Source organism: Suncus etruscus, chromosome 15 (genome assembly GCF_024139225.1).
Source record: "Suncus etruscus isolate mSunEtr1 chromosome 15, mSunEtr1.pri.cur, whole genome shotgun sequence".
Classification (NCBI taxonomy): domain Eukaryota; kingdom Metazoa; phylum Chordata; class Mammalia; order Eulipotyphla; family Soricidae; genus Suncus; species Suncus etruscus.
The window spans coordinates 33,396,722-33,540,377 of record NC_064862.1 but is presented as its reverse complement, the minus strand read 5'-3'; the positions used below and the strand labels follow the sequence as shown (position 1 = coordinate 33,540,377).

The window sequence follows — 143,656 nt, the reverse complement described above, 5'->3', positions numbered from 1 at the left end:
AAATGCTTTACCTCCATGCTATCTCTCCGGCCCCTAAAGTGATTTTTTTAAAATTGTTTTTGGACCACATCTGGTGGGCTTCGGGGACCATATGGAGTACCAGGGATCGAACTCAGGTTGGCTGCATGCTAAGCAGATGTTCTACCCATTGTACTATTGCTCCTGCCCCCCAAAGTAATCATTTAATTTTTTAATATTATATTTTATTGTTCAAAAACACTTTATTAAAATTTTTTTCATGGGGCCGGAGAGATAGCATGGAGGTAAGGCATTTGCCTTTCGTGCAGGAGGTCATCGGTTCGAATCCTGGCGTCCCATATGGTCCCCCGTGCCTGCCAGGAACAATTTCTGAGCCTGGATCCAGGAATAATCCCTGAGCACTGCCGGGTGTGACCCAAAAACCACAAAAAAAAAAAAAAAAAAAAAAATTTTTCATGGGGCCGGGCAGTGGCGCTAAAGGTAAGGTGCCTGCCTTGCCAGCGCTAGCCTTGGACGGACCGCGGTTCGATCCCCCGGTGTCCCATATGGTCCCCCAAGCCAGGAGCAACTTCTGAGCGCATAGCCAGGAGTAACCCCTGAGCGTTACTGGGTGTGGCCCAAAAACCAAAAAAAAAAAAAAAAAAAATTTTTTTCTTGGGGCCAGAGTGATAGCACAGTGGTAGGGTGTTTGCCTTGCATGCAGCTGACCTGGGACGAACCCTGGTTCAATTTCCAGCATCACATATGGATCCCCAAACCTGCCAGGAGTGATTTCTGAGCGCAGTTAGGAGTAACCCCTGAACACCACTGGGTTTGGCCAAAAAACAAAAACAAAATAAATAAACATATTATTTTTCAAACTCTGTGCTTGTGTCTTCCGAACTTTCACAAAGATTTTCTTCTCAATAAGGAAGATCTTGATTCTGTCTCAAACACAATAAGGGGGCTGAGCGAAAGCACAGTGAATATGGTGTTTGCCTTGCACAAAGCTGACTTGGGTTCAATCCGTGGCAATCCATATGGTACCCCATGCCTGCCAGAAGTAACTTTTGGCCTTGTACAGGGCTTACTACTATTTTTGCTTCTGTTTTGGAGCCACACCAAGTGGTGTATAAAAGAACAGAGACACTATGGCCCCTGGTCAGTAGTAAGAGGGCCTAGTCTCTTTAAGGGTTAAATGTCAGTTTGGAGGGGACAGTTGGCCATCAGGTGCTGAAGTGCAGGGGTGCTGCCTCTACTGGATTGCTCCTGCTGCATGGTCACTGCTGAATTACTGTTTTTCGGACTCTGCTTCTGTTGTCTTTTGCCTCTTCTGCTGCCTTTTCTCTGGTCCTCTTCCTGGCTGACTCCTTTGTCCTGGTCCCAACCTTGGCCCCTCTCTCCCTCTCTTGGCCTAGGGAGTTGACTATAAGACCCCTGGCCTCCCTGCTTTGCCTCTCTCTTTTTTTGGGGGGGAGGGGGGTTGGGCCACACCCAGCGGTGCTCAAGGGTTACTCCTGGCTGTCTGCTCAGAAATAGCTCCTGGCAGGCACGGGGGACCATATGGGACACCGGGATTCGAACCAACCACCTTTGGTTCTGGATAGGCTGCTTGCAAGGCAAATGCCACTGTGCTATCTCTCTGGGCCCCTTTGCCTCTCTCTTGATTAAAACTAGTTTTTAACTCACTCTTGTTGTGATTTTGTTTGGCCCTGATAGTGCTTAGGGTTTGCTCCTGGATATGCTTTCAGAAATTATTCCTGTTGAGTTCAGGGGACCATATGGGATGAGGGTCAACCTGGTTAGCTGTGTGTAAGGCCCTACTTCCTGTACTTTCACTCCAGCCCTATAGGGCTTACTCCTGGATGTGCCCTCAGGGATCACTCCAGTCTTCTCTAGCTCAAGAGCTAAAGTTCTTAAGAGGCTATATAAAGCAAGATAAAAAGGGGTAGGCCTGGAGCAATAGTATAGCAGGTAGGGAGGGCACTTGCTTTGCACACAGTCAACCCTGGTTCAATCCCCAGCATCTTGTTTGATACCCTGAGTCATACCAGGAATGATCCCTGAAAGCAAAGCCAGGAGTAAGCCCTGAGCACTGCCAGGTGTGACCCCAAAACAAAACAAAACAAAACAGAACTTCAGGTCTCATGGTACAAAATTCTCAGTCAGGCCGGGTACATACCACATGCAGTTTCTGACGCCTTCTCAACTTTTTTGTTTGTTTGTTTGTTTTTGGGTCACACCGGTGGCGCTCAGAAGTTACTCCTGGCTCTGCATTCCTTGGCAGGTTTGGGGGACCATATGGGATGCTGGGAATTGAACTGAGTCCATCCCATGTGCAAGGCAAATGCCCAACCGCTGGGCTATTGTTCTGGCCCCTCAACCTTTCCTGTATAAAAATAAACAGTTCTGGGGCCGGAGAGATAGCATGGAGGTAAGGCGTTTGCCTTTCATGCAGGAGGTCATCGGTTCGAATCCCGGCGCCCCATATGGTCCCCTGTGCCTGCCAGGAGCAATTTCTGAGCCTGGAGCCAGGAATAACCCCTGAAGCACTGCCAGGTGTGACCCAAAAACCAAAAAAAAAAAAATAAATAAACAGTTCTGGGGCTGGAGAGATAGCATAGAGGCAGGGTGTTTGCCTTGCATGCTGAAGGACAATGTTTGGAATCCTGGCATCCCATATGGTCCCCAAGCCTGCCAGAAGTGATTTCTGAGCCAGGAGTAACCCCTGAGCGCTGCCAGGTGTGACCCAAAAACAAATAAACAAACAAACAAAAAAAAAACAAAAAAAAGAAGATAAACAGTTCTAATTCTCAGGTATTGAGACAGCCTACTGAGGTCATTTTTGTTATTTAATTAACTTTCTCTATTTATTTTATTTTTTTTGTTTTTTGTTTTGTTTTGTTTTGTTTTGGGTCACACCCGGAGGAGCTCAGGGGTTAATCCTGGCTGTCTGCTCAGAACTAGCTCCTGGCAGGCACAGGGGACCATATGGGACACCGGGATTCGAACCAACCACCTTTGGTCCTGGGTTGGCTGCTTGCAAGGCAAACGCCGCTGTGCTATCTCTCCGGGCCCAACTTTCTCTATTTATTATCTATTTGTTTTTCTTTTTCTTTTTTTAGAAAAAATTCCTTTTGGGCCCGGAGAGATAGCACAGCGGCGTTTGCCTTGCAAGCAACCGATGCAGGACCAAAGGCGGTTGGTTTGAAGCCCGGTGTTCCATATGGTCCCCCGTGCCTGCCAGGAGCTATTTCTGAGCAGACAGCCAGGAGTAACCCCTGAGCACTACCGGGTGTGACCCAAAAAACCAAAAAAAAAAAAAAAGAAAGAAAGAATTCCTTTCTATTTTTATTTTATTTTATTTATTTATGTATTTATTTATTTTTGGTTTTGGGGTCACACCTGGCAGCGCTCAGGGGTTATTCCTGGCACTATGCTCAGAAATAGCTCCTGACAGACTCTGGGGACCATATGGGATGCCGGGATTCGAACCACTGACCTTCTGCATGCAAGGCAAATGCCCTACCTCCATGCTACATCTCTCCGGCCCCTTTTGTTTGTTTGTTTGTTTTTTAGTCACACCCATCAGTGCTAAGGGGTTACTCCTGGCTCTGTACTCAGAAATTGCTCCTGGCAGGCTCAGAGGACCATATGGGATGCCGGGAATCGAACCAGGTCTGTCCTGAGTTGGCCTCGTGCAAGGCAAATGCTCTACCGCTGTGTTATCTCTCTGGCCTCTAAATTTCTTTACGTTTGATTGTGGTTTAGAGGCGCTAGTTTTGTGCTCAGGAGTGACCTCTGGTGGTGCTTTGGGGACCAAATGATGGTTGGTACTATGCAAAGCAACCACCTTACAGCCAGTGTACCCATTCGGCCCAACTTGCCCAATTTCAGTACTGAAAGCCCCCTATCCTAGGAAGCTTGGAAAATTTGCATCACTGTGTCTCTATTTCTCTTTCCCTGCCACCTATTCGTTCCTTTCCACAATTTTCTCTTTGTCTGACTCATTTCATTTGCCTTGTTTTGAAGAAGCAGTGCACGGCCGGAGTGATAACACAGCAGGTAGGGCATTTTCCTTGCATGCAGCCCACCCAGGTTCAATTCCTGGCATTCCATATGGTCCCTCAAGCCTGCCAGGAGTAATATCTGAAATGCAAAGCCAGGAGTAACCTATGAACGCCACTGTGGTGTGGCCCTAAAACAAACAAACAAAAAAAATTAATAAAGAAGCAGTGCAAGAGGCTCTCACTCTGTGACTCTCTGTCATATTCTGTGACTTGTGGTTCTAGAAACACAAACCCCTACTAGAAATGGGCCCCCATCCCATGGGCCATGCATTCTGGGCAGCAAACCAGGGAGTTGTTGGACAACAATTCCACAAAGACAGAATTATGTCATTTCCAATTATTTTTCAATTACTGGGAAATAAATCACCCCAAAATTTAGCAGTCTGAAACACTAAACATTTATTATCTCCCACTGTTTCTGATTGGCCATGAATTGAGAAGTGAGTGGTTAGCTGGACTAGGGCTAGCTCAGTGTCTCCCATGATGTTTCTTGGGGACTCAAGAAGGTCATTCAAGTAATATGGCTCATGCCTGGCTTGTATGAGGCCCTGAGTTTGATCTCCACTACTGCAGAGTCTCCAGAGGACTCCTGGATGAAGCCCCAGCAATTCCCAGGCATTACTCTGGGTGTGAGCACCACTGGGCCTGAGTCCTGCCAGGAGCAATCATTATGTCAACTTGACTGAAAAAAGACAAGATTCTGGCTATAGAAATGAGGTTATGAAGTGGGAGGGAAAGGAGAGAGGTTCAGTGGACTGTAGAGAAGGCATATTGATGATGGCTGCAGGGAGAAAACATATATGTATATTTTTTTTGGTTTTTGGATCACAACCAGCAGTCTCAGGGGTTACTCCTGGCTGAGCTCAGAAATTGCTCCTGGCAGGCAAGGGGGACCAGATAGAATGCCAGGAGTTGAACCACTTTCCGTCCTGGATTGGCTGTGTGCAGGGCAAATGCCCTACCATTGTGTTATCTCTCCGGCCCAGAAAACATATATTTTTGTTTGTTTGTTTGTTTTTGGGTCACACCCGGCAGTGCTCAGGGGTTACTCCTGGCTCTATGCTCAGAAATCGCCTCTGGCAGGCACAGGGGACCATATGGGATGCCGGGATTTAAACCACCATCCTTCTGCATGAAAGGCAAACACCTTACCTCCATGCTATCTCTCCGACCCCAGAAAACATATATTTTGAAGCTATAACTTTCAAACATATACAGTCTTGGGGATGGAGATATAGTACAGAGGTAAAGGTACTTTTGTGTAACTTGCTGATACTGGTTTTAATCCCCTGACACCACGTATGGTCCCCAAGCACTGTCAACAGCCATAGCTGAACCGGGAACCAGAAATAACCCCTGAGCACAGCTGGGTGTGGCAAAAAAAAAAAAAAAAAAAAAGCAAGATGAACTATATGTTTTGTTTGTTTTTGGAGGTGTTCCTGGGACTATCCCTGGCATAGTGCTAAGAACACCACCATGAACATTCACCCCTGTCCTTGAAAGAAGTGCACTCATCTCCCCTACCTTATTAACATGAAACATAAGTTCGGTTTTTTGTTTCTTTGTTTTGTTTTTTTAGTTTTTGGGTCACACCCAGCAGCGCTCAGGAGTTACTCCTGGCTCTACACTCAGAAATTGCTCCTGGCAGGCATGGGGGACCATATGGGATGCCGGGATTTGAACCAATGACCTTCTGCATGAAAGGCAAACACCTTACCTCCATGCTATCTTTCTGGCCCCAAGTTTGGGGTTTTTTGATTGGATTTTTTCCAGGGGTTAGGTTGGTCTTTGGGATCTATGATATTCCAGAGTTAATCTTTTTTTTTTTTTTTTTTTTTTTGGTTTTTGGGTCACACCCGGCAGTGCTCAGGGGCCACTCCTGGCTCCATGCTCAGAAATTGCTCCCGGCAGGCACGGGGGACCATATGGGATGCCGGGATTCGAACCGATGACCTTCTGCATGAAAGGCAAACGCCTTACCTCCATGCTATCTCTCCGGCCCCCCAGAGTTAATCTTAGTTGCTGCTGGGGGTTGCTCTAAATAGTAAATAGTGCTCCAGGAACCATGAAGGGGCTGGGATCAAACTCTAACTTCCAGTGTGCAAAGCATGTGCTCTTGCCATGAGATCTTCCCCAGTCCCCTAATAAATTAGGTACATTAGGCTCAACTGAGTGATTGGGTTTTGGCTCAATTCTTCAAGCTGTGTGTAATCAGGATCTCTCCCTTCTCTTCCTCTCAAAGCTCCCTTCCTGCCCACTATTGTGTCTGTGATATCTCTTTCTTCTGTCCAGCCCCCGACACTGTGCAGAGATCTGACCCACCCTCTTTCCTTCCTTCCTCCCTTCCCAAAACTACCCTCACAGAATGCAACTGCATAATTCTTTGCCAAGGCCTGCTGCCCAACCTGTGAAATAAAATGAGAGTAGCCAGGTACAATGACAGATGGGCAGAGCTGGGAGGAGAGAAGCAGACAGGTTCATAAGTGTAAAATATGGACAAACCTGCCATCATCTATTCCCTGGGACAAATAGATCATCACCAAATGGGCTGCAGAAGCACAGAGACAAATTACCCAGCCGGAGCAGTGTCACCTACGCCTTTATTGATGGGTTTTTATGTTCAGGTCCAACTGCTCTCTGAGAATTGCATTCTCCAGCTTCTTATGAGACCCCAAACAAGAGTGACAGGAACAAGGAAGAGCTTAGGATTCTGTCAGGGCAGAAAATTTACTGTCCAGTCCTGCTCTCTCTGTAATATGCATCATATGTAGATATGACTTATGGCACATTGGCACAGTGCCACATGAAAATATTGTAGGCAGAGAGGTAGGGGGCCCTAGAGAGGTACCTTTGGGAAATAGTAAACTTTTTTTTTTTTTTGGTTTTTGGGCCATACCCGTTTGACGCTCAGAGGTTACTCCTGGCTATGCGCTCAGAAATCGCCCCTGGCTTGGGGGGACCATATGGGACACCGGGGGATCAAACCGCAGTCCATCCTACGCTAGCGCTTGCAAGACAGACACCTTACCTCTAGCGCCACCTTCCCAGCCCCGGGAAATAGTAAAATTTAAGAAGAAACTCCTTAACCCTGAAGTAGCCCAAAGGCATGAAGACTACACCCCCTTTGAAATGCAAATTGACATATTTGCATAGGAGAAACTGAGGCACTACCCAGCTACAGAAATCTAGGACCCCACCCAAAAAAAGATAGACTCCCTCAGAAAAGCAGAAGTTAGAGAAGAATTTATAAGATTATGAAGTGGTTATCAACAGTGGATAAGATTATGAAAAGACTGGCCCGGAGAAATAGCATAGCAGGCATTTGCCTTGCAAGCAGCCGATCCAGGACCAAAGGTGGTTGGTTCGAATCCTGGTGTCCCATATGGTCCCCCGTGCCTGCCAGGAGCTATTTCTGAGCAGACAGCCAGGAGTGACCCCTGAGCACTGCCGGGTGTGGCCCAAAAAAAACCAAAAAAACAAAAAACAAAAAAAAAGATTATGAAAAGACTAGACTATTGGCCCGGAGAGATGGCACAGCTGCGTTTGCTTTGCAAGCAGCCGATCCAGGACCAAAGGTGGTTGGTTCGAATCCCAGTGTCCCATATGGTCCCCCGAGCCTGCCAGGAGCTATTTCTGAGCAGACAGCCAGGAGTAAGCCCTGAGCACCACCGGGTGTGGCCCAAAAACCCCAAAAAACAAACAAAAAAAACAATGCAACATTAAGATCAACTTTTTTTTTTTTTTTGGTTTTTGGGCCACACCCGGCGGTGCTCAGGGCTTACTCCTGGCTGTCTGCTCAGAAATAGCTCCTGGCAGGCACGGGGGACCATATGGGACACCGGGATTCGAACCAACCACCTTTGGTCCTGGATCGGCTGCTTGCAAGGCAAACACCGCTGTGCTATCTCTCCGGGCCCAACTTTTTTTTTTTAAGTAAGATTGGGTTTTTATTTAGGGATTCTGAAGTTTTCATTAGAAATTTTTGGGAATGGGGGAGAGAGAAAAAAAAGAGTGAAAGAGAAAACAAGGGCTTCTTGAGGCAGAGAACCCCAGTACACACCCCCATATTAAAATATGAAAGTACATAACTCAAGAGGGAGCCAGAATGATAGTACAGTGGGTAAAGTACTTGCATGCATTTGACCTAGCAATCTCCAGCATCCTGCTTGGTTCACCAAGCCCGCTAGGAGTGATTCCTGAGTACAGAGCCATTGGTAAGCTCTGAGCATCACCAGGTGTAGCCCATAAATAAATATACTTGGGCACCATATACCCAGACAAGACATACATGCAGCAATGACACACAGGCGCAGGGAGCACATGTGTATATCCAGATTAATTTCTATGTATGCAGAAAACGGCAGGAAAGAAAAAAAAGAACATAAAAAAAGAACATTTGAAGGAGACCAGAGCGATAGTATAGCAGCACTTACATTGCACACAGTCTACCTGGGTTCAATCCTTACTATTCTATAGGGTCCCCTGACAACCTCCAGAAGTAATTCCTGAGTTCAGAGCCAGGAATGAACCCTGAATATTGTCGAGTATGGTCCATAAACAAACAAACAGGGCCCGGAGAGATAGCACAGGGGTGCTTGCCTTGCAAGCAGCCCATCCAGAACCTAAGGTGGTTGGTTCAAATCCCAGTGTCCCATATGGTCCCCCGTGCCTGCCAGGAGCTATTTCTGAGCAGACAGCCAGGAATAACCCCTGAGCACTGCTGGGTGTGACCCAAAACAAAAAAAAAAAAACAAAACAAAGCAAACAAAAAAACATTTAGAGAAATTGTAGAAAAGCATCTCCCCAAAGTCTTAAGAGCTTGCTATTCATGTTCCTTTTTCTGAATACATATCTCACTTGTTGTCTCTATGTCAATTATTTTTTCTTTCTATGTCAATTTTCTTGCAGCTTTTTCCACTGTGGAGAAGCCTGTGTTTTCTCTTATTCTGCTCTCTCTCTCTTCTGTCTCTCTCTGTCTCTGTCTCTCTCTGTCTCTGTCTCTGTCTCTCTCTGTCTCTCTCTGTCTCTCTCTCTCTGTCTCTCTCTCTTTCTTTCTCTCTCTCTCTCTCACCCAGTGTCACTCAGGGGTTATTCCTGGCTATGTGCTCAGAAATCACTCCTGGCTTGGGGGATCATGTGGGATGCTAGGGGATCGAACTGCGGTCCGTCCTAGGCTATCACAGGCAAGGCAGATGCCTTACTGCTTGCATTACTGCTCTAGCCCCCTGAAATTCTTTTCTTTTTTTTCTCTTTCACACACACACACACACACACACACACACACACACACACACACACACACACACATCCCTATATCCTGAATAGCTCCTGGCAGGCACGGGGACCATATGGGACACCAGGATTCAAACCAACCACCTTTGGTCCTGGATTGGCTGTTTGCAAGGCAAACACTGCTGTGCTATCTCTCTGGGCCCCTGAAATTCTTTTCTAAGGGAGAGGCAACAGATGTGGAACACGTATGCCAAGATTAGGACTAACTTTCCTATAAAGAGCAATTCCTCACTGCTGTCAGAGGCCATGGCCCCTGTGTAATTGAGAGGCAGAGATGATCTTTCTCATTGAGCAGAACAAATGGACTTCAGGTACAGCTGTCTTATGAGGCTGACAGGATGTGAACATCAATGCTTAGTAGGTGCTTGTAGCAGACTTTAGTCCTAACAGAATGTATTTTTCTGAGTGTGAGTGGTTGAGCTAGGTTGAGTAGAGAGATGGGAACACCCTTTTCTCAATCTATCTCCCTTGTTCCCAATGATAGAGGATGAAATGTACTGCCAGGGAATAATTAATTAATGTGAGTGTCTTAACTTCTATCCTATCTCTCCAATTCTCTTTTCTTTCTCTCCGTGTGTGTGTGTGTGTGTGTGTGTGTGTGTGTGTGTGTGTGTGTGTGTATAGGGGCATACTGGGGATTAACCTCATGCATGAAGTCATGAGTTTTACCCTGGAGTCACATTTCCAGCCTTATGCTAGGATTTCTTCCACGTGTGTGTGTGTGTGTGTGTGTTGTGTTTTTGGCCCATATCTCAGTACTTACTGAGATGCCCAGTACTTACTCCTGGCTCTGCACTCAGAAGTCACTCCTGGTTGTTCTCAGGGGACCATATGGGATACCAGGGATCAAACCCAGGTGGGCATCGTGCAAGGCAAACACCTTATCCATTGTGCTATTTCTCCAGCCCAGGCTTCTTCCACTTGAGACCTCTTTTGGCCCAAGTTATGCCAGAAGCATTAGTGCTGCCAGAAAAATCTCAAATTTATATTGCATTTGACTTTGAATTAACTTTTGGTCATTTCATGGTCACGAACCTTTGACTATTGCCACATTATAAGGGTGAGAGAGAGAGAGAGAGAGAGAGAGAGAGAGAGAGAGAGAGAGAGAGAGAGAGAGAGAGAGAGAGAGAGAGAGAGAGCTTGTCAAAGAGAGAGTTTAGGCTTTGCATGCCGGAGGCTCAGGATCAATCCGACACCTTATGGGAGTAGCCACTAAGTACCACAAGATGTAACCTCCCACCCACCCCCCAAAAAAGAAGCTAAGGTTATGTTACTGACACAAAGCAGTACTGTGTCCAACAAACAAATGACCACAATCTATGTTGAACAAATCACTCTATTAGTAGGCTTGGAAATCTTCAGGCAGCTGCTTTTTGTTTCCATTTCTCTTTTGTGTGTGTACGTGTGCACGTGTGTGTGACTATAGAGCTGTCATTTTGCTATGCGCTGTCATGATCAGCCTCTTTAAAAAGCCATAACGATATCATTCAAGCATTCATGAAGTAGAGATGCTGGTGCTAAAAAAACCCGCTTCCCAATCAATCTATTAAGAGTGGATTTGAACATGATAAAACACCATCAATCTTGCACCAGTCCTTTGACAGGTAGTGTTAATTTAGTAGCGTGTGGAGGGATGAGAGAATGCCACAAAGATACAAAGTGGCATCCAAAGGGAAAATATGGCATGCAGATTGTAGATTTATGAGCTGCAAGAACACATTTCAAAATGAAATCATTGAATCTTTGGATGCAAAAATAATGTATTCCATTGCCTACTTTACACTCATTCTCATGGAAGGAAAACATCTTAGAGAGGGCTGGGAAGATAGTATAGCTTGTGTTTTGCACACAGCTGATAGTATTTTGATCCCAGGTACCATATAGGGTCCCCTGAACCCTGCTAGGAGTGATCCAGAGTGTAGGGCACAGCCCAGTGCGGCCCATTAGGCAGGAGAGATAGTACATCAGATAGCACATGCCTTGCAAGCTGTTGAATTGGATTTGACCCTTTTTATCCCTTATAGTCTTCCAAACTCACCAGGAGTGATACCTGAGTGCGGAGAGAACCAGGAGTAAGCCCAGAGCATTGTAGGATGTGAGGGAGACACTACACTGAATAGGACATTTGTCTTGCACAAGGTCAACCCAGGTCTGATACCCAAAATCCTATATGGCCCCCAAGCACGGCCAGGAGTAATTGTTTTTTGTTTGTTTGTTTGTTTTTGTTTTTTTATGTTTTGATTTTTTGGGTCATACCCGGCAGCAATAAGGGGTTACTCCTGGCTCTATGCTCAGAAGTCGTCCCTGGGAGGCACAAGGGACCATATGGGATGCCAGGATTCAATCCACCGTCATTCTGCATGAAAAGCAAATGCCTTACCCAGGCAGCCAGGAGTAATTCTTAAGTGCAGAACCAGAAGTGACCCCTGAGCAAACCCTGGGTTTAGCTTCAAAACAAACAAAAATAAGCAAGCAAGCAAATAAACAAACAAACAAAAAGAACCTTTAAGTACAGAAGTACAAGAAGAGGCAGCTTCTAATACTTACCTGGCAGGGGAGATACCATGATCACAAAGGTGGTTTCCCCAGGGCGAGGCTAATTCATTGCACTCCGGATGTGCTGACCCCTGCGATTTCACCAAATGTGGGAAACTCAACTGCATAATTTGTGGTAGTGGGGACTGCTTTTGCGCTCTCCCCTGGAAAAATAAAAAAGGAAGAGACCCCCCCCCAAAAAAAAAGGGAAGAGACAGTTTCTGTTGAACAGGAGGATCGGAGGACCTCCACTTCTCTACTTTAAGGGACACCTCATCTAAGACCCAGTCATAACTTTACTACAGCTATGCATCTTCTTTCCTCTTGTTTATGGTGTGCTTTGCTCTGAACCCATCTGCTTTCCAACTCTGAGTGCATCATTTTTCCTTTTCTCTAACCAGGGGTTATCTTTTGTTTCCTTTGTGTGTATGTGTGTGGGGTGCAATTGGGGTAAAAGTGGGAATTTTCAGAACTGAGCCTACAAAGAATAGGACAAATACAGGCATCTTACTGAGCATTCTAGATTCTCATCCACTGTTGTCTGCAGACTGTTTTCATTCAGACTCAGTGGCTCAGGGACCAGATAGTATAGCAAGGTAGTGCACTTACCTTGCATGTGGCCAACACGGGTTCAATCCCTGTTTTTCTTTTTTTCTTTTTTTTTTCTTTTCTTTTTTTTTTTTTTAGTTTTTGGGTCACACCCGGCGGTGCTCAGGGGTTACTCCTGGCTGTCTGCTCAGAAATAGCTCCTGGCAGGCACGGGGGACCATATGGGACACCGGGATTCAAACCAATCACCTTTGGTCCTGGATCGGCTGCTTGCAAGGCAAACGCCGCTGTGCTATCTCTCCGGGCCCTCAATCCCTGTTTTTCATATAGTCCCTGAGCACTGCCAGGAATAATTTCTGAGTACAGAGCTACAGGTAATGCCTGAGCACTGCTGTGTTTGACCCCCACCCCCCCCAAAAAAAAATTCAGTGGCTTAGGGTAGCACTTTGGGAAGCAGCCTAGCCATAGTCTTATTAATCTTAGATGTCAGGTTACTTGGGCCAGATAATTTGAAGGAGTGGATTTAATAATCCAAGAGGTGCTCCGAAGCTTCAGGGACTATAACCAATAATATATGTATATTTTTTGGGGGGTCACACCAAGCGGTGCTCAGGGGTTACTCCTGGCTCTGCACTCAGAAATCACTCCTGGCAGGCTCGGGGGATCATATGGGATGCCGGGATTCGAACCACTGTCTGTTCGGGTTTGGTCAAGTGCAAGGCAAACGCTGTGCTATCTCTCTGGCCCCTATGATCAATAATATTTTATCTGGCTGTGTGGAGTGTATGGTTCAATGTTCAATATAATGGTACTGGGGCTACTATTACTTGCAACAGTGATAGGGGACATATAGTACCAGGGATGGAACTCTGCATTGTTGCAAACCAAAAATGTGCTCCAGTTCTTTAGGCTACCTCCCTGACAGCCAGGCATATTCGAGTTTTGTTTGTTTGGTTGGTTTCAGTTTGGGGGCCACACTAAGCAGTGATTACGGGCCTATTCCTGGTTCTGATGCTTGGGGACCCAAGCAGTGCTTGTGCAGGCAAAGCACAGGTTTAGACTTTTTAAGATATTGCTCAAGTCCTCAAAGCCCTTTGTTATCTAATGAGAGAACTTGGAAAAAAAATAAATTAACAATAACAAAAGGACTTTAAGTAAGGAAGCATACTATGTAACAAAAAGCATAGTCCAACAAATAAGCAACAAGAGTTACTGGAAAATAAGAAATAAAGACAAGCAAGACAGTGCAAGATATTAGTTTAAGGGGCCGGGCGGTGGCGCTGGAGGTAAGGTGCCTGCCTTGCCTGCGCTAGCCTAGGACGGACCGCGGTTCGATCCCCCGGCGTCCCATATAGTCCCCCAAGAAGCCAGGAGCAACTTCTGAGCGCATAGCCAGGAGTAACCCCTGAGCGTCACAGGGTGTGGCCCAAAAACAAAACAAAACAAAACAAAACAAAGATATTAGTTTAATGCTACTGTGCAGTAAAAATAATTTTGAAAATAGTCTACAGGGCCCAGAGAGATAGCACAGCGGCGTTTGCCTTGCAAGCAGCCGATCCAGGACCAAAGGTGGTTGGTTCGAATCCCGGTGTCCCATATGGTCCCCCGTGCCTGTCAAGAGCTATTTCTGAGCAGACAGCCAGGAGTAACACCTGAGCATCGCCGGGTGTGGCCCAAAAACAAACAAAAAAAAAAAAAAAAAAAGAAAATGGTCTACAATAATAGAGTACAGGGCCGGAGAGATAGCACAGCGATAGGGCATTTGCCTTGCATGCGGCCGATCCAGGATGGACCTGGGTTCGATTCCCAGCATCCCATAAAGTCCCCCGAACCTGCCAGGAGAAATTTCTGAGTGCAGAGCCAGGAGTAACCTCTTAGTACCACCGGGTGTGGCCCCCCCCCCAAAAAAAAAAGAATAGAGTAGGGGCTGGTGTGATAGCACACAGGGTAGGATGTTTGCCTTGCACACAGCCACTCTGAGTTCAATCCCTGGCATCCCATATGGTCCCCTGAGCCTGACAGGGGACAATATTTTATTTTATCTCTAAAATAAAAATTTTAAAAATGTTAATAAAATAAAATAAATTACAGAGTCATCCCTAAGCACAGAGTCAAGAGATAGCTTGGAATAGTCATGAGCACAGACCAGTGTGTCCCAAAACAAAACCAAATTTAAGAATTTAGGGGCCAGAGTGATGGAACAACGGATAGGACGTTTGCCTTGCACACGGCTGACCCAGGACAGACCACAGTTTGATCCCCCAGCATCCCATATCCCACTCTGAGCCAGGAGTGATTTCTGAGTGTATAGCCAAGAATAACCTCTGAGCATCACTGGGTGTGCCCCAAAAACCAAAAAAAAGAAAAGAAAAGAAAAGAAAAAGAATTATTACTCTAGAGAAGGATTTTTTTTGGGGGTTGGTTTTGGGGTCACACCTTGGTGATGCTCGGGGGTTACTCCTGGCTATGTGCTCAGAAATGGCTCCTGGATCAGGGGACCATATGGGACGCCGGGGGTATCAAACCACAGTCTGTCCTAGGTTAGCGCATGCAAGGCAAACACCCTACCGCTTGTGCCACCACTTCTGCCCCAGAAATTTTTTTTTTTTTTTTGGGCCATACCAGGCAATGCTCAAGGGTTACTCTTGGCTTTTCACTCAGAAATCACTCCTGGTAGGCTCAGGAGACCATATGGGATGCCAGGAATCGAACCCAGGTTTGTCCCTGGTCGGCTGCTTGCAAGGCAAATGCCCTACCACTGTGCATTGCTCTGGCCCCTATAGAAGGATTTATTTATTTATTTTGGGTTTTGGGCCACACCCGGTGATGCTCAGGGGTTACTCCTGGCTATGCGCTCAGAAGTCACTCCTGACTTGGGGGACTATATGGGGATCAAACCGCGGTCCGTCCTAGGCTAGCGCAGGCAAGGCAGACACCTTACCTCTAGCGCCATCGCCCGGCCCCAGAAGGATTTTTTTTTATTTTTTTATTTTTTTTTTTGGTTTTTGGGTCACACCCGGCAGTGCTCAGGGGTTATTCCTGGCTCCAGGCTCAGAAATTGCTCCTGGCAGGCACGGGGGACCATATGGGACGCCGGGATTCGAACCGATGACCTCCTGCATGAAAGGCAAACGCCTTACCTCCATGCTATCTCTCCGGCCCCCAGAAGGATTTATTTTTATGTCTGTGCTATGGACACTAGGACTGAATTATTTGCTGCTGTGAGATAAGATTAAGAGCAATTTTTTTTGGGGGGGTCACACTTGCCAGTGCTCAGGGGTTATTCCTGGCTCCATGCTCAGAAATCTCCCCTGGCAGGCACAGGGGACCATATGGGATGCCGGATTCAAACCACCATCCTTCCGCATGAAAGGCAAATGCCTTACCTCCATGCTATCTCTCCAGCCCAAGATCAAGAGCTTTACTGGTCTTTTCCTCTGGAAGACAGAAGTCTTCTTATTTAGGCCAACCAAGTGAATAAAAACAAAACCACCACCAAACTAGCTTTTGTCAAATGTTCCATGGAGGAAAGGAACCTCATTCTGAGAATGACTGATCTGGAAGAACTGAAGAATGAAATGCAAATAATGTGACTTCTGGGTTCAAACAATCTGGAATGAGGGAGTGTTTCAGAGAGATAGTACAGTGGGTAATGCGCTTGTTGCCTTGCAAACAGTTGACCTGGGTTTGATTCCTAGCATCCCATGTGGTCCTCAGAGCACCACTGGGAATAATTCCTGAGCACAGCTGGATGTGGCCCCAAAATAAAACAGTCTTTGAAGGAAGGAGAGATGGTAGAGCACTTGCCCTGCATGCTACTAACCATTTGTTCCCCAGAAATACATATGAATCCCTGGTACCCCAGGAGTAATCCCAAAGCACAGAGCCAGGAAGAAGCCCTGAGCACAGTCTAGAGTGGTCGAGAAACAAAATCAGAACAAAATAGAACAAAGTCCTGCATGCAAATTAGAGCTCTTTCCTTGTTTGTAAAACTAGGGAGAGTATAAATACCTATCACCAGCTGTTTGTTTTGGGGGGCATGCCTGGCAGTGCTCATGGGTTACTCCTGGATCTATGCTCAGGAATCACTCATGGTGGTGCTTGGGGTCCATATAGGATGTGTGGCTAGGGTGTGGCTCTGTGTTAGAGCACCTGTCTTACATGTGTGAAGTACTTGTTTTGATCTCTGACACTGCATGGTCCCTTAACCCTGCCAGGACCATCTCTCTAGCACCACTGAGTATAGTACCAAAATTTAAGTATATAAATACAATTTTAAAAGATTTGGGGCCACATCCAGCCGTGTTCAGGGGTTACTCTTGGCTTTGACTCAGGATTTACTCCTGCTCAGGGGACCATATAAGATGCTGGTAATCAAACCTGGATCAGCTGTGTGCAAGGCAAGCTACCCTACTAGCTGTACTATAGCTCCAAGGTTTATTTATTTACTTTTGGTTACATACAGTAGTGTTCAGGACTTACTCCTGGTTCTTGGCTTAGAGATCACTCTTAGTAGGGCTCAGTGGACAATACGGTCTGCTATGCTGCTGATTATGTCCTGGTTGGCCTCATTCAAGGCAAGAAAGAAAGGAAGGTCCTGGGGCTGGGGGAGGAGGAGGAGGTTAAGCAAAGTACTTTATATCTGAGCCTGTTAACTCAATATAATTATCTATATTATACCAAGTCGAGTTCTTACTTTTTGTTTTTTGTTTTTGTTTTTCGGGCCACACCCATGTGATGCTCAGGGGTTACTCCTGGCTAAGCGCTCAGAAATTGCCCCTGGCTTGGGGGACCATATGGGACGCCGGGGGATCGAACCGTGGTCGTGATCTTTCCTTGGCTAGCGCTTGCATGGCAGACACCTTACCTCTAGCGCCACCTCGCCGGCCCCCAAGTTGAGTTCTTAGTATTACTGTATGTCCTTTACTTATTCATCCAACAGATTGGGAAAGGGAGGTAGGGTTTATTCCCATTTCTGCACTTAGGATAACTCCTGACAGACACTGGAATACTGGTGATCCAAATGACGTTAGCCCATATGCAAGGTAAGTAAGTGCCTTACCCACTGTACCATTTCTCAGGTCCCCTCATCCAACCGTTATTAACTAGAATTTCTGCGCCAACCTTTTATTTTCTTTTTCTATTTTGGACCATACCCAGGGAGGGCTCTCCAGGACTACTGGAGCAGCATGAAAGCTGCTCTCAGTGGCGCTGAGTGAGCCATGCAGTGACAGGGAAATAATTGTATGCAAGAGCTTTCTCGCCAGCCCATATGTGATGCCAGAGACAAAACAGGCAGCTGCATGCAAGGCAAGTGCCTCAATCTCTGTACTATCTCTCCAGCCCATAGTCCTAAAGTTTTCTGCGTGCTTAAATCCAACTCCACGAACTAAGTATAATTATTATTCCCCATCTCGATAGCAGTTTACATTTCTTCTAATGAGAAGCAAAAGTATCATGCTACATATGTGTATATTAATATCATAAAATATTGCAAAGGGGTGTTGGTTGACCAAGTAAGAGACTCCTACAAATGATTTAAAAGTTTAAGAAATATCAAGGCCAGTAAGTGTAATAATAAGCAGGAATAATCAATCATCCAGCCTCTAAAACCGGATCTCCTGCAAGATAGCCTCATCGGATGACCTCTTAACTCAGGGTCTAGCAAGGCCCGGAATGCCCAGAAAGCTGGGTGACAGCCCGTAGCCAATACGTGGCTTCCCGGGAAAGGGTCGAAGCGCAGCGCGTTCTCAACCAATCTTGCTGGAGAGGGCGGAGCCATAGAGGCAAAAGAGGTTTGAGGGACTCTTGTTGTAGCCATTCACAGCCGAGTTCATCACCCGCTTCTTTTGTACAGGACGTTCCATTGGTAGGATTTCTAAAAAAAAAAAAAAAAGGGCGGGACAATGCAGAAAGCCCGCCTCCCTTAAAGTTTTTTAGCCAACCGGAGCTTTCGAAAGGCGGAAACCCAAATGTATTAGGGTAGGTTGAACCGTATGAACGACTTGAAAAGCTGGAACTGGCTTGCTATAGTTGCTGGAAGTGGATGTTGCCCTTTGACCCGTGGAGTGGTAAACGACGCTCCAGTATGGATGCTCCAGGAATATAATAGACGACATGATGGGAAGCAGGAGATGGTCTTGTATTCGGGAAACCAGGGTTCAATTACTGGCCCTCAGAATACCCGGCCACTTTCCAAAGCTATCCTCCAGGATTATGATGGCAGGCAATAGTTCGGGGTGGGGTGGGGGCACACCCAAAAATGGTACCCTATGTTAGTCCCCAGAGGGTGCTGGGGTAAGGCTGCTCCTTCCTAGAATGGGGGATCAATACCAGGTTCCTGTCCTGCATGCATACAAAGCATGTATTCCAGGCCATTTAAGCATCTTCCCTACCTGGGTAAATTGGAGGTGGGGCACACCCAGTTGTGCTCAAAGCTTTTTTTTTTGGGGGGAGGGGGTTGGGGGGCACACTATTTTTGATGCTCAGGGGTTACATCTGGCTAAGCGCTCAGAAATTGCCCCTGGCTTGGGGTGACCATATGGGATGCCGGGGATTTAACTGTGGTCCTTCCTTGGCTAGCGCTTGCAAGGCCTCTAGCGCCACCTCACCCCCCCCCCTTTTTTTTTAATTCCTGGCTGTGTGCTCAGAAATCGCTTCTGGCAAGCTCAGGGGATCATATGGGATACCTGGGTACAAACCCGAGTCTGTCCCAGCTTGGCAGCCCATGCAAGGCAAACGTCCTACCACTGTGCTATCACTCTGGCCCAAAGCATATTCTTGATTCTGTGTTTAGGGATTAGAACTGACCGTCTTAGGTGACCAAATGGAGAGCTGGAGATTGAACAGCCTGCAAGACAAGCAGCTTATCCACTGTACTATCTTTCTGGCCCTGGGATCTCTTTCTTTAATGCAGTGTTTACTTGGTGCTAGCTGGTGGGCTGCTTAATCAATTGTACTAGTTTGTATGAATGTAGAATGTTGGAGACTCAGTCTGAGTCTAAGAGATTGGTACCTGGGGATTTTTGATATGAGAGGGTGAGGATGAGGGAAGGCCCTACCCTACCCTTGTTCAAAAGTCAAATGTCCTCTGTAAATTGAAACCATTGTAGTCATCAGGAATCTCAGCCTGGTCTAAGCAGTTTTTTTTTTTTTTTTTTTTTTTTTTTGGTTTTTGGGCCACACCCGGTAACGCTCAGGGGTTACTCCTGGCTATGCGCTCAGAAGTCGCTCCTGGCTTGGGGGACCATATGGGACGCCGGGGGATCGAACTGCGGTCCGTCTCCTAGGCTAGCGCAGGTAAGGCAGGCACCTTACCTCCAGCGCCACCGCCCGGCCCCGCAGTTTTGTTTTTTTTTGGTTTTTCAGGCCACACCCATTTGATGCTCAGGGGTTACTCCTGGCTAAGCGCTCAGAAATTGCCCCTGGTTTGGGGGGGACCATATGGGACGCCGGGGGATTGAACCACGGTCCTTCCTTGGCTAGCGCTTGCAAGGCAGACACCTTACCTCTAGCGCCACCTCACCAGATCCTGGTCTAAGCAGTTTTTAACCTAGCATCACCTGAGGAACTTTGAAAACCATGGCACTGCATATACCCCCTAGAGCTCCCACATATAATGGTTCTAAAGTGCACTTCAGGCCAAGGGTCTGTGAAGCTCATCAACAGAGGAAGTGCCTTGTGTGTGTAATGCCTGGGGTGTATTCCAGCACTGAAAAATTGCATAAAGTAGACTTGGATTGAAACTCACTGGACCATAGCTGGAGAGATAGTACAGTGATAGGACATTTGGATGTGGCTGACATGGGTTCAATCCTTGCCATCCCATAAGATCCTCTGAATACCACTAATGGGAAATTTCTGAGTACAGAGCTAGAAGGAACCCCTGAGCACACTGCTGGGTATGTCCCCTCACACACACACACACACACCCAAAGAAAAACCACTGAAATATTAGAAAGAAAGTAGAGATAAGGGACAGAACTAAGCCTCTCATTAGGTAAACATATATAATATATTTAGATCAGATAAACATAGTCCTTATTTTATCCATCATGAACGTAATATGAGTTAAGCATAAGTGACCCCATCTTTCTCTCCACACAATACATCTTATAAATTACTTCTTATAAAATACTCCAGAACTTTTCCAATCTGCCATCTGTGGTAGAGATCCTGCCAAGATGTAAATTTTTGTGAAAGACCTTATGGAGAAAAGACTATATCACTTTTGAAGTTGAGCCCTTGGATACAACAGAAAATGTAAAGGCCAGGATTTAGGCAGGATAAGAAATTTCTCCTCATGAGCAAACATCTTTGCTGTAAACAACTTGAAGATGGACATACCTTATCTGACTGAAAAATCCAAAAGGAGTTATTTTTCATCTTGTTTTGAGAATTCTATGGGGCTAAGAAAAGGAAGAAGTCACTTTCTAGAAGAATAAGCATAAGAGAAAGCAGGTTAACCTGGCTGTAATATTAGATGGATAAAAATGACAAAATCAAGGGCCAGAGAAATAGCCTGGAGGTAGGGATTTTGGCCTGCATGCAGAAGGATGGTGGTTTGAATCCTGGCATTCCATATGGTCCCCCGTGCTTGCCAGGAGTGATTTTTGAGCATAGAGCCAGGAGTAACCCCTGAATACTGCCGGGTGTGACCCAGAAAACCAAAAACAAACAGACAAACAAAATCACTTGCCTTCACCAAGAATTACCTTCAGATGAATGTGGTACTGGAGTTTTTATAGCCAGACACTTCAACAGGCATTATTATGGCAAATGTTGTCTGACCTATTGTTTCAACAAACCTGAAGACAAATAATTACCTATATTGAATAGGTTAGTTAATGAAGGGCCTGAACTCTAACATTGTTAAAAAGTGATTAAAAAGCGATTTTATCCTTGGCCCCAGAGTATAGCAAGAAGAGAGAAATTGAGTGAAAGAGGAAAAACATGAATATGAAAGGATGGGGACCAAGGGCCAAGTGGTTTCAGATTCATTGGTGGTGTTAAAAAAGGACAAAACTGGGGCCAGAGAGATAGCATGGAGGTAGCACGTTTGTCTTGCATGCAGAAGGACAGTGGTTCGAATCCCGGTATTCCATATGGTCCCCCGAGCCTGCCAGGGGCAATTTCTGAGCATAAAGCCAGGTGTAACCCCTGAGCACTGCCGGGTGTGACCCCCCCAAAAAAAAGGACAAAACTAAATAAGCCCAAGGCAACAACAGTGAAATTAAGAGATCCAAACTTTAGCAATCTAAACTTAAAATGGGCCTATTGTACTGGCAGGCTGGGGAGTGGTGGTAGTGGTTTGGGATACACTTGGGGAACATTGGTGGATGGGATGAACACTGGTAGTGGGATTGGTCCTGGTGCATTGTATATCTGAAACCCAACTACAAAGAACTTTGTAAATCATAATGGTTGCAATAAAAAATAAAATTAAAAATTGTGATTTTTAAAGCATTATAAAATAAAATAAAAACACTGCAGATCCTTCAGCAGGAAGGAAGCCTTGGATCCCAAGCAGTTCTGGCTGGGTCTCCTCCAGCGCTTGCTCTCCAGGCACCCTTGTCCCCTGTTGTCATGTCCAGGGAGCCCAGTACTCTAGTTCTTTGTTACCATGTCCTGCCCAGGACCCCACATTCATCAGCTGATGGTTCAGTCTCTGATTCTCTTGTTCAAAATTTTCTAAGAGTTTCACTCCCACATATAACTTCCTGCTTCAGCTGGTTGTCTTGTAAGGGACAGTGTCGTTTGCCCCATCTCAACATGAAAGCTCCCTAAAAGAAAATAACTACCCAAGTGATGTGCTACCAGGACAATGGACAAGACAGTAGGCCCAGGTCCCAGATTCTTCAAGACAGTGACCTATCAGCAGCTGGATAAGGGGACCCAGCAGAGATCCAGAAGAGCAATGAGTGGCTCCTGGTCCCACCCACAAGCAGCAGTTGGGACCCCCAGTTTTATCCAGGAACCAGGACCCAGCAGAGATCCAGAAGAACAATGAGTGGTTCCTGGTCCCACCCACAAGCAGCAGTTGGGACCCCCAGTTTTATCCAGGAACCCATCTCTGTTTCCACAGGCAAGCACTGAGTGTGCCATTTCCCAGGTGGTTCAGGTCCTACCTGGGGCAATGGACTCAGCTTTCTCATCTCTGTCTTGAAATGGTCACTGGCTGAGGGTGAAAGGCCTGAGCATAGTTCACCTTTTGTGCTCCGATTGTCCTAGCTGGTCCCTGAGTTTGGATTCTGGTTGCCCCCCCAATTTGAGCTCCTAATATAGGAGATATACTGTGGACTCCAGGCTCTGGGGCTTCTAGCTGTCCCCAGAAATTGTGCTCTGTCTGAACAATTTTTTATTTTTTGTTTTTTTTGGGCCACATCTGGTGATGCTCTGGGCTTATTCCAGACTCTGTGCTCAGGGATTATTCATGGCTGGCTTTGGGGGATCATATGCAGTGCAGGGGATTGAACTCCGCAGGCTGCATACAAGGCAAATGCCCGTCCTGCTGTACTATCTCCCTGGCACCCAAGTGGCTTTCTCTCAGACAGTTTTATCTCCTTTTGCATGGGAAGCAGAGTCTGGGTCTTGCCTGTCACAGGGTGGGGACCCCTGGGATCCAGAAGTTTGGCTGATTTCTGAATCTCAGCTCCTCAGCAGTGTCCGCACCTATTAGGTCCTGGGGTCCAGCAAAGCAGTGGGATGCATGATGATGGGGGGGGTCAGGTATTTCTCTTCCACCAGCTAGCTCTAGCTCTTCTAGGTCAGGGAGCAGTCCTGAGGGCCAAAGGTAGACTACGACCTGAGAGTAGGTGAACATATGGAAGCTATTGTGGAAAAGCCAGAGGCTGAACTGCTATGCAGAAGAACTTGCAGGAAAAGTAAGAGAGTCCCATGTGCTGCCCTTTGCTGCACAGAGGGACAGTGGTCAGAAGTGGCTCCAGAGTATGTGTGGTGGCTCAAGAGCTCCACAGTTCCCCAAGCAGTGAAAGTGACCCATTTAAAGTGCTGGTTGGTGGGGCTGGTGAGGTGGCGCTAGAGGTAAGGTGTCTGCCTTGCAAGCGCTAGCCAAGGAACGGACCGCGGTTCAATCCCCCCCCCCCCGTGTCCCATATGAATCCCCCAAGCCAGGGGCGATTTCTGAGTGCATAGCCAGGAGTAACCCCTGAGCATCAAATGGGTGTTGCCCCCCCCCAAAAAAAAAGTGCTGGTTGGAAAGCTACATTCTCCTGGCTTCAGATAGCCAGGTGGGGAGCTGGCCCTTACTGAGAAGGCACTGAAGTTCAAGGGGAATAGAAGAGGTTAGGAAAGGGGTTGAGCTCCAGTTAAAGTCAGTGACATGGGGGCCAGAGAAATAGCACAGTGGAAGGACATTTTTGCCTTGCACGGGGCCAACTCAGGACAGATGGTGGTTTGATTCCTGTCTTCCTATATGGCCCCCTGAGCCTGCCAGGAGTGATTTCTGAGTGCAGAGCGAGGAGTAACCCCTGAGCACAGTCGGTGTGACCCAAAAACCAAAACAAACAAAATAAAAATCCAGAGACAGGGGCCGGAGAAATAGCATGGAAGTAAGGCATTTGCCTTGCATGCAGAAGGACAGTGGTTTGAATCCGGACATCCCATCTGGTCCCCCGAGCCTGCCAGGAGCGATTTCTGAGCGTAGAGCCAGGAGTAACCCCTGAGCACCGCTGGGTGTGACCCAAAAACCAAAAAAAAAAAAAAAAAAAATTCAGAGACAGAGACTGGATTGATAGTACAGCAGAGAGTGTTTGCCTTGCACATAGCCAACCTGGGTTTGATCCCTGGAATACAATATGGACCCCTTAGCACTGCTTGGAGTACTTTCTGGGTACACTACCATGTGTGGCAAAACAAACAAACAAAAAAACCAGAGGTGGCTGACAGGGTGGCAGTAGGTCACAGGCAGGTCCCCTGTGCGGTGGAGTTGCACTCACAGCAAAGAGAGTGAGTCTTATGGCTGGAGTGAGAGTTCAATGGGTAGAGTGCTTGCTTGCCTTGCATGTGGCCCACTGGGATTCCATCCTCAGCATCCCATTTGGTCCCCTGATCAAGGCAAGGATTAATTTCTTGTTTTTTTGTTTGTTTGTTTCATTTTGGGGCCACACCAGGTGATATTCAGGGGTTACTTCTGGCTATGTGCTCAGAAATCACTCTTGGGACCATATGGGACGCCGGAGATCAAATCCAGGTCTGTCCTGGGTCAGCCGCGTGCAAGGCAAACGCCCTACCGCTATACTATCTCTCCAGTCCCCAATTGTGAGTCAAGCTCATGCTGCCAATCACCAGGTACTTTGGCTGGCCTGTCACCAGCCTGCTTTCAAAACATTAGTTTGTCATCAAGCAGGTCCCTTCTTGGTCCACAGTATCAGCTCAATGGAAGCTCCCACCTCCCCCCTTTTCCAACGGGAATTTCAGACCCTTACTTCGCTCTTTGCTGCAGGCCCAAGTGATGGCTGGATTTCAAGGAGAAGGGTAAGGGTGCCTCTGAGAATGTGAAGGTTTCATCCTAGTAAGTACCTCCTTCCCTGCTTCTTCTCTATCCTGTCCTGTCTAGCCCCTGGAAAGATCTCACTCCATATATGGTCCTCCCGTGCCTGCCAGGAGCAATTTCTGAGCCTGGAGCCAGGAATAACCCCTGAGCACTGCCGGGTGTGACCCAAAAACCACAAAAAAAAAAAAAAAAAGAAGTAAGATTTGTGGGCCGGTGAAATAGTATTGAGGTAAGGCATTTTCCTTATTTTCCAACGTAGAAGGTCATTGGTTCGAATCCCAGCATGCCATATGGTCCCCCGTGCCTGCCAGGGGCGATTTCTGAGCATAGAGCCAGGAGTAACCCCTGAGTACTGCCAGGTGTGACCCAAAAACCAGAAAAAAAAAAGAAGTAAAATTTGTTCATGGTTGCAGATATGATTATTAATAATATAATAATAATATAATAATGTATTATTATTAACAACCATGATGCAAACCAATAAAAGTGCAGTCTTTGTAGTTTTGGAACCACACACAGTAGTGTAGGGCTTATTTCTGGCTCTGTGCTCAGGGATCACCACTCCTGGCAGTACTCAGAGATGCCAGAGTTATGGGATGCTGTGGATCTAACCCAGGCCAGTCATGTGCAAGGCAAGCACTGTACTAGTTATACTATCCCTTAAGTCCCATATTATTTATTTATTTTTCAGCATTATCCAGTGGTGTTCAGGGCTTCTTCCTGTCTCTGTGCTTAGAGATCACTCCTTATGGGATCTTATGTGGTGCTGGGGATGGAATCTGGGGACCTCTGCAAGATAAGTACCTTACCTATTTACTCTCTCTCTGGTCCCACACTGTGTTCAAGTTAAACCCAGGAGTTGTGTGTGAATGGGAGAGAACAACCATAAGGCCATTGGGTAAGAGAATTCTAAAAGTCTGTCATAGAGGTTCTAAGAGGCAGAAAGTTTAATTTCAAATGTTTTACCAGAGAGGTTAGGGAAATAGTTTAATAGGCTGGGTGCATACTTTACATTCAGGAGTTCAGATTAGATCCCTGGCATCGCAAACTCAACTCTTGAGCATCTCTGGGTGTGGCCCAAGGAAAGAAATCAAACTCAATTTTTTTTTTATTTGGGCTGGGGGAGTTTGAGTCACACTCAGCGGTGCCCAGGGGCTATGAGTTCTCTTGTGCTCATAAATGACACTGGTGGTTCCTGGTCACATATGCAGTGCCAGGTACTGAACCAGGCAGGGAACCAGCTACATGCGCCTTATCTCCTGTTTTAGCTCTCCAACCCCAAATTCAAGCTTGTTTGCAAAAGCAGGACACCCTCATCAAACCACTAATACCAGTTGAACACCCTATGGCAAGACCCTGCCTTACCACACATTGTCTCACTGCCCCCTTTTTCTCCAAATCTCAGCTTGAGAGCAAGCTTTGTTTTTGGAACAGTCAGTCTGTCATCTTCTCAGGTTGCCAGCATCTGAATAAACTTGTTTTTCTCTCCAGTACTAACTTTCTAGAAGTGACCACCTGAACTTGGACGGGCAGCAATATCTGCCTTTGACAACAATATCCCTCTTTATTTTACTGATATTTACTGAAATACCTACGTTGCTCATTTCCTGCGGACACTAGCAAAATACCACAACTCGGTGGCTTAAAACCACAGAAATGCATTTATTCACAGTTCTGATCTGTCTCCTCAGGCTAAGTGAAAGTGTCAGCCAGGTGATAGTCCCTCCTCCAAAGCCTGTGGCCAAAAATCTGTACCTTTTCCCTTTTAGCTTCTGTTAAGACTGACATTCCTCAGCTTGTGACCAACTGAGCCCAGTGTTTGGCACTTAGTAACCTTCCCATAAAAATTATTCTTTGCAGGTCATCAATACCACTTTCAGTCCTGCTGTGTGATCCACTTCTTCCTGTGACTCCTTGGGAGGTTCCCAGAGTCACTTATTTTCTGAGAGCAATCTTGGTCTTGGGTTAAAGGCCTGATTTGTTGTCTCCGTGGGGAGCCCATAGGAGACTCATGCCTGGTTCTCCCACCCACTGGGAAGAACTGAAGCAGTGAAAATGAAGACACTCCCACGCCAAGTCCTGATTGGCCTAAACAACCAGTTTTGTGGGGAGAATTTACTAGCGGGTAGACAGGACATAAAGTTCTCCACATCAGTTTCCCTGGGTTTGCCAGCAAATGATTCTGGGGACATGGCTGGTAGGTCATGGCACAGCAGGGGCCTGTGGGGGGAAGAAGTAGATTTATGCTATAAGAAAAGAGACACACAGTGTTTGCCTGGTACTTAATTTGGGACTGCCAAGGTGAGCAATTTAGAAATTATACCCAGGGAAGCAGAGCTGGGGGTACATTGATGCTACCTGAAGGTACAGGGTAGGAAGGAGCTGGGTTGGGCTCCCATGATCTTCTGTCACTGTCTAGGTGTCACATACTGAATCTTTTCCTTTCTTAGTCTAGAGTAAGGACAATGTCAGTGATATGATAATACTAATAACATGCTTATTGTTCAGTTCAGATACATTTATTTTCTCAATTCTGTTTGTTTATTGTTTTGGGGCCACTTCCAGTTGGGTGTTCAGGGGTAACTCTTGATGGTCTAGGAGGGGATCATATGTGGTGCTAGCGGTGAATCCTGCATATAAAGCATGCATGCAAGCTCAGTGAGCGCTCTCTCTCTCTCTCTCCCCCCCCTCTCTCCCCCCCCCCCTCTCTCCATCCCAAATCTCTAATCAGTTCTTTAAGGAGTTCAGTATCAGCTGAGAATGTAGCTCAATGATAAGTCACATGCTATGTATCTTCGAGGCCTGGAGTTTGATACTCAACTTCCATCTCTAACCAGGTAGAAATATGCACAAAGTTATTTAAAGGAGTTTATTTTGTTATTGTTATTTTGGGGAGGCCACACTGGAGGTGCTCAGGGATACTCCTGACTGGTGCTTAGAGTTCACTGCTGGCTGTGTTTAGGGTGTTGGGGATCAAACTCATGTCAGCAGTATACAAGGTAAGTGCCCTACCTGATCTAGCCCTGAGAAGTTGTTTGTTTGGGTTTGATTTTTGGGCCACATCCAGTGGTGTTCAGGGGTTACTCCTGGCTCTGCACTCAGAAATCGCTCCTGGGCCTGGAGAGATAGCACATCGGCGTTTGCCTTGCAAGCAGCCGATCCAGGACCAAAGGTGGTTGGTTCGAATCCTGGTGTCCCATATGATCCCCCGTGCCTGCCAGGATCTATTTCTGAGCAGACAGCCAGGAGTAACCCCTGAGCACTGCCGGGTGTGACCCAAAAACCAAAAACCAAAAAAAACAAAACAAAACAAAAAGAAATCGCTCCTGGCAGGCTCAAGGGACCATATGGAATACTGGGAATCGAACCCAGGTTCATCCTGGGTAGGCTGAGTGCAAGGCAAATGCCCTACCACTGTGCTATCTCTTCAGCCCCTGAGAGGTTTTTTTTGTTTGTTTGTTTTTGTTTTTGATTTTTGATTTTTGGGTCACATCCGGCAGTGCTCAGGGTTACTCCTGGCTCTATGCTCAGATATCACTCCTGGGGGCCAGTGAGATAGCATGGAGGTAAGGCATTTGCCTTGCATGCAGAAGGATGATGGTTCGAAACCCGGAATCCCATATGGTCCCCCAAGCGTGCCAGGAGCAATTTCTGAGCGTAGAGCCAGGAGTAACCCCTGAGCACTGCCGGGTGTGGCCCAAAAACCAAAAACAACAACAACAAAAAATCACTGAGTGCTGCCTGGTGTGACCCAAAAACCAAAAACAACAACAACAACAAAAAAATCACTCCTGGGACCCGACCCGGAGAGATAGCACAGCGGCATTTGCCTTGCAAGCAGCCGATCCAGGACCAAAGGTGGTTGGTTCGAATCCCGGTGTCCCATATGGTCCCCCGTACTTGCCAGGAGCTATTTCTGAGCAGACAGCCAGGAGTAACCCCTGAGCACCGCCGGGTGTGGCCCGAAAACCAAAACAAAACAAAAACAAAACAAAACAAAACAAAACAAAACAAAAAACCACTTCTGGTAGGCTCAGGGGACCATACGAGATGCTGGGATTAGAACCACCATCCTTTTGCATGCAAGGCAAATGCCCTACCTCCATGCTATCTCTCTGGCCCCAAGGTTTTTTTTTTTTTTTAATCAACTTACAATATAGCATTAAAGGCATTTATTATAGAAGATTTTATTTTATAGTATTTTTGGGGGGTTTTGAGGCCATATTGGCTGGTGGTTGGGGGCTACTCCTAGCTCTGTGCTTAGGGATGAGTTTGTTTATTTACAGTTTATTCATTTAATCAATCAGGGACCAAAGTAATATAGTACCTGCACTTTTTTTTTTTTTTTTTTGAGTCACACCCGGCAGCGCTCAGAGGCTACTCCTGGCTCTATGTTCAGAAATTGCCCCTGGCAGGCACAGGGGACCATATGGGATGCCAGGATTCGAACCACCGTCCTGCTGCATGAAAGGCAAACGCCTTACCTCTGGTCCCTTTTTTTTTTTTTTTTTTTTGGTGTTTGGCCACACCTGGTGACGCTCAGGGGTTACTCCTGGCTTTACACTCAGAAATCACTCCTGGCTTGAGGGACCATATGGAATGCTGGGAGAATCAAACCTCTGTCTGTCCTATGTTAGTGTGTGCAAGGCAAATACCCTACCACTTGTGCCACTGCTCTGGTCCCAGTGCATACACTTTCTTTGCATGCAGCCATCCAGGATCTATACCTGGTATCTCATATGGTCCCCAGAGGATGAGTGATTGCTAGAGTGGCAAAACAAAAATAACAATAAGTCATCAAGTTTTTTTGGGGGGGTTGTTTTGTTTTTGGGCCACATCAGATGACTCTCAGGGATTACTCCTGGCTCTGCACTCAGAATTGCTCCAGGCAGGCTCAGGGAACCATATTGGATGCTGAAGAGCCAACCTGGATCGGCTCTGTGCAAGGCAAACGTCCTACCCACTGTGTTATCGCTGCTCGGGCCCCTCAAGTTTTTGGCTTTGGAATATACCCATATACACCCAATACACTCAGGGATACCCAGAGGTATCCCTGACACTGTGCTCAGGAGTGACCCCAGGCAGTACTCAGGAGAGCATTCACTGTAAAAGGGATTGAAATGAGTTTGGGTGTCAAAATTTTATTAAATATAGAACAATGGGCTAAAGGGATAGCAGGCAGGAGCACATTTGTTTTGTTTTGGTTTGGGGCCATACTCAGTGGCACTCAGAGGTTACTCCTGGCTCTGTGCTCAGAAATCACCCCTTGGAGCTGGAGAGATACCCTACTGTGGTAGGGTGTTTGCCTTGCATGTGGCTGACCCAGGACAGATGGTGGTTCGAATCCTGGCATCCCATATGGTCTCCCGAGCCTGCCAGGAGTGATTTCTGAGTGAAGAGCCAGGAATAACCCCTGAGCGCCCCTGGGTGTGGCCAAAAAACCCCCCAAAAAACAAAACAAACAAAAGACAAAAGAAACCACCTCTTGGGACCACCATATGAGATGCTGAGGATCTAACCTGGGTCCATCCTGGATTGGTCTCATGAAAGGCAACCCCCCACCCCACCCCACAGTTATATTATTGCTCCTGCCCTAGGATCACATTTTGCTTGCAGGAAGCCCAGATTCAATCCCTGGCATCTTAGGTTCCACAGAACTGGGAGTAGTTTCTGAGTACTGCTGGGTGTAGCCTAAATAAATACAGGACATTATAATTACCACATTCATAGTTATAAATCATGATGGTTGAAAAATAAATACTATGTGGGAAATGTAGCCCAGCAGTAGCGCACTTGTATAGCAATCTATAAGGTCCAATTCTGCACAAAGAAAGAAAAGTGAAAGGAAGGAAAGGGGAAGGAGAGGGGAGGGAAGTATTTGGAGGGGAGGTGTGGGACTTAAGTGCTTTCTCCCAAAAGGCCGGTTCCCCTCCCTAGCTCACTAGGGATGACCTCTGAGCAAAGTGGCATAGGATATCCCAGGGCAACTACTAGGTGGCCTAAATAAACCATGAGGGATAAAAATAACAGTATGTGATTAGAAAATGGAAATCATTGGGGCTGGAGAGATAGCAAGGAGGTAAGGCTTTTGCCTTGCATGTAGAAGGTCAATGGTTCGAATCCAGACATCCCATATGGTCCCCTGAGCCTGCCAGGAGCGATTTCTGAGCTAGAGCCAGGAGCAACCCCTAAGCACTGCCAGGTGTGATCCAAAACAAAACAAAACAAAAAAATGGAAATCAAACAGCAAGTATACAACAATTATTTCCCCCTTTTTAATCTATAAAAACAAGTTTCAAGAGATTTAATCTTAAGGGCCGAGTGATAAAGTATAGGGCTGGTAGGGTGTGTTTGTCTTGAACGAGGTCAACCTGGGTTCAATCCCCAGCATCAGGTGTAGTTCCTGAAGTGCAAAGCCAGAAGTAACCTTTGTGTTACGGTGTACCCCCATAAAGATTCAACCTTTTGAGGGGGCTGGAGAGTGGGGCCTGAGCTATACGCATAACCAGGAGTTATAACCAGAGCATCAAAGGATGTGACCAAAACCAGACAAAGAAAAGATTCTAATCTAGTCTCCAGGCTTTTCTTTGGTTGGGGAGGGTGCACCCCCGGCTGTGCTTAGGAATTACCCCTTGAGGGCTTGGTGTGCAGGGATCAAACAAACCCATAGGTTACATGCCGAGGCAAGTGCTTACCCGCTGTTCTATCTCTAGCCCTAGTCCTTAAGAACTTGGTGTGCTTTTTCTAGCTTAAATTCCACAATAAACTCCTAAGGTACATATGCTGTTTCTGTCCTTGATAACACTTAAAGCACTTCTTCGAATAAGAAGCAGAAGGATCGGGCCCAGAGAGATAGCACAGCGGTGTTTGCTTTGCAAGCAGCCGATCCAGGACCTAAGGTGGTTGGTTCGAATCCTGGTGTCCCATGTGGTCCCCCGTGCCTGCCAGGAGCTATTTCTGAGCAGACAGCCAGGAGTAACCCCTGAGCACCGCCGGGTGTGGCCCAAAAACCAAAAAACAAGACAAAACAAAACAAAACAAAAAAGAAGCAGAAGGATATAGCATACGTGATCCTGGTCATCATGAGAGATTTAAAAATCTGTGCAAGAATAAAGTTAATAAATATAATTATTGTTAATTTTTTTTTGCTTTGGGGGTCACACTCCTCGATGCTCAAGGGTTACTCCCAGCTATGCACTCAGAAATCACTCCTGGCTTGGGGGAATCATATGGGACACTGGGGGATCGAACCGCGGCCTGTCCTAGGTTAGCAGCGTGCAAGGCAAACGCCCTACAACTTGAGCCACCACTCTGGACCCCAATAAATGTAATTAGTAAGCACCAAGCAGGAATAATCGCCCAGGGCCTGTAACCCGATCTCCTTGGTACTTGTGGGAAGGGCAACATCTCACCCCACCATAGGCCAGACCCTCTTCCCGCCCCAGTCTCAACTACGTGGTTTCCCAGGAAAAGAGTTGCAGGGCCGTGTGTGCGGGTCAACCAGTCTTGCTAGAGGAGGCGTCGGCGGAGAAACAAAAGCCGTCGGAGTGATTTCCGCTGAAGCCAATCACCGCTGAGCTCAGCCCGAGGCGCCCGTCGGTGCGGAACTTCCTATTGGTGGAATTGTTCCGGAGGGGGCGGGATTAAACGGAAAGTCCCGCCTTCTGGGAATTTCCAGCCAATCGGAGCGCCCGGGCGGCAGCCGCCAGTAAGTTAGGTTGGGCTGTGTGTGTAGTCTCTTGGGGGGCCGGAGGGCGGAGCGGCGGGGCGCAAGTTGGGGGGCTTTGGGGAAGGGGGGGACGGTGACAGCCACGCGCGCACGTGCGCGCCGGGCGACTGCGGGGTCCGGAGACTTCTAGCAGGGGCTCGCCCATGCAGGCCTCTGGGGGCCCGCGCCGCCCACACTGCTCTCCGGCCACCATGGTGGCCCTGCGGCCCGTGGGGTTCCTCCAGGGGGGCTAAGAGGGCCGGAGCGCGGGCCTCGGGCGCGAGGGGTCCCGGGCAGTCTTCCCGCACCATGGCCGGGGCCATCGCCTCCCGCATGAGCTTCAGCTCGCTCAAGAGGAAGCAGCCCAAGACCTTCACCGTGCGGATCGTCACCATGGACGCCGAGATGGAGTTCAATTGCGAGGTAACTCCCCACTGTCTCATTTGCAAGCCCCGCAGGGCTGGGGCCAAAAGGGGAGCCCCAGGGAGCCCCCCCTCTCTTCTCGATCGCTCCTGGCCCGGGCGCCCAAGTGTGGAGGTGACAGGCGAGGTGCAGGCTTGAGGGGTCTTGCTTCATGTCATCTCTGGGTAAGGGGGTACGAGAGTAGGGCAGCCCCAAGGAACCAGCTAGGCCCCAAATCCCCAGGTCAGGAGACTTGCTCATCTTTATTTTTCCAGGAGGATTTTTTTTTGCATTTTGAATGAAGGGTTTCTTTCATTCATTGTTTCTGCAATAGGTTCGATGCATCTCTGGGTGGGAAATTCTGGTTTTCAGGATCAGTCCAGTGTTCTTAGCTTCTAACACTATAGATAGAGAGTTCGTTTGGTTTTGTTTTTATAAGGGAGTATGCATCCCAGTTATTAAAAAAAAAAAAAAAAAAAGGTTTCTCCTTTGAATGAAAGGCCAGCCTTGTTTCTCTTTTAGTTAAAGGTTAAATGTTGGGTAGGGTGGCGACTGAACTCCTTTGAGGTTAGAAGTGGCATCTTTGGATACGATTTCCATCAAGTCGTCACTTGTTGAATCTTTTCTAGTGCCAGAACATTGATCCATTTTATTCTGACTGCAATCTTGGGAGGTACGTGTCCCCAAACCGTGTGTCTGGTAAATGACAGCCTGCTTGGGTCAAGTTCTCGGCCAAGACATTCCTACATCTTAAGTCATTTGAGATTGTGCTTCTCTGAGCCCTGGATGATAGGACAGTGAGTAGGGCGTTTGCCTTGCATGTGACCTTGGTTCGGTATCCGGTATTCTTGGTCCCCTGAACACAGCCAAGAGTAATTCCTGAGTGTAGAGCCAAAAGCAACCCCTGAACACTGCTGGGGTGGTCCCATCCCACCCCCACCCCCCAAATAAAAGAGTTTGCTACTCTTGGGCCTAAAAGATTGTACAGCTTGTAGGGGCTTGCCATGATTAGTTTGTTTTGCTTTTGGACCATACCGGTGGTGCTCAGGGGTTACTCCTGGTTCAACACTCAGGAATTATTCCTGGTTGATTTGGGGGACCATATGGAATCCTAGATATCAAACCTGGGTTGGGCAAGTGCAAGGCAAATGACCTATGTGCTGTACTATCACTCCAGGCTTGTCTGGAAGACTTGACTTGAATATGGCCAATCCCTGGTAACCCCCATGGTATGCAAGCCTTCTGGGACTTTGGGCGTGGCCCCAAACAAAACAAAAAAACAAAACAAAACAAAAACTAGAGTACTACTCTGGGTTGTGGAGGCCACCTGGGGGTTAAGGCACTTGCCTTGCATGCAGAAAACCATAATTTGAATCCTGGCACTATATATAATTCCCTGATGTTATGGATGTATGGAACTTAGAAATTTTTGTTTGTTTGTTTGTTTGTCTGTTTTTGGCCACACCTGGCGGCGCTCAGGGGTTATTCCTGGCTCTGCATTGAGAAATTGCTCCTGGCAGACTCTGGAGACAATATAGGATACTGGGGATTAAACCTGGTTCAACCTGGGTTGGCAGCATGCAAGGCAAATGCCCTACCGTTGTGCTATATTGCTTTAGCCCTGGAACTTAGAATTTTCTCATTTATTCTTTTATTTTTTGGGGGAGGGTCACATCCAGCTGTGCTCTGGGGCTATTCTTGGCTCTGCTCAGGTCTGACTCCTGGCAGTATTCGGGGACTCAATTCAGTGGATTGGTAGTATTGAGTTAGGTCAGGGTTTGGCAAATTCTTCCTCTAGAGGCCACATAATGAATACTTTCAGCTTTGGAGGGCAAGACTCTCTAATACTCAATTTTTCAGCTCCTCATCAGGCCCGGACAGCATAGTGGTTGGATTAGGGTGCCATTGACTTGCTTCCCTTAAACACTGATTAAAAGAAAAAAAGAAAAAAGAAAAAAAAAAAAAAAAAAAAAGAAAAAAAGAGGGACCAAATCAATAGCACAGTATATAGGGTGTTTGCCTTGTACACTGCTGACTGGGGTTGGATGCCAGGGCATCCCATGAGGTTCCATGTGGCCATCGTTGCCCACATTTTCCACCAAACAAAAACAAAAACAAACAAACAAAAAAAACAAACAACAAAAAAAAAGGTTTCATGTGGCCTGCTAGAAACAGTTTCTGAGCTCAGAGTCAGTATTTCTGAGCACTCGGGTAAGTCCCAAAATAAAAAAATTAAAAAAAAAAAAAAAAAAAAGGAAAAAGACAATAAAACCTATGGAAATGTCTTAAGGACAGACATTAGTGAAGAAATATCTATTCAAGAAAATTGACAGAAATTTGTTAAGAAGAGAGCCTGGGGGTCCTAAGAAAAAGGTAACTCATGAGGCTGAGCACACATAGGAGTCTGAGTTCGATTTTTGGCACTGCACCCACCATAGGATTAGAAGTAGTTTCCCAGCACCATTAGATTGCCCTCCACCCCTCAAAAACACCACCAAGGGTGGAGTGGTGGCACAGAAGTAGGGCGTTTGCCTTGCACACAGCTGACCTAGGATGGATTGTGGTTTGATCCTCCAGGGTCCCATCTGGTCCCCTGAGCCAGGAGTGATTTCTGAGCGCATTGCCAGGACCGTCACTGGTGGGAAGAAAACAACGATAATAATTCCTTCAAGACAAAACAAAAATGAAAAAGTCTATAGGTATTTGAAGCAAGACCATTTTTCAGTAGGTGGGAGTAAGGTGGGAGATTTTACCTCACTGTTGTTATCTGAAGACAAAGTGGCTTCTTCCCAAGCTCCCAGTCTCCCCCAGAGGGGTCAGACTTCAGCATTTTTTTTTTTTTTTTTGGTTTTTGGGCCACACCCTGTGACGCTCAGGGGTTACTCCTGGCTATGCGCTCAGAAGTTGCTCCTGGCAACATATGGGGACCATATGGGACCCCGGGGGATCGAACCGCGGTTCGTCCTAGGCTAGCGCAGGCAAGGCAGGCACCTTACCTCCAGCGCCACCGCCCGGCCCCAGACTTCAGCATTTTTGCTTCCCTCCCAAGGCTTTTTGTGGCTGAGGCCAAATAAGTAAAGTTGGAAACTTCATTCAGAAATAATTGAAGGTGGAAGTGAAGTTGTAGGCTGCCTTCTTCCAACAAATTCCTACTTATGGAATGGGGCTGTACACTTGTCTTCGTACACGAAAATCTGGACCCCCATGCTCTTGCTTTTACCCTCAACTGGGAGACAGTAGATACAGCCAGGAGAGAAAGAAGACTACAGCACTTCTCCCAACCCCTCCTCCTTAGGATTCAGAGATTTTGGCTGGAAGAAGTAGAATTCTTTAGAGTCTATTTCCTCACAATTTCTTTAGGAGATTTTAAGAAATTCTTTATAATTTCAAGACTTTATTTATAACTGCTGGGAAGTTTATGCCTAAGGAATCTTTATAAAACAGTGGAGATTTTTTTTTTTTTTTTTTTTGGTTTTTGGGTCACATCCGGCAGCACTCGGGTTATTCCTGGCTCTACGCTCAGAAATCGCTCCTGGCACGCTCGGGGGACCATATGGGATGCCAGGATTCAAACCACTGACCTTCTGCATGAAAGGCAACTGCCTTACCTCTATGCTATCTCTCCGGCCCAACAGTGGAGATTTTGTGAGAAAAAAGGCATTAGAAGTTTTGTGGATTTAGTAAAGGGACAGTTAGGCTGTAGGTTGGTCCGCTTGTTTGCAGGCGAGAATGGTATTGAGGGTAACAGCTAGAAAATACCCTTTTTTGTCAGAACAAATATCAAACACTGATCTCAAAAACTTACTTCAAAAGAGTCCCTTTTAGGGTTAGAGAGATACTATAGGGGTTAAGGTACTTGTCTTGAATATAGCCGACCCCTGGATATTTGCATATATATGTATTTTGCCACACCTGGGTTACTCCTGGCTACAAAGCACAACTCAGAAATCTGTCCTGGCAGGCTCAGGGCACATATGGTATGCCAGGGATCGAACGTGGGTCCATCCTCGGTCAGCCTCGTGCAAGGTAAACACCCTAAACACCTACCTGTAATGCTATGCTCTGGGCCCTGCACATTGTTTCTTGAGCACTACTAGGAGTCATTCCTGAACACAGAGCCAGGAACAGCGCTTGAGAACCGTCAGGTGTGACTCTAAATGTTCTCCAAAAAAGAAGAGAAATAGAGCCACCTTTTGTTTGGAGGCCACACCTGACAGTGCCAGAGGTTGAATTAGGATTGACCATGTACAAGGCAAACTTTAACTCTAGCGTCCTGGGGCCGGGAAGGTGGCGCTACAGGTTAGGTGTCTGCCTTGCAAGCGGATGGACCGTGGTTCGATCCCCCGGTGTCCCATATGGTCCCCCAAGCCAGGGGTGATTTCTGAGCGCATAGCCAGGAGTAACCCCTGAGCGTCAAATGGGTGTGGCCCAAAAACCAAAAAAAAAAAAAAACAACTCTAGCGTCCACCAAAGAGTCAACTTTTGATAGGATTAAAACAGATTATATCTCAGGGCATTATTAAAAGTAATAGAATATTATGGAATAATTAGTGCAGTTTAACAGCTGTGTATGATCAGATAAGTGAGGAAGAGAACCCTACTAAAGCTTATCCTGTCATTTAGAGTGAATGTGAACAGATCCAAATTTGTGACTTGTCTTCAAGTCCTATAGGACTTACTCAAGAGTCAAGGACCTTAGGGCTGGAGGGATAGCACATTGGTAGGGCGTTTGCTTTGCTGGCAGCCAACCCAGGAGGACTCTGGTTTGATTTCCGGCATCCCATATGGTCCCTCGAGCCTGTCAGGAATGATTTCTGAGCACAGAGCCAGGAGTGACCCTGAGTGAAACTGCGTATGACCCCCCCCACCAAAAAAAAAAAAAAAGTCAAGGACCTTAACACCACTAGGAAAAGAGTTGGCTAACACAATCAACTTAATTACTAATCAAGCAAGTAACAACATTCTCTGGGGTGAGGGAGTCAATTTTTTGATTTTTGTTTTTTGTTTTTTGTTTTTGGGCCACACCTGACGGTGCTCAGGGGTTACTCCTAGCTATCTGCTCAGAAATTGCTCCTGGCAGGCACGGGGGACCATATGGGACGCTGGGATTTGAACCAACCACTTTAGGTCCTGAGTCGGTTGCTTGCAAGGCAAACGTTGCTGTGCTATTTCTCCAGCCCCAGTTCTCAAATATTTTAAGAACGTAACATGCTACGTAAACATCTCTGAGACCAGTGCAATAGTACAGTGGTAGGTGCTGGCCTTCCTTGTGCACAACCCAGCTTCAATTTCAGGTACCTTATATGGTCCTCCAAACCAGCCAGAAGTCATTTCTAAATGTAGAGCCAAGAGAAAGCCCAGAGTACAGCCAGGTGGGGCCCTCCAAAACCAACCAAAAAAATCCAAGTACATCCCAATAGAAAATTATGAGTCATGCAAAGAAACTGGGAAGTTTAACCAACCCATGTACAATCATGTTCTTTTTTTTTTTCCCAATCATGTTCCTTATAGACAGGATAAAGTTTTGAGAAATGCGTCATTAGGTGATTTCAACATTAGGTGAAGGCTATAGAGTAGTTTACAAACTGAGATGGTAAAGATGATTATACATGTAGACTAGATGGGAAGGTCTGTTGGTATGACCTGCTAAATGGGGTTCATCTTTGACCTTGAGTCAAGTATCTTTAAGAGGTAGATGTCTATAGTGGGAAAAAACTAACAATAGAAATTGCTGGGCTAGGGCCTGGAGAGATAGCACAGCGGCATTTGCCTTGCAAGCAGCTGATCCAGGACCAAAGGTGGTTGGTTCGAATCCCGGTGTCCCATATGGTCCTCCGTGCCTGCCAGGAGCTATTTCTGAGCAGACAGCCAGGAGTAACCCCTGAGCAACGTCGGGTGTGGCCCAAAAACCAAAAACCAAAAACCAAAAACAAACAAAAAAAAAGAAATTGCTGGGCCAGAGTAATAGCACAGCAGTAGGGCATTTGCCTTGCACATGGCCAACTCTGATGGACTCTGGTTTGATTCCCGGCATTCCCATGTGGTCCACCGAGCCTGCCAGGAGCAACTCCCCAAAAACCAAAAAAAAAAAGAAAGAAAAAGGAAGAAATTGCTTGTGAATATACAGTTGTTAAATTTAATAGATGTAAAGGAAGGTAAGAAGAACAAAGCTGGAGGCATCATTTTCTCTGATTTAAACTACATTGTAATCCTGTAGTGATCAAAACAGTATGATATTGACATAACTGTAGATTCTTGAATCTTTGGAACAGAAAAAGAGCTCAGAAATAAATCCATCCATATGTGAAAGAATGAAACTGAGTCACTATCTCAGACCATCCAAAAATAACCCCCAAATTAGAAGTAAACATTGGGCATAAGCTGGTTTCCTTCTCTCTCTCTCTCTCTCTCTCTCTCTCTCTCTCTCTCTCTCTCTCTCTCTCTCTTCCTTCTTCCCTCCCTCTCTCCCTCCCTCTTTCCTTCCTTTCTCTCTCTCTCTCTTTTTTTTTTTTTGTTTTTTTTTTGGGCCACACCCGGCATGCTCAGGGGTTACTCCTGGCTGTCTGCTCAGAAATAGCTCCTGGCAGGCACGGGGGACCATATGGGACACCGGGATTCGAACCAACCACCTTTGGTCCTGGATCGGCTGATTGCAAGGCAAACGCCGCTGCCGCTGTGCTATCTCTCCGGGTCCCCTTCCTTCCTTTCTCACACCCAGAAGTGTTCAGGGGTTACTCCTGACTCTACACTCAAAAAGTGCTCCTGGCAGGCTCAGGGGACCATATGGGATGTTGGGATTTGAACTACCGTGTACTTACCGTATACTTACCTTGCAGGGGAGATACCCCGAACCTGCTAGGAGTGATTTCTGAGCACAGAGCCAGGAGTAACCCCTGAGCACTGCTGGGAATGACCAAAAACCAAAAGAAAAATAAAACAGCTTGGGGCCGGAGAGATAGCATGGAGGTAGGGCATTTGCTTTGCATGCAAGACGGTGTCGAATCCCTGCCAGGAGAGATTTTTTTTATATATATATATTTATATATATATTTTTTAAATATATAAATCTATAAATCTCCTACCAGGAGAGATTTCTTTTTACATATAAATCTTTATTTAAGCACCGTGATTATAAGCATGTTATATGTATGCATGTATGTATGCATGCATGTATGTATGTATATAAATAAATAAATCTTTTAGGAGTGATTTTTGAGCGTAGAGCCAGGAGTAACCCCTGAGCATTGCCGGGTGTGACCCAAAAACCAAAAAAAAAAAAAAAAAAGTTCTATATAGCAAAGAAATAATAAAATAAAAAGATAGTATGTTCAGTGGTAGAACATATTTGAAGATCATATATCTGATAAGAGATTAAGACTCAAAATATTTAAAGAATTTATACAACTCAGTAACAGAAAACAAGCAGTCCAATTAAACAATTGGCAGAAGGTCTGAACAAACTTTTTTTTTTTTTTTTTGGTTTTTGGGCCACACCCGGCAGTGCTCAGGGGTTACTCCTGGCTGTCTGCTCAGAAATAGCTCCTGGCAGGCACGGGGGACCATATGGGACACCGGGATTCGAACCAACCACCTTTGGTCCTGGATCGGCTGCTTGCAAGGCAAACGCCGCTGTGCTATCTCTCCGGGCCCCTGAACAAACTTTTTTAAAAGAAGACATATGCCTCACACTAATAAGAATGGCTGATATCAAAAATAGGATACGTGTTGCTGATGTGGGAAGAATAGACTTTATGTACCATTGTTGGGACTGTACATTGTTGAGTCACTGTGGAATAAAAGAATGGAAGTTATGGGCTGGAGTGATAGTACAGAGGTTAAGATGCTTGTCTTGCACTTGGTTTAATTTCTGGCATCCAATATGGTCCCCTGAAGTTTGCCAGGAGTAATTTTTTTTTTTAATTTTTGGGCCACACTCAGCAGCACTCAATGGTTTTTCCTGGATCTGTGCTCAGAAATCTCTCTTGGAAGGCTTGGAGTATCATAAGGGATGTCGGGGATCGAACCTGGATTGGCTGCGTGCAAAGCAAAAGCCCAATCTGCTGAGCTATCACTCTGGCCCCAGTCAGAAATAAATCTTGAGGGTCCAGAGAAATAACACAGTGGTAGGGCATTTGCCTTGCAAGCAGCTGATCCAGGATGGACGGTGGTTCTAATCCCAGTCCCTGGTGCCTACCAGGAGTGATTTCTGAGCACAGAGGCAGGAGTAATCCTGAGCACTGCTGGGTGTGACCAAAAACCAAAGCCAAAACCAAAAAAAAAAAAGGAATATTGGACCAGAGCAATAGCACAGCGGTATGTTTGCCTTGCAGGCAGCTGACCTAGGACAGACCTGGGTTTGATCCCTGACGTCCCCTATGGTCCTCCAATCACTCAGGAGTGATTTCTGAGTACATAGCCAAGAGTAACCCCTGAGTGTCACCAGGTGTGGCTCAAAAACAAAAGAGAAAAGAAAAAAGGAATATTGTCATTTAGCACTGGAAAAGTTGTTCAACCTTATTTTGTTTTGTTTGGTTTTGGGCCACCCTGGTTGTGCTCAGGGGCTACTTTTGCTTGATGCTTGGGGAACTAAGCAGTGCTGGGGAATCAAAGCCAGTCCATACCCTCAACCCATTATCTCTCTGATTCCCACAATAAAGCTTTTTTTTGAGGGGAGGGGTCATACCCAGCAGTGCTCAGGGGTGGCTCTATGCTCAGAAATCGCTCCTGGCAGGCTCAGGAGACCATATGGAATGCCAGGATTCGAACCACTGTCCTTCTGCATGCAAGGCAAATGCCCTAACCTCCATGCTATCTCTCCAGTCCCCCAGCAATAAAGCTTTTATCAGGGAATTACAAGTCAGATGAATGAGATACTACTGTAGTACAATGAGTATTAGTCTCTAGATGACTAGATCCCCAACAGACCATGCATGAGCTGAAGTATTGGAGCTTAGCTTTAGAGCACTTACCTTCTGTGTGTGAGTCCCTGGGCTTTGATTCCCCAGTGGAGAGAGGGAGGGAAAGAGGTGTGTCAAGGGATGTACTGCTCAAGTGGTAGAGCATATGCCTCCCTAGCACTACTTGGCATGTCCCCACAATAGCAACCAAAAAGGGCATATAATAGGGGCCGGAGCAATAGAGAACAGTGGTAGGGAGTCCGCCTTGCACGCTGCTGACCCAGGACAGTCCCGGGTTTGATTCCCTCCATCCCATATGGTCTCCCGAGCTTGAACACAGAGCCAGGAGTAAAACCCTGGACAATGCAAGATGTGGCCTCCCCCCGCCAAAAAAAAAGCCATATAATAAATGTTGGTGAAATTTGAAACCTCATACATTGCTGATAGGAATGTTAAGTGATGCAGCCACTTTGGGAAAACAAGGTCTGCAGCTTCTCAGTTTATATGTGGCGATGGGATTGCACCTGACTTTTCTGTAGATAAAGCAGTCCTTGGGTCATTTCTCCTGCCCAGCATTCCACTTAATAGGTATCGAATAAAGAGAAATGAAACTACCATGTCTACAGAGATCCATATAAACAAATGCTTATGACAGCATTTATAATAGCTAAAATAGAAACAATCCAAATGTCCTTTAGCTGATGTATGGAGAAACAGAATGTGTATATCACTACAATGGGATATTTTTGGTTAGAAGAAGGAATGAAGTACCAGTATACACTAAAAAATGAATGAAACATAACAGCTTTGTGCTGAATGAAAATCACCAATCGCAAAAGAGAGCATGATCCATTCATATGCAAGTCTAGAATAGGGACATCCATAAGACAGAAAGTAGGTTTGTGCTTAGGACTAGGAAAAGGGTACAGGGATAGGAGAGTGATAGCTAACAAATAAAAAATGCTTTTCGTTTTTCTTGGGAAATTATTACAAATTGGTGCTCGGGGGCTGGGAAGGTGGCGCTAGAGGTAAGATGTCTGCCTTGCAAGTGCTAGTGTAGGACGACGGATCACGGTTCGATCCCCCGGTGTCCCATATGGTCCCCCCAAGCCAGGAGTGATTTCTTTTTTTTTTTTTTTTTACTTTTTTTTTTTTTTTTTTTTTTTGGGTCACACCCGGCAGTGCTCAGGGGTTATTCCTGGCTCCAGGCTCAGAAATTGCTCCTGGCAGGCACGGGGGACCATATGGGACACCGGGATTCGAACCGATGACCTCCTGCATGAAAGGCAAACGCCTTACCTCCATGCTATCTCTCCGGCCCCTACTTTTTTTTAAAATTATCTTTATTTAAACACCGTGATTACAAATATAATTGTACCTGTATGATTACAGTCATGTAAAGAACACCCTCCTTCACCAGTGCAGGATTCCCAACCACCAATTTCCCCGATCTCCCTCCTCCCCACTCCACCCACACCTGTACTCGAGACAGGCTTTCTTTTTCCCTCATTCATTCACATTGTTATGATAGTTTTCAGTGTAGTTATTTCTCTAACTGCACTTATCATTCTATGTGGTGAACTTCATGTCATTAGCTGCACCTACATGGGAGGATAGGGGGAAGTAAGGGTTGGGACTGAGACAGTAAAATATTAGAAATGAGCTTTGTAGGGCAGTATCAAGGTCCCAATACAAGATGGATATTATGGATATATAGAATATATGCACACAATAATATCAATATGAAAAAAAAGAGAAAAAATTTCCACTGACTGTCCCAATATAAACCCGTGCTAGAACAGCCTGCCCTCCTCCCAGAGTGCATCAGGAGCGATTTCTGAGTGCATAGCCAGGAGTAACCCCTGAGTGTCCAAGGAGTGTGGCCCAAAAACCAAAACAAACAAACAAACAAAAAACCAAATTGGTGTTCAGGGGTCTTCCTGCCTTGGTCCATGTTGTGCCAGGGATTCAACTCAATCCTGTGTGTAAAGCACACAAGCCCTTTGAGCTAGCTCTGGCCTAAAAGGTTAAACAATTTGAGAGGTAATAAAATGTTTTGAAATTGATGATGATGATGATGATGATGATTCAACAACTCAAAGTTTGCTGAAAAACATTGGATTATAGTTAAATTGGGGGGGTATTGGTTTTGATTCCTGGTTCTGTGCTCAGGGATCACTCTTTGTGGGGTTCAGTGGACTATATGTGGTGCTAGGGTTCAAAGCCAGGTTGATCTAGTATAAGGCAAGCACCTTACCTGGTGTATTATCCAACACTTAAGTGGTTGGTTTTATTTTATTTTACTTTGTCATTCATACTTAGAGGCCACGTAGTGACAGAGATAAAGCTAAGAATGTGGGCCCAGAGAGATAGCACAGTGGTGTTTGCCTTGCAAGCAGCCGATCCAGGACCAAAGGTGGTTGGTTCGAATCCTGATGTCCCAAATGGCCCCTTGTGCCTGCCAGGAGCTATTTCTGAGCAGACAGCCAGAAGTAACCCCTGAGCACCTCGGGTGTGGCCCCCCCCCAAAAAAAAAGAATGTTGATCTGGGGGTCAGAGAGATAGCATGGAGGTAGGAGGTAAGGCATTTGCCTTGCATGCAGAAGGATGGTGGATCAAATCCCGACATCCCATATGGTCCCCTGAGCATAGAGCCAGGAATAACCCCTGAGCACTGCCAGGTGTGATCCAAAAACCAAAGAATGTTGATCTGGGATTATGACTTAGTGGTTTTAGTGCATGCATGAGGCCCTGGGTTTGATCCCCATCATTGAAAACAAATATATAACCTAAGACCTTACATATACAATTTAGGTCTGTGCTCTGTTACTTATACAACTCAACAACACTGAGTTGTCTTTTTTTTTTTTTTTCTGGGCACAGTAAGTAGTACTTAGGGTTTATTCCTTGTTCAGTGTCCTTTTTTTGTTTTGTTTTGGTTTTTGGGCCACACTTGGTGACGCTCAGGGGTTATTCCTGGCTATGCACTCAAAAATTGCTCCTGGCTTGGAGGACCATATGGGACACCGGGGATCGAACCCAGGTCTGTCCTGGGTCAGCCACATGCAAGGCAAACACCCTACCGCTGTGCTATCACTTCGGCCCCAATTTCCCCAATTTTTTTTTTTTTTTTTTGGTTTTTGGGCCACACCCGGCGTTGCTCAGGGGTTACTCCTGGCTGTCTGCTCAGAAATAGCTCCTGGCAGGCACGAGGGACCATATGGGACACCAGGATTCGTACCAACCACCTTTGGTCCTGGATCGGCTGCTTGCAAGGCAAACACCGCTGTGCTATCTCTCCGGGCCCTCCCCAATTTTTTTTTTTTTTTTTTTTTGGTTTTTGGGTCACACCCGGTGACGCTCAGGGGTTACTCCTGGCTATGCGCTCAGAAGTCGCTCCTGGCTTGGGGGACCATATTGGACGCCGGGGGATTGAACCGCGGTCCATCCAAGGCTAGCGCAGGCAAGGCAGGCACCTTACCTCTAGCGCCACCGCCTGGCCCCCTCCCCAATTATTTAAAATTGTAAAAATAATTCTGTGGGGCCGGGCGGTGGCGCTGGAGGTAAGGTGCCTGCCTTGCCTGCGCTAGCCTAGGACGGACCGCGGTTCGATCCCCCGGCGCCCCATATGGTCCCCCAAGAAGCCAGGAGCAACTTCTGAGCGCATAGCCAGGAGTAACCCCTGAGCGTCACAGGGTGTGGCCCAAAAACCAAAAAAAAAAAAAAAAAAAAATTCTGTATCTCAGAGATTTAAAGAACAGATGGTAAGGCCAAAAATGTGGTAGAATACATGTCTCACATTTGTGAGATTCTGGGTTTGATTCTCAGCACCTCAGAAAACAAAGATAGGGCCAAAGCAGTAGTACAGTGGGTAAGGTGTTTGTGACTTGCATGTGGCCAATATGGTTTGATCTTCAGCATATGGTTCCTCAAGCTCCACCGAGTGATCGCTCTCTCTCTCTCTCTCTCTCTCTCTCTCTCTCTCTCTCTCTCTCTCTCTCTCTCTCTTTTTCTCTCTCCTCTCTCTCTCTCTCCTCGCTCTCTCCTCTCTCTCTCTTCTCCCCCCCCCTCGGTGTCACACATGGTGATGCTCACTCAGGGCTTTCTCTTGGTTCTGTACTCAGGAATTACTTCTGGCTATACTTGGGGGACTATGTGGGACATTGAGGAATAACCCCGGTTGGCCTCATGCAAGACAAGCATTCTACTTGCTGTACTATCTCTCCAGCTCCCTCATTTACAGGCCACACATTACATATAATTCATAGGCCATACAATACAGGTAGATAGCTTGAAAGCAGATAGATAGCTACAGGCCAACAAGAAGCACACACATCTGTACTGTTAGATACCTAGGCTGGACCACAATGATTTGCTGGCCTTCTGCAGCCTGTAGGCCAATGCTCTACACTCCTGTCTTAGATTACTGTTCTTCTCCCGTTTTGCACTTGTGGATCTGACCTGCATACTGTAACAAGGATTAAACACTTCAAATCAAGATATTTTTTGTTTTGTTTTGTTTTTATGGGTCACATCCGGCTGCACTCAGGGGTGACTCCTGGTTCTATGCTCAGAAATCGCTCCTGGCAGGCTTGGGGGACCATATAGGATGCCAGGATTCAAACCATCGTCCTGCCGCATGCAAGGCAAACGCCCTACCTCCATGCTATCTCTCCGGCCCCCACATCAAGATAATAGATCGTGATTATGATACCAGTGCTACTTGGCTTTGAAATAAGGCACACCTAGGTTTCAAGTTAGCTAAACCAGGGCTTCTTAAATTTTTGCCACATGAAATACCTTTCACCTGTGATATTTATATGTGATCTAGAGATATAGAAGTCAACTACATAAAGCTTTCTGATCACTACCCAGAGGTAGCCCTGAATATAAAACCAGGAGTAGCCCCTCAGCACTCCTGTGTAAAATAAATCCCTATCTTGTGAAATTACCCACACACCATATTTCCAACTCCATGTTGGCAGATCGAAGAAGGGTAGCTGCGAAGAATTGATAAATTGGGTTGGAGCCATAGCACAGCAGTAGGGTGTTTGCCTTGTAAGCAGCCAACCCGGGACAGACCCAGGTTTGATTTATGGTATCCCATATGGTCCCCCAGCCTGCCAGGAGCAATTTCTGAGCGAAGAGTCAGGAGTAACCCCTGTGTGCTGCCGGGTGTGACCCAAAATTACAAAATCAAAAAAAAAAAAAAAAGAATAAACCAAGCCAGTCAAGAGAGAGCCATGGAGTCAGTGGCTTCTCACTTTATGATCTCTCTGTGTGCCAAGCCAGACTGACCTTTCTTTATTAAACCAGTACCAATTCAGCCAGATGGGGAGGGTGGAGACGTCCAGATGGACTTTTACATATCAAAAGGCTAGGTGAAAAGGAAAGAAGAAATTGGGGAAACGCCTTTGTTTTGGGTAAATAGCTGGATGTCATCTAACACTCCTGAAAGTGATTAAAAAATTAATTAAAATAAAAATTTTCAGGGGCCTGAGAGATAGCATAGAGATAGTTGCATACAGAAGGACAGTGGTTCGAATCCTGGCATCCCATATGGTTCCCTGAGTCTGCCAGGAGCGATTTCTGAGTGTAGAGTTTGGAATAACCCCTGAGTGCTGCCGGATGTGACCCAAAAACCAAAAAAAAAAAAAAAAAAAAAAAAAAAGAAAAGAAAAGAAAAGAAAATGTTAGGGACTGGAGTGATAGCACAGCAGTAGGGCATTTGCCTCGCACACAGCTGACACAGGATGGGCTGATTCAATCCCCTGTATCCTATATGGTCTCCTGAACCAGGAGTGATTTCTGAGTGCAGAGCCAGAAGTAACCCCTGAGGGCTGTTGGGTGTGGCCCAAAAAGCAAAAAAAAAAAAATTTTTTTTTCTTGGCCCTAGAGTATAGCAAGAAGGAGAGAATTTGAGTGGAGGAGAAACACAAATATGAAAGAATAATGGGGCTGGAGCAGTGGCGCAAGCAATAGGGTGTCTGCCTTGCACGCGCTAACCGAGGATAGACCCAGTTTGATCCCCTGGTGTCCCATATGGTTCCCCCAAGCCAGGAACAATTTCTGAGCACATAGCCAGTAGTAACGCCTGAGCTTCACTGGGTGTGGCCCAACCCCCCCCAAAACCCCAAAAAAACAAAACAAAAAAATATATATTAAAGGATGAGGACCAGGGTTCAAAGTGGCCTCCAGTGCTTTGCTGGTGTTTAAAAAAGACAGAACAAAATATCCAAGCCTAAGACAACAGCAATGGAATCAAGAGACTCAAATTTAACGATCTAAACTTAATATGGGCCTGTTAAACTGACAGGCTGGGGTGGGGTGGTGGTGGTATGGGATGCATTTATGAAACATTAGTGGAGGGAGGTTGACACTGTTGGTGGGATTGTCCCTGATTTATTATATGTCTGAAACCCAACTAGAAGGACTTTGTAAATAACAATTGTTTTTTTGTTTTTGTTTTTGTGTCACACCCAGCAGCACTCAGGGGTCTCCTGGCTCTGTGCTTAGAAATTGCTCCTGTCAGGCCTAGGGGATCATATGGGATGCCGGGATTCGAACCATTGCTGGTCCTGGGTCGACTGCTTGCAATGCAAACGCCCTACGACTGTGCCATCTCTCGGCCCCAACAATGGTTTCAATAAAATAAAATAAATAAATTTTTTTTTTTTTTTTTTTTTGTGGTTTTTGGGTCACACCCGGCAGTTCTCAGGGGTTTTTCCTGGCTCTGTGCTCAGAAATTGCTCCTGGCATGCACGGGGGACCATATGGGACGCCGGGATTCGAACTGGTGACCTTCTGCATGAAAGGTAAATGCCTGGGGCCGGGAAGGTGGCGCTAGAGGTAAGGTGTCTGCCTTACAAGCTCTAGCCAAGGAACGGACCGCGGTTCGATCCCCCGGCGTCCCATATGGTCCCCCCCAAGCCAGGGGCGATTTCTGAGCACATTGCCAGGAGTAACCCCTGAGCGTCAAACGGGTGTGGCCAAAAAAAAAAAAAAAAAAAAAAAAAAAGAAAGGTAAATGCCTTACCTCCATGCTATCTCTCCGGCCCCAAAATAAATAAATTTTTTACTTAGTTTTTTTTCCTTTTTTTTATGAGCCTCAACTGGTGGTGCTCAGTGCTCAGTGAGGGTTATTCCTGGCTCTGCTTGACACTTAGAAATTACTCCTGTCTTTGTGCTCAGAATTTTTTTTTTTTTTTGGTTTTTGGGTCACACCCAGCAGTACTCGGGTTACTCCTGGCTATCTGCTCAGAAATAGCTCCTGGCAGGCACAGGGGACCATATGGGACACTGGGATTCGAACCAACCACCTTTGGTCCTGGATCAGCTGCTTGCAAGGCAAATGCCACTGTGCTATCTCTCCGGGCCCTGTGCTCAGAATTTATTCCTGGCAGGCTTGGGGGACCATAGAGAATGCTGGGGATTGAACCTAGGTTAGCCACATGCAAGGCAAACACCCTACCTGTTATGCTATCATTTCAGTCCCTGCTTTGGTATTTGTCTTTGTTTTTGGTGTTTTTTTTTTTTGGGGGGGGGCACACCCAGCGATGCTCAGGGGTCAGTCCTGGCTTTGTATTCAGGAATTACTTTTGGCAGGATTTGGGGGACTGTATGGGATGTTGGGTATTGAACCCAGGTCATCTGCATGCAAGGCAAGTGCCTTCATGCTGCACTATCACTCTGGCCCAAAGGATTCTTGACTTTACTAAGGTCAAATGTAGGAGACTTTCTAAGAAGGACTCAGTTGCAGAATCAGTGATAGTTAACATATGAGTCATGTTACTTTGTGCTAATGAGTCCCCAGTTTCTTGTTGCAGAGAACGAGGAAATCTTTCTTGCACTCTTTGCTTCATTGCACATTTGGCTTGATGCTTTGGAGGATTTTTCCACTTGAAAGAGTTGATATTTGTCATTTTGAAAAAATGGGTGCTGAATGTAATTTGCCAGGAGGCTAAACAGTTATGTTATTTCTTATCTAGTCTGGAATTTTACTCTAATAATTCAATCTATTAGGAAGAAGAACCAAATGTGAAAAATGTATCAAAATTGAGTTAGGAGTGATTCTAGTACCATCCATTTTGGAAGGAAAGTCTCTTTTTTCTGAAACATTTCCACATACCCAAATGGGTATAAATACAAATATAAATATAAATGGGTATAAAATACCAGCATTATTGATCACTCCAACATAAAAATGGACATAAAGACATTCACGACGAAGGGAACTTTCATAGGGAAATACGGAAAGAAAAATTTTGGTATTCTAAGTTACTGAGTTTCCGATATGCTGGGGATCCAACCCTATTGAGGCACATGTAATGCAAAATACCCTACCTGCTGTGCAATAGCGCTGGCCCTGAGAAATCATTCTTTTTTTTTTTTTTTTTTTGGTTTTTGGGCCACACCCGGTAACGCTCAGGGGTTACTCCTGGCTATGCGCTCAGAAGTTGCTCCTGGCTTGGGGGACCATATGGGACACCGGGGGATCGAACCGCGGTCCGTCCAAGGCTAGCGAAGGCAAGGCAGGCACCTTACCTTTAGCGCCACCGCCCGGCCCCCGAGAAATCATTCTTATTACAAAAGATTACATCTCTGTCCTCAGTGACCTCTGCCATGGGGTTTAAGTAGTGCCTGTGGATGGTATGGGTGCCATGGATGCCACAGAACAGGGGCAGTTGAGAACTGACTAGTTGTGCTAGTGACAAGTGAAGAAGGAAGCAGACCCTGTATTAAGTAGTGCTGCTGTCCATTGGACCCCATGCCTGTTCATTTGTGGAAGGAAAGCTAGGGCACTTATCTGTGTTGGATACCCTGCCTAGGGCTTTATTTTGTTCTCATTTGTGGTGCCAGGAATTGAACCCATTGCTTCACACATGCAATGTGCTCTGTATGCATCATCTCCTTTGATATTCACAACAGAGCCTAATTTATTCATTGAACAGAAATTTACTGAGTCTGCACGTTGGATGGGGCAGTAATTCTGTCATTGACTCCTCTCCTCTCTTCTCTCTTCCTCTCCCCTCCCATTTTCTTTCCTCCTTCCTTTTCCTCCCTCCATCTCTTCCTTCCTTCCCTCCTTCCTTCCCTCCATCTCTCCCCTCCTCCCCTCCTTCCCTCCCTCCCTCCCTCCCTCCCTCCCTCCCTCCCTCCCTCCCTCCCTCCCCCCTCCCTCCCTCCCTCCCTCCCTTCCTTCCTTCCTTCCTTCCTTCCTTCCTTCCTTCCTTCCTTCCTTCCTTCCTTCCTTCCTTCCTTCCTTCCTTCCTTCCTTCCTTCCTTCCTTCCTTCCTTCCTTCCTTCCTCCTTCCTCTCTTCATTTCTGAGTGGAAATGGAGACTGAGTCAAGGTGATTAGGTGCTTAAAGTCCCCTGTAGCCATTGCCTATATTATTCTTGAGAAACAAGAGAACTGGGACAGGTTACTGAATAGGTGGATGGTTCAACTTAATAATGATCAATGAGGCCAGCAATTGCAGATTTGGACAAGACTTTTTGTTGTTGTTGTTGTTGTTGTTGTTTTTTGGTTTTTGGGCTACACCCGGCGATGCTCAGGGGTTACTCCTGGCTGTCTGCTCAGAAATAGCTCCTGGCAGGCACGGGGGACCATATGGGACACCAGGATTCGAACCAACCACCTTTGGTCCTGGATCGGCTGCTTGCAAGGCAAACGCCACTGTGCTATCTCTCCGGGCCCTGAACAAGACTTTTAAGTAAGTGGGGGTAGTTAAACCTAAGTCCCAGTGTCTTAGACAGCAGAGCTGAGAGCAGACTTAATTGACTCATGATACCCCCCCACCCTTTTCTTTTTATGGCCACAACTTAGTGATCATGCTTACTCCTGACTCTACGCACAGGGATCACTCCTTTTTCTGTTTTTGAACCACACCTGGTGATGCTCAGGGGTTATTTCTGACTGCATTCAGGAATCACTCCTTGGGGGAGCTTGAGGGAACATGTGGGATACCAGGGATGGAGTCCAGGTCAGCTATGTGCAAGGTAAAAACCCTATCTGCTGTACTTTCTCTCTGGCCCCCAAGTTGAGAAATTCCTGATGGTCAGATTAAGGAGTTATATTATCAGATGTAGTGGGAAGCTTCAGGTTTTTTTCTAGGAGAATGATTTAAGGTGGTCTCTGTAACTGCTTCTGGCCAGGTATCCCTCTGAAACTTGCATTATCTGGGGAATAGGGCAGAAGTAGGCAGATATTAGGGTCTAGAGACTCGAAAGGTTTATCATGAGGACAAGACTAGATATTAGGATTTTCTGTGACCAGGAATGAGCAGAAGAGCTTCTAGCCCAAGATTGTATAGGTGCCAATGTTCAGGTTTAGTCCTTGTCCCAAGGCAATTTTTTTTGTTTTCTTTTTTGTTTTGTTTTGTTTTTGGGCCACACCTGGTGATGCTCAGGGGTTACTCCTGGCTCTGCACTCAGAAATTGCTCCAGGCTTGGGGGACCATATGGGACACCAGAGGATTGAACCTTGGTCTGTCCTGTGTCAGCTGTGTGCAAGGCAAACGCCTTACCACTGCATTATCACGCTGTCCCCCTCCCCCCCAGGCAACTTTTAGTTGAAACCTGACCAGAGCTGGAATCCGGAGTTTGGAACATTTTCTTATTTCAGGTCTCTGTTCAAAGTCAGTGTGTTTTTGGGCAAAATACCATGGAGAACCCTGAAGTGTTTGGATACCTGGCGAGGTCTTCTGTGTGCCCTTGAGTGCATCCTGTCTTTCCTGCAGGCCTCTGAAAAGTGAGGGAAAAGAAACTTGATTTCAAAGCCTCTAACATCCTATTTCAGGTGATCTCTTTCAAAGAAACTCCTTGCACTCCTCCCTCCATCATATTTTCTTCATCTCAGGCTTTGAGTATGCAGATGTGAGAAAAATGTGCTAGAAGGGGGCCGGAACAGTGGCACAAGCAGTAAAGCATCTGCCTTGCCTTCACTAGCCTAGGATGGACCTCGGTTCAATCCGCCAGCATTCCATATGGTCCCCCAAGTCAGGAGCAATTTCTGAGCGCGTAGCCAGGATTAACCCCTGAGCGTCACCAGGTGTGGCCCAAAAACCAAAAAAAAAAAAAAAAAAAAAAAAAAAGAAAAGAAAAGAAAAGAAAAGAAAAATGTACTAGAGGACATAAGAATATTGCTTATGGGGCCAGAGAGATAGCATGGAGGTAAAGTGTTTGCCTTGCATGCAGAAGGTTGGTGGTTCGAATCCCAGCATCCCACATGGTCCCCTGAGCCTGCCAGGAGCGATCTCTGAGTTTAGAGCCAGGAGTAACCCCTAAGCACTGCCGGGTGTGACCCAAAAACAACAACAACAAAAAAGAATATTGCTTAAGAAACAAGACCCATCACTTTGATGGAAAGGGAATGTCAGCCCAGGTAAAGGCCCCACTATGGCCACCTGCTCCCCAAATGATCTCAGACTTAAGCTTTAGTGGCCACATCAGCAAAATGCAAAGATTAGTGTTTTTGCTTAGAGGATTGTTTGAAAGCTTTAAGGTGTGGGCCTTTAGACACTTAGCCTAGAGCCCAGCAAAAAGAATCACTTGGTAAACATTTAAGTTCTCATGCAGGGGAGTGTGGGACCCTAGGAGGAAGGGGCTCATGTCATAAGAACTGAATTTTTTATTCATTCATCATCTTTGTTTTCTTTGAAGTGTTTGCATATTTTCTGTGCCTTTGTAGTGGTAGATTCGCTAAGTTTGAGTTTGTTCTAAATATAAAGAGGTTTATCTTATGCCTATTCCTATTTAAGGGCCTTCTCTATTGTGCTATATACTGCTCTGTTTTTCAGCTTTGTGTTCACCATGAGGGCAGGATTTTTTTTTTCTAATTTCTGCCAAAATTCTAGTCATTTTGTCCCCAATATGTCATTTTGAAATTTCTGTCTCCCTTTTCATTTTTTTGGGTTTTAGATGTCACACCAGCGATGTTCAACTTACTTCTGGCTCTTGTGGTGGTACTTGGGAATGTATAAGGTGCTGGGGATGAAACCAGGTCAACTATATGTGAAACATTTGTTCTGCTCATTGTACTATCTTTCCAACTCCTAATATTTTTTCTCTGTGATGATTTTCCAGTTACACAAGCTAGTTTTATATTTCTGTTCAAGCATTATCTTGGTGCATATTTTAATTTTTCTGCCACGCTTGGGCTTACTCCTGGCTCTGCACTCAAGGACCAATCCTTGAGTGTTTTAGGGGACCATATGGGTAGGGTACCAGGCATTGAACCTGGATCAGGCTTGTGTAAGGCAGCTGTCCTCTGCTTTGGCTCCAGTGCTTGATTAAAATTTTGTTTGTTTTTTTAGAGCACACCTGGTGGTGCTTAGGGCTTACTTCTGGCTCTGTCTCTTGGTAGGACTGGGGAACCATGTGGGATGCCTGGATTCAAACCTAGGTCAGGAGTGTGCAAGGCCAAGTGCCTTACTTGTTGTAATGTCTCTTCAGCCCTGAGTGTTTATTTCTTATTTATTTTTTTAACTTCTTTTTTGTTTTTGGGTCACACTCAGCGACACTCAGGGGTGACTCCTGGATCTATGCTCAGAAATCGTTCCTGGCAGGCTCAGGGGACCATATGAGATGCCAGAATTCAAACCACCGACCTTCTGCACGCAAGGCAAATACCTTACCTCCATGCTATCTCTCCAGCCCATTTGTTTATTTCTATTTTTAGAAGTTAAACCACGGCCTGGAGAGATAGCACAGCAGCGTTTGCCTTGCAAGCAGCCGATCCAGGACCAAAGGTGGTTGGTTCGAATCCCGTTGTCCCATATGGTCCCCATGCCTGCCAGGAGCTATTTCTGAGCAGACAGCCCCTGAGCACCACTGGGTGTGGCCCAAAAACCAAAAAAAAAAAAAAAAAAAAAAAAAAGAAGTTAAACCACTTGCAGTATTACAAACCTATACAAATGTTTTCTCAGTTCTGCTAATCTTTTTAGCCCGTTGGCGACAAGGCTCCTCTGGTGTGTTGTAGGATTCTGTGTTTCATCTTTCTGTCTATACTTTAATTTATATTTTATTTTTTTTTGGGGGGTTTCGGGCCACACCCATTTGATGCTCAGGGGTTATTCCTGGCTAAAGTGCTCAGAAATTGCCCCTTGCTTGTGGGGACCATATGGGACGCCGGGGGATCAAACCACAGTCCTTTCTTGGCTAGCGCTTGCAAGGCAGACACCTTACCTCTAGCGCCACCTCGCTGGCCCCTCTTTAATTTATATTCTAAATAAAAACCTTTTACTATGTAAATCAGGGGTCTCAAACTCAATTTACTTGAGGGCCGCAGGAGGCAAAGTCGGGGTGATCCTTGAGTGCAAAGTCAGTAGTAAGCCTTGAACGTTGGGGGGTATGACCAAACAACTAAAACAAAACAAAACAAAACAAGATTTCTCTAGGGCAAGGCCACAAAATGTTGTACGGAGGGCCGCAAATGGCCCGCAGACCACGAGTTTGAGACCCCTGAATTGTAAATATTAATGAAGGGTTGGAGCGATGGATGAGGCACTTGCCTTGAATGCAGCTGATCTGGGTTCTATCCCCCTGGTCCTCAGAGTTCTTTCAGGAGTGATCTCTGAGCACAGAGCTAGGAGTCAGCCCTGAGCACTGCTGGGTATGTCCTTAAAACATTAAACAAACAAAAACACCCCACCAAATTTATTATTGACTTGTCCTAACTTCAGATAAAAAATTCTTCAAGCAAATGTTGGGTCACTTGTGACTCTAGGTGCTCGTCCCAATTTAGGAATCTCTCTGGCACCACTAGGTGGGGTCAGAGCACATAGTTTCTGAAAGCATTGAGCATTTTTCCTTTTTCCAACTCCATTCCTATTCTTTATGTCTTTGCCAAATTCATACCTAACTTTGGAAACTTCACAACAACTTTGTTAATGAGTTACGCTGTTTACAGTTTTCCATTCACCTTGCCTTGTTTTTAGTCTGCCTCTTTCAGCAGTTTCGATCATTTAAATTTTAGATACAAAATTTTTTGGTGAGATGCCCAGGATCCATTCCTGATAGTGCTCAAGGGAGACTATGCAGTCCTAGAGATCAAACAGGATTCCTGCAGGCAAAACTTGGACTTTAACCCATTGAACCATCTCCCTGACCCTCTAAAAAATTTAAAATTGAAGCCTGGAGTAATTATTAAACTTCTGGACTAATTTATGGGTTTAAATTTACCAGTGGGCCAGAGAGATAGTAAAGAGAGTACTATCTCGGAGAACACCCCCAGAGAGGATGGGGTATTTGCCTTGTGCAGCTGACCTGATTTTACTCTCCAGGACCCCATTAAAAATGGTCCCCTTTTCTACTAGGAATGTTTCCTGAGCTCAGAGCCAGGAGTAAATCCCAAAATAAAAATTCACCAACCATGTACTTACTGATTTGATATTGAATCTTAAGTATGTTGAAAGAGAAATTGTCATCAACCTACAATAGTTCCCACCCTTTTGCAAAAATTCTTACTAGTCTTGCTCATAATTATACCTTCCAGTGTTATTAAAGTCAGCATCAATAGCATCGATGACCATGAAATTGAATCAAAATGTCAAGCTAGGAACAGAATGCTTAAATTTTCTTTCAGGTTCAGTCCTGAAAGAACTAGTTGTTATTGTGTGTTGTATGCATGTACGTGTGTGTGTGTGTGTGTGTGTGTGTGTGTGTGTGTGTGTGTATCTGGTATCAGGGATCAAACCCAAGGTCTCCTTTATTGTAAGGCTTGCACTCCAGCCTGCTGAGCTATTATTTCTCTGCCATCTAGAAGTTTTTTTTTGTTTGTTTGTTTTGATTTTTTGTTTTGGTTTTTGGGTCACACCGGGCAGCGCTCAGGGGCTACTCCTGGCTCTACGCTCAGAAATTGCCCCCAGTAGGCTCGGGGGACCATATGGGATGTTGGGATTCGAACCACTGTCCTGCATACAAGGCAAACGCCCTACCACTGTGCTATCTCTCTGGCCCTAAAAGTTTTTTTTTTTTTTTTTTTTTTTTTTTTTACTTCTGGAGATTCAACTCCCATGTCTCACACCTGCAAAGCAAATGCTCTGCCATTGAGCCATATGACCTTCAGTCCCTAGTGCATAAATTTGGGGGTTTTGTTTGAAGGACTCCCCTAGCAGTGCTAAAGGGGCACTTGGGGACCAATTTTTGAGGGTGATACAGGGCCTAGTAGTGCAAATCAACGTCTAGGTGCTCAGTTTTAGTTATGCAGTGCTGGGACCCAGCAGAGTCTTACTCAGTGGAGCTAGGCAACCAAGACTCCCTGGAGGTGCTTGGAGCCATGTGGAGTTGATCTTGGGACCTAAATCATGCCAGATGTGCATGCCAGCTCTTTGAATTATCTCCCCAGTCCTCACTTCGGTTCTACACATGCTGGTTTACACAAGTGGATTATGCCCTTGTACTGATCTCCTGTGTCTTTTTCCACCTTGACTAATTGGGGTCACTCGATGGTTCTCAGGTACCTGGCTCTGTGCTTGGGAATCGCCCATAGTGGTGCTTGGAGTATCCTACCAATACCCAGGGAAAATGGTGTGGGGTCTGAAGGTTTGGGGTCCTGTTCGGGGACTGTTCTTGGGGGAATCAAGTCTACATCCAGCGGTGTTAGAGTGGGATATAGGGAGGTCTGCATGCAGTCAGGGATCATGCATGCAAGGCCTCACTCTCTTCCTTTGGGCAATTTCCCCAGCTCCTGAGGTGTGCCGGGAAAAGAGGAATTTATCAGTTGGATAATACTTAGTCATGGGTTGTATTTCACCGTTAGTTTTACCTTTGGTTTAAACATTGAAATTTTCGCATTGTATCTCCATGCACTGCATTTACTATTGTTTGCTATTCATAGCTCTCTGCATAATTATTCTTAATATTTCAAACATTTGTAATCATTGTTAATTGCTGAATATCAACAGTGTGCTAAGTGCTAAGAAAAACTTCTATTTTTTAGCAGTATTATAATTAGCATTTTTGTTACATTAGAGAGTTCATTATTATACAGCCAACTCTTGATTATTAGGAAAAAGGAACATGGCAGTCGTGAGTAAGAGAAGAGAACATATAAATTAAACGTTAAGAGGCATTTACATCCTGGAAACAAATTTAAGATATAGAATGGGATGTTAAAGACTTCAAAGAAAATTCTTCTAGCAATGGAAAAAGTGCAGCATGGTTTCTACAGAATCATATTGAGGTCTAGACTCAAAGGGCTTTAGTCCTGAAAGACCACTTGATGTTTGTGAATACTGAGACTCGAGAAGGCGAAGCAGAAGTAGGTTTGGGTGTTCAACAAGCCTGTGATTATTCATGTTGTGTTCTAAATTCCAAGATGGAGATGTGTCTTCCCTTTTGGGGGGTAAAAGTGATCCTTTTTGTATCACTTGTAGAGCACATAAGTACCATTTCTTTTGTTATTGTTTTTTCTTTTTGGGGGACCACACCCGGGTGCTCAGGGATTACTCCTGGCTCTTCGAGAAGAAATTGCACTTGGGGTGCCGGAGTAGTGGCGCAAGCGGTTAGGCATCTGCCTTGCCTGTGCTAGCCTAGGACGGACCGCGGTTCAATCCCCTGGCGTCCCATATGGTCCCCCAAGCCAGGAGCGATTTCTGAATGCAAAGCCAGGAGTAACCCCTGAGCGTCACCGTGTGTAGCCCAAAAAGAAAAAGAAATTGCTCCTGGTAGGCACAGGGGACCATATGGGGTGCCGGGATTCAAGCCACTGTCGGTCCTGGGTCGGCCGCTTGCAAGGCAAACAACCCTACCACTGTGCTATCTCTCCGGCCCCATAAAAAGTACCATTTCTATTTTGCTTTGTGTTCTCCTAGCTGACTTTGAAGCTTCTCACCTGAGTTTACAGAATCATAACCTCTGGGCATTACCAGGTGCATGAGAGATTGACTGATGAAGGAACTGAGGGCCAGTTGAACTGTTGGCTTACCTAAGGTTTGAGGGAAGAAGGGACTTTAGGATACTTCCTTGTGTAGTTTCACTGCTGTTCCTACCAACCCTTTTCTGCATCAGGAAACAGTGCCAGCAACTGCAAACTCTGGGTTCCCCCTGCCCCTAAAGCTATAATTCACTTTGACTTGAAATTCTTGCCAGAGTTTAAAACCTCCACTTGGTGTCTTCCCAAGGTGGATTATGATTTGTTTCTTACTAGTCTCTTTTGTTCTGTAGAAATTCTCTTGTTTGGTTCTTTTGAGATTTTGATTTCCTTGCCAAGGTATTTTTAGAGAGGAAATCAGTACGTGTCACTGAAGGGGGGAAAATATATACCTTAAGGCCTAATTATGCAATTAGAATTTTAATAAGGAGTGCCATAAATTCTTGCTTCATTGCAATCATTACTTAGAAGACTGTTCTACTCAGAAGCCTCATCTAGTTATCATCATTATCATCAGCAGCATCAACCAATCACAAGCATTAAGGAGTGGCCACAGACAGTGTAGCACTTGCTTGAGTTCTGGGAGATATTTTAAATTATATATATATATATATATATATATATATATATATATATATAGAGAGAGAGAGAGAGAGAGAGAGAGAGAGAGAGAGAGAGAGAGAGAGATCTGTCAAAGTCATTGCCTGCAAGGAATTGGAGGAGTCAGCAATCTTGGGGAAATATAGATGCCTTATTTTTTCTTTTTGGGGGTAGGGAAAGGGATACCCAGCTGTGCTTAGGGTTTACTCCTGAGTCTGTGCTCAGGGATCATTCTTGGTAGGCTTGGGGGACCATATAGGATGCTGGGGATCAAACCTGAGTCAGCTGAACACAAGGCTGCATTATCTTTATGGCCTTTAGATGCCTCATTTTTTTAGTGACAGGTTGAGTTGTAACAAGGCAGGACAATTGACGGGAAGAGGGAGGAAGCAACGGGTGGTGGATCATAAAGTCAATAATTAATGTTATCATTTTATTTTGGGGGAGTCACTCATAGAGGACCTTGGAGCAACCCTTGGTTAGGGGACTGTGTGGTGCTAAAGGGTGAAACCTGGGACTTGGATGTTCAAAGCATGTGACAGCATCCCATGGTGCTATCTCTTCCTCCCAGTATTATTGCACCTTTTGATCAACATAGTTGACTTTAATGGAAATTTACAAAATTTTTCACTTACTGCTTAGCAAAATTGCTCTCTCCTCTTTCGATTCTGCTGTTGTTGTGATGACTGAGGGTTACACACATGCTTGACTATGGTGCTCTCTGAGGATTACACATACAGTTGCTCTCACACACATGATGCATATGACCCTTGACGCTGCTATTCACTTGGGGTCAATCTCCAACACCCCATATGGTCCCCCGAGCCTCACCAGGAGTGATCCTTTAGTGTAGAGTCAGGAGTAAGCCCTGAACACCACTGATTGTGACCCCCAATAAAAACAAAGATGCTAGCTTACATTCTGGCCGTAGTGCTCCACAGGACTTCACAGGAGTGCGTCACACTCCTGGCTGTGCTGCTCATAAGTGTCTCTTTTAGTTGCGGAACTTGTGGGGCCACATATACATTAGTTGCTGTGCTTGCACTCACTGAGCTGCGTGGGCTGGAGATTACAAACCCATGTACTGTCGGGTGTGCTGAAGTGGGGATTGGACACACAGGCCCATGCTTGTAAGGCGAATGCTCTTGACACAGTCATCCCCTGGGCCCTGCAGCATCACTTAGATAACAGTTCATCTTGTAAATTAAGGTACTTGGCCTCTATTTTTTTTTCCCTTTCTTTTTTTCAAACAGACGAATTAAAGTTGCTTTGAGGTTTGGCTCTGCCATGTTAGTTAGCATCCTAAATCCTCAAATACCCTGTTCTCTCTGTTCTTGGACTGCAAGAAGTCAGTTAGGGATGAGCCCTGAGAAGGGAAGTTGGAGTCATCCTCATTTTCCATTTCTGAAATAATGGTAAACACGTGGCACATGTCCTGAGCTAGGGAGGCACAGTCCCTTCTGTTGCTCTCTCTATAAGGGAGCTAACCTTTCAACAGTCTTTCTGGCAAATGCTAGGGCAGCTTGTGAGCTAATTAGAAGGAACCCTGATAAGCTAATGCCGTGTGCTTGTTTTCTGTGGAGTAGGCTGCCTGCCAACCAGTACTCCTGGTGTGGTTGTTCGGCTGGTCAAGTGAAGTGGATCGTTGCTTCGCCGATTGCCTTCTCTAGTTGGTTTCTCTGTGGCTTCTAACTTGAAGGACTTTAATGTACCACAACCAGATTTGGTTCTCTTCCTTCAAGGGAGTCGTCCTTTTCTACTCAAGGGCTTGTTGTGTGGCTGGTTTGTTCTTCATCCATCGCAGTTGTATCAGCAAGCACAGGGGGTTCAATTGTTGATGCCTGCATGAGTCTGAGAAAGCTGTGGGAGAAATGCTGCTTTGAAGCCTGAAAAAGCCAAAACCAAACCAAAACAACAACTCAACAAAAACCAAATAGCAGCTTTAGGATTGTGAGTCTGGATCCTAAACCCATTCATTACAACATGGCTGTCATGGGCTTTCTTTATAATGCTTCCCCAGTTAATAGGCCCAATCAACCCTCGAGGTTATTGGTGCCAGTTATTTCCTAAAACAGTTAAGTGCTGCATTCCAGCTATGTTCCTGCTGCGGAGGGCAAGTGCTTAGCGCTATTTACTTAAAACATTCTAGGTTGATGAATTACAAGCACTTCACTTTGGGTAAAGATCATAAATTCAGCCCTTGCAAAAAAAAAATAAAATAAAGTAACAAGCTGACAGCACTTAGTCCTGTTTATAAAGTTCACACACATCTATCTTTGATCCGGTGCAAGTATATATTTATGAAATAGCACTGCAGCCTGTTACAGTAATGGGAGCGCACAGCCACAAAGCAAGAGGCACCGTATTTCCACGCTCAGTGTCATTATTAGCCCTCTGCTTGAAGGGCATCTTGAGGACAAGGCTTGTGGAGCCAGAGCTCCCATGCTGGGACGTCCAGATCTCTGCTCCTTCCTGTCTTTCTTCTCCCTGCAAATCACCTCTCTCTCTCCTTTCCCTTCCCTCTGCAAAAGGAGCATCTGCCTCTTAGTCTCCTGGTTCCTCATTTGGCTGAGAGGAGGCAAAGATCCGTATGGGGTATGTGGAACAGTCTGACCACAGGTCAGGTGCAGAGAGATGTGTTGAAGTGAACATTTCATCAGAACCAGACACTGTTCTATTTTTGGCTGTCAGTTCAGGAAAAATGACAAATCTCAACAGAAAGCACTGTAAGAAGTATAAATGCCTGAAAGACATGTGCTCTCTGGAAGCAAGAAAGGAAGTAATCTAATTAAAACAAAACAAAACATGAACATCAGACCTGGTTCGTCGCTGGTCACACTGGATCTTAAGAGACCCGGAGAGTATTGTCATGGGATGCTTGGCTACTTGGAGTTAGTGACTGAACGGTCCTGTTCCTTCCTAATCAGCTGTGGAGAGGCCAAATTGTCATCCACATCAAGTTGAAGCTGCATATTCAGTCCTGCATTGAACATTCAGTCCTGCAGATAGGATAATTATGCTGCTTGTCAGATAGGAGAGCAGCGTAGAGAACATCACTTTGCAACAGCTTGGACCCAAGTGGTAGACATGCTGTTCCTTCCGGCTGTTGTGACCACCCCTTCTTCACCCTTCCCCAGGCTTTCATCTACTTGCCTGGCACTCGAGACAGAGTTCAGACAGCGGCTCCTCACCCCTGGACTCCCCAGACCCCAGTTGTTCCCCCAGCATTCTGCTTTGTAAGCATTTACCCAGTTGCATTTTCGTTATCCATTTACCTATCTGCCTTGTTTGACATGAATAGGGACAGTGCCTTGTCCCGAATTCCTCATTTATCTCCTGTGCCGAGCACAATGACTTGAATGTAGTGGGTGCTCAATAAATGTTTGTCAAATGAGTGATAGCATGGTTAGCACGATGAGAATTGATGGTGGCCTTTCTGATCCGTCATCTATCATCCCTGGAGTGAAACCGGACTGAGAGGCTTTGCACAGGGCCACTGAGACTAGAAGGAGGGAGGGTCAGAATGGATAATGACTCCCCCCTTATTAAGTATTCACTAGAGGCCGGGCACTTTTAAAATGTATTAACGCACTTAATCCTGAGCTCAATCTGCTAAAAACAGGTTCTGTTATTATACCCATTTGGAAGCACAATGAAGTTCAGTAGCGTGCCCAAGGTCACATGGTGGTGGTGCTGAGATTCAGGAGAGTCAGACTGGCTTAGATAGCCATCTCCTCTCTGTGCCTTTTAGACTGATTCTTAAAAAGAATTAAACCCTGAAATCCTGAGGCATCCATCTTATTTAATGATTATGGTGGGCGGGCGGGGGGGGGGGGGGACGGACCTCCCTAGCGTTGGATCGAATATGGGACTTTGCAGGCTGTGCACTCCAATCATTCAGCCACCTCTCAGCCCTTTAATGGTTTTAACTTCCTTTATATCTAGAATGGGACTAGTTTCTAGTTTTGTTTGTTTGCTTTTTTTTGTTTTGTTTTTGGGGCAGACTCAGTGGCCCTCAGGGACTACTCCCGCACTGAGCTCAGAAATTACTCCTGGCAGTGCTCGGGAGACCATATAGGATGTTGGAGATCAAACCTGGGCAGCTGAAAAAAAAGTTTATTTTTATTAATTTGGGGGGGGTCCACATCCAGAGATGCACAGGGATTACTCCTGGTTCTGTGTGCAGAAATTACACCTGGCAGGGCTTGGGGAACATGTGGAATGCCAGTGATCAAACCTGGTTGACTACATGTAAGAATACCTTTCCTGTTATATACTGTCACTCTGGCTCTTATTTACTTCATTGTTTTTTCTTTTGGCTTTTGGGCCACACCACTCTGCTCAGAAATCATTCCTGATAGGATCCGGGGGTGGGGTGGAGGGTTGGGGGGACCATATGGATGCTGGAATTGAACACGGGTCAACTATGTGCAAAGCAAATGTCCTACCTGTTGGTGCTATTGCTCTGACCGCCAATATTTATTTACTTTTATTCCCCTTTATTCCTTTCATTGCTGTTGATATTATTAGAGTGGGCTTGCTCACACATGTGTCTCTGGTGCTTGCCCAGAGTTGCCGTGCTTGCTGAGGTTTGCATCCCTTAGGCTGTGGTATTTATACACGTTTTCAAAGTGTCATACTCTTTTGAGTTGTATTTACTCATCTTTTTAGTTATGCTTCCCAGAGATTGCATCCTTTGTGGTGCTTACACACATCTGGTTGCAGTGTGGCCAGGAATTGGTTGGGGCACCAAGAATTACCAGGGTCACAGGCAGGCAGAACTACATTCATTGTATGTGGTGGCACTGGAGATTAAACTCTTGGCCTTCTGTTTTCTTTCTTTCTTTCTTTTTTTCTTTTATTTTTCTTAAAACCCATAGATGAGTGAGACTATTCTGCGTCTATCTCCCTCTGACTTATTTTACCCAGCACAATAGATTCCATGTACATCCATATATTGGAAAATTTTATGACTTCATCTCTCCTGACTGCTGCATAATATTCCATTTTGTATATATACCACAGTTTCTTTAGCCATTCATTGTTGAAGGGCATTTTGGTTGTTTCCAAAGTCTGGCTATTGTAAATAGCGCTGCAATGAATATTGGTGTGAGGAAGGGATTTTTGTATTGTATTTTTGTGTTCCTACAGTATATCCTTAGGAGTAGGCCTCCCATTTTCTCTTTTTCTCTTTTTTTTTGGGGGGGGCCTTCCATTTTCAAGGTAGGTGCTCTACCACTCAAACCACTGAGGTATTCCTCTGGGTCCCAAATAATTTATTTATTTATTTATATCTTTATTTAGACACCTTGATCACAAATGTAATCGTATTCAAAGAATTTATGTTATTATTTTTGTTTGTTTTGGACCACACCCAGCAATGCTTAGGTGTTAATTCTGACTCTGCACCCAATTTTTTTTTTTTTTTTTTTTTTTTTTTGGTTTTTGGGTCACACCCGGCAGCACTCGGGTTACTCCTGGCTTTCTGCTCAGAAATCACTCCTGGTAAGGCAAATGCCTTACCTCCATGCTATCTCTCCATGCTCCTCCACCCCCAATTATTATTTCTATTGGACTCTGGGACCATATAGGATGCCCAGAGGTTGAACCCAGGTTGGCCACGTACAAGGTAAATGCACTATCCTACTGTACCAACAAAGACTTTTTTTGTTTTGTTTTGGGGCCATATCCGGTGACACTCAAGGGTTACTCCTGGCTATGCACTCAGAAATTGCTCCTGGCTTGGGGGACCATATGGGATGCCAGGGTAATCAAACCACGGTCCATCCTAGGTTAGTGCGTGCAAAGCAAATGCCCTACCGCTTGCGGCACCACTCCGGCCCCAAAGACTTTATTTTTTTGTTGGTTTTTTTTTTTTGGTGGGGGGGTCACACTCAGCCACGCTCAGGGGTTACTCCTGGCTCTCTGCTCAGAAATCGCTTCTGCAGGCACGGGGGACTGGACCATATGGGATGCTGAGATTTGAACCAACGCAAGCCACTGTGCTATTTCTCTGGCCCCAAGATTTTATTTTTATTTTTATTTTTTTTTGGTTTTTGGGCCACACCCTGTGACGCTCAGGGGTTACTCCTGGCTATGCGCTCAGAAGTTGCTCCTGGCTTCTTGGGGGACCATATGGGACACCGGGGGATCGAACCGCGGTCCGTCCTAGGCTAGCGCAGGCAAGGCAGGCACCTTACCTCCAGCGCCACCGCCCGGCCCCAAGATTTTATTTTTGATGATAATTTTGGCTCTTTTGGTATGGAAATTCAGTATTATTATCCAGTTTCTCTCTCTCTCTCTCTCTCTCTCTCTCTCTCTCTCTCTCTCTCTCTCTCTCTCTCTCTCTCTCTCTCTCTCTCTCTCTCTTTTGGATTTTGGGTCATACTCAGCAACGCTCAAGGGTTACTCCTGGCTCTACACTCAGAAATCGCTCCTGGCAGGCTCAGGGAACCATATGGGATGCTGGGATTCGAACCACTGTCCTGCATGCAAGGCAAATGCCTTACTTCCATGCTATCTCTCTGGCCTCGTTTCTCTTTTAATCAAACTGAGCTGCAATTCTCCCCCCACCCCACCCCTTTTATTTATTTATTTTTTGCCTGACCAGGCAGTGCTGAGCAGGCTCAGTGCTTAAGAGTCTCTTCTTTTTTTTTTTTTTTTTTTTTGTTTTGTTTTTGGGCCACACCCGTGTGATGCTCAGGGGTTACTCCTGGCTATGTGCTCAGAAATCGCCCCTGGCTTGGGGGGGGACCATATGGGACGCCGGGGGATCGAACCGCGGTCCTGATCCTTGGCTAGCGCTTACAAGGCAGACACCTTACCTCTAGCGCCACCTTCCCGGCCCCAAGAGTCTCTTCTTGAGAGCCAGAGAGATAGCACAGCGGTAGGGTATTTTTTTTTGTTTTGTTTTTTGTTTTTGTTTTTGGGTCACACCCGGTGGTGCTCAGGGATTACTCCTGGCTATCTGCTCAGAAATAGCTCCTGGCAGGCACGGGGGACTATATGGGACACCGGGATTCGAACCAACCACCTTTGGTCCTGGATCGGCTGCTTGCAAGGCAAACACCGCTGTGCTATCTCTCCGGGCCCAGCGGTAGGGTATTTGCCTTGCATGCAGCCAACCCAGGAAAGACCCAGGTTCAATTCCCAGCATCCCATATGGTCGCCCAAGCATGTGAGCGATTTCTGAGTGCAGAGCCAGGAATAATTCCTGAGCACTGCAAGGTAGGGCCCAAAAATCAAAAGAAGGAAGGAAGGAATGGAGCGAGGGAGGGAGGGAGGGAGGGAAGGAAGGAAGGAAGGAAGGGAGGGAGAGAGGGAGGGAGGGAGGAAGGAAAAGAGTCTCTTGAAGGTACTCAGGGGACTGAAAATTAAACCCAGGTTTCCTGCATGCAAAACCTTTTGTGCCATCTCCCCAGTCCTGAACTGCAATACTTTTATTCCTTATAGGACTCACCTTAATTTTGGGGGGAATCTAGATCTTTGTACATGCTTTTCTTTCCCTGAAACACATTTATCTGCTTCTTCTCCATCCTCAAGCTCTTCTTTCTCTTTCTTACTCAAAAATAGTTTAGATACATAATGGAAAATGCCACCTACTCCTTGATAGGAAATGGGCTCTCAAAAATTTCTGGAAATCTCTAATATGGCTTTCACAGGAAGTTCGGTGTTAAAAACAAAGCAAAACAAAACACCTGCAGTTGATTTTAGATTGCTTGGTTGGTTGGGCCATACCCGGCTATTTATGCCTCAGTGCTCAGGGGTCACTCCTGCTAGTGCCGAGAGACCATCTGGGATTATTGAGATTGAACCCCAGCCTCCTGCATACAACGCATATTCCCTGGCCCCTTAAGTTGTCTCTAGCTCTTGATTGATCTGTGTGTGAGATGGTGGCTGTGATTTTCTCTTGACTGGGTCAAGCTCTGGGCCTGTTCTGTGAGAACACTCAGCTCTTTTCTTCCCTGTTTGTCTCCCTGCACCTGAGGTAGCGCACAATGTGTATTCATCAAATATTTACTGACGGAGTAAGTGGATAATGGGGGGGTTGGTTTTGCTTGAGATGGTCTTGAGATGGGTTTTTGAGGTACTCAGGACTGCCAATGTTTGCATGTCTTGTATGTACACAGCTGGCCGGGCACTGTGGGGAAGAAATAGAGAAATGACTGATGTCACTTTTTTTTTTTTTTTTTGGCCACACCTCAGGGGTTATTCCTGGCTCCTCACCGAAGAATTACTCCTGGTAGTTCTTTTTTTTTTGGTTTTTGGGCCACACCCGGTAACGCTCAGGGGTTACTCCTGGCTATGTGCTCAGAAGTTGCTCCTGGCTTGGGGGACCATATGGGACACCGGGGGATCGAACCGCGGTCCGTCCAAGGCAAGCGTAAGCAAGGCAGGCGCACCTTACCTTTAGCGCCACCGCCCGGCCCCCACTCCTGGTAGTTCTTGGAGGGACCATATGGGATACTTCTGTTGGACCTGGGTTGTCTTCCTACAAGACAAGTGCCCTACCTGTCATCAGCCCTGTCAGTTTTATTTTTTTGAGGGGCTCACCTAGAGGTGCTCAGGGCTTATTCGTGGGTCTATGCTCAAGGATCACTCTTAGTGTGGCTAGGGGTGCCATCTGGGGTGCCGGGGATCAAACCCAGGTGGGCTGTGTGCAATTACTGAACTATTGCTTTGACCCCCCTGGTCTCTCCCCTTTCTCTCCTCCCCCCTCTCCTCCCCTCCCCTCCCTCTTTCCCTCTCCTCTCCCTCTCCTCTCTTTACTTTTTTTTTTTTTTTTTTTTTTTTTTGTGGTTTTTGGGTCACACCCGGCAGTGCTCAGGGGTTATTCCTGGCTCCAGGCTCAGAAATTGCTCCTGGCAGGCACGGGAGGACCATATATGGGACGCCGGGATTCGAACCGATGACCTCCTGCATGAGAGGCAAACGCCTTACCTCCATGCTATCTCTCCGGCCCCTCTCTTTACTTTTTTTTGGTGGGAACCCACACCCAGCTCAGTGGTTATTCCTGGCTCTGCACTCAGGGATTAATTACTCTTGGTACACCAGAGATCAAACCTGGGTCAGCTGTGTGCAAGGCAAGTGCCCTACCCATTGTGCTATTGCTCTGGCTCCCTGATGTCTCTTTTTCTGAGTCACCTACAACCTAGGGAACTATTCAGATAAGCAGATCACTTCCCAGTATCAGCATGGTACAGCACGTTACTGATAAAGCCAGACCTGAACGTGGTTGATTACTTTTTGGACAGTGGGCTACCTTCAGGAAGCCCAGTTTGTCCCTCAAAACCCCTTTTCACAGGGGTCCTGGGAAATGCACCAGCCCCTGGGGACCTGGGGTCTTATTTACAAAGAAACAGATGCCCAAATTAGACTGAGCAAGCCTCATGCAGTTGGTGGAAGGGTGTGTTCAAAAACATAATCTCGTTAAGGTAAACAACATGTTGTAGGTTAGATTTAACTCCAGAAAAAAGCTTTTTAATTACTAAAAGATGGAACATTTCATTTTATAAATAGAGCTAAGATTTTAAATGCATTTAGGACAGATCTAACTGATTTCTTCAGATATATGGATGCCTTATCTTGACTAAAATTCTGTTGTTCACATCTTAACCTTGAAATTCCTTCTTTTGTGGCACCACTGGGCACTCAGGCCAGACATTGTGATCGTTCTGATTCTTTCCTTTCATTCCCCACTGCAACTCTGCCTCCCTTTCTTCCCTCTCTCAGATTGTCCTTTGTTAAGGGATTTGTTGACCTTTCTGCCCTTCTTGATTCTACTTCCTCCCTTTCACCCCCTTTTTCATCCCCTTGATCCCTTCCCTCCCTCCCCTCAGCTCTATCTACCCTGTGACTTGCAGCTCTCCTATAGAAATGATGGTCTTATTGTTTGTTTTGTTTTGTCTTGTATGTACTTGTAGAGATTCTTTTAAAAATTTCAATGTTTTTCTGGGTCTGTTGGTGGAGGGAAGTTGACACTGGTGGAGAGAAGGGCCCTGACTCATTGTAAATCTGAAATTCAACTATGAAGGACTCTGTAGATCACAATTGTTTCAATAAAATAAAATTAAAAACAATTTTTTTGATGTTTTGTGGTGTTTAGGCATGGACTGTTTTGTCGTGATGCTCACACATTTGGTTGTGTTGAGCCCCTGTGGCACTTAGGAATCACATCAGCAGTGTGTGGGAGGTGTGGGGATGGAACCTGGGTCTTCAGCATGCCCACTCCCACGCAGTCACATCAGCTTGTGACAAGATGGTGTTGTTTATTAGTCTCATCCCCTTCCGGCCTTCCTCTGACTCTTTTTCGGTCCTGAGTCCTTGCTGTGTCTCCGGCAGGGACCGTGCTTTCACCACTTCACAGCATTGTTATCTAACATTGGGTCCATAGGATGTGATCTTGATCCTGTTGAAGGAATAAATGAGAGGAAGTTGAGGCTATAAGTCACAATGAGTCACTCAGGAGTCATGACCGACTCCTCCCCAATGGCTTTTATTTTAGAGGGGAAAGCATGTTGTTAAAGCAATGGTAAAAACTCATTGGGAAAGGAGGCTGGGGAGGACTGGCGGGGACCCACAAGACAGAAGGAACTCTGCAGAGGCAGGGAAAGAGGTGCTTGAGGAACTGATGCTTGCCAAACCTCGATCGATGTCCAAAGGCCCAGACCTCCTCTAGCAAGCTCCAGAGTCTGTGACTCAGTGTCCTTTTAGGAGGAAAGGGGGCTAGCACTGCAGTCTGTAATCACTCAGGCTCATTTGCAACTCTGACATCCTACAGTTCTTTGAGTCAAAGTTAAAACTCTAAGTAGGTCATTTTGAATTGGTGTGAGAATTCTTTCCCCTCTCCTCACTTTACTGCAGGCTCCATGGGGGATGAATTCTTGCCTCTGAATTTAACAAAGACAGTTTTATATTTAAAAAACAAAAAAGTAGTAGGAGACACAGAAAAATGGCATTAATATAGTATGTTTGAGGATTTAAACTCCCAGGCCAGGGAAATCCTCATCTTTCTTTCTGCAGCCTTCCTGCAAAGAGCTTCTTGATCTTTTTTCTTGGTCTTTTTTTTTTCCCCCGACTGGGATCCTCTTCTGACCTTGTTTTCTTTAGTGCTCTCCACCCCCCTCCTCCATCCTTGCCCCACCAATTGGCCCTCATGTCTCATGTCGAGGCATTCCCATTTTTTGTGATTTTCACCTATGACTCCCTTGGGATACGACTCCCTGTCGAGAAATGCTGCTTGAGATGCTCTGCACATCATCCTGCACTGGCAGAAGCTTCTTGGTACCGAAGCCTGACCTGGCCCCGTCCAGGAGTTATGGCAGACTAGGATTTCTTACCTTGATCTTCAGGCCCTTGGGTGTTTAACTTCTTCAAGTTAATGTCTTTTCTTTAGTGTTCCATTATCTTCCAGCAAGGTAGTCATTTGTAATTTATATACTATGTACTGGCTTAAAATAGAGACAAGAGGATAATCAGCATCCTGAAGCATCTAGTTTTCCAAAATAACATTTCTTCGGTGAAATCTGCCTGTAGGAATTAAAAGCTGATGTGAATTTAAAAACCCTTTGTTAGGCCGGAGGAAGAGCTCAACAGGCTCGGAGGGCAAGTTCTGTAGATTTGCTTCTGGGCATAGTCCCCAGAGCCTGTAGTATCCACTGAACACTGATTGGTGTGACCTCCACCATCCTCCCACTGCCACCCTCCCCAAATTTTGGCCTGGGCTGGGAATATGGCTTAGTAGTAGAACACTTGTTTTGCATGTGTAAATCCCTGGGTTTGAACCCCAGCAAGGTAAAACCCTTCGACTTGGATGAGGGAGATGGGGCAAAGGACTGGAGCACATGCTTTGTATGCTGGAGGCCTGAGTTGGTTCCTGGCACTGCATCACACCCAAAATATCTCTTGGGAGAAAAATCTCAAGCATCAAGCTGGGAATAGTCCCTGAGCACCTCTGGGTTTGACTCTTAAGCCAAAAAGAGAGTAACAACAATAGCAAAACCTGCTATTAGATTGAGAAGTAGGTATGTTAGCAAGTACTAAGAGGGAAGGAAAATTTTGTTTTGCTTTGTTTTTGGGCTGCCCTGGCAGTGCTCAGAACTTCCTTTTGCTTCTACACTCAGGCATCACTTTTGGTGGGGCTCAGGGAACTATATGGGGTATCAGGGATCAAACCCAGGTGTGCTTCATGCAAGGCAAATGATCTACCTGCTGTTTCTCTAGCCCAAAAAGGAAAAAAAATGTAATAGGTGGGAGGGCATGCAGAAGTAGCACTTCATCAGTCCACCTCTAGGAGATAAATTTTGTTTGTTTGGGGGCCACATCTAGAGATTAGGGGTTACGCTTGGCTTTGCACTCAGGAATCACTCCTGGTGGGACTTGGATGACCATATGGGATGCCAGCGATTGAATCATGCAAGGCAAGTGCCCTGTTCACTTCACTCTCTCCCATCGTAGTAGATAAATTATTTATTTATTTATTTATTTATTTTTGGTTTTTAGGTTACACCGGAGGCGCTCAGGGGTTACCCTGGCTCTATGTTCAGAAATCGCTCCTGGCAGGCTCGGGGGACCATATGGGATGCCGGGATTCAAACCACTGTCCTTCTGCATGCAAGGCAAATGCCTTACCTCTCTCCGGCCTCAGATAATTTTTTTTTTTTTTGGTGGTTTTTGGGTCACACCCGGCAGTGCTCAGGGGTTATTTCTGGCTCCATGCTCAGAAATTGCTCCTGGCAGGCACGGGGGACCATATGGGATGCCAGGATTCGAACTGATGACCTTCTGCATGAAAGGCAAACGCCTTACCTCCATGCTATCTCTCCGGCCCCCTCAGATAAATTTTTTAAAAAAGAAAACTTTTTTCCTGTGCTGGGAATTGAGCACATATGCTTGCTCTGCCATTGAGCCACATCTCTGGCAAGAGGTCAACCTTGGGGACTGAGTGATATACAATACAGCAAAAATGGCACTAGCCTTACTTACAGCTGATCCTGGTATGATCCTCAGGAACCCCTTATGGTTCCCCAGCACCACAGGAGTGATCGATCCCTGAGCATAGAGATAGGAGCACCGCTATGTATAGGAGCACCGCTATGTATAGCCCTAAAACAAACAAGCCACCTTTATAGTGTTGCAGAGGCACCGAGAGGGGGCAGGGTAGAGCTGGCAGCACATCTAAGAGATAATAGCCCTGGTGAAGAAGAAAGGCCAAAGAATATTTCAGCCACTGGTCTGCTGCAGTTGGTGTCCTTCCCTTGACTGCAACTTTGCTCTCTGATTTTGGCTGCAGAAATAGGACTCATTCACATATAATAAAAATAGAAGGTCTGCTTGAAAAATTCCCTGTAACATCTGCAAAAGTCAGTCAAACATTTGCAGTCTAGCTTGTTTTTCTACTGGGTCTTATAAAAAAGTGCTTAGACCCTAATTTCTCCCCATTTCTTTTCTTTACGCCTCTTTAGTGTGCTGGGATGTCCATCCATCGGTGTAGGTTTCTAACGAGGATAGGAAAACAGCAGATGTGGCCGTCTTGCTCTGCTTGTGTCTGGGGACCTTGTGTTTGAACCCTCAAGATTATTCTGTTTCTTTTGATCTTAATGTTTTTTAAGATAAATTTTTTATTCCCTATTATTTATTTACACCCTCTCATCTTTCCCTTCAGTATTGTTGCAAAGGGCAGGGGGATTCCATGTCAGGTTGGGTGTCTTGTACATCCCACCTGGGTGCTCACTGAGGTTTGTGATCAGTTGTGTATTGATTTTTGGGGAGGGCTTGGGGCCCCCTCTGCAGTGCTCCGGGACTATTTTTGATATGGTTCTCAGGGATCCGTGGTGGTGCCAGGGATTTGAAGCAGAGTTGTGGCTGCCCAACGACTTCATCTAAGGCAAATATTTAACATGCCAAACTTTCTCTCCGGGCCCTGTTCGCGCTCCTTTAGTTGGGATTTATTTTTTATTTTTATTAAATCATGAGATACAGAGTTAAAAGTTGTTGATAGTTGGGTTTCAGTTATGTAATGCTCCAACATCTGTCCCTTCACCAGTGCTAATTTCCCACCACCAATTTCCCCAGTTACTCTCCCATTGCCAGCCTTTTTCCTTGGCAGACACTTTGCTCTTTTTTATTTTTTCCCTTTTAGACACCATATTTTCCAGTACAGTTACTGAAGGCGTATCATGCATTTCACTTTACTTCCTTTCAAGTCACAGCTCTTATCCAGCTTCCAACTATTATTGCCATTGTGGTCCCTTCTCTGTCTTAACTGCCTTCCCACCTGTCATTTCATTGTCTTTGGATTTTTTTTTTTTATACAATGAATTTTTTTTAATACCCCACCAATGAGTGCAATCATTCTCTCTGTCCCTCTCCTTCTGACTCATTTAGCTCAGCATGATACTCCCTATGTCTATTCATGTATAAGCAAATTTTATGATTTCATATTTTCTAACAACTGCATAGTATTCCGTTGTGTAGATGTACCAATGTTTCTTTAGCCACTCATCTCTTCTTGGACACGAAGGTTGTTTCCAGATTTTGGCTATTGTGAATAGTCTTGCAATGAACATAGGAATGCAGGTGCCTTTTCTGCATTATGTTTTTGGTCCCTCTAAAGTATGTCCTCAGGAGCATAAATGAGCTAAATGGAAGCTCAATTTCTAGCTTTTGAACAAAGTCCATATGTTTTCCAAAAAGGCTGTTCCAGTCAACATTACACCCCAGCAATGAATGAGAGTCCCTTTCTCCTCACATCGGCGCCAGCACTGGTTGTTCTTGGTTAGTTGGGATTCTTGCACATGCTCTTCCCAGGGGCCATAGCCCTTATCTGAGGCACACAGTAATGGTTGTGGTGTTCTTTGGGGGCTGCTGTGCAGTTCACATATGCTTACCAGGGCAGAAAACTTTTTGGCCACGGCACTCACACTTCGTTTTAGTTGTGGTGCTTACTGGGGATTGCAACCCTCTTCCCCCACCTTGGTCTCCTTCCTTGACCTCAGTTATGCATACATGGTAAGAGACCTGGATAGATAAGACTGTGCTTTATGGTTCTTTCCTCCGTGATTTGTGGCACTGGTTATAATTTCCTCTCATACTGCTTTGCTTTTCTTCTTCTTCTTTTTTTTTTTTTTTGGTGGGAAGGGGTAACACATGATATTGCTAAGGAGACCTTCTGATGCTTGTGGGACCATGTCCAGGGATTAAAGCATGCATTCCAGGGAAACCTGGGCCCCTCATTTCTTTTTGTGGGAGAAGGGTCATAGGGCCATGCCTAGAGCTATACCTGCTTTCTGCTTAGGGGACCATTTAGTGCCAGGTATTAAACAAGGTTAACCAAGCAAGGTAAGGGCTTTAATCCCTATACTAGTTCTCTGACCCACCCTCCCTCCCTCCCTCCCTCCCTCCCTCCCTCCCTCCCTCCCTCCCTCCCTCCCTTCCTTCCTTCCTTCCTTCCTTCCTTCCTTCCTTCCTTCCTTCCTTCCTTCCTTCCTTCCTTCCTTCCTTCCTTCCTTCCTTCCCTCCCTCTTTTTTAAGGTAGAGGTACCAGGGGGTAGGTGCTCTCCTTGCTTGAAGCTGACCTGGGTTCAAACTCCCAGTACCCCATATGATTCCCTGATCCTGCCAGAAGTGATCCCTGAATAGAGCCAGGACTAAACCCTGAGTATCATTGGATGTGGCCCAAACCAACAACAAAAAAAATTAAGGTAGAGGCTGAGGATGTAGCTAAGTGGTAGAACCTTGCCTTCCATGTATCAGACCTTTGATCTGGTCCCTGACATTGTAAAAAATTTTTTTAAGTAAAAAAGGTACATAACATTGGTTATAGATATACAACATAGTTTCATATTTGTATGTTAGGAAATGATCACGAGTCTATTTAGCACCTGTCTTTTTTTTTTTTTTTTTTTTTTTGATTTTTGGGCCACACCCGGCGGTGCTCAGGGGTTACTGGCTGTCTGCTCAGAAATAGCTCCTGGCAGGTATGGGGGACCATATGGGACACCGGGATTCGAACCAACCACCTTAGGTCCTGGATCAGCTGCTTGCAAGGCAAACGCCACTGTGCTATCTCTCCGGGCCAGCACCTGTCTTCTTATGTAACTAATTTTCTTTTTCTTTTTCTTTTTTTTTTTTTTTTTGGTTTTTGGGCCACACCCTGTGACGCTCAGGGGTTACTCCTGGCTATGCGCTCAGAAGTTGCTCCTGGCTTCTTGGGGGACCATATGGGACGCCGGGGGATCGAACCGCGGTCCATCCTAGGCTAGCGCAGGCAAGGCAGGCACCTTACCTCCAGCGCCACCGCCCGGCCCAATTTTCTTTTTCTTGTGATGAGAATTTTTTGTTTTGTTTTGGGACTGTCCTTAATGGTACTCACCCCAAGTAGTGGTTGGGGATGGGAGAAACCATGTGGTACTGGGGTTCAGACTGGCCTTCTTGCACACAAAGCATGTACACTAACCTTTTGAGCTACATCCCTAGTGCCTCTTAATGTTTTTGGCAGTGTCATTGACTGAACTTAAGTCTCATGCATGCAAGGCATATTTAACTGCTAAGCCCATTCCTGGACCTAAAACAATGATCTTAACTAGCCTTTTTTCCAAAGGGCCAAGTTGTGTTTATAAAAAAAATTAACAAGTGAATCTCTAAGAAATTGTCTCCCGGGGCCGGGCGGTGGCGCTAGAGGTAAGGTGCCTGCCTTGCCTGCGCTAGCCTTGGATGGACCACGGTTCGATCCCCCAGTGTCCCATATGGTCCCTCAAGCCAGGAGCGACTTCTGAGTGCAATAGCCAGGAGTAACCCCTGAGCGTCACCGGGTGTGACCCAAAAACCAAAAAAAAAAAAAAAAAAAAAGAAATTGTCTCCCTAGAAGCTAGCCATCTTGCTAGGCTAACACAGGAGGCCAGGCTCTCCTAAATGAGGTTCCTTATTTACCAGCATTCCTGAATTAGCAGCTTTGGGGATATTAAGATCTGTAAGGAACTGTCCAAGGGAGGTATTGTGTATGCTTTGCAGTGATTAAGCCATTAAGCTCTAATTGGTATTTTCCCACTTATGGTTTTGTGTAGGAAGCTTTAAAATTATTTAGGAATTCTGTGCTCATCGGCCATGTCAGTGTCATCCTCAATGTCTTTGAATCTGAGTGAGGAAGTTCAGAGAAAAGGGTTTTTGTGTGAATGAGTTCCGTCTTTTGTTCACAGTCCCCTTCTCTCTGTGCTTTGTTCCATTGCAGATGAAGTGGAAAGGGAAGGACCTGTTTGATTTGGTGTGCCGGACGCTGGGGCTTCGGGAAACCTGGTTCTTTGGACTGCAGTACACAATCAAGGACACCGTGGCCTGGCTCAAAATGGACAAGAAGGTCGGGCGGGGCCTTCGTGTATGTGGGGTGGGGATGGGGGTGCTGGGGGGCACTTCCAGTAGTCCTCTGGCCTGTGCCATGATTATTTGCCCCTCTTGGAGAATCATGGATCTGGAGTAGAAAAGGGGGCAAATGCAGAGTGAAGTCATGCAGAAAGCAGGCCTGGAGGTTTGCCTGAAGCCCATTTCCCCTATGCTCTAGAGAACAGAACCAACAACGAGCAGGGCTGAGAGGCTGCTGCAATCTTGTCTCTTCACCATGGGCCACTAGTCTGATTTTATATTACTTATATGATATAATTTATGCAATTATTATTGTTTTCTTTTTGGGGGGGGATATAACTGGACATTGCTCTGGATTTACTCCTGGTTCTGTGTTCAGAAGTCATTCCTGGTGGAACTTGGGGAACTATATGTGGTGCTAGGGATCAAATTGGGGATCAGGCTGAGGCATGACAAGCCTTAACTCAGGGGCCCGAGTGATTACACAGTGGTAGGGCGTTTGCCTTGCACTTGGCCAGTGCTTCTCAATTATTTTCTGTCATGACCCCCTAAGAAGAAGAAAACTTTTTTTTTGTTTTGTTTTTTGTGTCACACCTGGCAGCACTCAGGTGTTACTCCTGGCTCTGCGCTCAGAAATTGCTCCTGGCAAGCTCAGGGGACCATATGGGATGCCAAGATTCGAACCACCATCCTTCTGCATGAAAGGCAAACACCCTACCTCCATGCTATCTCTCCAGCCTCAGAAGAAAACATTTTATGCGCCTCTCGCATGACTGTAAATAGTATCTTTATTAAAAAAAAATTTAGCCTACAAAACAAAAATATATAAAATAATTTGAGCTGGTTTTTTTAATCAGAGGTGATGTCTGGATTAATGGCTACAATGAGCATGTTTTGCAATGCATAGCTTTTCGAAGCGGGGTCTGAAGCAGGACATAGGAACTTTCAGCTCCAGAGACATAAACACGGGACTTAGCTTGTTTTGACAATGTTTGCCGAGGTCAAACATGCCCCCCTTTACAGAGCCTCATGCCCCTCCCCTGGGGGGGGTGCGCCCCACTATATGAGAAACACTGCACTTGGCCAATTTGGGATGGATCCAGGTTCAATCCCCAGCATCCCATATGGTCCCCTGAGTGATTTCTGAGTGCAGAACCAGGAGTAACCCCTGAGCACTACTGGTTGTGGTCCAAAAAATCAAACAAAAAAGAACAAATGTTTTAACCCCTTTATACTGTCTCTTCAGATTCCAAAGTAATATTTGGGGTTCTTGGGTCAGGTCTTACTCTTGGCTCTCTGTTCAGGAATTATTTCTTTTTTGTTTTTTTGTTTTTGTTTTTGGGCCATACCCGTTTGACACTCAGGGATTACTCCTGGCTATGCACTCAGAAAACGCTCCTGGTTTGGGGGGACCATATGGGACGCCAGGGGATCGAACCACGGTCCGTCCTACGCTAGCGCTTGCAAGGCAGACACCTTACCTCTAGTGCCACCTCTCCGGCCCCAGGGATTATTCCTGGCAGATTTAGGACATTGGGGTACTGGGGATCAGACCTGGATTGGTCGTGTGCAAGCAAAACAGCCTATACCCTTCGCTCTTGCTCTGGACCCTCTCCAAAGTGATTTTATTTTATTTTTTTGTTTTGTTTTGTTTTTTTTAGTAGTTACACCCAGTGATGCTGTGGCTATTCCTGGCCCACTGCTGAAGGTTCAGTCTTGAAAGTGCTGTGAGGGCCAAGCAGTATGGAGCTGCAACCATTGAAGTATCTCTCCAGCCTCAACAATTTTTTTTTTTTAGCATCGGGAATTTAACCCAGGTCTCATGTGTGTTAGGCATGAACTTCATTATTGAACCACATCCCTGGCTCTCAGTAGAGTACATTTCTTTTTCCTTCTGGTTTTTGGGCCACACTAAAAACTAAGGCAAATACCTTACCTGCTGTGCTATCACTCTAGCCCCAGTAAATTTAAAATCATACTTGAATGTTGGCCACTTGGTTATTAGGTGAGGGCACCAGGAGTCATGGAACCTGCTGAGCACAGGAAGTGAATTGTGACGCATGTTAATGAAGCCTTGTAATTGTCACATGGCCTGTTTATGTCCTGAAATGAAATTCATTTTGGAGAGCAGATGGTTCAAGCTTTTCAGTGGGTGGATGGAATTGTTAAATGAAAGGGAATGTGGTTTACCAACTGTGCTAAAGTATTTTGTGGGGCATCTCTAGAGGTTTCTTGAAACAAAGGGTTACCACCCTGGACAATGGTGGTCTTTTTTCCATACCCAAGGATGTTCAGCAATTGCTCTTGGCTCTGCACTCAGGAATCACTCCTAGAAGTGCTCAGGGATGGGGGATGCTGGGCATCGAACCCAGATTGGCTGAGTGCAACATAAGCGCCTTACCAAGCTATACTATCTTCCCAGCCCCAGAATGTGATACTTTTCTGTTGTTCAGTTAATATATAGAAGATTTCACAGAAATCTAGTCAATATCTCTTAAGTTCTATTCTGATCGATGGATATACATGTTGGAGGCAAGAAAAAAATAATAAAGGGGAGATTCTATTACAGGAGAAAAAATAAAGAAACATTTAGCATACACTATAAAGATATAAGGGAGCCCAAGACCAAATCAGAAGTTTTCAGTATCTCTGTCACCTTGAGAACATTTGTGCCTTAATTTCCTTAGTTGCAAGTTAGCCCTTGGAGGTATTGATTAATTTGGTTCAGAAGCATTATGTGAAGTGAATATTGGCTTGTACAAATAGCTTCATGAATGCTTAAAACTATAGACTCAGAATATTTGGGGAAAGTGATGAATTTAGAGGGAGAAAATATTTATAATCTCCCTGCAGGGTTTCTTGAGAGAAGCATAGGAGGAAGACATAGCTTGTATTTTTTCTTTTTTTGGTTTTAGTGCCACATCCACTGGTGCTGAGGGGAAACTCCTGGCTCTGAGCTCAGAAATTGCTCTGGCTGGCTCGGGGATCATATGGGATGCCGATTGAACCTAGTCTGTCTTGGGTCAGTCGCGTGCAAGGCAAATGCCCTACCGCTGTGCTATCTCTTCAGCCCCAGCTTGTGTCTTTTCTGTAATTCTGCAGGTGCTGGATCATGACGTCTCAAAGGAAGAGCCAGTCACCTTTCACTTCCTGGCTAAATTTTATCCTGAGAATGCTGAGGAAGAGCTGGTTCAGGAGATCACGCAGCATTTATTCTTCTTGCAGGTATAGAAGTCAGTGCTATTCCCGCTTTCATTCCCCCACCCCACTATGTACACTCCCTCACTCCCCCTAAGTTGGCTGCAAATGTTTTGAAAATGTTCCATCTCTGGAAAGTCAGTCTCTTGGGTTCTGCAATGAAAAAAGCTCTCTGAATGGAACAATACTTGAGTGATGAGAATTGGTGTCAGGTTAAATTGCAAACATGTGATGGTAAAAGACTTGATACAAGTAGCTAACTTAAAACCTCTTTGAAAGTGGATTCTGTTTTCATCTCACTAACTAAAAGGTACTCAGCAGTTGCAAAGGCAGTCTCTAAAGAGAGTCGGACAAAGAGTTCCAGAAGTTCAAAATCTGTTCTCACCGAGTCAGGGCTTCAGAAGTCCAGCAAGACTTGGTTTCTCGACTGCTTGTGCTATGAAACATGGTGTTTCATGTTCCTCTTCCTCTGTAGTAGTTTTATATCTTCCTTATTCCTTCAGTTGAGTGGAAACCCCTTAATGTCATGGCTCATTGAGTGCACAGTAGGTATTCCATAAATAATTGCTGATCCAAACCAAAAAAGTTTGGAGCTCCAAAATTGTATTTTTAAAGATGGCTTGTTGACCATTTGGAAGCAGGGTGAAAAGAGGCTAATGTGAGCATGCAAACCCTGCCCGTTTTGTTCATGCCATTTTTGGATTTCCGTGTTTTCCTGGTTAGCTGTAGTGATTGACACCGGACCTGCTGGTGTGCCCAAAGGTGCCCACTGTTGTTGATGGAAAAGATCACAGCAGGAGTGTTAATTATATGATTTCCCAGAAGATGTATGGTCTGTCACGTAGCCTTCCTGTAATTACTCTGAGCCTCAAATCATTGCATTCAGCAAATATTAAGTTAAATACAATAACTCCCCCCATATATTTTATCAAAGACATTTGCTAAAGAAATCTTATCTGGGGGAGGACAAAATGATAATATAATAGATAAAGCACTTTCCTTGCACCCCATTAACCTTGGTTTAATCTCCAGCACTTCAACTGACCTGGGTTCAATCCCTCAAGTCTTGCTAGGGGTGATTCCTGAACATAGAACCAGAAGTAAGCCCTGAACACAACTGGGTGTGGCCACCCCCCACTGCCCCCCAAAAATAAAAATGAGGCATTTGTATTTCCCCAAGATTTCTTCCTTTCTTCCAGTACTCTGGCTCACAAACTTCTTAAGGCCTAGCAACTGAAAAACAAAAAGCAACAAAAAATAAGAGAATGAAAAGAAGAAATCTCATCTGTGATTGCTTGTGACTGGAGAGATAGTTAACAGAGTGCCTAACAGAAGTGAAGGGTCTTACTTACCTTGCATGCAGCAGGATCCTGGTTCAGTCCCTGGCATCTCAGATGGCTCCCCAAGAACTGCTGGGAGCATCCCCAAACAATAGCTGGGAGAAACCCCCAACACTTCAAACCCCCCAAAATAAGCTTTATCTATCTTTCTGGTAATCAAACTGTGGTTTATTCAGGCTAGGCCGTGTGCAAGGCAAACACCCTATCGCTGTGCTATCGCTCCAGCCCCCCAAGCTCTATCTCTCTTAACTGTAAATATACTCCTCCTTCCCTAGCATTTTTCACATCATAAGGAAAGCTCTTTTAGTATTTCTTTGGCTGTTTTATTTTTTTCTTTGAAAAGAAACCCAGGAGTTTGAAAGGTGTACAGCTGTAATGAGACTATATATCGACCCAGGCCTCAGGATGCTGGGTCTAATGCTGCAGAGATGATTTTTTTTTTTAAGTGCTTAGCAATTCTGCCTATTCCTCATGTAAGTTTGGCTTGATTTTCCTTCATTCTGAAATGCTGGAGTGTGTTCATGGCTGAGTAAGACAAAATTTACTACTTTTTCTGAATCTGGCAACTATTGACATCTGTGCAAAGAGTTGGCTTTGCTGTTGTGTTTTTTTTTTCTCTGAGCCCCCATATCGCCCGACTCCTTTGACTATCTAGAACATCACACACTGCACCATTTTAAGAAATTAAATGCAGTGAATCATGTTAATGCAGTTATGGCATAAGAATTATATTTTCTGGACCTCACATATGCTTAAAAGTTAAATCAATCAAACTTTATTGCTTCCTTTTTTCTTAGAGCAATCATATTGAAAGTGATTTTTTTTTTTTCAGTATTAATTCCATGGACTTACTGACTTTGGTCTTGTGTTAAGACTTAAAAGTAATTCCATTTCCTCTAGTGTGGCACATGCTCAGCAGGGGCCATGCTTTCGGCACCCCCAGCACTTCTCAGGCCCACAGTTGTCCTGTCAGGCCCTGATGTCAGTCTTTGTTTTCTCCATGACAGTTGTTTTTCCTCTTCAGCATTTGATCATGAACAGAGAGATAGGGGTTGGCTGTGTAGCTGTATTGCCACCAAACTCTCAACCTGTCTGTAGAAAAAAAAAAAAAAGAGTCCCCTTTGTCAGAAAGTCATTAGCACACTGGGTTGGCAACCGTCATTACAACACCCAGAAGCCATCTACTGTGGCCAAACTCCACGGCTCACTTCCACCCACCCCATGGAATTATGTCTCCCTTGTTTCCTCTTTCAGGTGAAGAAGCAGATTTTAGACGAAAAGATCTACTGTCCTCCTGAGGCTTCTGTGCTTCTGGCTTCTTATGCCGTCCAGGCCAAGGTAAGTTTGCAGAAGAAAAGTCCATTCTTCCTGGGCGTTAGCCTTCCACAAGGATCAGTCTAGTTATCTCTTCCTTTAAGAGTTTCTAGACTTCAGAAAAGCCTGGAAAGTGAATTATGATGGAATTTGTGGATTTGGAGAGCTAGCATCACTACTCTATCCTTTTATTTTTTAAATAAATTTTGTGTCTGTGTGTGTATGAGAGAAAGAGAAAGTGAGAATGTGTATAAGTGATAAGTGTACAGCTTGATGAATTTATTTGCTGTATAATTTAATTATGCACATGTGGTTAATTACATTTACTGGACTAATTTATCTTTATTAACCAGAAAAAGTGAATTATGGTCTCCAAACATGGCTTTAGATCAGAAAGGCCCAGATTTTTATTCCAAACTCATCTTAGGCCAGTGGCTGAATGTGAAGATTGCACCACACCCTAGACAGTGTCTCACTTCCTTCAGCCTAATCGGTGTATTAGCTCTGCTGATGGCTAGGCACTGCAGGCTCTGTGGCCCTGTGAGTCTAGTTGCGCTGTCAGGTAGCTACAAGCCATTCGCAGAAATTACTCTAGGCTAGAAGTGCTAGAGAGACACAAAAGGAGGGAAGGTGCTTGTGGTCTGCTCTTGTCTGTTTTTGAAGACCAATTTCAGGGCAGCCTACAGGTCTTCATAGCTCTCAGACTGACCCCTTTAACCACATACTCCCTTCTCTTGCTTCTTTCCTCCATCTTGCCTTTCCTCACAGCAGAAAATTATATCCCCAGAATTGGGGCACTTTGAAGCCTTTTGTAATTTTTAAACATAATCTTTTTTTTTTTTTTTTTTTTTTGTTAAAGGTATTCATAAAGCCATTTCCCTGTAGTGTTACAAAATTTTTTTTTTGTTTTTGTTTTTGTTTTTTTGTGGTTTTTGGGTCACACTCGGCAGTGCTCAGGGGTTATTCCTGGCTCCAGGCTCAGAAATTGCTCCTGGCAGGCACGGGGGACCATATGGGACGCCGGGATTCGAACCGATGACCTCCTGCATGAAAGGCAAACGCCTTACCTCCATGCTATCTCTCCGGCCCCAGTGTTACAAAATTTAATGACACTCTGAACTTTCTGAGTCTACTTTTTTTGAATATAATTTCAGATCATACTCAGGAAGTTATTGGTTTGTCTGTTTTGAGTGGGGTAGGGAACTCAGTTGAGGGAGAGTCTGTACATGCAGATCTGACCAACAAAGCTCTGGAATCTATTTAATCCTCTCTTGATTTACCTAATACTGGCCACATGTTCACCCCACGAGGGGTTATTGATGCTGTCACAGATACAGACATACAAGGGAATAGAATACTTAGTGATTTATTTAGGGTCAAATGAACAGTCTTTTTTTTTGGGGGGGGGGGCATACTTGGTAATGCTCAGAGGTTACTCTTTTCCTATGCTCAAAAATTACTCCTGGGGCTGGAGAGATAGCATGGAGGTAAGGCATTTGCCTTGCATGCAGAAGGTCGGTGGTTTAAATCCCGGCATCCCATATGGTCCCCTGGGCCAGCCAGGAGCGATTTCTGAGCATAGAGCCAAGAGTAACCCCTGAGTGCTGCCGGGGTGTGACCCAAAAAACAAAAACAAAAAAACAACAACAACAAAAATTACTCCTGACTGGTCAGGGGACCATATGGGATGCCAGAGATGCACATAGTTGGGGGTAGCTCTCAAACAAACAAAAAACTAAGAGCTGAAAGTCTAGAGCTTTTTTTTTTTTTTTTTTTAAACTACATCTGGTGATACTGAGGAAGCACTTCTAGCAGTACTCAGGGGAACCGTATTGGGTCCTGGGAATAGAGCCTGGGTTGTCTGCATGCAGGACAAGTGCTCTGACCCCTTATACTTTTGCTTGGTTCCCAGGAAATATAGTGTGTGTGTGTGTGTGTGTGTGTGTGTGTGTGTGTGTGTGTGTGTGTGTGTGTGTGTGCACCCCTTGCTTTTACTGTGTTCAGGGATCACTCCCAACAGTGCTAGTGGACCAGCTGATGTTGGGGATTGATCCTGGGCCTCCAGGATGAAGAGCATTCACTTAGCCAGTTGAGCCAGCTCTCTGATCCCTGACATTGCCTTTTGAGCCTCCTTTATTCCACTGTCCTGAAAAATGTGTCATTGAGAAAGCAGAAAATGGGCCTTGTTTCAACTAAAACATATGCTTCCTTTTTTGCTTTGATTAAGAATATTAATAACAGGAAAAAAATATGTCCTTTCAATCAGTATCATTCTGACAGTGATGAATCATTCATTGTCACGTTCATTAAATTTGAGTGCTTGCTGACGCTTAACAAGAATTCATTCTCCCCAGCTGAGCAGAGGCCAAAGCCTCAAAGGAACCACCACTTCTTTATCTTTAAAGTCTACGTACCTCTGCTTTGCATGCATTTTTGGGTTACAGATTCAAAGGCCACCTGTATGTGCATGCGGGGAAACAGCTTTTCAGGGAACCAACAGCTCTTTACCTAAACAGACTTTACTATCGGAAAGCCCTATTAATTTGGATCCAACTAATTTAGAGATAAAATCGAGTCACAGTCAGCATATGTGGTTCATATGGAAGAGGATATTTTAACCTTTTTTCTGGTGTTAAATTTCAGGACTTTACAAAGCTAACCTATGGCTTCAGAACTACAGAACTACCTATGGCTTTCAGAAACTAAGGATTTAGATAACATATTTTCAGTTTTTAAGACCACATATGTCTCTTAGGCCCCTCCAGGAGTGATCTCTGAGCGTAAAACTAGGACTAAGCCCATTGTGCCAATTGTAGCCCCAAAACAAAATAAAATAATTTCTCATTGTAGTATTTGTTTGTTTTTTTTGTTTTGTTTTGTTTTTTCGGGTCACACCCGTTTGATGCTCAGGGGTTATTCCTGGCTAAGTGCTCAGAAATTGCCCCTGGCTTGGGGGATCTTATGGGACGCTGGGGGATGGTCGCGATCTTTCCTTGGCTAGCGCTTGCAAGGCGCCTAGCGCCACCTCGCCGGCCCCTCTCATTGTAATATTAATAAGATTTTACACATCTGTATTGTTATAGTTTTACAAAATGTTATGAGTGCATCCAATATGGAATAATCATTTTTAAAAAACAACTGGGCCCGGAGAAATAGCACAGCGGCGTTTGCCTTGCAAGCAGCCGATCCAGGACTAAAGGTGGTTGGTTCGAATCCCGGTGTCCCATATGGTCCCCCGTGCCTGCCAGGAGCTATTTCTGAGCAGACAGCCAGGAGTAACCCCTGAGCAATGCCGGGTGTGGCCCAAAAACAAAAAACAACTTGAGAATATTATGCCTATTCTTTTATTTTTATTATTATTTATTTATTTATTTATTTATTTATTTATTTATTTATTTATTTATTTTTGGTTTTTGGGTCACATCCGGAGGCGCTCAGGGGTTACTCATACCTCTGTGCTCAGAAATCACTCCTGGCAGGCTCGAGGGACCATATGGGGTGCCAGGATTCAAACCACTGTTCTACATGCAAGGCAAACGTTCTACCTCCATGGTATCTCTCAAGCCCCTAGCATGCCTATTTTGTTGATGAAGAGTTTATATTTATTTTGGTCTTTGAACCAAACTCTCAGTGTTTAGGAGTCTACCCTGGCTCTGCTAAGGGAATCAGTTATAGTGCTGGGGCTCAAACCCAGGCTTCCCGCGTGCAGAGCATGCACTCCAGACCATTCAGCAATCCTGAACTTGTCCCTTCGTTGACCCCTTAGTTTTTGATTGTTTGTTTTATTTTGGGACTATACCATGTGGTGTTCATGAGCTATTCCAAGCTCAGGGCTTAAAGGTTAAAGCTCTTGGCAGTGCTTAAAGGACAATATTCAGTGCCAGAAATTGAACTTGGGGACTAGAAAGATAAAACTGCGGTAGGGTGTTTGCTTTGCATGTGGCCTATCCAGAACAGACAATGGTTCGAATTCCAGCATCTCACTGGTCCCCTGTGCCTGCCAGGAGCGATTTCTGAACACTGAGCCAGGAGTAACATCTGAACACCACCAGGTGTGAACCAAAAACCAAAACAAACAAACAAACAAACAAAAAACCCCAAACAAACAAATTGAACTTGGCCTTCTGTATTTAAAGTTTGTACTCAGCACATTAAGCTGTCTCTCTAGCTCTGTTCTGTGCCCCCCACCATGGAATTTGTAGTCTATTTTATTAAATTTTTTTGAAATTTTATTCTATTTTTTGGTTTGGGGGCCACACCCAGCTGTGCTCAGGGGTTACTCCTGGCACTGTGGTCAGGAATCACTCCTGGCAGGCTTGGGGGACCATAGGGGATGCTGGGGATCGAAACCAGGTTGGCCACATGCAAGCAGACACCCTACCACTGTGTTATCACTCCAGCCCCCAATTTTTTTTTTTTTTTTTTTTTTTGGTTTTTGGGCCACACCCTGTGACGCTCAGGGGTTACTCCTGGCTATGCGCTCAGAAGTTGCTCCTGGCTTCTTGGGGGACCATATGGGACGCCGGGGGATCGAACCGCGGTCCGTCCTAGGCTAGCGCAGGCAAGGCAGGCACCTTACCTCCAGCGCCACCGCCCGGCCCCCAATTTTTTTTTAATTAAAAATTTCCCCCCATATCCAGAGATGCTCAGGGCTTACTCTTTTTTTTTTTTTTTTTGAATTAAATGTTCTTTTCATCTAAGAGCTGTGTCATATAGAACACTGAATGCCTGTATGCAAAAGCTACAATACAAAATAATAATTCTCATACATCATTATATGTTGCCTCCTTTGCAGTTCCTTCTTCAGTAAGAATTTCTTCATATAAATCCAAACAATTTCTGGTTGGCATACAGGGTTTGGGAGTACTGTCAGAAACAGCACTGTCCAACCCAGCATATATATCCAATGACCCTTCATCATTATTTTTTTTTGTTTTTTTTTTTGTTTTTGTTTTTGGGCCACACCCGTTTGACGCTCAGGGGTTACTCCTGGCTATGTGCTCAGAAATCGCCCCTGGCTTGGGGGGACCATATGGGACGCCGGGGGATCGAACCGCGGTCCGTTCCTTGGTAGCGCTTACAAGGCAGACACCTTATCTCTAGCGCCACCTTCCCGGCCCCCTTTTTTTTTTTTTTTTTTTTTTTTTTTTGGCTTCATCATTATTTTTAAGAGGAGACACAGAAAAGACATCAAATAAATTTGGTCCATCACCATTGTCATCATCCGCTGCCATGATCCTATATCCTTATAATAGCTGCCATTTACGCGCCTAGCCCGGCCCCGAGATAGCCCGGGATCCTCTCGGGGATACCCAGAGCTCTCTGGGACTCTCGGCCAATCCGCTACTCTTGACTCTGCATTCAGTAATCATTCTTGGTGGTTCTTGGGAGACCATATGGGATTCTGGGGATAAAACCCAGTTAGACTGTGTGCAAGACAGTTGCCCTACCCACTATACTAGCTATGTAGCCCACGTAGTCCCTTTTCTTTTTGTGTGAGGGGGATCCAGTTCACTGGTGCTCAGGGGCAACCAAGACTATACCTAGTGGTGTTCCTGGGCCATGTAGTGCCAGGTTGAACCTACAGTCCCATACATTTCTTTTCCTTTCTTTTTATTTTATTTTATTTTTTGTTTTTGGGTCACACCTGGCAATGTTCAGAGTTTACTCTGTACTGGGAATCACTCCTGATAGCTCAAGAGACCATAAGAGATGCTACTAATCCAACTCATGTCAGCTAGCATGCAAAGCAAGCACCCTACCTGCTGTATTGTTGCTCTGGCCCTTATATCTATTGAATTACATTTGTAGTACCTGTAGTTCACTTTTTTCTTTTTTGGTTTTTGGGCCACACACAGTGGCGCTCAGGGGTTACTCCTGGCTCTGTGCTCAGAAATCGCTCCTGGCAGGCTCGGGGGACCATATGGGATGGCGGGAATCAAACCTGGGTCGTCTTTCCGGGTTGGCCACATGCAAGGCAAACATCCTACCACTGTGCTATCACTCTGGCCCTGTATATTTCTTGAACAGGATTTAAGCAGAGGAACTAGAGAGTGGAGATGGGATGAAAGCCCCATGATGTCTGGTTATCCTTACTCAGCACTTATTTTCTTTTTTTTTTTTTTTTTTTTGGTTTTTCGGGTCACACCCGTTTGATGCTCAGGGGTTATTTCTGGCTACACGCTCAGAAATTGCCCCTGGCTTGGGCGGACCATATGGGACACCGGGGGATCGAACCGTGGTCCTTTCCTTGGCTAGCGCTTACAAGGCAGACACCTTGCCTCTAGCGCCACCTCGCCGGCCCCAGCACTTATTTTCTAATGTGTGTGGGAGGTCTCTGAGGAGTATTCATTGCCTGCCATTAAATCCCAGATTTATTTCTGGTTACATTAGTTCAGACTTCTCAGTAAATCTGACTGATTTCCTCCCATTATATTTACTTTGTTTTCTTCCATAACCTTTCTGAAACAGGAACTTTAGAAATTTGGAGAGGAAAGTGAATTAAAGCTCATTAACACATGGAATATAATTATGCACAAATGAATTCATTATAATATTTCAGCTGTTCAAATGATATCGACACAATTAATTCCAAAACATAAAAAAATTATTCTTGAAATATAAATACAAGTATTAATCACACGGTTCAGTTAACAAGAACCATATTTCTTGGTTGGAGTCTGAGTTGTGTTTAAATTAAAAGTTTGGGCTGAGTTTGTTGTTTTGTTGTTGTTATTGTTTTGTCTTTGGGCCATATCCATTTGTGTCCAGGGGTTACTTCTGACTCTGCTCATGGGTCCCGATGGAGTATTGGGGATTAAATCTGGTTGGCTGCCTGCAAGGGAACACCTTGCCTGCTGTGCTATTTCTAACGGCCCTCTTAGATCTATTTGATGTAAATTAGGGGGAAATTTTCTGTTAAAAAACTGGGTTTGGGACTGGAGCAGTGGTGCAGGTGGTAGGGTGTTTGCCTTGCACACGCTGACCTAGGGACAGACCACGGTTCAATCCCCCAGCGTCCCATATGGTCCTCAAGCCAGGAATAATTTCTGAGCGCATTCCCAGAAGTAACCCCTGAGCATCACCGGGTGTGGCCCAAAAACAAACAAACAAACAAAAAAAACAAAAAAGAAGAAGAAAGAAAACAAAATCAAAATAAAAAGCTGGGTTTATGTAAAATATGGGTAGTTGCAAAAATTGAGATCGGAGAGGTCTGCCGGGGTCAGATTATAAAGGGTTTTATTTTCTCCTGTAGATGATGCAAAACCAGTGAAAGTTATATACTTTAGACAGAGCCTTTGATAGGTCTGTGAAGGACTGGGAGGAGTGAGACAGATTTGGATTCTAGAGAGATAGTGAGGTTCACTTCAGCCAGTGGTCATTAGATGAACGATACTAACTTAACCATATCTAGAAGGTAAAATTTTATTTATATGTAATGTAATTTATATGTACTCTGCCCTTTGTATGGGTGTATCATTTCAAGATGTGTATTTTTTCCCATTTAACATTGATTTTACATTGTAGATGTGGCTTGTTGATTTTAATTGCTGTATAATAAGTCTAGGTTGTTTATGCATCCCCTTCTAAGGAAGAAGTAGGTGGTTTCTACATTTTCTCTATCATAAACATGCTTTGCTGGAAATCCCTCTATATGATTTCTTGTATGCCTTCCCCCTTTAACAGAGAGTTCTAGAAATAGGTTTGTTAATACCTCTGTGAATGTAAAGAATTCTTTTGGTCCACAATGGTGGTGCTCAGGGGTCATTCCTGGAGATTCTCAGGGGACCATGTAGACCAAGGATCTGAATACTGGCTCTTTGAGCCATCTGAAGTTTAGAAGAAAAAAGACAACAGAAAAGTGGGTACAGAGTTGTACGAACAGGTACTTTATAGAGAAGAAAATATAAATGGTCCCTGAATACAGAAAGATGTATAATCTGAATAAGCGGGTAAAATTGAACTTCTTTTGGGGGGAGTTTTGGGGTTACTCCTGGCTCTACACTCAGAAATCGTTCCTGGTGGACTCAGGGGACCCTATGGGATACTGGGATTCAAACCACTGTCCTTCTGCATGCAAGGCAAATGCCCTACCTCCATGCTATCTCTCCAACCCAAGCAGGTAAAATTGAAATAGTAATAAGGTAGCATTTTAAACCCACAATGGGTGGAGATTAGCAAATTGAGCAGGTGCATTTATTGCATTTATTGACTTGCTGAGAGACAATGACTTAATATGATCTTTGGAGAACAAAGGGTTTGATGGGACTGGTCAGGTGAGGAGACCCACTTCCTCCCAAATTCTCCTTCTAAATGGCTACTGCAGAGGAACTCCTGACAACATACCCTTTTCATTTAAAAATGGTCACAACACATTAACCACCTTTTGTAAGGTGGGGGAATTGGGCCACACCCAGTAGTGCTCAGGTGTGACTCTGCATTCAGAGATCACACCTGGCAGGGCTAACCCAAGACCATGTGTGTTGCTGGGATCAAACTTGAAAACAAAGACTGTACTGTTCCATTTCTCTGCCCTCACTTTTTTGTTGTTTGTTTGTTTGTTTTATTTTTTTGTTTTTGTTTTTGGCCACACCCGGTGACACTCAGGGATTACTCCTGGCTATACGCTCAGAAATCGCTCCTGGCTTGGGGGACCATATGGGACACTGGGGGATCAAACCGCAGTCCATCCTAGGTTAGCCGCATGCAAGGCAAATGCCCTACCACTTGCGCCACCGTTCCCGCCCCTGTTGATTTGTTTTGATTGCTAAACAATATGGCTTAGAAAGGAAGGACCAGGTTATAGGACTATATCTTTCTGGTTAATGTTTAGTTAGTTATTTGTTATTCTTCCTATTATTTTTTACACTATACAATTCCTCTCTCCCTTTCTCCTGTCCCACTTCCCTCCTTTTCTTTCTTTCTTTCTTTTCCCTCCCTGCTTTCCTCTGCAGTGCTTATGGTGTTTTACTTCTGATTCTGTGCTCATAGATCAACTTAGTGAGGCTTGAGGGACCATATGTGCTGCTGAGGATTTAACCCAGATCAGGTGCTGGCGTGGCAAGCACTTTATCTACTGCACTATATCTCTGGTCCCTGATATGAGTTTTAAAAGAAAATAGAGGGGCTTTGGGGGTGTGTATTGGGGCCAAGCCTGACTGTGCTGAGAACTTACTCCTGGCTCTGTGCTCATGGATTACTTGTGGTGGGCTCAGGGTGCTGGGAATGAACTTGGATTGAATGTGTGCAAGGCAAAGCCTTACCCACTGTTCCATCTCTCCAGCCCCAAGAAAATAGAGTTAAATTTTCATTTCCTTGATTGCCACTGGGCTGAACATTATTCACAGACTTACTGGACTCTATATTTCTTTCCTCTGTGAATCAGCTATTTATTACCGGCTCTTTTCTACTATATTGATTTATAGGAACCCCATATATCCTAGGTATCTATCTTTGAATGTCTTTACTTGCCAGTTTCTATCTTTTTATGTTTTTAGTGACTTTTGGAATGACTTTACCAACTGTTACTATACACTTCCTTTTTAATATTTAGTTCTGGTACTTCTAAGGATTTTTTTATAGGTTACATTTTGTTTTGTTTTGTTTTTTGAGGGTGGGGGGTTCATACCCAGCAGTGCTCAGGGCTTACTCCTGATTCTCCACTCAGAATGGCAGGATTCAGGGACTATGACAGGGCTCGAGACCATATGGAATGTGGGGGATAGAACCTGAATTGGCCATGTGTAAGGCAAGTGTCCTACCCGCTGAACTATTATTACTCAGGTCTCTATGTAGAGGTTAAGCCTTGTTTTTGTTTGTTTGTTTTGGGGCCACACCCAGCGATGTTCAGGGGTCACTTCTGGCTTTGTGCTCAGAAATTATTCTTGACAGTCTCAGGGGACCACATAGGATGCTGGGGATCAAACCTGGGTTGGCCATGAGCAAGACAAGTGCCCTACCTGCTGTGCCATCACTTTAGCCCTTAGAGGGTAAGTCTTTTTTTTTTTTGGGGGGGGTGCACACCCGGTGACACTCAGGTATCACTCCTGGCTATTCGCTCAGAAATCTCTCCTGGCTCGGGGGACCATATGGGACGCTGGGGATCAATTCCAGGTCTGTCCTGGGCCAGTTGCTACCTCTGTGCTATCACTCCGGCCCCTAGAGGTTAAATCTTTAATCCCTGTGGAATTTAGTGACTGCTGTATGATGAGGCTTTGGTTTTCCTCACTCTGTTTGTTTGTTTGTTTATGTATTTATTTTTGGTTTTGTGGGCCACACCCAGTGACGCTCAGGTGATTACTCCTGGCTGTGTGCTCAGAAATCTCTCCTGGCTTGGGAGACCATATGGGACGCTGGGGATCAAACTAAGGTCTGTCCTGGGTCAGCTGCGTGCAAGGCAGACGCCCTATCACTATGCTATAGCCCCAGCCCCTTTCCTCACTCTATTTATTAAATCTTTAAGTATTGTGAAGTTGTAATCAAAATTTTAAATAGATAACACTCAGAGGAAAGTATACATCTAGAAGGAATTTCTATAAAGTCCAAGATTTGACTCTTAAGAGTCCTTTATTTAAATAGCAACATTCATGCTTAAATTTAAATTCAGCTGATTTATATCAAGGATTGATTCAAGTTTTGTGGAGGCCTGAAGTTTATATCACTTAGTGATTTCTTTTCATGTAAGAATACCAAATTATGTGTAAGAAATTAGGTATAGGCCCATGCAGGTGCAGATACCTGAAATTCAAGCTTCATTAATTGCACAGTAAAGTCACTCCTGGCTCTATTATGAAAGCATCTGTACAGCTATCCCCACCTATGGAGTAGCATGGTTTGCTTTTGTGCTCACCAACTGTTATCACTTAAGTATTTTTCCCCTTATCGTTTAGAGAGCTATTAGGAGCAGATATACATATAAAAGTGGCTTTCATGTTGTGAGTGGAGTTAGGTTCTTTCATTAGGTAGGTTCTTTCATTAGGTTTTCCCTGTCTCTGCATCACCCAGATGTAAGCATTTTTGCCAATTTGATAGCTGGGAGCTCAGATAATGGATTGTAAATTTTGCAAACGTTTGGAACTTGAATTTTATAACTTTAACTTTGCATTTGTACTTTCTTCTGCATTAGCAAACGGTCAGCTTTATCGGGAGGGTTTATAAATGCAACTAATAAAGCAAAGATCGGAGATGCAGTAATCAGTGTCATTATAAACAGTGCAGAAACTACCTCTGACACTTGACATTGTGAACTGTGCAAAGTGTTTATGTGGATTGTCTTCATCCTTATTACCTCCTTGGAGGCAAGTGCTCTTGGAACCTTTGCTTTCCAGATGAAAAAAAAAAAACGGGTTAGAGAGAAGGGCGCCTTACTTAGGACCTGGGGGAATACGCCAGAATCCTCTAAAATGAATGTTTTCATTTAATAAGAAACATGCTCAGATAAGTGACATGACCTACATTTTTTTCTTTTAACATCAGGTTGCATTGAGGGTTGTGTGTCAGGTATGGTTGGAAGTTTTTATGGATATTATTTCATTTACTCTTCACAACAATTCTGTAAGGCAGATACCAGTATTATTCTCATTTTGTGATGAGAAAACTGAGACACATGTATTTTCAAGACAATAGCTAATAAATGAGAGCCAGAATTGAACCGTAAGCAGACTGTGTGTATTTTTCTTAGACCTATGTTCTAAAACCGCTTCCTGAGAGGGTACCTTTAAACCTCAAAAAGGGGAACTTCGGATGTGATCACTCCAGATATGATCTCCCAAGCACTGTTAGCAGAGCCAGGAGTAAGCCCTGAGCAGTACCTTCTTGGTGGGGACACACACATACAGAATTGCATATACAAATAAAACCCACATAATTACAAACTTATTGCATCTCTGAGAGAAATCAGATTCCTTCAACTTTTTTTTTTCTTTTTTCTTCAACTTTTTTTAAATAAAGAAATGTCCCAATGGGCCCATAAAAATCGTGGAATATTTTAAATGTTCGAGTTAAAAAAAAATCAGTTCCTGGGGCCTGAGTGATAGCACAGCAGGTAGGGTATTTGCCTTGCACGTGACAAATCTGGGTTTGATTCCCAGCATCTTATATGGTCCCTTGAGCCTGTCAGGAGTGTTTTCTGAGCACAGAGCTAGGAGTAACTCCTGAGCCCCATCAGGTGTTCTCCACCCTTAAAAAAAATCAATTCCTAGGGGCCGGAGCAGTAGCGCATACGATAAGGCATCTGCCTTGCGTGAGCTAGACTAGAATGGACTGCGGTTCGATCTCCCAGCGTCCCATATGGTCCCCTAACCCAGGAGCAATTTCTGAGCACATAGCCAGGAGTAACCCCTGAGTGTCACCGGGTATGGCCCAAGAACAAAAAAAAAAATCAATTTCTTTATATCTGAAAAAGAATGCGGTAGGGGCGGAGTGATAGCACAGTAGTAAGGCTTTTGCCTTGCATGCAGCCAACACAGGACGGACCCGGTTCGAATCCCGGCATCCCATATGGTCTCCTGAGACTGCCAGGAGTGATTTCTGAGCGCAGAGCCAGGAGTAACTCCTGAACACCGCTGGGTGTGACCCAAACCTCCCACCATCTCCCCCCCCCAAAAAAAAAAAACAACAATGCAGTACAGTTCTGTTTGTGAGATAAGTTTGCAGGTTGAAAGTTTTCATTCCTGGGACTTTGGTGGCTGGAGGCTTAGGAAGGAGACATGGAAAGTCTCTGATGAATACCTTTTGGTCCCATGCATGTGGAGTTCTCAGTCTACATCCTCATTTGGAAAACACACTAATCTGAGGATCTTTGGGAATGACCTCACTTTTGTTTTTCCAGTTTGGTGACTAAAGCGGTAAATGTTTATAGAAGATTATATTCAATATCCAGCTTTGTTTTCTTGGTCAAAAGAAAAGCCCCTCCTAGATGATGCTTGTCACCAGGTGGACTTTGACTTTATATTCTACTGCATTTTATGTCATTATTTATTTAGTTTTATGACCCCCCATGTCATCTTTAAAAAGAAAATAGGGGGGCCCAGAGAGATAGCACAGCGGTGTTTGCCTTGTAAGCAGCCGATCCAGGACCAAAGGTGGTTGGTTCGAATCCCGTTGTCCCATATGTTCCCCCCGTGCCTGCCAGGAGCGATTTCTGAGCAGACAGCCAGGAGTAACCCCTGAGCAACGCCGGGCGTGGCCCAAAAATCAAAAAAAAAAAAAAAAGAAAGAAAACAAAAGAAAATAGGGACCACAGTGGTGGTACAGGGTTTAAGGTGTCTGTCTGCCTTGCATGTGCTAGCATAGGACGGACTGCAGTTTGGTCCCCCAAGGTCCCATATGGTCCTCTAAGCCAGGAGCGATTTCTGAGTGCATAGCCAGGAGTAACCCCTGAGTGTTACAGGGTGTGGCCCAAAACAAACAACAACAACGAAAATCTTCAATTTTTGTTTTCATTTTTGGGTCCAGTGGTGTGCTCAGTGGCTTCTTTTCTTTTCTTTTTTTGGGGGGAGGGGTTTGAGTCACACCCAGTGGCAGCACTCAGGGGTTACTCTTGGCTCTACTCTCAGAAATCGCTCCTGGCAGGCATGGGGTGGGGACCCACACACACCATATGGGATGTCGGAATTCGAACCACCTTCTGTCCTGGATCGGCTGCATGCAAGGCAAATGCCCTGCCACTGTGCTATCTCTCCAGCCCCAATGTCTTCACTTTTGATTATTTCTTGTCAACATGTTTTCTAAGAAAGAAATACGTATTTTTTTCCCTTTTGAGGAGCCAGTTCCCATGCAGTGCCAATGGAGCCTAGGGGCTGCTTCTGGTGATATAGGTCTGATGATTCCTTGCTTGGGTCCAGTGAAGAGATGCTGCTCAGACTCAGCAGTGCTGGGGGCCCCATCGCCATCTGGGCAGTGATGTAGGGCTATTAAGGCCATATCCAGCAGTGAGTGGAAGCCTCCAGGGAAATAATCTTGCGGTGCTGGAGGCCATGCCATGCCAGGAATTTATTCGGAGCCTCAAGCATGCAAGACATGCTCTCTAGCCTTTTGAGTTGTTGCCCCAGCCCCAGGATATTTTTTCTGAAGTCAAAACTAAATTTCAACTCAGTGTCCCCAGATGAGGACATTAAAATGCAGAGCCCATTTCTCGTCCCACCAGTGACTTGCTCTGCAGCTTGAGGAAAATCAGTTAACCTTTTACTTGTGTCTTTGTACAATAGGAACAACAGAATTGGCATCAGATTTTTCCCAAAGCCTTTTTTAGAGCTTTGAATGAAAGGTCTTAAAAATATTGCCTGCATTTTTCCTAGCTCCCACCTTGCAACTGGTTCCAATTACCAGCCACTTAGAAGAATTTGTAGGTAAGACTCTTATCAGACACCGCTAGTTGCGACTTTTACAATGTGTGTGTTTGTTTGATTGCAAAAGCTAGGGTTTTGGTTCCCACTGCTTTTCTTTGTGGGTTAGAAAACATGGCCACTTTTTTATACCAATGTCACATTCTTATTAGTATGACACCCGTCCATCCATCCCTTGTGGGATTACGCAACTTCGTTCATAGATATAATCAGCTTTGTATTTTTGTTCAAGGATAACAAACGAACAAGGTTGAAATCTTGACTTGTCATCAGAATTGAATTGCTCCCCGGAGCTGGGAGGGAAGGAGATTGAGTCAAGCCCCGTCCAGAGATGGCAGTTGTCTTTAGAATCTCAATTGCTTCTTATCCCTTTCTTCCAGTATGGTGACTATGACCCCTCTGTTCACAAACGTGGATTTTTGGCCCAAGAAGAATTGCTTCCCAAGAGGGTAAGATCCCAAACTCCCTGTTTGGCAACAGTTATCCTGTCGTCTAGTACCTAGCTATGGGAAGGACATGACAAGAACATTTTAAAAAGCATTTTATAATTAAGTCTCCAGTAAGAATATTAAGAAGCAAAGGTTCATGGAGCTCAGGTATTGACTTGCCAGTTTAAGTGTGGCCTCTAAATGTTCTCTGGCTTTGCAGCAGCACTCCAACGAGGCGTGGAGAGCCTCGTGTCTTTGACCAGGACACCGAACTTTTTACAGCTGCTGGGGGGAAGGGGGGTCTGGGGATGATGGGTTGGAAATGGGTGCTGTAGGTTTTATTTATCTTGCTCATTCACTGTGGAAGGAGGCCCCACTTTCCCTTGCTTTTTCTGATTCTGTAGCTCCATCTATCTCTCTGTCTGTTCTCCTGAGGCCTGTTTCTCCCTTTTCATCTGCTTGACCTCCTCCTTTGATGGTGTCTGTGCCGGTGAAGGAGCAGCATAGACTGGCTGGCCCAGCTTGTGGCTGGCGTTAGTGAGCACCAAACTCTTCCCTTTGTGAGCACAGTTCTGGAAGGAGGGAAGCCTTTGCCAGTAGATGGGTATATACCTGGGCCTGAAAATGGCGCAGCTGTCCGAATTGTGACTCACATCCACTGGTGCTTGTTTACACACCCACGTCTGCACGTGACTGGTTCCCTTTATGTGACTTTGTAAAAATAGCTTTGCCATTTTGTAAAATTGATAATTATAAAAATGGCAAATAATGCCCAAACTTCCTTTATGTGTGGGTTTTTATTTTGCCCTATCTTCCTTCTATTTATTTGTTTGTTTGTTTATTGGTAGGTAATAAATCTGTATCAAATGACTCCAGAAATGTGGGAGGAGAGAATTACAGCATGGTACGCAGAGCACCGAGGCCGGGCCAGGTGAGGCTACTTCATTATTGCTTTCTACTCCTTTATGGCTTTTTGAAGAACTAGAAAACTAGGACAAGCTTGTTGAACAAAATGCAGCAGCAAAGTATATAAAAGATATAGAGAAAGCTAGGCCGAAGAGATAGCATGGAGGCAGGGTGTTTGCCTTGCGTACAGAAGGACGATGCTTCGAATCCCGGCATCCCATATGGTCCCCTGAGTCTGCCAGGAGCTATTTCTGAGCAGAGAGCCAGAGTGCTCTCTGAGTGCTGTAGTGTGCAAACCAAAACCAAAACCAAAAAAAAAAAAAAAAAAAAGGGAAGAAAGAAAGAAATAGAGAAAGTTGGGAGTGTGCTGGTCTTTAGTTTTCTTGAAATTCTTTTTTTTTTTTTTTTTTTTTGAGGGGGGGCACACCCAGTGGTTCTCAGGGGTTACTCCTGGCTCTATACTTAGAAATCACTTCTGGCAAGCTCGAGGGACCTTGTGGGATGTCAGGGATCGAACCTGGGTTGGCCGGGTGCAAGCAAACACTCTACCTGCTGTGCTATTGCTCTGGCTCCATATGTTCTTTTTCTAGTATATGTAGAATAAAGTGAGTAAGAAACTGCCAAGTGAATGCTTTGTTTTCTGATTATTTTGTTTTATTCAAAATATCCATTCATGGGGCCTAAGTGATACCACTGAGGTAGGGCATTGGCCTTGCACACGCTGACCCAGGGCATGCCTGGGTTCGACCCCCAGCATCCCATATGGTCCCCTGACTCAGGAGCAATTTCTGAGTACATAGCCTGAGCATCACCGGATGTGGCCCCAAACACCCCCGCCCCCCAATATTCAATCGTGGAGCTAGTGATGTGACTCTGAGTGGTGAAGTACTTGGCTTGCATGTGAAGCCCTGCCTTCAATCCTGAGGCTGGATACTCTCTTCCAAGCTCCCCTCCGCCCACCTTAGATGGCCCTAATGGTCCCTTGATACCTCTGTCCTGAAGCAGTTATAACTTCTTCACTTCCACAAAATGTTCTGCAATATGAACTCATATCATTCCATAAATATATGAGTAGTTCTGAGTAGTTCTTTGGAAGAGTCACATTTGACAGGTGCCAGTGGTACCTATTTTAATGTCCATTGGCCTAGTTTGAAGGAGTCTCAGCTCTCTCCACTCTCTGCCCACATCTGTTTCTGTCAACCTAGCTTTTTATAATCTAAAACATAAAAATTGTATCTTAGGGGACAGAGCCATGCACAGTGGGTAGGGCACCTGCCTTGCGCATAGCTGACCTAGCTTCGATCCCCAGCATTTCATATGGTCCCCCAAGTCTGTCAGGAGTAATTTCTGAGCACAGAGCCAGGAATAACTCTGAGTGCTGCCAGGTGTGGCCCAAATTAAAAAACTTTTTTGGGGGGCCGGTGAGATAGCATGGAGGTAAGGTGTTTGCCTTCCATGCAGAAGGACGGTGGTTCGAATCCCAGCATCCCATATGGTCCCCTGTGCCTGCCAGGGGCGATTTCTGAGCATGGAGCCAGGAGTAACCCCTGAGCACTACCGGGTGTGACCCAAAAATAAAAATAAAAAATAAAAAATAAAAGATTTTTGGGGGCCAGTTAGCAGTAAGGCGTCTGCCTTGCAAGCACTAGCCTACGATGGACCGTGCATGGTTCGATTCCCCTGGCATCCCATATGGTCCCCCAAGCCAGGAGCAATTCTGGGTGGTGGTTGTTTTTGTTTTGTTTTGTTTTTTGTTTTTGGGCCACACTCAGTAGCAATTAGGGGTTACTCCTGACTCTCTGCTCAGAAATTGCTCCTGGCAGGCACAGGGCACCATATGGGATGCCAGGATTTAAACCACCGTTAGTCCTGGGTCGGCCTCTTGCAAGCAAACACTCTACCACTGTGCTATCTCTCTGGCCCCAAGGAACAATTTCTGAGAGCATAGCCAGGAGTAACCCCAGAGTGTGGCCCAAAAAAACAACAAAAAAATTTTTTTTTATCTTAATTATTAACATTTCCTTAATTAAAACTTTAGGATTTGTCATTGGCCTAAAAATATCCGGGGGGGGGGGGGGCAGTGAGTAGGTCATTTGCTTTTCATGCAGCTGACCCAGTTTAATTCCAGGTACTTCATATGGTCCCCTAAGCACCAGCAGGAGTGATCCTTGAGTGCAGAGCCAGGAATAAACCCTGAACATCACTAAGTATTGCCCCTAAACAAACAAAAAACCAAAGTAGTTTGCTCTGAAGGAGGAAATAGCTCAAAAGACTGAAGTACTTGTTTTAGCTCTAAGTTTGATCCCTGACACTATACGCATGGTTCCTGGGGCCCCTGGCCTCCCAAAAAAGGAAATTAAAACTTTTTTTCTTTTCCAGATTAAATTTCCCATCCCATGCCATTTTTTTCTTTTTGTAACTTAAAATAAAAATATACAGGGTGGGCCGGTGAGATAGCATGGAGGTAAGGCGTTTGCCTCTCATGCAGAAGGTTAGTGGTTCGAATCCCGGCGTCCCATATGGTCTCCCGTGCCTGCCAGGAGCGATTTCTGAGCATAAAACCAGGAGTAATCCCTGAGCACTGCCAGGTGTGACCCCAAAACCAAAAAAAAAAAAATATATATATATATATATATATGTATATATATATTTATATATATAGGGGCCAGAGGGATAGCACAGCTATAAGGTGTTTGCCTTGCATGTGGCAAAAGGGATGGACCAGGTTCAAATCCTGGTATCTCATCTGATCCCACAAGCCTGCCAGGAGTGATTTCTGAGTGCAGAGCCAGGAGTATCTCCTGAGTGCCGCCAGGTGTGACCTCCCCCCCATATATATATATATATATATATATATATATATATATATATATATATATATATATATATATATATATATATATATATATATATATATATATATATATACATAATAACTGGTGAACAGAATGAAAACACCATGTAACATCAGGTGACAGATAACTCATGTCCCCTATTACTTTCTCTCTCCTTCCTCCTCAAACTCAACCTCTCCTGATTTTCAACTCCATAGATTAGTGCTTCCTGTTTTAAACTTTATAGGAATATAACCAGTTTATATTTTTATGTCCTTTTTCTTTTTTGTTTTTGTTTTTGTTTTTGGGTCACACCCAGCAGCACTCAGGGGTTACTCCTGGCTCTATACTCAGAAATTGGCCCTGGCAGGCTTGGGGGACTATATGGGATGCCGGGATTCGAACCACCGTCCTTCTGCATAAAAGGCTAACGCCTTACTTTCATGCTATCTCTCCGGCCCCTATATCCCCGTTCTTGATTTAGCATTGCTCTTTGCTTTTGTGTTTTGAGCTGCATCTGGCAGTACTGAGGAGGGGGACTTCGTGGTGCTAGAACCTGGGTCTCTGGCATGCAGAATGTGTGCTCCAACTCCTTATCCTATCTCTCAGCCCTTTACTTAGCATTGTCTGTGAAATTTGGAGTTGTGGTATGTAACAGTAGTTACTTTTTATTTTCACTGCTTTGTAGAATTCCACTGTATTAATAAACCACAATTATTTATCCCTTCTGCTGTTGATGGACACTTAGATTGCTGGGTTGTCTTCTGGTTTCTGTTATTACAAATAATGTCAAACAATTTTCTAAAGTAATTGCACCAATTTATTATATCAGCAGTGTGTGGTTTTTAGTTGTTCCACCTGCTTGCCCACACTTGGTGTTCTTTTCAGGTTGAATTTTTTAAAATTTATTTGAGAGCATTTTAGGATCGTAGAGAGGAAGGGAGGAAGGCAAGGTCATAGGAAGACTTGAATTAAAATATTTCAATACGGTACCTGTTTGGAAATTTTTATTTTGCAAGTCATTGCTGCTTTAGGAACTTACTATAAATTTGACTCATGATTTAGAAAAAGGTGACCTCGCTCAGATTTTACAGCCTAGATGCTGCTTGCCTTTATCCCTGGCACAAAGAAAGTAGCTCTCAGGTGTAACTTGCAGAGTTGCTGCGTTACCCAAACTTTCTAGTCGAAGGTAGGCAAAAACTTAAAACAACAACTTAAATAATAAATGGGCATTGAAATCCATTTGAGGAGAGAAGATAACACACCACATGATTTTCCCGAATTACTTGTGACGGGTGTCACTATTTACCAAGGGCAGAGCGTGAAATTGAAGCCAAAAGACACGGTAATGAATCTCTTCTCTTGTTTTTATGGGGCTGGGAAATTCTGCCTGACCTCAATGGGATTAATAGACTCAGGGGTGGGAAGAGCATAGCTGATACCTGCTCTGGCTTGTGTCTCCTGGCAGGGTCAAACATTCAGTCTGGCGTATACCTGCTCCCTGATTTTCTCACTTAGCTCCTCTGACAGCATCTCTCATTCTCCTTACAGGGATGAAGCAGAGATGGAATACTTGAAGATAGCTCAGGACCTGGAGATGTATGGCGTGAACTACTTTGCAATCCGGGTGTGTTACAGCCTCTCTGTGTGCAGAGAGAGACTGAATCAGGGACAGACTGCTTAAATGGGTCCCTCCTCATTCTGGGGCACTAGACATTAATGGTTCAGTGGTAAAGCAGGAAAGAGGAAGAAGAGAAGGTGGATAGCCTAATTTTCTATTTTGGACTTCAATTAGATCCAAGGCAATTATTACCAGTTGAGCCTGGGGGAGAGGGACTGACTTGTCAATAGGTCCTTGGCTAAGCAGAAACCTGTTTGAATGCCCTGAGTGTAACGTTTTGATTATTTCTGGCTCTGAGAGATTTGGCCCTGGGGAGCATCTGTAAATACTTTCTTCCCCTAGGACACTAGGAGAGTAAAGCTACATTTATAGATTACTGATTTGTTTGGGTGGGGATGCTTGTTCTCACTAGCAGCCTAATTGGTTTTCTATTCAGACTATTAATAGCCCGCAGTCCTCTGGGAACCCTCTGCTTTTGCACCAGAGAGCATTTGTTTTCTGCCCAGACCCATCCTCTCCAGCATCTTTCTCCCCAGGGTCCGCTGCACCACACAGGCATTTCCTTCCAAAGACATTCAGGGGGTTTGCTCAAGTATTTCATTGTTGGTTCTCACTAAGACAAAGAAATGTTCAGAACTACCCTCCCTCAGTGGTCTGCTTTCATTTTCATAGTTAGGATTTGCATTCTTTTAAAGACTCCTGTACATTTTTTAGTTAAATTTGTCTAAATTGAAACACGTTTAAAATATTCTAAGTTTTGAGCTTTTAAGTATTTATTAGTGTTGTTATTTTGAGTATTTTTAGTCACACTTGGTAGTTCTCATGACTTATCCCAGGCTCTGCACTCAGGGATCATCACTCTTGAGGAGACCATATGTCATGCCAGGGATTGAACCAGGTTGACTTTGTGTGGGTCAATCACCCTACGTGCTTTATAATCACTTCAGCCCTGAGAGCTTTTAATTTATTTGTTTCTAATTAGTTTTTTTGGTCTTTGTTTTTTTTTGTTTTTTTTGTTTTTGTTTTGTTTTTTGGGTCACACCCGGCAGCACTCATGTTACTCCTGGCTCTATGCTCAGAAATTGCTCCTGGCAGGCTCAGGGGACCATATGGGATGCCGGGATTCAAACAACCGACCTTCTGCATGCAAGGCAAATGCCTTACCTCCATGCCATCTCTCCGGCCCCGGTTTTTGTTTTTTGATTTTTGGGCCACACCAGTGACGATCAGGGATTACTCCTGGCTATGCATTCAGAAATCGCTCCTGGCTTGGGGGACATCTGGGGATCGAACCGCAGTCCATCCTATGTTAGCTCATATAAGGCAAATGCCCTGCTGCTTGCGCCATCGCTCCTGCTGCTCTAATTAATTATTATTATTTGTGTGTGTGTGTATGTGTGATTTTTGGGTCACACCGGACAGTGCTTGGGGGTTACTCCTGGCTCAATGCTCAGAAATCGCTCCTGACAGGCTCGGGGGAATATGGGATGCCGGGATTTGAATCACTGTCCAGCATGCAAGGTCATGTGGACCTTACCTTCATGCTATCTCTCTGCCACTCTAATTATTTTTAGCATACTGTTTTTTTGGGGGGGGGTCACACCCGGCAACACTCAGGGGTTACTTCTGGCTCTATGCTCAGAAATCGCTCCTGGCAGGCTCGGGGGACCATATGGGATGCCGGGATTCGAACCACCAACTTTCTGCATGAAAGGCAAACGCCTTACCTCCATGCTATCTCTCCGGCCCCAGCATACTATTTTATATCAAACACATAGATTATTTAATTCCTTCCATACTAGTGATAGAATCAGCAGCTTCACACATGCAAGGCATGCACTCTACTGCTGAGCCACATCTTTGGTCCTGAGAAGTTATTTCATCTAGCAAACAGGGGCCTAAAAGATTCTTCATAGTAATGAAACTGATTATTTTCTAAAGTTTGATTGGTTTGGGGGCCACACTCACCAGTGATCAGAGGATCATGTGGTATGGATGATTGAACCCAGTTTACACCTCATAGAACCATCTCTCTGGCCTAATTCTTTTTTTTTTTTGGTTTTTGGGCCACAGCCCGTGGTGCTCAGGGGTTACTCCTGGCAATCTGCTCAGAAATAGCTCCTGGCAGGCACGGGGGACCATATGGGACACCGGGATTCGAACCAACCACCTTTGGTCCTGGATCGGCTGCTTGCAAGGCAAACGCCGCTGTGCTATCTCTCCGGGCCCTGGCCTAATTCTTTAAACTCAAATGAATTTTGCACATTTCTGTGATTATTGCCAACTCAACTCCTCTGGCCCCCGAGGCCCCTATCTATTTTCTAGAAAATTGTGTGTCTCAAATCTGAAATCTCAATTATTGTGTTTCTTATTAGGGAACAGTTTGACTAAATTATACAGTTATTTTTTGCGAGTGTTTCTTATATTCAAATTGACAAAACTAATGGATATTTTAATGTCTGAATCATTAAAGTTCCTAAAATTTCACGGTTAAATAAGGAATATATTCTAAAAACAACTTACAAAGGTAGACTTGAGTCCTACTTCTCCACTTATAATCTATAGAAGAGAGTTGGAGACATGATAAGAAATAAAAGGTGGAATTCTTTTTTTGAGTTCTTGTTTTACTTGAAAGTAGATAGTCAGACATAACGAAATATCTTGTTTTCAAAATGCACTGCCGATTTTTAAATTACAAAGATCACCTGTTGTTAATGCAGTAGTTTTAAGAGCTTGGCACACAGCAGAGCAATTTCTCTTTGGTTTGGTGATCATGCCTGAGTTCAGGTTATTGGGAGCAGTAAAAGATTTTTTTCTTGGAACACTCACTTCTCCAACTGTCACCTGCTGCTAGTTCGGTGGTTGTCATCACAGCCCAAGCATCTTTTCAGTTTGCAAATCTGTTTTCTTGCCCTTGAGTCTAGTTTCAATTTTCTGGTCAGCAAGAAGCCTGATACTATTTGTCCTTGTGCAGGAAGCTTCCTTCTGTGTCCTTACAAGGCTAGACCATCAGCGGGAAGACAGGTGTGTGGTAGAATGTACCTTAGCTCTCCAGCTGGGGCAGTAGTGGTTAGGCCTAGAGTTCCTGTAAACTACTGACCAGAACCATTCCCAGGTGTGGCATGCTTAGAGTCAACTCAGTGTGTGTGTGTGTGTCTGTGTGTGCCATGCATAGAGCCAACTCGGTGTGCGCATGTGTGTATGTGTGAGATACATAAGAGCCAACTCGAGTGTGTGTATATGTGTGTGTGCATGCGTACATTCTGGCTGACCATTCTCGGGTGTGTATGTGATACATAGAATCAACACATGGTCTCTGTGTGTGTGTGTGTCATACATAGAGCCAACTCTATGTATGTGTATGTGTGTGTGTTTGTTTATTTTGGGGCCACACCCAGTGGTCTCAGGGCTTACTCCTGGTTCTTCACTCAGGGGTCACTCCTGGGAGGATTGGGGGACCATATGGGGTGCCGGGGATTGAACCTGGATTGTCCACATGCAAGGCAAGCACCCTACTTGCTCCAGCCCCTTTTATAGATTTATACTCTATGTCCATGATACCCTGTTTATTAGAAGGAACAGCATTTAGACCAGGGGTCTCAAACTCAATTCACCTGGGGCAGCAGGAGGCAAAGTCGGGGTGATCCTTGAGTGCAAAGTCAGTAGTAAGCCTTGAACATTGGGGGTGTGTGACCCAAACAACTAAAACAAAACAAAACAAAGATTTCTCTAGGGCAGGGCCACAAAATGTTGTATGGAGGGCCGCAAATGGCTCGAGGGCCACGAGTTTGAGACCCCTGATTTAGACTGTATTCAATTTAGTGATCAAACCAGTGACAAAAGCCCCTAATGGTGATCTCTCTATGGGGCATTTGAGTCGCAAGGTTATTACAATTTTGCCTCTGCCTGGTCCAGTTCAGGAACTCAGGGAGCTGGAGCCCTCTGGGTTATAGAAGAGAGCTGTGACTTCTAGGACCTGTTGAAGCTTGTCATCTGTTACAGTGCATTGTCAGGTTCTTAGGGCGGCTGAGTATTCTTGAGCCTTTATCTCAAGCTGACAGTTGCTATTCTTGATTGAACCTACAGAATAAAAAGGGCACAGAGTTGCTTCTTGGAGTGGATGCTCTGGGGCTACACATCTATGACCCTGAAAACAGGCTGACCCCCAAGATCTCTTTCCCATGGAATGAAATCCGGAACATCTCCTACAGCGACAAGGAGGTAGGCAAGTCTCCCCACAGAAGCCCAGGGGCTCACCCCCTTTCCTCTTGGCCACAGCAGTCTCCATCCAGACCTCTGTACCGTACAGTGCAGCCTGCCCATTCTCTGACCCTGGAAGATTTGTAGAATATTTCTAGCACAGTATTGACATCCTTTTATTCACAATACACTGCTAAATTCCACTCCTGACTAATCAGAAGCTGTGGGCTTGTCGGGACTAAAATGCAAAAAACAGCAAACAAACCAAAAGACTTATTTTTCATTACTTAATCTTTTTTTTTTTCCCCCTTTAACTTTGAGCCACACCCAGCAGTGCTCAGAGTGGTTCAAAGCAAGCACCCTATCGGTTGTACTATCACTGCAGCCCCTGGCTTTCTGTTTCTGACAAGAAATTCTTCTGCATTTCAAGTGTATTAAAGATGGAACCTCTCTGCTTGATAGATATGGTGGGAGATAGATGCTTCTCTCAGTGTGTGTATCTTATTAAGGGCTTCAGTATAGGACACCAGGGTCACCTGCTTGCGGGCAGCTGAGGATAATGACATTTGAATAATTTAGGTGAACACACTAAGCTAGAATTTAAGATTGTGTAAGATGGTGACTTTTCTCAATTGCTGTGATCTGTGTTCCTTCATTCTTTGTGAATCTTAAAGATATCATTCCACATCTACTTACTTGAGGCTAGGTTTCATGTGGGAAGCCAAGATACAGAAAATGCTGTCGTCCCACCCCCACCCACCCCTCGAAAATCCTGTCTTAGCCCTCAAGGAAGTTAGACTCTCGTGACAACACAACTCCTGTCCTATTTAACTGCCTTGTAAGAGCCTGCTGACGGGGATAGCATGCTCAGTGCTTCCCTGCCTGCGAGCCCTTTCACTCTGAGTCTGACTCAGACACTGCTGGAAGCACAGGGGCCTAGTTTTGGTTGTCTCTGTGTCCTGTCAGGAAGTGGAGGTGACATGGGTCTGCTGAGTGGAATAATGGGCTGAGCACCCTCATGCCATCATTCCCTGCTCTTCTGGGGGCACAGAGGATGGGCCGGAAGCACAGGGGCACTGACTGCAGAGCGGGCCTTTATGTTGCCCAATGATGTGCTGGCACCCATGCTGCAGCATGCTGAGTGAGGAATAGTGATGTGGCCTACGGGGGACCCACCTCAGAGTAGGTTTCCTGTTTTCTCTTCCCTTGTAGCAGCTCAAAGTAAGGAACACCAGACCCCTGGTTTCCAGCATATATCTGAGATCACTTGGCCATGCTTGATGAGATTTTGAGGTTAGCAATTCAGAAGATTCTAACTCTCAGAGATTTTTTTTTTTTTTGATAAGTCATTAGCTCAAGAGAAGAGCATTTAGGTATTTCTTTAAGTACTTTAAATTGAAAACGCCACATGACTTAAAGCAATAGGTATGCTGTGATAAGGTTGTTTTTCATCTCTTACTTTATAGTCTATTTACTGCACATCCACACATTTGTGTGCTTAAAAGGCTCCCAAAGCACTCGTTCTTCATCGAACCCTAAGAACTAAAGTCTCCCATAGTGTCGCCTGAAACAATAAACTCTAATAACCCCTCTCCGGGGACATGGTACCATCATGTTCCATCATGTCAGTAACTCACATCGTAAGAGGACCCCAAGCTGACTCAACATAATAGGAAATAGCCTTGGTAGTTATGCATGACAGCCATGCTGTCAAAACAGAACTGGTTTATTTTAAGTGATCTTTTGATTCTTTGTGTGCGCCCTGGCATGGTGCAGAGCCTGTGTGGTTCCCTCGCTGCTTGCGGTTTCCCACTGACAGCTCCAGGGCTTGACAGAAAAACCAAAAATAAGCTCACCTAATTCACAACACCCTGTACAAGAGCAGTACTGCACCTATGTTAACTTGATGAAAATTGGAAGAGAGGATCATTTTCTGTTCTCAGTGTACTTAGTCCCTTACTAAACAATATAACATGTGAAAGACATCCAAGAATTTATCTTCAAGCCAGAGCAGTGGCACAAGCGGTAAGGTGTCTGCCTTGCGTGTGCTAGCCTAGGATGGACTGCAGTTTGATCCCCCAGCGTCCCGTATGCCCCCCCCCCCCAATCCAGGAGCAAGTCTGAGCACATAGCCAGGAGTAACCCTTGAGTGTCACTGGATGTGGCCCAAAAACTAAAAAAAAAAAAAAATTATCTTCACAAGATACGTATCTGCTTAGCAGGATGGGAGTGGGGGCTGGTGCCAGTGATCAAACCAGGGTTGACCATGTACAAGGCAAGCATCTTACATGGTCTTTCCAGCTCAGAAATACCATTTTTTATTCATTAATTTTGCTTGTGGCCACTATTCCCAGCACAGTGCTCAGGGGTCGTTCCCAATATTGCCTGAGGGACCTTGTTTGCTAGGGTTCCTCTCCTTGAGTTGTCTCTCTCTCTCTCCCCAGTTCCTGAAACTTGTTCTTAAGTTGTACCTTTTTTTTTTTTTTTTTTTGCTTTTTGGGCCACAGCTGGTGACGCTCAGGGATCACTCCTGGCTATGTGCTCAGAAATCGCTCCTGGCTTGGGGGACCATATGGGATGCCGGGATCAAACCAAGGTTCATCCTGGATTGCGTCCAAGGCAAATGCCCTATCATTGCTATTGCTCCAGCCCAAGTTGTACCTTTTAAATCAAGTCTGTGTCCAGTATATTCAGGAATGGTTGAGAACAGCCAGTTGCCATTTGTTCTTTATATACTTTCCTTCCTAGTGGTTCTACTGGTCTTTCTTATCCTGATCTTTCTTTCTCCTTTCATTTCGGGAACTATATTTTCCTCTTCTACTATACTCTTCACACTTTATTTCTTTTTCCTTTTTTTTTTGTTTTTTTTTTTTTTTGTTTTTGGGTCACACCCGGCAGTGTTCAGGGGTTACTCCTGGCTCTATGCTCAGAAATCGCCCCTGGCGGGCATAGGGGACCATATGGGATACCGGGATTCGAACCACCATCCTTCTGCATGAAAGGCAAACGCCTCACCTCCAGCCCCACACACTTTATTTCTTTAAATAAATTTCTGCCACCAATGTCCTCAGTTTCCTTCCCACTCTCCCGCTTGCCTTTGTGGCATTTTTCTTCTCTCTTCCTCTCCTTCATTTTTTTTTTTTTTTTTTAGAAATCATGGTTTTCAATATTGTTACTGATGGTGACATATTGAATAATATTGCATATCACTTTATCTCCTTTCAGCACCCAGTTCTTGTCCAGAATGATAATTTCCAACTCTCATTTTCATAGTGGTCCCTTCTCTGCCTTAATTTCACTTCCTCACTCCTCTGCTGTGTGCAGCAAGCTTCGTGCCATTGATGGCCCTTCTGACCCTCATCTCTGTTGTCTTTGGTTATTATTACCATACTGTGATGGGTTTTTTTCTTCATATCCCACAAATGAGTGTGAGCATTCTATGTCTCTCTCTCCCTCTGACTTGTTTCATTTAGTATAATACTTTCCATATTCATATATAAGCAAAGTACATTACTTCATTTTTCCTAATATCTGCATAGTATTCCATTATTCACACTTTACTTCTTCTGTTAACATCTCTTATCAAATAATCTCCACATTCCAAATTCCTTAGCCCTACCTCTTTAACCTTACTACCTCACCACATCACCATCCTTTTGCCCATCCCTGAATTACTTTCTTTTTTTAAATAACTTTATTTCTAGACCAAGTATCACATAGTTGATCATAGTACATGTTCCTAGGTAAAGGGAAGCAAATTTATTAAAAAAGAAAAGGAAAGAGCAAAAATATGAAAGGAAAAAAGTATACAACAACAACAAGAAAATTTGTGAAAATTACTGTATTTTGCAAAATGAGGTCATTAAATTATTGTCAGAAGGTTTAGTATGCACTTGCTGCTAGTTGTCATTCTGTGACTTCTTTTGTTTCTAAACATTAGGCAACTTTAGATACAATTAGCATTTAGATCGATGTGTTCCTACTGGGATAATAGTATTAAACAAAAATGGAGTTGTTCTGTGGCTACAAGGAATTACAGCACTATTTCTGATCTAAGGCTTTTGTGGGGCATGGTTTTGGCTGCCAGGGCTTCCAGAACTACAAGGTGTGTGGGTATGGTTTGTCCCACTCACTTCAAAAAAAGCCCTGATGATAACAGCCCAAACACCAGCTTGCCTGGTCAGATTGGTGTCTGCAGAGAGTCATAGAGGAGTGGTGAAGCAGGGCCATTGGCAAAGGGGTAGTTGTGCATTCCTGACTCTTGCAGCCTAAAGCCCATGGTATCATCATAGTTGGTATTATCATAGTCATCAAAGAGCTATTAAGTGGGCCAAGAGGATAACTTAGTGCTTAAACACTGCTGCCTTGCAAGTGTGTGAGGGCATGCTTTTGATCTCCAGTGCTGACCACATGCTCCAAGTAAAGTCTCAGCAGCTCTACTATTTGTAATCCCAGCACTGCAGACCATACCAACTCCAGTTTACAGTGAGCACCATGAAGAAGGAATGCAAACACTGGCTGGGACTGTCAACCCTGGCAAATGTGTGTGAGCACCACAGGGATCCCTGTAGCCAGAATATGTGCAAGTCCCACAACTGAGTTGTGAGATACCTCCCCACCCCCAAGGCAAACCTTACAAGTGCGTGCAATCCCAATTTATCACAGCAACAATAAAGGGAAAGGAAAGAGTAAATAAATAAATGCTAAAGTCAAACATTATCGCACACACAGACACAGAGTAATTCCGCCTCTGCCTTATTTCTATTACTTGCCCTATCTAGAATGCCCTTTATTTCTTTGCCAGATGTGCCTAAGACCAGCTTATGTCCTGTCCTGCTAAAGGTAATACTGAACTCTGGACATTGTGGTTGATTGCACTCAATGAGACACTAACATTCAATGGGAAGTCTCAAGTAATTGACTGTAGTTTTGTTCCAGCTGGGCTATGAGCTTCCTAGGCACCTGCTTTAGTGCTTCTCCCAGGTTGGCCTCAAGGTTGGACCATCGACAGTTCTTATTTTAGGTTTCCAAGATGGTACCAGGAGCCTACCTTTCAGGATTCTGCACCTGACAGACCCCAACTTGACACCCTCGGATGCTTGTAATTTGCCATGCTTGCACCGGAAGCCTGGACAACATTGCAGGCTTGTGTTGAGTCTTTGCCAGCATGGTAGCTGCTTATGTGAATTTTCCCAGTTGGTGGCAACATTCTAGATTGTCCATCTGAAACTGTGTTCTGCTTCTTTCTTTCAGTTTACTATTAAACCATTGGATAAGAAAATTGATGTTTTCAAATTTAACTCTTCAAAGCTCCGTGTTAATAAGCTGGTAAGTTGGCATTCTGACTTTTATTAGTGATGACTGTAGTTTTTTGTTTTTTTTTTTGAGAAATTGGATTTCCTTTAGAGAATATGAAGAGTATGGCCAGAATGGTGGCACAGCTGACCGAGGAATGACTGAGGTTCAATTCGCCGGTGTCCCATATGGTCCCCCAAGCCAAGGGCGATTTCTGAGCACATAGCCAGGAGTAACCCCTGAGCGTCACCAGGTTTTTCCCAAACATCAACATAAATAAATAAATAAATAAATAAGTAAATAAATAAGTAAATAAATAAATAAGATTATGAAGAGTGAGTGGGGGCTAGAGCATTTGCCTTGCACGTAGTCAACCTGAGTTTGATCCCTGGCATTCCATATTTTCCCCGAGCCTGCCAGGAGTAATTTCTGAGTGTCTGAGTGTCGAGCCAGGAATAACCCATGAGTGCAGCCAGGCATGACCCAAGAAAATAAATAAAAAGATTATGAAGACTGACATCTTGTGAGATAAAAAAATGATAGCTCACTGGGCACACACGTTTTTCTGATAGGCTTTTTTATTTTAAAGCCAGATAGGATTTTTATTTTTATTTTTTTCTTCATACTGTTTCTCTGCACCTGTTTACATGCTCACCAACTGTCTGCCAGGCTTCCTTTTTTCTCTATGTCCTGGCCAACATGTGTTTGCCATCTTTTTTTTAATCTAGTTATTACAATGTCCATTTTATTTACTTATTTATTTTTAATAATATCTTTGGGGCTGGAGCGATAGCACAGCAGTAGGGCATTTGCCTTGCACGCGGTTGACATAGGACAGACCTGGGTTCAATCCCTGTCATCCCATATGGTCCCCCAAAGCTAGGGCAATTTCTGAGCGCTAAGCCAAGAGTAACCTCTAAGCATCACCAGGTGTGGCCCAAAAAAACAAAACAAAATAATTAATATCTTTATTTAAGCACCATGACTACAACATGTTTGTAGTTGGATTTTAGTTATAACAAAAAGAATACTCCTCCTTCACCAGTGCAACTTTCCCATCACCAATGCCCCCCCATCTCCAACCTTCCCCACCCCCTGCCTGTATTCGAGACATGCTTTCTATTATCATGACATAATATTGTCATGATAGTTGTTAATTTAGTTATTTCTCTAACTGCACTCAACACTCTTTGTGGTGAGCTTCATATCATGAATTGGTCCTTCCAACCCTCATCTATATTGCCTCTGGGCATTATTACCATAATGTCTTTTATTTTTCTTAAAACCCATAGATGAATGAGATTATTCTGTCTGTGTCTCTCTCTTCCTCTGACTTATTTCACTTAGTATAATAGTTTCTTTTTTGTTTGTTTGTTTTTTGTTTTTTTGTTTTTGTTTTTGGGTCACACCCGGCGGTGCTCAGGGGTTACGCCTGACTGTCTGCTCAGAAATAGCTCCTGGCAGGCACGGGGGACCATATGGGACACTGGGATTCAAACCAACCACCTTAGGTTCTGGATCGGCTGCTTGCAAGGCAAACACCGCTGCGCTATCTCTCCGGGCCAGTATAATAGTTTTCGTGTCCATCCACGTATAGGAAAATTTCATGACTTCATTTTTTTCTGATGGCTGCATAGTATTCCATTGTGTATATGTACAACAGTATCTTTAACCATTCATCTGTTGTTGGACATCTGGGTTGTTTCCAGATTCTTGCTATTGTAGCTAGTCTACAATGAATATAGGTATGCAGAGACATTTTTGTATTGTGATTTTGTATCCTAGGGTATATCCCTAGGAGTGGTATGGCTGGATTATAAGGAAGCTCAATTTCCAGTTTTGTGAGGAATCTCTATATTGTTTTTCATAAAGACTGGACTAGACGGCATTACCACCAGCAGTGAATGAGAGTTCCTTTCTCTCCACATCCCCGCCATCTCTAATTGTTCTTGTTCTTTGTGATGTGTGCCAGTCTCAGTGGTATAAGATGGTACCTCATTGTTTTTTTGATTTGCATCTCCCTGATGATTCGTGATGTGGAGCATTTTTTCATGTCTTTTTGTTTGCCATCTTTTTAAAATGGATCATACTCATATCATATTCATTGGTGTGAGCTAATATTTCAGTGTAGTTCTGATTTGCATTTTTCTATCTTTAATGACTTTGAAACTTGTATCTCTTGACATAACTTGAAAAATGCAACCTACATTTTGTTTGTTGTTGTTTTGTTTTGAGGCCTAATCTGGTGTTGCACAGGGCTTATTCCTAGCTCTGTGTTCAGGAGGGGACCATATAGGATGCCAGAGGTTGAACCTAGGTCAACTGCATACAAAGCAAATACCCTACTTGCTTTACTATTGCTCTGGCCCCATCCAACCTAAATTTTGTGATAAATAGTTCATAATTTTAATTAAATTATTTCATATACACAAAAGTATAAATATATATAAGGCATGAAAGTTAAAAAACAAATACTAGCTTTTGGACCAGAGCTATAGCACAGTGGTAGGGCATTTGCCTTGCATGCAGTTGGCCCAGGTTTGACCTGACATCCCATATGGTCCCCCCCAGCCTGCCAGGAGTAATTTTTGAGCTCAGAGCCAGGAGTAACCCCTGAGCACCACTGGGTATAACCCTCAAAACAAACAAACAAACAAAAAACAGCTTTATCCCCATTCTTCAGCTTGACAGTCCAATACTATTGAAATCCCTCCTGCCAATACTGTTAGTCTGTTCCACTCTTTCCCCGTAGACACTCAGTTATTATTGGAACAATATGTTTATTGTCTTCCTGCCTGCCACCAGAACCTTATTTCAATTTATAGTAAAAATAAATACATTGTTATTAAAGTTTTATGTGCTTTTGAAATGTGTCTTAGTGTACATAAACATACATTTAAATTGCATATAAACTATTCTTCTGTGTCTTGCTTTATTTACTCATTATTTTTTTTTTTTTTTGGTTTTTGGGCCACACCCGTTTGACGCTCAGGGGTTACTCCTGGCTATGTGCTCAGAAATCGCCCCTGGCTTGGGGGGACCATATGGGACGCCGGGGGATCGAACCGCGGTCCTTCCTTGGCTAGCGCTTGCAAGGCAGACACCTTACCTCCAGCGCCACCTACCCGGCCCCTATTTACTCATTATTTTTTAAGATTCCTCATGTTGATGTCTAAAAATATGAACCAGCATTTTTACTACTGTATAATATTGCATTAAATGGATGTTATTTTTTTCTGTTCTTCTATTAATGGACAATTAAGTGCTTTCTGCTTCTATTCTATTTTAACAAAGCTGTTAGAATAGTTTCCACCCATGTGTCTTGATCCCCCTGGGCAATAGTTTCTCCAATATGGAGTCAGCACATTGAAGAATTAGCATCGTGAAGTAGGGATTTGGCTTAGCAGTGTCTTCCCTGCAAGCATGAGATCATGAGTTTGATCCCTGGAACTGCCCACATTGATGAGTGTAACCCTGACACTGCTGTTTTGACCCCTGGTGCCACAAGTGTGTGACCCTCAGTACCCTACAACATAGTGCATGTGAGACCCTCAGACATGTGTGGGATACCTCAAGAATGTGACCCCTAGTAATCACCATTTAAAAAAAAGGATAGGGGGTAAAAAGAATACATGAATAAAACTTTAAAAATAGGGTTGGAGGGGCCTGAGAGATGCACAATGGTAGAGCATTTGCCTTGCATGCGGCCCACGCGGGAGGGACCCAGTTCGATTCCTAGCATCCCATATGGTCCCCCCAAGCCTGCCAGGGGTGATTTCTGAGTGCAGAGCCAGGAGTAACCCCTAGCACCGCTGGTTGTGGCCCAACAACCAATCAATCAATAAATAATGCTTTTTAAAAAAAATAGGGTTGGAGGGACCAGAACGGTAGCGCAGCGGTAGGGTGCTTGCCCTGCACGTGGCTGAACAAGGATAGACCTCGGTTCCATCCCCAGTGGCCTATATGGTTCCCCAGGTCAAGAGCAATTTCTGAGCGCATAGTCAGTAGTAACCCCTGAGTGTCACTGGTTGTGGCCAGAAAGAAAAAGGGGGTTGGAGAGGTAGTGCAAGGTGTCAGGTACATGCCTTGTTTGTGTGAGGTCCTGGGTTTGATCCTTGACACCTTTTACCTGTTTGGTTGACTTGTTGTCCTAGTCCAACCAATACATGAACTCTCCAGTCCTGAACTACAGGGTCACATGTTGGTCTGATGCATGAGGTGCATATAGAGGGCATTCTAACAGGTTCTCTGTTTCTCTCGGCACTGTGTCTTTGACCTCTGGCATATCTGAGGCAGGCTCATCGATAGAGCACCTTCCTTACAGGCATGAATTCATGATGTTGATCCCCAATGCCATCATATATGCTGTTTATGATCTCCAGAGCTATAATCAAGTGTTTGTGTTCCTGCTTCATCAAAATAATAATGGGAATGAAAGAGAAAAATTTAAATAAAGTCAAAAAACCACCACCATAACTTGTATGCCTCAGCTACAAATGTGGGTGTATGTATGAGCACCATAACTTGGGGAGCACAAGCTTTAGTGAGCACTGCTGCTTAGTGTGTGGTCTTGTCACAATACCATCAGTAGGGGCCGGTGCAGTAGCACAAGTGGTAGGGCATTTGCCTTGCATGCACTAACCTAGGATGGACCACGGGGTATGGCCTAAACGAAACAAAATATGATCACCATGTCAATTCCCATACCCAATAAAAAGAACAACTATTGGGGCATGCGTACCTTGCATGTACTCAGCCCAGGTTCACATTGGTCTCCTGAACCACCTCCAGGAATGCTCCCTGAGCATAGATCCAGGAGTAAGGCTGAACACAGCTGGGAATGGCCCAGAAAGAACAGTTCTTTAGAATGAGGAAAGCATCAGCAGGGTTTGGCGCTTCACTTTCTGCTTCCTTCTGCAGATTTCCAGCTGTTCCTAAGAGCATCTTAGAACAAGATGCTGGAGCACTGGTAAGTTGGTAGGCAGGGACGTAAAAAGTTTGACTCTTCTGCCTTCCTCACTCATAGATTCTCCAGCTCTGTATTGGGAACCACGATCTTTTTATGAGGAGAAGGAAAGCTGATTCTTTGGAAGTTCAGCAGATGAAGGCCCAGGCCAGGGAGGAGAAGGCTAGGAAGCAGGTGAGCAAGACCACGTTTGTACTGCTATTGTCATTGCTGGGGGGTAGGGGTGGGGAATAACAGTCCTCAGCTGGAAAGATAGTTCAGGGGTTCAGGTGCTTATCTTGCAAGCAGCCAGCCCCTGTTTAATCCCTACGGTTCTCTGAGCACTGGTGGGTGTGGCTCATTTCCTCTCCCAAAAATGAAGTGGTCCTACTTGCCAAAAGTCCTTGGTCATTGGCCAGAGGCTCACCTCTTATTTTCCTAGTTGGGTCTTTACTGACTAATGCGTAGTTGGTGGGCTATCACTCTGGAAGAGAGGCATAAACTTGATGCTTCTTGTTTCTCTACATGCCGAAGGAAGGGAAGTGTGATGAATGCAGGTTTGGGAAGAGGTAGCCAAGTCCTTCATCCATCCTGCCAGCCACCCATCTCTTTCCATCCATATGTCTAGGTAGCACACTGGCTTTGTGCTTGCCTGTCTCCTTTGCCCAGCCATCTCCTTTTCTAATTAGATGGTGATAGAATGCACAGAGGCATTTCAGCACTTGCAGCTAGAATGCTAATTAGACTCTGGCTGCACTTCCCCACTGCAGGTCAGCCCCGGTGCGTCTCCAGCGGTGGGAGGTGCCAGGAGTGTGCGTCAGCAGACTGGACAGTCTGCAGCCTTGTTTTCTTTTTTTTTTTTTTTTTTTTTTTTTTTTTGGTTTTTGGGCCACACCCTGTGACGCTCAGGGGTTACTCCTGGCTATGCGCTCAGAAGTTGCTCCTGGCTTCTTGGGGGACCATATGGGAAGCCGGGGGATCGAACCGCGGTCCGTCCTAGGTTAGCGCAGGCAAGGCAGGCACCTTACCTCCAGCTCCACCGCCCGGCCCCCTGCAGCCTTGTTTTCTACTCATGGACCTTTCCCTCCTCACACGCCAAAGCCCACACAACTCATCTGAGTGTCACTGCTGAGAATGTCAGTTGTGGTTTTGGATGTACTGCTAAAAGAGTAGCAGGAGCTGCCATCAGCTGCCCTCAGGACTCGCAGGCTCACGGGGTTACCATTAGTCTGTGAAACACTCTTTGATGGGAGCATTTTAACGAGGCTTGCTCCCAGCCCTGAAAGTTAAAGCCAGGCTCCCACTTTGATCCCAGGCTACTTCAGCTCTCTGGCTCTGCTTTCCAAGACACCATCCATATTGGCACTTATGAGACACTGTTGTCTTTCCAGGAAGTGGAAATGGCCTATGGGAGACCCCCAAAAATGTTCCTGAGTGCCTGAGAGATAGGCACTGTATTTGTCTTACATTAAGCCTACTACGGTTCGATCCTCAACATCCCATGTGCTCTCCTGAGCATTGCCAGGAGTAATTCCTGAGTGCAGAGTCAGGAGCAATCACTGAACACCACCAGGTCTGGAGCCCCTTCCCTCCCCCCAAAAAAAGATCCTAAGTCAACCTAGGGTCACAAGGCAACTTGAAGAAGAGTCTTCTCTAACCTCTTTCTCAGATAAGCAAAACTTAGAAGTGAGAGCTGAAATAGGTAGGCATATGTGGGCCTTGGACTGGAAGAAAATAATGTGCACACACCCAGCCCTGTGTGTCCCCTAGCATCTGGTGACTACACGCAGCACAGGTACTGACCTTGGAGCCAGAAAAAATGCAGTGAGTGACTCACCTTCTAGTTGTCAGTGTTCCCATCTGTTCAGTGGAGTTCTTGATTCCTCCTCTGTCTCAGATCGGAGAAGCCTTTATTAGCTCAACCTTCAGGGTGGAGGGCTGTGAGCAAGTGTGATGCTGGGAATGAAAGGGCTCTTTCCCAAATAATGGAGACATAATCATTCACCTAATATTCAAGCATAATATGCTTGAAATTAGGGAATAAATTGGCCACGCTTTTCATTAACCTACAAGAGGAAAATTAAGAATTCAGTATTATTTGCCTTTCTTTGCATAGTTCCTTGAAGTTCCAATGCTTTTTCTTTTTCCTTTATTTATTTATTTATTTATTTATTTATTTATTTTGCCTAGTAGTTAGGAAAAGCGGACATCTTAGAAATCTTGCATTTAGGAGAAATAAGTAAGTCATTAAGTGTGTCTTAATTATTTGCGGTAGAATATAGGGCAGTGGTCACATCTGACTTCTCCTTTCTGAACTCTGTCGGTGCCCTCGGATCAGAGAGAATACCGCTTGTCCTGTGCTTGTTCCCCTTATTGAGCGCAGCATGGGGCCCAATTAATACAGAGATCCATAAGGCAAGGGAGGCAACAGCGGCTTTGTACTAGTGCCTTAAGGATGGGGGCCTGTGTTCCCTGCCTGGCTCCCTCCTGTCACAGGCCTGGAGCAGGAGCTGCCTCCACAGGGGCTTGTGAGTCTGCTTCTGCAGCTCCCCTGTGAGACACAATGTGGCAACCATTGATGCATCACACACAACGCTCCCACCTTCTCCGGGGTCACTGGTCAGAGCGGAGCTCTTGTGAATGAAATTAGAGCCAGGGGAGGGAGTCTGTGTAGATGAGAATTGCCAGGGATGGCTCATCCGACCAGAGAAAACTGCTGTTTCTGAGCATCCTGCTCAGGGAGGATCCTGCATTGTGTCCCGCCAGTCACGGGGCAGAGCCCCCTATGAGGTCTGCCATTGGAAAGCTGGATTGGCCAGGAAGAGGCTGGGTGTGGTGTTTTGTTGTTGCTTTGTGTTTGTTGTTGGTTCACCCCAAGATGCCTTTTCTGAGGCATCGGGTTCAACTCTACAGCTTGATTTGAAACACGGAGGTTATCAGTTGGAGCAGGAATGACAGTGACCCAGAAACAAAGGGTCTGCAGAAGGGGACTTAGCACTGGAGGGGTTCTGTGGCCCTGAGCTAGGACTCCGACCACTTTTGTCCCCGCAGATGGAGCGGCAGCGCCTGGCCCGAGAGAAGCAGATGAGGGAGGAGGCTGAGCGCACGAGGGACGAGTTGGAGCGGCGGCTGCTGCAGATGAAGGAGGAAGCAACAATGGCCAATGAAGCCCTGGTGATTGCCAGGGGCTGGGTGTCTGGGGGCGACATGGGATCTGCCTCAGTTCCCCAGAGTTAGTCCTTTTGGAACCATACCTTGGTGACATTTGCACTGACACTTGACTTCACCCTTTCCCAAACTCCCATGTTGCTGGAAGCACATTTTCATGATTCTTCTGCATGGCTGGACTCTGGTCACCAACAATGCAGGGCTCTCAGGCTCAGTGCTGCTGGTGGTATGGCCACATCAACCTTTTTGGCACACAGGCCCGCAGATGTGTAGCCAGGAGCAGCACCTCACTACTCACTGGGCTTGCAGGTCTTAGGGGTCAGACTCTGGCTCTGAACCACTAATCTAAAAGGAAAGAGGAGGGACTGGAGTGATAGTACAGTGGATAAGGCATTTACTTTGCACACTGCTGACCTGGGTTCAATCCCTGACATCCCATATGGTCCCTCACATCTGCCAGGAATAATCCCTAAGCACTGCTGAGAGTGATCCAAAAAAAAAAAACAAAAACAAAAAAAACAAAAACAAAAAAAAAGAGAGAGGGGAGAAGAACAGAGTAGTTTTTTTTCCTTCATAAAGCCTAACCTTTGTGGGTACTCATATAAAAACTCATTCCTGTGTTCTGCAGGGGTGAGACCTGAGAAACTCCTCTCAAGAGTGGAGACTTGTTTTTGTTTTGTTTTGGGTCACACCTGGCAGCGCTCAAGGGTTACTCCTGTCTCTAGCTCAGAAATCGTTCCTGGCAGGCACGGGGGGACCATATGGAATGCTGGGATTTAAACCACCGTCCTTCTGCATGCAATGCAAACACCCTGCCTCCATGCAATTTCTCCGGCCCAAGAGTGGAGTTATGACTTTGTCATTCACTGTCAGTGCCAGCACCCTGAGGAGTCTGGGTGGGATGATGGACCCGGAGCTCCTGTTCCAGCTGGCTTTACTCTTCTCTGCAGATGCGGTCAGAGGAAACGGCTGATCTGTTGGCGGAAAAGGCCCAGATCACCGAGGAGGAGGCAAAACTCCTGGCTCAGAAGGCTGCGGAGGCCGAACAGGAAATGCAGCGCATCAAAGCCACAGCCATTAGGACGGAGGAGGAAAAGCGCCTGATGGAACAGAAGGTTCTGGAGGCCGAGGTGCTAGCACTGAAGATGGCCGAAGAGTCAGAGAGAAGGTAAGAGATTGGGGGTATCCTGAGTGTCCCGTGAGGCTTGGCTGTTCTTCATTCTGGGGAGAGGGGTAGGAAGATACTGCTCCCTTAACAGGTTGGTGAGGACAGCTGCTCAATCTAGTTTTGTTTTTCAATTTTTTTTTTTTTTCAATTTTTAATATAGTTTTGGTAGAGGGGGCCTCTCCCTCAGTGCGCAGGCCTGCTGTTTCTAGCCTGGGGCTGGCAGGTTGCTGCTCTGGCCCAGCAGGTACCATGGAGCCAACCTAGGCATTGAGAGTGCAAAGTGTGTGCTTCAGCCTTTCAGGGGCCGACCCACATTGAAGGGACCAGTATCGTGGTTCTCTGGCTGAGCAGAGCATTTGGGCCAGGTGTGCGCCTGTCACATGCCCTATATCCATTAGTTGTGTTGACAGGAAAAACATTGAGTGGGGCCACTGATGGCGCTTAGGAAAGATGAAGAGGCTCTTCTTACATTTAAAAAATGTCCTTTTTCCTTTTGATTTTTCAGGGTGTTCTCAGGACAGTTTTCCTCTTCACGTTTGCATGTCAATTTGGGATACTGTTTCTTGTTTCTGTGGGTCTGGTCCCTGGTTTTTACTCCCTACAGGGTGAAGACCTCCCTGAAAGCTCTGTACTCTTAGCATCAGGGGTGTACCTCCAGCCTGGGAGGCTGTGCTGTTTTATTTGGGCGCCTGTGACGAATCAGTTGTTGATTTTTTTTTTCCCACATCCTGTCCTTTGTGATCCAGTATGAGACCTTGGGGCCACTGTGTTCTTCCCATTCAGAATGGAGCACAGCTCTGGCTCTCTCCGAACACTCATCTCCTTCACCAGTTGCAAAGGTTCACAATGAGCTGTCTCCTCATTGGCTCCCCTACTCCTCCAGTGTTTATTAAGTGAACAATCCCAGGCCAGGGAGATGGCTCAGTGGTAGAATGCCTGCCTCTTGTGGGAGTTCAATTCCCAACACTACAAAAATAAAAGAGGGAATCAGAAAGATAGTACAGGGCTTGAGGCATGTGCCTGGCATTTGGCCATTCCCAGCTCAACTCTGGTACCACAAGGTCCCATGAGTATTGCTAGGTATAGCTCTAGAGGCCCCCAAACACTCCAGCAGTACCTCATTTTGGGGCCCTCACATTCAACAGTGGTCTAGTTGTCCAAGAAACATATGGAGGAGTCCCCAGCACTCCCAAGCTCTGCTTTAGAGAACCCCTTTAAATGAACCCAGGAAGGTTTGGAAGTTCTGATTTAAGTGACTATCCCCAGTCTCTGCACTGACTTTCTTGGTCTTCTTGTGCCATCCTCAGGGGAACCCTGATCCCTCCTTTCAGTGTGGCAGACAGGGCCAGGGGTGTCTCTCCTGCACTGAAGGTGCCTCTCTTTCTCTCAGGGCCAAGGAGGCGGACCAGCTGAAGCAAGACCTGCAGGAAGCTCGTGAAGCAGAGCGAAGAGCCAAGCAGAAGCTGCTGGAAATTACCACCAAGCCCACATACCCGGTGAGCCTGTTGTGACTGCCAGCCCGCCACTTAACATGCCAGCTCACCTTTCCTTTCTGTCCTTCCCAGCACTTTGGTCCTAGCAGGCATGGCAGGGAAAGCAGTTGCAGAGGGCCTGTCCATGTTAGGATGGTTCTAGCACCCCTCTTCCAGTGACTTCAGGCTAGTGGGTCACCTCTCAGGTTGTGCAAAAGAAGGCAGTGTGTCTTTTTTTTTTTACCTCTGTCACTGTGCTCTTGTTCTGAGATTGTGCCAACTTATTCTCAGGTGAATTTGCTTTTTCATCCCCTAATGCCAAGCTGAATGTTACTTTTTCACTGTCCTGAGCCTTAGTGGTCTGGGAAGGGCTACTCTGAGTTCTTATATGGAGCTGCCATTGCCTGAACCAGCTTCCATCTCAGCTGTGGGCATGGAGGCAGACTTCTATTCGGTGGGGTCCTAAGAGACCAGTCTCTTCTCTTCCTTGTCTCTGTTCTACTCAGCAAGTGTCTTTGCACACTTGCTCTCTCCTGACCATCCCTAGATGGATCTGGAGTCTATTGCCAGGCACATCGGTGTGAGAGTCTCACCTCTTGCAGTGGTCCTCAAACTATGGCCCGTGGGCCACATATTGTGTTTGTATCTGTTTTGTTTCTTCATTGCAAAATAAGATATATGCAGTGTGCATAAGAATTCGTTCATAAGTTTTGTTTTTGTTTTTACTATAGTCGGACCCTCCAATGGTCTGAGGGACAGTGAACTGGCCCCCTGTTTAAAAAGTTTGAGGACCCCTGTGGGGATCTTTTTGACTTGGGTAGGGATACAGTATTTAGGGGGCCTGGGACCACTCCTGACTAAAGACCTGAAGGTGAATGCTTGGATCTGGTGATGTTGTGCTAAAGCAGGGTCACCCCAGGATGCTGGAGACACCAGAGCTCTACCAGCAAAGCTCAGGGGTGCTTGAACAACTATAGTGTTGGGATCAAACTGGGGCCTCCACATCAGAACATGCATTCCACTCCTTCGGACCATCTCCTCAGCTCCTGAGTGAACTCCTGAAGGTTAAGTAGGAACTAGTAGGTGGGAGAAAGCTGACAGTGTTCTTGCCCAATCCACCCACACACGCTCAGCACAGATGCATGCTTGTGAAGTGGGGCCCGGAGGCTCCAGCTGCCCAGCGCGTGAGATGCAAGATTGTGAGCATCCTCTTCTCTTCTCTCCTAGTTATCTATTGCTGTGTCACAAAGCACCCCCAAGCCAATGCTGTAGCTCAAGCAACCATTTATTCTGTGACCTCTTGTGGCTCTCTGGGGTGATAGGGCCAATGGTCCTTGCTTGGCTTGGTTTTTCTGCAGTAGTTGCAAGCAGATGGGGCTGGTGTTGTCTGAAAGCTCATCTGGGCTCGACATCCAGAGGATGTGTCTTTAAAACTACACTGGAACAAAACCCTAGGCACTGTCCTGATTGTGCTCTTTTCTCTTAGCAATAATTCCTGGAGGAGATCACCCATATCATCTCTTCACGATTTGGTGCACGGATAGGTTACATTTCATCTAGCTTGTGTCCCTGTGGCTGAGTATTTATCTGTTTTCTTTTGCAAGTATGAACAAAACTATACCCACCATCCCATAACACACAATATTGCATATACATGTGGCTATATTGGTAGAGTAAATTTCCCTAAATAGGACTGTGGGGTCAGATTTTCTCACTTGATGTTTTTTTCCAAAGGTATAGCACCTGACATGGGTTTGGTTGTTTTTTTTTTTCCCCCAATTTCAAGATACATAAAGAGAAGTACTCAGATTATAGCTGTAGGATTTGGTGAATTTTTATAAGCTCAATGCAGCCATGTACCCTGCACACAGATCAGAAGAAAGAACATTGTAGAGCCCCAGAAGGTCCCTCTCAACACCATGTTTAGAAGCAGAAGAGTCAGCCTGAATGAGTGTTTCGAGCCTCTGCTCTTTTCTAGACATTGTCCTTGATTCAACACAAGATCCAAGGATGAAAGAGGCAGGGCCTGCCCTTAGGAAACTTGCCAAAAGCAGAAAGAAATCATAGCCAAAATGGATTCTTCAACGGGTGAAATTAAAGAAGTACCATTGCAAAACCAGAAACACAGTATTCACTCACAGCAAGGAAAAGAGTTGCCATCTGGCCAAGAGAGACCTAGAAAGATTTCGATGTCAGAGAGATGAGGCTCGAAAAAGAGATGGGTGTATAGAGAAATGGTTTAATGAAAGGAATGGAAACTTTTTCCACCCTGAAGAAACCTGTATTGTCTGTTGAAAACAGGTATCTTTATCTTTATCTCTTCCTCTTTCCCTACCACCCTCCCTTCCTTCCTCTATCTCCCTGTAAGTAAAACTTTTTTTTTTTTTTTTTGGTCTTTGGTTTTTGGGCCACACGGCAGTGCACAGGGGTTGCTCCTGGCTCTGTGCTCAGAAATCACTCCTGGCAGGCTCAGGGGACCATATGAGATGCTGGGAATCAAACTGGAGTCCATCCAGGGTTGGCCATGTGCAAGACAAATGCCTTATCGCTTTGCTATTGCCCCAGCCCTTTAAGTAAAACTTTTGCTTTGCTAGAGATTTAAAAAAAAAAATGAGGGGCCGGCGCATTGGTGCTAGAGGTAAGGTGTCTGCCTTGCCAGTGCTAGCCTAGGACGGACCTCGGTTCGATCCCCAGCGTCCCATATGGTCCTCCAAGCCAGGAGCAACTTCTGAGCACATAGCCAGGAGTAACCCCTGAGCGATCAGGTGTGGCTCAAAAGCCTTAATTAATTAATTAATAAAAATAAAATGAAAGGAAAGGAGATTGGGCTAAAAACCTAGTACAGGGATCATGGTGCTTGCCTTTCATCCCACTAACCTTGGTTTTAATTAAGGTCAAAGTCAGGGATCCATTTTTCTTTGTTTCCCACTCCTGGGTACAGGGCCTGGGGGCTTCCACAGAGGAGCAATGAATGGGAATTTGTGTTTTTCTTCTTTAACCTTGCAGAACTATTAAAGGTTTGAAGAGAAAGGAATGATTTCAGATCTTAAGACCTTATCACACCAGTGAGTGTGAAGGACCTATAGTGACTATCATGATGGAAGGACATATTGGTGCTGGACTCAGGGACTGATTCTGTTGTTTCTGGTCATCAGTGTCTGTGGCGGTGAAGTTAAAGTCCATCAGCCCTATCCTTTGATTCTTGCAGAGCTCTAATCTAATCAGATTTCTCATTTACAGCCCATGAACCCAATCCCAGCACCATTGCCTCCTGACATACCAAGCTTCAACCTCATTGGTGACAGCCTGTCTTTCGACTTCAAAGATACTGACATGAAAAGACTTTCCATGGAGATCGAGAAAGAAAAGTATGTGGTGCTCCCCACCCTGTTAGGGGCAGCTGGTGAGCCAGAGAATCTGCTGGGCTTGGGTTAGTTGGAGGATCACCACACCAGCCCATTAGTTATTCCTGCAAAAATCTGCTCTGTTCTTGTGCACTGAAGGAAGAGTCTCCTAAGCCAGCATGAAAGACACCAGATCCACATTCAGTCATTCTCCCGAGATCAAAGTGGCCCTGCACTGGGCTAAAACCTCACCTAAAGTGTGGGACTGTTTGTCAGGGGGTTGTATCAGGCAGTCTGCTATTCAGAGGGTCAGAGACCATGTGGCCGCGTTCTCACATAGGACAGAGCATGTTTTACCATTGTGTTCCGTGGTGCTTGAGCTCGGTGATACCTCTCGGTCAAGAGCATGTCTCAAGGCTGAGATAAGCAAAAGTGTCAGAGTTTGAGTGAGTTGGACCAGTGGTGCTGCAGTGTGGAGCTGGGCTCTGAGCTCTAGGGCTCCATCATATTCTTTGTCTGAGATGGAAAGCCCCCACTGCAGAGGAAGTCTGGCCAGCGTCCTTTCCAGAGCTGTAGGCCAGTCAGCTGACCACAGTTTGCCAGGAAAAAAGTAGCCACACTGCATGCCACGTACTGAGTTTCTAGGTGTTCAGATCTTTTATCTCATTTAATTCCCAGGAACTGGTATCAAAGGTTTGTTTTAGTGGAGCCTCTGTAAATGTGAACCCAGAGGTAGAGCGTTTAATGAACTCACTTAGTATCCCACCGCTGATGAGGGGAAGAACAGGATTAAACTTCAAGCTCCTCTGACTTTACAGCCTTTGTATTTTTATTTTGTTTAGTATCCTCAGGTAACCTTTCAGAAAAGTGTCTCCCTGGAGCCTTGTGTGGGCGACCACATGCTGGGCTGGGCTTCACTTGGGGCTTGCAAGCTGAGGGTACAGGTAAATACACAGCAAAGAAATCTCTCCGTGTTTTTGCTGTCCTAGTTCCCTGCCAGCCTCGCACCACAGTCCAGCAGGCCAGGTATTCTGTAGTTGTGGTAGTTGTGGTCAGGTGAGGATCCAGTCTGCTTTAGATAGTCTTTTTTTTCTTCCTGCCACAGCACATGTTGACAGAGCCCAGAGTCAGCCATGGGTTTTTGGTTTGGGGATGGTTTTTGGTGTTGGCATTGTGCCCCTGTGGTGGAACCCTTGAAGGTTGCTTTCTGGATTTTTATCATCAATAGATAAGGTGTCCACTTGGTGGGAAACTTTTTCTTCTTGGTGTTAGTTGAGTAAGCTGCTGCCATCTTTCGGGGGTGTCACCCTCAAATAAAGATGTGGACCTGGTCTGTCAGAAGAAAGGACTTGAGTAGAATCACTTACTTCTGAGGAGAGTTGAGACAATGAGCTTGGAAGTAGTTTCAGGAGACTCATCTCAGGTATTGGCTTTTAAACAGATCCTGAGCTATTATCACAGTTGATGCTCAACGAGCACTGCCTGAGCATGTACCAAGAGCTTTCCTTCACAGCACACCCTGCTCTGTGTATCAGGATTTGGAATAGTTAAGGGACCTGCCTAAGGCTCTCACAGCCTGTTGGAGGTGGACCTCACACATCAGATCCCCCTCTGAGCCGATGGTGAGACAGGGAGTGTCGCAGCCTGACTTTTCTTGCATGATGTCCTCTTGCTCACAGAGTGGAGTACATGGAGAAGAGCAAGCATTTGCAGGAGCAGCTCAATGAACTCAAGACAGAGATTGAGGCCTTGAAGCTCAAAGAGAGAGAGACTGCCTTGGATATTCTGCACAATGAGAACTCTGACCGGGGCGGCACCAGCAGCAAGCACAATACCATTAAAAAGGTACTGGGCCCCTTGCCTTTGGCTGATTGGAATGGTCGTTAATGAAATGTGAGGTTGGCATCTGAGTTTCTTCATCGCCAAGCTATTAGACTTGTCATTTTTTATATGTACTTAGTTGAGGAAATTGTCGGCTTGTGCCAGAAAGGGAATTTAATCTGCCAACAACGATGATCCCACTGGCTGGCTGGAATGGGAGCTGTGTTAAAAGCTCTCAAGAAATGAGTCCCTATTCCAGGATGGGTTTTGATCCATCAGTTAGTAAAAATGTCTTTAAGCCCAGGGGAGTGATGATGCCCAGGGAGCTGTATTCCATTTGAGAAAGCATCATGAGGAAGAGAGTCTAGTGAGAATGGCAGTCTCCCACGGGATTTTCTGTGCTGTTAAGTGGCAAGACCTTATCATCTCGTTCTTGGTTTAGAAACCAGATGTTAAAATTTGGGGCTTATTTTTAATATTTTATTTATTTGGGGTTACCACACTTGGTGCAGGATTCTCTGTAATCCTTGGTGCCTATGAGGGTCAACCTGGCACTTCTCCATATATATATATTTTTTTATTTTTTATTTTTATTTATTTATTTTTTGCAGGTCACACCCGGTGACACTCAGGAATTACTCCTTCCTGGCTATGTGCTCAGAAATCGCTCCTGGCTTGGGGGACCATATGGGACACCGGGGATCAAACCCAGGTTCGTCCTGGGTCAGCCGCATGCAAGGCAAACACCCTGCAGCTGTGCTATCTCTCCAGATCCCCTAATTTTTTTTTTTTTTAATTTGTGGGATACAGTTGTTTTCACTCTCCAGCTAATGAACTGGCACCTGTCTCAAGGCTTTATGAAGCTAGTCTGCAGGTGTTTAGAAGGTTGACAATGTCTGGCAGGAAGTAGTACAGAAAATGGAGTTGTTGTTTTCTTCTCCACCTTCTCTGCCTCCTTTTTCTTTTCTTTTCTTTTTATTTTTTTTTTTTGCTTTTGGACCACACCCCACACCCGACAGTGCTCAGGAGTTACTCCTGGCTATCTGCTTAGAAATAGTTCCTGGCAGGCACAGGGGACCATATGGGATGCCAGGATTCAAACCAACCACCTTAGGTCCTGGGTCGGCTGCTTGCAAGGCAAATGCCGCTATGCTAACTCTCCAGCCCCTCTCTTCCTCCTTTTTCAGTGGCTTTAACAACCTTCTCTTTTTCTTTTGTTTTTTTGGGGGGATCACTCCTGGCTATGTGCTCAGAAATCGCTCCTGGCTAGTGGGACCATATGGGATGTTGAGGTATCAAACCGCAATCCGTCCTCGGTCAGCCACATGCAAGGTGAACAAAACACCCTACCACTATGCTATCACTGCAGCCCCTATTATTTCATATATATTTTTTTTAGTAAAGCAAGATATTTCATTGAATGGAACATATTTAGAAGGACATGAGGGGAGAGGAAGATGATACATGTTGAGTAGAGAACATGGGCTTCTCCAGAGTGGAAAAGCAGAAATTTAGACACAAGCAAGTGAGATCCATGTTCAAGGAAGAACACAGGCTTAAAGAGCAAGCCTAGTCTATATATTTAAAAGAAAGTATCTAGAAAAAACTTTTTTTTTTGTTTTTGTTTTTGGGTCACACCCGGCAGTGCTCAGGATTTACTCCTGGCTCTATGCTCAGGAATCGCCCCTGGCAGGCTCGGGGGATCATATGAGATGCCGGGATTCGAACTGCCGTCCTTCTGCATGCAAGGCGAATGCCCTACCGCTGTGCTATATTTCCAGCCCCAACTTTTATTCTTTTCTGTAGTGTCAGAGAGGCAACCCAGGTTTCATGCCTACAAGACAAGAACTCAACCATTGACCCATATCTATTGTGAATTTATAGCATTTTCTTTTTGTTTTTTGTTTGTTTGTTTGTTTATTTTTGGACCATACCTGGTAGTGTCCAGAACTTATTCCTGACTCTGTGCCCAACCCATTGTACTCTCTTTCTCTGACCCCTGACTTGCAGCATTTTAGAAGTTAAATTTCATATTAATTACCGACCCCAAAACATACTTTTTTTCTTTTTGGTTTTGGGCCACACCCAGTGACGTTCAGGGGTTACTCCTGGCTCTGCACTCAGAAATCGCTCCTGGCTTGGGGACCATATGGGACACCGGGGGATCAAACCGCAGTCCGTCCTAGGCTAGCACAGGCAAAGCAGACGCTTCACTGCTCCACACCACCGCTCAGGCCCCAAACATACTTTTTCTTCCTTTTTTGTTTTTGGGTCACACCCAACTCCTGGCTCTTGCTCAAGGCTCACTCCTGGTGCTGACCACGAGGTGCCGGGATGGAATGTGGCTATCCTATATGCAAAGCATGTGTGTCGCCTACTGACCTGTCTCTCAGACCCCAGAGCCTACTTCTTAGGATGGAGAAATAGAAAGATGCTCTCCTGCCAGAGCTGTCTTCTCCTAAGTGATTAACAGCATCAGGTTAATAATAAGTGTCACTGTGCATTTTTAGCTAACAATTTCTGGGCCAGAGAGAGCTCAGAGTGATAACTGCACATGTGCGTGTGGGGCACTTTAGTTTGAACTCTTGCTTTATTTCCCTTCAGTTTTGGAGCTCACCCTATAGTACTTAGGGGCTGTTCCTGGCTCTTTACTCAGGAGTGACCCGGTGGTCGTTGGGGATCTGATGTGATGCTGGCTGGGGATCCCTGGGGATTGGAGCCAAGATCAGCTGCATGCAAGGAAAGGGTCTTAATGCCTGTGTCATCTCTCTGACCTCAATGGGTTTGATCCCTTGCACTGTACGGTCCCCTAAGCTCTACTGTGATGAGTGATCCCTAGCACAGATCTGGGAGTAACCCCTGAAACCTGCCAAGTATCAAGTATTACCCAAAACTAATCTAAATTAAGCTAAACTAAAATGGTCTCCCAATTTAATGACTGTTTTCAGTGATTAAGCTGTACCTGAAGACTCCAAGAAATCAGTATCTCCCAAGTATCTCCCCACCATAGTTGGCGAGATGAGTCAGAAGCCTAAGTGTTCTCTCTCTTTCTCTCTCTCTTTCTGTCTCTCTCTCTCTGTCTCTGTCTGTCTCTCTCTCTCTCTCTCTCTCTCTCTGTCTCTCTCTCTCTCTCTGTCTCTCTCCCCCCCCCCCCTTCTCTCATTTGCACACTCTCGAAATATTTGTTTAGTAGCCTAACGTGGAACGAAGACCTTTCCCATTCCACATTCTTCTTTCTGCTGGCCTCTGTAATTTACTGGGCTTTTCTCCCAAAATGGAATCATTGGCAGATGGCAGAAGAGGAATGAAAGTGAGGCCCTAGTGAGAACCAAAGTAAAGCCATAACCAAGCCAGAGAGCCTTTTACCCCAGAAGGAGCAATCCTAGGCAACCCCCAGGCACCCCATCATATGAGCTCCCCTCGGCTAGGGACGGCAGTGCTGAAAGCTGGAGACCTGGTTCCACGCTGCAGTAACTAACGATGTCCCATCACAGTTTCAGGCTCGTCTGAGCAAACTGTAAATGGCACACATGGCATTGTTGATTATCTATCACAGGGTATGTTTGTTTTTCTTCATTTTATTTTGCCGGTTTAGCCTCAAGCCCAAGGCAGAAGACCTATCTGCATTTGAATCCTCAAAGTAGGTTATTCCCAGGTACTCTGTATGTGGTGGCGGTACTGCCCTCTGTGATACTAACCATGCATGAGCTTGCCTGTCTCTGTCCCCAGGCCACACTACGTCCTCCTGGGGGCAAGTGGCTCTGGGTACTGGCTGTAGCATGCTGGAGATGGAAAATTGGTGTCCGCCCTGGGAGATCAGCCCAGCCCATGGGCCCGGAGACTGCCTGGTTCTGAAGGGCATGTCTCTGCCGTAGGACCTGCTGTCCTCTGCCTCCTGTGTCATTGTTGGGCTGGGGAAGGTCATGGCTTCTTGTCCAGTCAGGTGTGTCTAAGTCTTTTGTCTTGGTGGTGTACTCCTTAGATAAATAACTCGAGCATGGGGAAGGGGTGACTTGGGGTGTTCAGCCTGGGGTCTGCAACTCTGGATCAAGACCCTTGGTGTGGTGACAATCTCTCAAGACTCGTGTGTACCCGGCAGCTTCTGTTCCTGGAAGGAAGTGGCAGCCCACGCTCACACTGCTTTTCTGTGCCAGCCACTTCTCTAGTCAGAGTGCCCAGATCTTTAATCAGCCCAGAGTGTGATTGGGGATCTCTGCGGGGGGGTGGGGGGGGTCCTCAGTCAGTTTCTGCTAAAGCTCTAGCGTCTCCCCTGCCTGGGCCACAGTGAGGATCAGAATAAAGCCCCCTCAGGAACAGTGTCTCTCCAGGCATCCAGTTCTGCAGGCAATCCATAGCTGTTGTGTGGATTCACTGAATCTGGTTTTTCTTCTGTGGCAGTTCATCGTTCTCACAACATGCCTAGCAGTGAAGAGCACTTATGCATGGTAGCAAAGCAGCAGCATCCTTCCTCTGCTCCTCGCCTAGTCAGTCCCCAGAAGGACCCAAGCCAGGGAAACTCCCAATGTCCCAGTCACGGAGGATGTGTCCTTGTGTCCCTACTGCTTGTTTTCTGCTGCTCCCAGAAAATAAGCTCGTTGGGAGCTCTCTGCCCCAAAGTGAGAGCTGGCAAAAGGGCCATCCTATTTGTGGTTGTTATCCAAGCAAGAGAAGTTAGCTATTAAAGTCCCAGATGGATCTCATTACAAGATGGATTCGAGCTGTCAGTGGCTCCAGGAACCCTTGGCATGAGCCTCAGTGTGCGTGTGTGACACTTTCCTTCAGCAGGCTCCGATTCCTTCCGCTTCCCTAACACGCAGCGGTGCTGAGCACACCATCACCTCGCAGTGTGCGCCCCCGAGCAGTCCTGCAATGGGCAGGGCTGGGGAATCCTCTACTCAGGAACTGAATCAGGGGCACCCTCAAACCCCAGGGGAGGACCACTTGCGTTCCTGAACTTTGTGGCCAGCACAGGACCAGACATCTTTTTGTTTCAGCCTGTGCTGCCTGTAATCTCTATATTATTCCCAGCTGTCCCACCTTGATAAGGTTTTCTCTTCCTTCTTCCTCTGATGGTTCAGTGCTTAAATTACTTTTTTTTTTTTCTTTGTGTTCCTAGGAAAAACCCCAGGGCCTCAAGCCTACAGGCCTCAGCTTAAACATTCCCAGCTCTCAGAGTGTATGTTCTTCAGGGGCCTGTATTTGAACCTCAGTTCTTTTTTTTTTTTTTTTTTTTTGTGGTTTTTGGGTCACACCCGGCAGTGCTCAGGGGTTATTCCTGGCTCCAGGCTCAGAAATTGCTCCTGGCAGGCACGGGAGGACCATATATGGGACGCCGGGATTCGAACCGATGACCTCCTGCATGAGAGGCAAACGCCTTACCTCCATGCTATCTCTCCGGCCCTGAACCTCAGTTCTTACTGAACTATTGCTACATATGAATGAGCTTAGTAGTCATTTTGGACTGCTGCTCAGACTTTTTGTTTGTTTGTTTTGTCAGCACTAGTTTGAGTTATTCCTGATAGCACCCAGGAATCACTCTTAGGCTCAGGGGACCAAATGGCATGCAAGGGATTGAACCAGACCTGCTGCATTCAGGACAAGCATTCTGCCTACAATCCTCAGACATTTTTAAAGGTTTTGAAACAAAAAATTAATATCTCTATGTAAACTTGATTTCAAAGCAAGCTGCCCAGCTCTAGTTAATCAAGGATCCTGATTCCTCAGGGCTAACCAAAGCACAGACTTAGCTTTTCGTGCAGTTGGTGTTATCTCTGCAGCACTCCATCACATGCTGGGGCTTGAGGTCTTGTTCCCGCTTAGGTTGGGTCTGCCTTCCATTTTCTAGACTTGGGTCATCTCTGAAGCCCATGTCCAACTCTGGTGACCTGCCATCTGCCTGTGCAAAGCTGGTGCTGGGATTGTGTCTACAACAGTCTAGGCCAGAGTGAGCCAAATGGAAGGGCAACCCCACTCAGACACTGAAGGTCCAGGCTCTAGCCCTGTCAAGGGCAGAGCTGCCTCCAGAAAGTCCGGGATGGGAAACGCAGAGGCTGGCGGTGAACTGGAGGGTGTCCAGTGTCCTGAAAGCCCATTAATCTTAGTTCAAACCAGCCAGCATCGATTTTTTTTTGTTTTGCTTTTAATGTTTTTTGAGCAGAGATTTCTTCAGTGAGAGAATACTTGTCCTACAGACAATGGTGTAAGGAGCCTCGTGTCTGACACTGTCTCAGGGGCCCCTGAGGGAGGGTGAACACCCAGGCTGACTCCTAGGGTTTCCCTGGAATGAGAAGGTTCCCTGTGTTACACTCAGGGGGGCTGCCAGATGCACTGCAGTCCCGTTAACTGTTAGCCAGTGAGGTTCCCTCTCAGATTCTTACTTTCTCCAAAGGTCATAAGCACAAGGCAAATTTTTTTTTTTTTTTTTTTGGTTTTTGGGTCACACCCGGCAGTGCTCAGGGGTTACTCCTGGCTGTCTGCTCAGAAATAGCTCCTGGCAGGCATGGGGGACCATATGGGACACCAGGATTCGAACGAACCACCTTTGGTCCTGGATTGGCTGCTTGCAAGGCAAACACCGCTGTGCTATCTCTCCGGGCCCCACAAATAATATTTTTAAGTGAAACAGGTTTCATTCTAAGACACTGAGGAAGGGGAAGGAGAAGATAAGAAAGGGAAAGAGGAACACGCTCCAGACAGAGTATGGGCTTCTCCAAAGGTGGAGGGAGCCCCAGTAGACGAGCCCACTATGCAGTAGGAGTGCCCATAGCTCAAGAGGGGAGATTCAGGTGGCGTGAACAAGCCGTATGTGTGAAGCCAGGGAGCACCTGATGCCTTGGAAATGCAGAGCTCACCCTCAGAGCATAACTAAAGCTAAAGAAGTGAAGGTGTCTGGATGAGGGCAAACTACATAGATTGTGGGGCCGGGTAGGTGGCGCTGGAGGTAAGGTGTCTGCCTTGCAAGCGCTAGCCAAGGAAGGACCGCGGTTCGATCCCCCGGCGTCCCATATGGTCCCCCCAAGCCAGGGGCGATTTCTGAGCACATAGCCAGGAGTAACCCCTGAGCATCAAACGGGTGTGGCCCAAAAACCAAAAAAAAAAAAAAAAAAAAAAAAAAAAAAAAAACTACATAGATTGTGACCCTGGTACGAATCCTAGGTGTGCCCCCCCCCCATTTTTAGGGGGTGGGTTTCACACCAGTGACGCTCAGGCTATATGCTCAGAAATCGCTCTTGGCTTGGGGGACCATATGGGGCACCAGGGATCGAACCGTGGTTCGGTCCGTCCTAGGTTAGTGCATGCAAGGCAGATGCCCTACCCCTTACGTCTCCACTTTGGCTCCTGTGGCCCAAAATTAAAAAAAAAAAAAAAAAAAGAATGAGAAATAAAGGTGCATGGAACTTGTGGCGAGGCCGCCACTCTTTTACAAGCCTAATTTGTGATCATCAGCCTGTTCTTTCCCATGTCCTTTGAGGCAAACATTTCAGAAGGGTTCCATTTTGGCTCTTCCTACCAGTCCTGGTTGTTTTTTTTTGTTTTTTGTTTGTTTGTTTGTTTTTTGTTTTTGTTTTTTTTTTTGTTTTTGGGCCACACCCATTTGACGCTTAGGGGCTCAGAAATTGTTCCTGGCTTGGGGGGACCATATAGGATGCCGGGGGATCAAACTGCAGTCCATCCTACGCTAGCGCTTGCAAGGCAGACACCTTACCTCTAGCACCACCTCTCCAGCCCCCCTGGTTTTTTTGTTTGTTTGTTTGTTTGTTTGTTTGTTTTTTGACCACACCCGGTTGTACTGAGGTTCACTGCTGGCTGACTCAGGACCATTTGGGGTGCCAGGGATTAAATTTGGGTCTGCCACATGCAAGGCATCTTTCCCTACCCTGCTGTTCTCAGTCCCCTCTTCCCGCCAGTATTGAACCCCACATGGCCATCTATTACCCTGACCATGCTTGACTCTGAGCAGGAGCCTCACCAGCCCCTAAAGCTGCCCTGGAACCTAGATTTGTTTCCTTCTCAGGGGAGCTGCAGCGACATGTGTTCTGGCATGTGAGTCAGTTGTGAGGGGGCTGGGTAGGACATTGAGACTGGTAAGGGGGTCCCAGGCCCACATGTGTGTGGGGAGGTATCCAGCCTTCGAAGCCCAGATCTGTTGGCATGACTGGACTGAATGACGCTCCTGCTGGGTTCTGCCATCAGCCACTCTCCAGGAACAGGTTTTCTGCCTCTAGTTATCAGGGTGTTTGTGCCTTCGGTCTCAGAAGAGCAGGGGATTTCAAAGGAAATCGCAGATGAGAAATCATGGGGGGGTGGCGCTTAGGAAGTTTATTTGATTAGTGAATGGTTTTGAACTACGAAGGTCCAGCTGTGGTTTCTGCTGGTGGAGGAGCAGGAATAAGGAGCCTTGACATTCATCTGGAGCTCTCAGATCAGGAAGACATAAAAGTCCAATGTCATCTTCAATTTACTGGGACTCCCCTTGGAGCTGCAGGGCTGGTGAAGTGAAGGGAAACCCTCCCAGCCCCCACCAGGAAGGGAGGAATCATGATTGCATATGCGGGAAAGGCTCTCCCAGGTGTTGGTTGGTCTCTGGTCTGCTTCTGTGGGGCCTGTGCCCTGGGACCACAGTTCTGGGTCCTCCTCCTGGCTCCACTCACTCTGGAACTGGGCTATGTCTGGTGTAGAGTCCTGGGTCCCCACATTAAAAGCAGCGCCAACATTACCAGCAACCAGGAGCAGTCCTTTGTTGTTAGTGCACAGCGATAGCAGCTGGGGGAGGGAGAAGTGAGGGAATGGGATTGGGGTAGGAGCAAGGATTAGAGAGAGGCAGCAGCAGCTCCAGATGGGACCCACAGAAGAGCCGCTTCTGCTTCCACTGAACAATTCCCACCCTGGGGGCACCTGACCTGCACCTTTCCCACCACCCCACCTGCCACCCCTGACATTTGCTCGCAGACTAAATTTCTTGGCACCTCTGAACTGTAGGGATCTCGCCCGCTCCCTGCTTGTTTCTGGCATCTGTAGGTAGATGAGGCCACCAGCTTCTTTTCCCGGAGCCCAGTCCCCATTTTTTAGGGCAGCCCTTTACCTGGTCAAGCCCTTCCCCTGTAAGGAGGCTTGAGACGCCTCCAAAGACCTGCCTGGCCTCCGAGGGAGTATGTTTTATGAGCACTGGGAAGTGCCCGAGGACATGGCTGGGCCCTCCTCGATGCGGTAAAATATCCCATTGGGTCCCTCAGCACTGAAGATCCTTTTCGGTGCAGCCTGCCTTCCTCAGGCACCTGATTTGTTACTGCAACAGTGGGAGGGAGGGAAGAGATGGGATGCAAACTCATTCTGCAGGCTTGGGGGGGTTTCCTTTTCTGTTGCTCCTTGCCACAACCTCCCCTCTGATATCGGCAATTTCGAGCATCCATCTCTGCACCTTCAACTAAGGGATGTGCTCAGGGGGGCGCTGGAGCCCTCAGCTTGCTTCCTCCTGCCTAGTGAGGTGAATCAAGCTGATTAGTCCATTTTCCAGGTGGAGGAACGTGTGCAGCCCAGGCCCCGGCAGCCCCACACAGGCAGCAGGAGACTAAGGTTCCAGGTCTCCAGATGTCAGCTGCTGCGGTGCTTCCCCAGAGAATGAGCATAACACACAAGGTCTTCCCCAGCAGATTTCTCTCCAGTGCCAGTAAAATAACTGATCCCACATTAGATTTGCTGCGTGGCATGGCCTTGGCCTTTCAGCCCGCCTTTGTGTGGGACAGCCCCTCTCCCTGTGCACGTCACCAGATGGCACTTGGGTGCAAGCTGTCACTAGCAAAGCTAGAAAAGCTTCATCTGGCCAGTTCACAGCAGCTCCTTCCCTTCAAAAAGTCTTCCCCACCACCAGTACCCCTGCCCCCCTTGGCTCCAGTTCCACGGGGGAGGGGGATATTTATCGCACCCCAGACCAAAGATTGTGCTGGAATTTGCTGCTGCTGGGCTTGGCTGTCACCTTTCTGCTCCAGAGTCAGCTTTCTTCCTGGTGGATCCCTGCCCGGAGTGCGCCAGAGACCCGCCACCTCCCTTTGTATCCTTGCCCTCCCCCGCGTCTTCCTTTTCAATATGTAGTGCTGGAGAGGAAGTATAACATGATTTTAAGACCCGCATTTCAGTTCAGTGCATTTTTATGGGACAGGCAGAATCTCAGTGCCTGGAGTTATTAGGTTAGTATCTAAAATGGGTTCAACATTGTGGGCCTTTCTGTTTAAAAACGAATTAAGCAGTCCCCTCCCACCTTCGTTTCTCCCTCCCTGGGAATCAGGGGATCAGGCGAGGCCCCCCCCAGAGACTGACGGAGGAGTCCCTGGTGCTCTGATTCGCTTTGTTCTCCAGCCTAATTGCGAAGCTTCCTTTCTCTTGTTATTGATAGCTGAAGTGGCTCTGTGCCCTGCCCACCCCCACGCCACCCGCTTTTTGCTTCAGGAACAAGATTATCACAGTGCGGCCTTGTGAATCAATTTTCCCTATGTGCTGATGAAAGTGTAATTCATTCTTAATCAAGCAGCTTTGCTGCTGCTGCTGCTGTTGCTGCTGCGGGCTTCGTGCTGGAATACATTGGGTTACCCTCCCAGCAGTTGGGGAAGCGATTCCCCCAAAAAGGACTTTTAGAGGAGAGCTAGGAGAGTTGGCAGCTGACCTGGTGCTGCTTTGTTCCAGCAGGGGGCAGTGTTGGGACCGAGGCTGGAGTTGCCTCTGGAGTTAGCTGCTTTTCCCCAGCTGCTGGGAGAGGTGGGTGAATAATGTACTAAGCACAGGTGCCTCGGGGCTTGCTGAATGGACTAGAGCTAGATCCCCAGGGCTGCTGGAAATTCCATCCTCACCAGTAGGCAGCTTGCTGGCAGCTCACTGGTTCTTCCCAGGTTCCTGGCTTTGTAGATTCTGGAGTTACTGAGACTGAGTGGATGTGCTCATTTGCTCAGGCCTTCCCCCCCACCCCCTGAGTGGGGAGTGTTGGCAGTGAAATGCTGTCTTGGTAGCTCAGTCACCTGCCACTTTTCAGCCTGGAGGTGCCACAGCCACAGCCAGTTTGCTGGAGAAGTGGGCAGGAGAGAGAGGTCACTCTATCGGGGTGCCAGTGGAAAGGAGGAGCCAGGCTGAGGAAGGAGGGTTAGAGCCCCTTCTGAGCAGAGCAAGCTGTGCGGATCTGCAGCTAGAAGGATGGGGAAGTTTGTCTGCTCAAAGAGGAGTTGGATTAGTGACAGCCTTGAACAGCCGGTTCGGTGGAGAGAGAACTTAATTCCTCCTGTATTATTCACACACTGGTTTTAATCAGATGTGGAGGGACAGCTGGAAGAGAGAAGCAGGTCAAGCCCACAGCCTTGCCAGGAAACTCGGTGTTCTTTTTAGTCATCCCAAGGGGGCTGGCAAGAGCACTGTGGGTTTGAGCTTTGTGTAGGATCCTGTGGCTCCAGCTTCCCAACAGCCAGGACCTGGGTATGGGCGCAGGGTGAGGATCTGACAGTGTATGGCAGATTAGTCACCTGCCATTCTGGTCAGAGCATTGCTGCCTGACCATGGGAGGAGTCAGAGTGGACCAAACCTGTGGGACCCAGCATGCAGCAGCCGTCACCCAGGAGTCCCGGCTTGTCGTCTTGTGTCCTAGGTATTGCTGGGGTATTTGCTACCCCAGCAGTTAAGTCCCAGGCACTCTCTTCCCGATAGTCAGGGACACTCCCTCTGGGGCTTACTGTGCCTTGAAGGGGGCTTGCTAGATCCCCCCACTGGGACTAATTTCGGTTTCCAGAGCCCAGCAGGTAGCAGGTGTGGTGCTTCCTCATCTCATCTCCATCCTCTGTGGTCCCAAGTCCTACACTGGGACAGGGCAAGGTGCCAGGGAGTTAGGGTGCAGGACAGCATCTCCTGAGCTCAGAAGACCCACAGAGGTGGTGCTGGTTTGTGCCTTTCCCTCTTGCCACCGCCACCGCCATCAGCGTGCTTTCTAGAAACAGCAGGTGCTGAGGGCTCCCACAGGTGAGAGAGCCTGCCCAGCCACTCTGCCCGCCTCCTCCACCTGAGTAGTTTCTGCATCTCAGATAAAGGACACAGCTGAGGTGGAAGCTGACAGAGGCTGTGGCGGCTGCTGGAAGGATTCCAGTCACGGGCAATGGACTCGGCAGGGAGTGCTCAGCCCACAGAATCAGCTGCCGTGGATGGTGCCTTGAGGAAGCTATAGCAGCGGGGGCCGCCTGTGGGAGGAAGAGGCTGGAGGCTCCCGGGCCTTTGGTATTGGCCAGCAAGGCTTTCGGGGTCTCAGTCTTTGGTGCTCCCTGGTCCCTCCCGTGGCCTCTGCCTTGGGGAGACCGAGGCACTCGCCTTTTACTGAGGCGGTTGTGTGTCTGCTCCATTTGCCTACTTCTCCACACCCATGTGTCCACAGATGCTTTCACACTCTCCTAATGCTGGGGGCAACATCTGTCTCATCAGGGAACATGCCATGCACTCCTGTCCCCCTGACATTGGAATCTGGTGTTGCTGGATCTGCCCAGACTTGTGGCCCCTTGGGGATGGTCGGCGTGCTCTGGGGCCTCTCAGAGCCAATATACAAAGGAGCAGGAGACATCCAAAGCCTGGGCTCCGTGCCTGGGAATGGGCCAGGACTTTGGGCAGCTACTAGCCTTGCCTTGGAGACCAGGAGGGCCAGTGCCACGTGGGTCCTGCTCTCAGCTGCATGCCGTCTGAGCTATGCTCCTCACGCCCCCCACTCCCTTGGGCAGGAGAGCAGCGAGGGGGGGGTGTGTGGAAGCCCAGGAAACTTGCTCCTGGCTCCATGTTGAATTCTCATCTCGCCCTGGCTGGGTGCACAGCAGTTCCCAGTTATTGAGAGTCCCCCCACCCCCACCCCCAGGCACCTGCTGGTTGATGGCTTTGTTCAGACTAAGCCTGTGTGACTCTCTTTTTGTTTTCTGTGTCGTGTTTTTGTTTGTGTTGGAAGGTGACTCCTGGCAGCACTTGGGTAGCCATGATCATGCGGTGCTGGTCTCAGACCCAGCATGCAGAAACCGTGCTCTGAGCCTGGTTCTAAGCTCTTGGGCTATACCCTATAGTGCTCAGAGAACTATACTGATGTTGAAGTCCAGGGTTGGCTACGTGCAAGGCAAGCACCTTACCTCTGTACTATCTCTTCAACCACAGATTTTGTAAACATTTCCCCCAAGCATTTATGTATTTACTTATAAGTAGGGTCTACTATCAGCAATGCTTGGCCCCAGAATGTGGACCTGTTAACTCAGTGCCCAAACCCAGTGATGCCCAGGGGCCAGGGCTTAGTCCTTGGGGTGGGGGGTGTGCAGGAGCATGCATTATAGGGGAAGAACCTCAGCTACCCCTTGAGCTAACCCTCCATTCCCCCAAGATTTTTGTCCCAGCTATTGTCTGGTAACTGAGTCTCCTTCTTTCGTTCCCAGTCACTATCATGGTTCCTATTAACCCTGCATATATAACTCTTGGCCCTTGGCCTCTGGTTGTTTTGAAGGAAAAAAAATCCATCCAAATGCTGCTCCCTTTCCAAGGGAGTTCTGTCGTGGCAAAGGCAAAGAAAAGATGGCTTTCTCATTCCCATTAGAAGCAGGCTTTCCAGAGGGCTTCTGAAATTGGTTCCACTGAAGAAAACAGCTCACATGCCTTCCTGTATTCAGCTTGTTAGTCGGGAGCTTCAAGGCTAGAAAATCTGGCAGTTTGGAGGGAGCTGCTCTCAAGCCCTCTCGGTGCAGAGACAGCCACGTCCCAGCTTTGATGGGGTTGTGGCGAGTTCGGCCTCTTCCTCCTCCAGCTCCAAACACAGTAACAGCAACTTCAGAATCAGAGACCACAGGTGGGGGTAGAGGGATGTCTAGGGCATGGGCCAGGCCATGTGTGTGTCTGTGCTAGCCCACTGAGTCCACACAGCCAGCTGATGACTGGAAAGTTCACCCCTTACTAGGCCTGTACTAGCTCTGCCCAAATGGAGAGTCACCGTTTGTCACCATTGTGTGTGTGTGTGTGTGTGTGTGTGTGTGTGTGTGTGTGTGTGTGTGTGTTGGTTTTGGGGCCACACCCGGCGATGCTCAGGGGTTACTCCTGGCTATCTACTCAGAAATAGCTCCTGGCAGGCACGGGGGACCATGTGGGACACCGGGATTCGAACCAACCACCTTTGGTCCTGGATCGGCTGCTTGCAAGGCAAACACCGTTGTGCTATCTTCCGGGCCCTGTCACCATTTTTTGAGAGAGTATGATGTGTTTGAGCTTTGGGGCCTTATCTGGTGGTGCTGGAGGCCACCTCAGCTCTATCTAGAGGTAGTGCCAGTGTCAAACCCAGGCCTCCCACATGCAGAGCATGAACTCAGCCCATGGACTCACTTTCTGGCCCCACAGCCAGCCACCTACTAATGCTCACCTAGCAGGTACCTCGTGGGCAGCGGTCACAAAGCTAAGATGTTTGTATGATAAAGTGCACTGAGGTCTGGAGCTGCCGGTGAGACCCACAGCCTTGCTCAATTGTTGGTTTCAGGAGCAGAACAGGGAGTCCAACCCCAGGAGGATGCTGGGCTGGGAATTTGGGGTTCAGTAATCAAGGAGGCAGTGGAGCCTACTGTCTTATAAATCCCTGCAGAGCTTGACCCCAGAGCACCCCCTCCCATCCAAGTCATCCCCTCCCTGAGCTTCCCAGACAGCAACTGTCCCTGCAGAGGTCCCAGGAGCAGAAAGGACCCAATTTTCTCCACCCAGCATGGATTTGCCTTCCTAGAAATGTTGTCTTCTAAGCCCCAAGATACGTCCTGGACAAGTGGGCCCAGGAACGCACTTCAGGATAGAGGTTTCCCTGCTGGTTGCATTGGCTGCCCACCAGCCATCCCCGCTGGCATGTCCTTATTTGTCACCCTGATTTAAATTCTTGGAGGCATCTTTGGAGTTGATGGCATGCAGGACCCTCTGGGGTTTTGCCTGTCAGGATGGACCATCTTGGTGAGGCCTTGGGAAACAGCAGGAATTCAACACACACCCCCCTTTCACTCTCTCTGCTTTCTTACAGCTCACCTTGCAGAGTGCCAAGTCCCGCGTAGCCTTCTTTGAGGAGCTCTGACCAGTACCTACCACCCTGTCTGCTGCTCCCAACACCCATAGGATGGCTCCGGGCACCCCACCATCTGCCGGAAAACTGGCTGCATGCCTCTAAAACTTTCCTTGGCTGAACAGAGTGCCTCCTCCACGTGCAATCACCTTGTACTGAAGTCCTGCAGAAGTGTTCCTCGTGGGGTTCCAGTTCTCCTGACCTGAGTCTTTTAAGTATTTGTCTTTCCTCTCGTGTGGAACCCCTTACTCCTTCTTGAAAGGCCCCCAGTGGATGAGTATTTCAGGGGCTTAGGCTGCCTGTCCTGGCCCAGCAAAGGATTGGTGGCAGGGAGTGAAATGCACAGAGCCTTGGAGCCCCCAGCACCCGGGGTTCTAGAACATTCCCCAACACTGGTGAGGCACGGACATGCAGTGAAGAGCCTTGGCCCCA

General features: G+C 45.9%; 1 protein-coding gene and 1 non-coding gene across 3 annotated transcripts; both read left to right on the top strand.

Annotated features, from left to right (window-relative positions):
- Positions 1–11,859: 11,859 nt before the first annotated feature.
- Positions 11,860–12,021, top strand: LOC126031836 (U1 spliceosomal RNA). Its single transcript, XR_007503653.1, has one exon. It is a non-coding gene; the product is annotated as a U1 spliceosomal RNA (small nuclear RNA).
- Positions 12,022–32,724: 20,703 nt separating this feature from the next.
- NF2 (NF2, moesin-ezrin-radixin like (MERLIN) tumor suppressor) lies at positions 32,725–143,318 on the top strand. 2 transcript variants are annotated; one of them, XM_049788810.1, is made up of 17 exons: positions 32,725–33,049; positions 76,628–76,753; positions 79,858–79,980; positions 82,548–82,631; positions 97,333–97,401; positions 98,229–98,311; positions 102,672–102,747; positions 106,828–106,962; positions 112,195–112,269; positions 117,263–117,376; positions 120,233–120,355; positions 121,300–121,517; positions 122,908–123,013; positions 126,230–126,357; positions 128,013–128,178; positions 131,750–131,794; positions 143,186–143,315. In XM_049788810.1, exons 1-16 carry the CDS (start codon positions 32,936–32,938, stop codon positions 131,783–131,785), a joined length of 1,776 nt encoding a protein of 591 aa, XP_049644767.1. In that variant the 5' UTR covers positions 32,725–32,935; the 3' UTR covers positions 131,786–131,794; positions 143,186–143,315. The 2 variants fall into 2 exon arrangements, with proteins under 2 accessions (XP_049644767.1, XP_049644766.1); XM_049788809.1 differs by lacking the exon at positions 131,750–131,794 and having other exon boundaries at positions 143,186–143,318.
- Positions 143,319–143,656: the final 338 nt, after the last annotated feature.

What these genes read in the sequence shown, in the direction of transcription:
- NF2 (XM_049788809.1), top strand. Translation starts at nt 32,936, where the DNA reads ATGGCCGGGGCCATCGCCTCCCGCATGAGCTTCAGCTCGCTCAAGAGG. An exon ending in AAGAATTGCTTCCCAAGAGG is followed by an intron (nt 97,402 to 98,228) that starts GTAAGATCCCAA and finishes GTTTATTGGTAG; the next exon opens with GTAATAAATCTGTATCAAAT. An exon ending in CAATGGCCAATGAAGCCCTG is followed by an intron (nt 120,356 to 121,299) that starts GTGATTGCCAGG and finishes TCTTCTCTGCAG; the next exon opens with ATGCGGTCAGAGGAAACGGC.